Source organism: Electrona antarctica, assembly GCF_951216825.1.
Source record: "Electrona antarctica genome assembly, chromosome: 17".
Taxonomy (NCBI): Eukaryota; Metazoa; Chordata; class Actinopteri; order Myctophiformes; family Myctophidae; genus Electrona; species Electrona antarctica.
Genome location: NC_136798.1, coordinates 17,646,173 through 17,790,351, shown reverse-complemented (window position 1 = coordinate 17,790,351; position 144,179 = coordinate 17,646,173). Strand labels below are relative to the sequence as shown.

At 42.1% G+C, this 144,179-nt stretch overlaps 8 protein-coding genes across 10 annotated transcripts; 5 read left to right on the top strand and 3 right to left on the bottom strand.

Annotated features, from left to right (window-relative positions):
• The first annotated feature begins 8,747 nt into the window (after window positions 1–8,747).
• Window positions 8,748–24,917, top strand: fermt1 (FERM domain containing kindlin 1). Its single transcript, XM_079526786.1, has 16 exons — window positions 8,748–8,781; window positions 10,800–10,954; window positions 12,019–12,116; window positions 12,773–12,908; window positions 13,492–13,626; window positions 14,863–15,049; window positions 15,490–15,592; window positions 15,803–15,910; window positions 17,905–18,036; window positions 18,249–18,298; window positions 19,149–19,273; window positions 20,118–20,224; window positions 20,861–21,085; window positions 21,240–21,364; window positions 21,750–21,891; window positions 23,736–24,917. Exons 2-16 carry the CDS (start codon window positions 10,804–10,806, stop codon window positions 23,907–23,909), a joined length of 1,998 nt encoding a protein of 665 aa, XP_079382912.1. The 5' UTR covers window positions 8,748–8,781; window positions 10,800–10,803; the 3' UTR covers window positions 23,910–24,917.
• A 1,400-nt stretch (window positions 24,918–26,317) lies between these two features.
• Window positions 26,318–35,093, top strand: trmt6 (tRNA methyltransferase 6 non-catalytic subunit). Its single transcript, XM_079526788.1, has 12 exons — window positions 26,318–26,631; window positions 27,359–27,486; window positions 28,253–28,362; window positions 28,927–29,018; window positions 29,469–29,552; window positions 29,655–29,779; window positions 30,293–30,463; window positions 30,746–30,894; window positions 32,171–32,256; window positions 33,578–33,680; window positions 34,273–34,359; window positions 34,527–35,093. The coding sequence occupies exons 1-12, from the start codon at window positions 26,528–26,530 to the stop codon at window positions 34,677–34,679; spliced, it is 1,392 nt and encodes a 463-aa protein (XP_079382914.1). The 5' UTR covers window positions 26,318–26,527; the 3' UTR covers window positions 34,680–35,093.
• Window positions 35,094–35,240: 147 nt separating this feature from the next.
• Window positions 35,241–41,734, bottom strand: chgb (chromogranin B). The gene is made up of 7 exons (XM_079526787.1): window positions 41,584–41,734; window positions 41,249–41,295; window positions 41,065–41,158; window positions 38,584–40,513; window positions 37,688–37,820; window positions 37,036–37,134; window positions 35,241–35,623 (listed from the first exon to the last, which is right to left on the bottom strand). Exons 1-7 carry the CDS (start codon window positions 41,687–41,689, stop codon window positions 35,543–35,545), a joined length of 2,490 nt encoding a protein of 829 aa, XP_079382913.1. The 5' UTR covers window positions 41,690–41,734; the 3' UTR covers window positions 35,241–35,542.
• Window positions 41,735–56,925: 15,191 nt separating this feature from the next.
• LOC306940385 (solute carrier family 23 member 1-like) lies at window positions 56,926–71,157 on the top strand. The gene is made up of 12 exons (XM_079525440.1): window positions 56,926–57,027; window positions 57,641–57,772; window positions 58,270–58,427; window positions 59,976–60,135; window positions 61,350–61,531; window positions 62,074–62,194; window positions 63,761–63,917; window positions 64,288–64,541; window positions 68,594–68,758; window positions 68,878–68,986; window positions 69,853–69,948; window positions 70,087–71,157. Exons 1-12 carry the CDS (start codon window positions 56,935–56,937, stop codon window positions 70,335–70,337), a joined length of 1,878 nt encoding a protein of 625 aa, XP_079381566.1. The 5' UTR covers window positions 56,926–56,934; the 3' UTR covers window positions 70,338–71,157.
• A 6,385-nt stretch (window positions 71,158–77,542) lies between these two features.
• On the top strand, window positions 77,543–101,247 carry gpcpd1 (glycerophosphocholine phosphodiesterase 1). 2 transcript variants are annotated; one of them, XM_079526938.1, is made up of 21 exons: window positions 77,543–77,579; window positions 78,185–78,316; window positions 78,861–78,945; window positions 79,892–79,982; window positions 80,929–81,013; window positions 83,921–83,996; window positions 85,042–85,086; window positions 85,419–85,542; window positions 87,156–87,399; window positions 87,735–87,897; window positions 88,536–88,665; window positions 88,786–88,840; window positions 89,535–89,627; window positions 90,281–90,358; window positions 90,607–90,646; window positions 90,968–91,026; window positions 91,250–91,315; window positions 91,625–91,761; window positions 92,563–92,698; window positions 93,053–93,213; window positions 98,262–101,247. In XM_079526938.1, the coding sequence occupies exons 3-21, from the start codon at window positions 78,897–78,899 to the stop codon at window positions 98,458–98,460; spliced, it is 2,031 nt and encodes a 676-aa protein (XP_079383064.1). In that variant the 5' UTR covers window positions 77,543–77,579; window positions 78,185–78,316; window positions 78,861–78,896; the 3' UTR covers window positions 98,461–101,247. The 2 variants fall into 2 exon arrangements, with proteins under 2 accessions (XP_079383064.1, XP_079383065.1); XM_079526939.1 differs by lacking the exon at window positions 77,543–77,579 and adding an exon at window positions 77,990–78,106.
• A 2,709-nt stretch (window positions 101,248–103,956) lies between these two features.
• On the bottom strand, window positions 103,957–120,520 carry LOC306941187 (E3 ubiquitin-protein ligase TRIM47-like). The gene is made up of 11 exons (XM_079526499.1): window positions 120,376–120,520; window positions 118,492–118,854; window positions 118,050–118,145; window positions 116,885–117,118; window positions 115,905–116,055; window positions 111,500–111,642; window positions 110,978–111,085; window positions 110,356–110,410; window positions 109,725–109,784; window positions 107,631–107,717; window positions 103,957–105,293 (listed from the first exon to the last, which is right to left on the bottom strand). The coding sequence occupies exons 1-11, from the start codon at window positions 120,385–120,387 to the stop codon at window positions 105,118–105,120; spliced, it is 1,485 nt and encodes a 494-aa protein (XP_079382625.1). The 5' UTR covers window positions 120,388–120,520; the 3' UTR covers window positions 103,957–105,117.
• A 690-nt stretch (window positions 120,521–121,210) lies between these two features.
• Window positions 121,211–133,932, top strand: napbb (N-ethylmaleimide-sensitive factor attachment protein, beta b). Of its 2 annotated transcripts, XM_079527072.1 has the most exons (11): window positions 121,211–121,456; window positions 122,696–122,778; window positions 123,825–123,941; window positions 126,817–126,863; window positions 127,206–127,283; window positions 128,004–128,059; window positions 129,286–129,370; window positions 129,492–129,596; window positions 130,627–130,695; window positions 131,335–131,385; window positions 132,272–133,932. In XM_079527072.1, exons 1-11 carry the CDS (start codon window positions 121,356–121,358, stop codon window positions 132,371–132,373), a joined length of 894 nt encoding a protein of 297 aa, XP_079383198.1. In that variant the 5' UTR covers window positions 121,211–121,355; the 3' UTR covers window positions 132,374–133,932. The 2 variants fall into 2 exon arrangements, with proteins under 2 accessions (XP_079383198.1, XP_079383199.1); XM_079527073.1 differs by lacking the exon at window positions 126,817–126,863 and having other exon boundaries at window positions 121,240–121,456.
• A 72-nt stretch (window positions 133,933–134,004) lies between these two features.
• gzf1 (GDNF-inducible zinc finger protein 1) lies at window positions 134,005–140,818 on the bottom strand. Its single transcript, XM_079527069.1, has 8 exons — window positions 140,374–140,818; window positions 138,083–139,105; window positions 137,443–137,626; window positions 136,894–137,063; window positions 136,688–136,782; window positions 135,773–135,940; window positions 135,129–135,286; window positions 134,005–135,009 (listed from the first exon to the last, which is right to left on the bottom strand). Exons 2-8 carry the CDS (start codon window positions 139,090–139,092, stop codon window positions 134,287–134,289), a joined length of 2,508 nt encoding a protein of 835 aa, XP_079383195.1. The 5' UTR covers window positions 139,093–139,105; window positions 140,374–140,818; the 3' UTR covers window positions 134,005–134,286.
• Between the last annotated feature and the right edge of the window lie 3,361 nt (window positions 140,819–144,179).

Sequence of the window (144,179 nt, the reverse complement as noted above, 5' to 3'; positions counted from 1 at the left end):
CGCGCTTACATACGTCTGAACGGGGTTCCCCTTTAGCCACCGGATAAATAACTAACTTCAAACAGTAAACTAGGTGCTAATGAACTGGATCCTGACAGGGTTTGCTTTGCCGAAGCGGAGACCCACCCCCACAATGGATCCATTCACGGGCTCTCAGCCATGGAAAGTGTCGGTAAAGTAATCCCGCTAGAGTTTGTGCGACCTTTTCTAACTCTCAGTACGTCTTTTCTCCCCCCGGGCCTTTAAGGCCGAGCCAAAAACAACACTGGAACTGCATCAGCTGATACAGGCAGAGGCTGCCCCGCATTTGCATGTTTCAAAATGGTGCCCATTCACAGCCGGTTGGCAAATTGATGCAGGGGAGGAAAGGAACACAACGCCCCTGCTTCCTCTTACCTCTTTGTACCTGTGGTGGGATCGGGTCACGGCAAACTGCAGGTTTCCAGGTGTCAAGGGTTAATACCGTCATTCCGTATGGCGCAGGTCTCCGGAAGTACAATGGCAATTCTCTGCACATCTGGACAGATCCCCAAACAAAGCCTGCAGAGAAGGTGAGGGCGGTTAGTCCTTTTCATCTTCGGGCAACATAACTTGAGCAGTGTTTCGGTACGCTCTGACAAACCCAATAACAGTCACCACGCGGTCCATATAGGGCCATACGTTTCAACACAGTGCAGTTCCCTTAAATACTAGACTGATGGGTGGATATTCACAAGGCCAACAGAGCTGACAGCCGTTTCATGGCCAGACGTACACCTGCTGAAGCCGACGATAAAGGTTAGAGAGAGACGATAAAAGACAACGCCAACAATTAACCTGTCCAGCTGAACCTGTAAAAAATGTCCCCTTTCCAGTATATATGTCCTACTCTTTTTGTCTGCTTCTAACAGGCAGAAACTGTACCCGGGGGTTCCAGGCGGATCCCTGGGGTGAGTGATCTCTGTCTGCCCATATGGCTCTGTTCATCCATATCTTTTATGCCTGCGGGGCTGCAGCAGCATGAATTACTGCCGGTGACAGGTAACGCGATGCCCAGTAATGGAAGTTGTTTTACAGTAGTCGCTTTTTCTTTGGAAAGACGTGCAATATTTAAACATGTGATATCCCGTTCCAAACCGCAGCTCGGACCAAGCCTCCAGTCTGGATATCGAGGGTCGGCCGCCGGCCGGGCCCTGCAACGCTGACAGCTTGTATTTATGGCTATCTGACCTGACACCATGAAACATTTTATTTCTATCATATGTTTCCATGCAAAGAGACGGTGAACAGAGTAAGGGATATCAGACTTGGCCATTTAGTACGGAAAATAAATGCGAGGAGATATTGAAAATGTATGAACCTCTCTGTCCACTTGTCCGTTACGAGGATACTTTTTCCCTCACTTTTCTCAAGTGTGTGTTTGTTTGTGCATGTGTGTGTGTGCACGTGCACATGTGTGTGTGTGTGTGTGCACATGCACATGTGTGTGTGCGCGTGCACATGTGTATGTGTGCGTTCTTAATATTTATATAACACAGGCCTCTGCGTGGTAACATTTTTATAAGCTATGATGGAAACATCCACAAGCAGACCCGGGACGGCTTTTTAACGAAGCACCTATGGTTCCACCCTTATAAATAAACAATTCATTTTAGAAATAGAGGAGTCTTTTTCTACTGTGCCTATGCGGCAGTACAGAGATTACACAATCTACCTGAAGAAAGGTCCGTCACACTGATGTAAACACAGGCACTTTTATCAACATAAAGGAGCATATATTTTAGTCAAACATTCTGCTTCAAGACACAAGTCCTCTCTTGACCGTCACACCTGGGTTTGCTTAACTCTCACCATCACTGTATTTTCACATACACCGTAAAATCCTGAGTGTTCATTTAACTTTGACAGTGTCAAAGAAATAGACCTTTAAGGGTCCGACATTCTCAGAGTTAAATTGACACTCATGGTTTCGCAGTGCAATACTGACATTTGCTAAATAAATAAACCGCCTCTGCACATGTTGGCTTTCTGACTACAGTTTTTTTAATGTCAAGTTCAGCTGAAACGTCTTTAGAGCTCCATGATAAATGTGGAGGTCCTGCAGCACCGGTGGCTTTCAACTTACAGCAGCAAATCTCACATCAAGAAGAGAGAGAGAGAGAGAGAGAGAACGTGAGGAAAAAGGCATGAAAACACCAAAGAGAAGTAAACATCCATGCAGCGGCCACTGAAAGGAGGGAACACACGAATGATTGGAAGCCTTTTGTAGACCAGAGGTCTCGGATGCTCCCCTGGGCACTGCAGCTGTCAGAAGAACCTCTCCTCCAGGGTTTTCTCTCAGGCTCCTCAACCAACCCCCCTCCCCAGCCTCCCCTCTGTCCCAGAGGAGGGCCAGAGGATAAGACCGGTGGTTGTGCCGGGGCGGTGGAGGTGGAGGTGGGAGCGTCGGAGGGGGATGTGGAGGCTGAGATGAGGGGGATGTGGGAGGCCGAGGTGAGCAGCGAGTGGTAACCCTTAAGAAAACACCGCCTTTGAACGGTGTTTACCTCCGAGCCCGTATTGAGTCATGAATCTGTGGCAGAGGCCTCCGCCGACACGTCAAATACGGTGAGGTAAGTTAAGTTTCTTGTTGCATTCATTACTCCGTTACTTCCCCCCCAGTGTCCCACGCTTACCAACCCCCTCATCCCCATCACCCCACCCCCCCACCATCCCCAAAGCGTGGAGCAGCTCGGCGGCATGAATGGGGCATTGTGATGCGTCTACCGTCACGGCGGTGAATGTTTTCACTTCCATTTGATCCGTCGGCGAGGCTGCTAATTGGGTAAGCGTGTTCCCAGGTCACCGGGAGGTTTCTCTTTCCATAAATACAGAAGTGAACCGGCGAGGGCTTCCACAGATGTTGCTGTGCTTCCCGCCCGCTTCCAAGACGGTTCAGAGCGGCTTCAGGCAGTCGGTGTAATTTATTGTGTCTAAAGACCACGGTCCAAGATTTTTCCCCTCTCACTCGGTTTCTCTCTCTTCTCTTCCCTCTGAAGACTACTCGTATACTCTGTATTACTGCACTGAGGGGACCACTGTCCTCTTCTTGTTACTTAAACTGCAGCATGTAGACTCTGTCGCCCTTTCGAGACCGCAGGTGTCGCGATGACATGGATGGACAAGGACATGATGTTACTCTGGAGTGTACTCGCTCCAAACACAGTCCGGAGGCCTGACAGGTCCCAGTGATGTTATTTTCCATGTTAGTGTCTGCCGATGACAGAATTTATGAGGCCAAGGCCTTATTTGTTTGTTTTTTGTCATGGAATTTACATTTCCTCCCCTGCACAAGGCCTCAGGACGACCTTGTTTGCCAGCGTTAAATGCTCGGCCGGAGAAGGCAGTTGAGACAGGGCTCACATTCATGTTTACTTCGCTTGAAATGTCATTTTGTAACTTTAAAAAAAGGAAGATATAAAATATAAGCTATAACGGTCACGCATGTACCTGGTTGGTAGTGAACCAGCACCATACACCTGTATTTAGAAACTCAAATTCAGATAACCGGGGACTAATTCAGAGAAGACATACATGCAATAATCGACAATGCATTGATATTGCATGTTCGCATATAATGCTATGGTTCACATAGCAAGCAAATGACGCAGCTCTCATTGTTTCTGCTGGACATAGCAAGGTCTGTGTGTGTGTGTGTGTGTGTGTGTGTGTGTGAGACAAATGTTGGTCATGAAACCAGTTGATTGTGGTCGGCATGTCAAATTGAGGACAGTTTGACAAATGGGTGTCCTCAATTAGATTTTACTGAAGTTTCGGGGTTGGGGTGGGGGTTTGGGTATGGGTAAAGGAATATGGAATGAATCAATACAATGTCCCCCAAACTTTCCAAAGCCAACATCTGTTTCTGTGTGCGTGTGAGCAGGTGTATTGGATTGATATTCTTGGTGTGTTCTACTACTGTCTTTTGCCCAGTGAAATCATCTGTGTTTTGAGAGTGTAAAAAGGTACCCAAATGGACCCATATTTGGATCTGTTTTACTGTAACACTGAGGAATTTAGTGTGCACTAACTTCACTTAGTGACTGAGAGATTCTTTAATAAAAAATCCCAAAACAGGGATGCCAGGTACCGTTGTTTTGTTGTCCGTTTTAGTGTTTCTCCCCTCTGCGGTTTCCTTTCCTCTACTCAGGTTAGCCCATGCATGAAACTCTGCCAAACCACCCGGTGGTGAGGCCGGTCTTCCAACAACCTCCAGTCCATCCAATCACCTCCAACTGCCAACATAAAGCACTTGTGCACCTGCAATCAGCCCTTTTCCCTTTTGACTGCCCTCCAGCTTGCTTTTGTTGTTTGTTGCACAGACTATGTTTAAGTCAGTTCGTCCCATCTCTTATGTGGTTTATTTTTAAGTGGAAAAGGATAGGTATAATACCCATTTACATTTCACACATAGGAGTATTATGTTAAGCACACTAAGTTTAGAGGTGAGTGCCACTCACTGTACTTTTGTTCGTTATAGTTAGTTCATTTAGTAGATCTTTGTTGTCTATTGCGTGTTTAGAGAAGTTGTTTTCTTTGTTCAGTTAATGGGTTTTGTTAATTACTTTGATTTAGCACTCACCAATCCTTTCCCCTGTTTGCTTTTGTTTGGCGCCAGACACGATCATGTTGTAAATAAAATCAGTTTCCTTTTCCACTTATTTTTCACTGGATATGCATTGCCGTCCCTTCCCCTCTAGACCACCAGGACGGGATGTAATGATTAAAGTGTTTAAGAGACCTGTGGGCACAGTGAGTCAAATGACATCGATCATCCAAAAATATAAATATTGTAAGATGACGGTGATTGTAAGTGATTAAAACAAAAGTTCCAATCCTGTTGGTGCATGTTTCCACCCCAGACACAAATGCACTTTCAGTTGTGCAAGCTGAAAAAAGACCAGGTCCACTTCTTAGACCGAAGAAGTGAAATATTCTCCTCTCCTGGCAGCATCACCAAGAGCTGAACTGCTCCACAGACCCAGGATCTTTGCAAGAAAGCTTCTCAACACCAACTCTTCCTGATGGTCTGATGGCGCCACCATGTGGCAGGGAGAGAGCTTTACCAATAAATCAAAGGCCTTATCTGTTGACCTGCATGTGTCAATATCCAACCCTAATGTGCACTGAAATGTGTCCTCATCTTGCTTAGTATTACCCAATCTTTCAATATTATATCTATTTGTTCATTGAAGCGGATACCTATGCAGAGCTCCAAATTCTTTAGAAGGAAAACTCTGCAAAACATGTTATTTTCATATCAAAAGGATGCAACATAAACTACATCAGGCATGCAAACTGTTAGGGGTGGGGCAAAGGTGAGAAATAACAAGAATGTACCCATTTTCGACCTATCTGTGTACTATTGGTCCTTACAAATGCTCATAAGTTGGCACCATTTCTGACTACTCTGTCTCAGAGGAGGCCTGTCGAGTTCATAAACCTGCCTACAAAATGGCATCATTGCAGAGGCGTAATTTCTGAAAGAATAGGGGGTGGCAAAAATAAGTTACTAACTATAATAGCCCCATTTCTAAAATAGCAATAATAATAGATCTACAAGCTCTAATCTAAATGCTTCGCCAATCGCCATGTGATGCATTGAGAGCTTGTAGATCAACATTTTTTACTATTTATTCGGGGGCGAAAAGAGAAAATGTTTGAATATGTTTGCCTATAATGGCATTCCCAAAATAATTGAATAAATGAATGGCATACAATAAAACACTTATCTAAACTACATGTGTCACATGTAGATGGACAGGCATCGATTGCGATGAAATCAGATGAATCTGCAAAAACAATATTCAGAGTTGGGGGACAATATGCATATAATATAACTGAATTGAATATTAAATGTGAACACTAGAGTGCCCCAAATGACGCCCCTGCATCATTGGTAGACAGTGGCACTAGGCAGGTTTCAGATTTCAATCTTCAGAAAAAAATCCCACCCGTGTGAACTGAGTGGTGCAACTCCCCTCTCCCCTACCCCCCTCTCTCTCTCCCTCTCTCTCATTAGCAGGCAACAGTGCGGCACTATCTCTCTCTCTCTCAGCGCCCCTACTAGTACTCATTGGTACTCGTGCTCATAGTCACATAGGTGAACGTCAAATAGTTAGGTGAACGTCACATAGTTAGGTGAACGTCACATAGTTAGGTGAACACGGACATTGCTGTTCCTTGGAGTGGTTGCACCACTCAAAAACAGAGAAACCAGGTGTTCACAGGAGATATAGAAAAAGGTGACAATAGCTAAAAGTGTCAATGGTGCTCACGGATCAAAGCTGTAAAAATACAACAGACGATCTGGGCACTCAGGAGTAAAAAGTAAGAACAGCCTTTATTTATTAAAAGGCAACTGCCAACATGTTTCGACCTCGGAAGGTCTTCATCATGGCCAACATCTTTTTGTATTTAACTGCAGAAAGCATGCCTGTCTGTGGGTGTGTGTATGTCGTGTGACTGTCCCGGGCATAACTCTGACACGTCTGACCAATTGACCTCAAACGGACGGTCGGACCAATGGTTTCGGAGAAGCTAGAATACACAAATAAATGTATCCACTGTCCAGGGTTCTGTGGAGGATGGACTTAGCCTAGGACGCATACCATTTCCGCGTTTGGTATGCGTCTGATCCGGTCGGGAGCGGATGGTAACTTGCGTCATGTTGTAGCCACTGGTTTGTATAGTCATCAGGCAAAAAAACACAAACCGGAATCAGAAGAACCCCAAATTCCCCATGATCAAGGGCATCATCATTTTAGGGCCTACCCAATAAAACCCTTGATGCAGCGTATGAATCCGACACATTTCTTCGAGTACTTCTTGGTATAGTTTGTTTATGTATCCATCATTTATTCCAACTGGCGAGACTAAAGACAAACAGGGGGGGCCAAAACAAAGCGACGCCAAAAAGCCGGAAACCACAAACCGGGCGATTTAGAAACACAGACCAGGCATTCCTCTGAGGTGGCAAGTCTGGTGATGCAAGGTTAGGATGGACTGAATCTCTGATCCGGACAGGGTTATATAAGGGTGGGGCATGCATTCCCAACTTGCATCGTTTCTGAGTAGGGAGGTGCCCGAGGTGGGGGTGACCGTGACAGGGCAGTATATATAGAGATTGGGTAGACAGACCAGGGCCTTATATACACATATGACTCTGATATTAACATTATTCTGGCATCCTATATTATCAACAGCACGAGTGCAGACAAATATATACTTGGCTCGCTGTTCATCATCTCTAAATCTGTGTGAGGAAAACGATATTACAGTAGTACCCAGAGAGTACTTCAGTAACAGCTCAGATTCTTCCTCACCTGAAATCACATGCTCATCCAGGGCAGTGGCAGAAGCTGCATTCATCTCCAGAGTTTTTCTGGGCAACACTATTAAACCACCATAATACAATGGTGGAACCGGGAAGAAGGTCTGGTTCCTGCAACAGAACACAAAAGACAGACAAGCTGGTGACTTTGTATGCACTTCATTCAATAAATACACACAGACATGGTTGAAAAGTTTTGCTTTAATCCTCACTTAATAACAGTCAGTGAGTGGATACATAAGAGTTTCCATCAACACAAACTTGTTTTTACCATTAGCAACCACAGGGTGGCAGGCTGGGCATACAGTACACAAACAGTGACATTTTATGAATAATGGAATGGCTGTGCATTCCATCACACACGTACGCACGCGCACACACACACACACACACACACACACACACACACGTTCAAAAAATATTATATTTTTTCACAATCAGGGTTCCTCAGCTGTAGAGTTTCTGGCCTGAGTTGTTTGAAGATTAAGAATGACATACATAATTAGAATTATTAAGTTTAGGCTATTTATTTGCTCTTGCATGAATGTCTCAGGGCTGTCCCGCGTTATTTTGTTGCAAACTAAGCCCTGGGTCAAGTGTTTTCAGTCTATATGGAGCTGCGTTTCGTTTCATGTTTTGGGAAGTTCATTCAAGGAAATGTTGATGACCCAGTACGATACCGCGTACCAACGCAGCTCCTCCAAGGAAAACAAACAAATTAACGGAGCTGAACGTGAATCCCCCCCACCGCCCACCCCTTTTTTACCCCCTCACTGTATATGTTTCTTTTCCCTTTTTACCTCCTTTATGATGAATTCCTGTTCTGTCTATAGAAGTGTCTATTTGTCTCTAAATGTTTTGATGATTTGAACATGGCTTAATTGGGTCGTCCACTCACAGTTAACAGCCTTTGTATTGAGTTTGTGCTTGAAATGTACTGTAATTCTGCAAACTGTTATGTTAATAAATTCTTCAATCAATCAATCAATCAATCAATCAATCAATCAATCAATACATTCTGTCTACCCAAAGTCAAAAAAGTGGGCCTATTATCGCCTACCGGTATATTAACATTAAAAAAGACGATATTTCCCAAACAAACCTTAAGTTCCTGACTTACTTTGGTGACCAGAAGTGACTGGCAACATAAACGTAGACGGTAGACCGTTCGTAGACCACCGTAGACAATTTCTTTGAATTCTTTCTCTTCCTGACTTCCTCGCGCGCGAAGTATCGAAGACGTTCTCCCGGGCCATGGGATTAAAACAACGAGACGTCGTCGTAACCATGGGGATGGATGTAACCAAGGTGAGCCCACTTCCTTTACCTATTTGAACGGGGCGGGGCCTATTATTACCCAGGAGACTTTCATTATTCTAGCTTCATTCCGCTGGAAGAGAAATCTTAAAACGGGAAAACTTTTAATCAAGGTAAGACGAGTTCAAAATACTTTAATACCTTTCAGTGATCAGTATGAATCGTTGTCTTTTTCTTTTTCCAGGTAGCCTAATAATTGCAATGTGTTGTTTAGGCTACCACTACCCCATCGAATGGTTACTTTACTTTCTAGTAAATCTGTGTTGTTAAGATTAAGAATAATAGGCCTATATAGCCTTATTATTACAATGTTGAGTACAAAATACGTTGAATATAACCAGTTCCAGTCCATATGGGCCTATTTTATACAAACATTACCATTATTAGGCTACTACTCAATTGAGGACCATAAAACAGTTAGATGAAGCATTTTCTCCTGCTTTATGTTTTCATGGAGCTATGGAAATCTAGTACAGTAGTTTTCTTGCGAGGCCTACTTCATCTTCATTTGAAGGGGATTGCCTTCCTTCAGATGTCTTAATAGAATGTTATACCCTTTTACCATATGATACACTCCCATCCCTTCTACATACATTTTATGCATATATCTGCTATTTGATGTATTTTATTTGCACAAGAGACTGGGGAACTCTGTCTTATGTTACACAATGTATGTATGTACTCCTACTGTTGATCTTATTCAAAATGTAACCGCAATTCACGGTTACTGTTACTACTGTAGCTTGCACTGAAGAATTTCACCCACTCTTTTAAGCTGAAGTTCCACTTTACCAATGCAAACAGCATTATCAGCATATTGGGTTCTTTTGTGTTGTGTTATGATGATCTGATGCCAGTATAGTGTACTCGGGCGAGGGAATTGTCAACATAATCACTTATGCATGATATTACTTTTTGAAAAATATAGGCTACCTTGCAGCTGCATATGGAAGGTACAGCAGACATTGGATAATTTGTTCATAAGCCTAGCCTGTAGCCTACCCAATCCATACCCCAACCTGTGCAGCCCTGGAAAGTGGAAATATTAAACAGATACTTTGTACTTAGCCTTAGGCCACGGAATACCAAGTGTAACTGTGTACCACGTGTAACTGTGTGTGTGTGTGTGTGTGTGTGTGTGTGTGTGTTCTGCGAGAGAACTTGTCACTGTAATATTGCATGTATGCATGTGCCTGTGCATGCATGTTTTGTTTTTGCATTGCATAGTGCATAGTTGCATACCTGCATGTTTGCGCGCGTGCGTGTGTGTGCGTGCGTGCGCGTGTGTGTGCGTGCGTGTGTGTGTCATCATTGTTCAGCAGATATTTTTTGCAGGGGGTTCCCAGATCTGAGGTGAATGGTGATGAGGACGTTGTGATGGCTGTTGTTGTGCTTGGTCTCTTCAGCTCCAAGTCATGTCCCTGCTCGTTACACATTCCACTACTCAACCCTAGCATTCCATCCTACCCTCTTCTCTTCTCTTCTCTTCTCTTCTCTTCTCTTCTCTTCTCTTCTCTTCTCTTCTCTTCTCTTCTCTTCTCTTCTCTTCTCTTTATCTATCTATCTTATAGCCTTTACACAAGCCTTGTTCACAGGAAAAACAAAGACAAAGTATGAAGTGTGGATAACTCTGGATAAGAGCTGCTCCATTGGTGGTGTATTATGCTGGCTCGTCACTTTTTCTCCTGCTGCCACTAGTCAGTGCACTTGACAGGTTCTTTGTGCTGTTCACTGCTATTTTATTTAACAGTCTATTGATTGTTGATGACTTAGGGCTACTGCATCAGTTCAACGAGAGTACAGTATAGAAGCAGTGAGTGACGTTTTGCCTTCTACTGTGGGGATATGCAGTTAGTTCACTTCATGAAGAAGCACTGCTTTAGTGCGTATTACTGGCCTGGTTCACTGTGAGAATCTCTTTGCGCTGACTAAGATGTGCTGTTTTCATTCTGGTTGTTTCCAAACAAAAGAAAGCAATGGATTGAACCCACGATTCGTGTTATCAGTCCTGCTATGGAACTGAAAGGGATTGTGACATAAAAAAGTAATTTTGTAATTCTTTATAATATAATGATATTGAATACGTAGGAGCATCTATTCTAACCCGTCCATTCCCCTCCTATGTGACCAGGGTCATGATCACACCGGCAGAATATGGCAACACATCATGGGAGCTGGCTGTGCAGGTGGACCAGAGGGAAGGAGACGAGTCCATGAGATTTAAAATGAGGGTGAAGGGTGACTTGCACATTGGAGGTCTCATGCTCAAGCTGGTGGAGAAAATCAGTAAGTGGCCGTGCATGCAAGCGTGCATCTGTCTGTCTGTGTAGTAGCCTCCCCGACAGTTGCTCATAACTGCCCCATTGCTTACCTGGAAAGATATCACCCATATCGTGTGGTTGATGTACGCACAGTGCCTCAACCTCTTCCTGCTGTATCAAGGAGAGTTGGCGGGTGTGATAGGTATAGGTGTACCACACCCTTGTTTGCCCTACATTCCTCTGTACTGCAGCACCGTTGTTCTATAACAATACTCTGGCAGCATAGCCCCAGGGGCCAAAGTGCAGCCCTGATATTCTCTAATAAAGCCATTTACCCATTCAGATCTCTGGATGGGTCTCTCCGCTGGAACTGAGGGACGAGTTAACATGAAATTGGCCACCACACCACTGTTGCTGACCAGATACTGTATGTTAGGGTGCTGTCGTGGTGGAGCTTGCAACAGGATAAATTATGACTAATCAGCCTGTCATCAAAATACAGGATTTGTCTTTGTCTGATATCAGCCCAGCCCCAGCGTCATAATATGATGTCACACAGACAGACTCATAAAACCACACCTTTTAATGATCTTGTTTATGGTCCACTCTTGTCCGCATCCATTTGTTAACGGTAGTAATAGTACGAGAGTAAGATTACAAATATGAAGGTGAGTCATTGTCATTGTCATCTGATATGCAGACATGTCATCACAGGAGTGGCTGCAGGAATTGTGAATATATTAATATTGGGGCAATAGTAGTACTACGCCTAGTAGTATTGGTAATAATAATGATAATAATAGTAAAAGTAATAGTAGTAATACTGATACTGCAGCAATAATAGAAAATTACGAGGAACATACATTCTTTCCAGAAAGAAATATAATATTCATATATTATAAAAAATAAACTGTCCAAAAGATATAATTGATTGTTGTCATAATATAGGAAACAAATATAGCGACCAAAATGTCAAAAATAAAGTTTGTGAAAGTCAATTTACAGGGTCCAAAATATATATTTTGTACACTCTCAGAGTTAAACAACACCAGTATTAATAATAGCGTTGTGGTCATCTCCATCTATCAGAGGCTCCTCAGGACTGGTCGGACCACGCCTTGTGGTGGGAGCAGAGGAAATGCTGGCTGCTGAAAACTCACTGGACCCTGGACAAGTATGGGATTCAGGTACAACACTCGGTGTCATTTTCCTGGTACTGTAAACACTCCCCCAGTGCAGGTGTTTCCTGTCTCGAGTTGTTTATTCTGTCCAATAACATCCTAGTGTAGGAGCTGATGATTTCGCAACCACTGCTATATAACTGCTAGTGTCATGATGATTTTAAAAAAAACAGGAGAGGGAAAAAAAAGTAAACAAATTTCCCCATGGGCATACATGAAGTATGAATTGACATAAGAAGCTTAAGGACAACTTAAACGAAACAAAAAATCACAAAAATATGAGAATAAGGAAGAGAAGTGAGATGAATATTGCATAATTATGTAATTTACACAACGTTTAAGCTAATTTAACAACATATGGACATGCTATTCACATGGTTACCTATGGCTCAAGAGGTAGAGTGGTCACTTTGGAATAGGTAGTTTACCCTTTCCATCCCTGGCTCCTCCTTGGATTTAATGTCAAAAGTGTACTTGAGCAGGACACACTACCCAATGATCATGTCGCTCATGGTGCCTTACTCCCCGCCCATGAGTGTGTGAATGTGTATGTGAATGGGTGAATGTAATGCACACTTTGAAGCGCTTTGGGAGAAAGGCGCTATATGAATGCACCATTCTCAGCATTTACATGCACTAACTAAACTAATTGTGTTTCCCAGGCTGATGCTGACCTGCATTACACCCCCCAGCACAAACCCCTGTTACTGCAGCTTCCCAACATGAAGACCATCAAACTGACTGTCTGCTACTCCAGCGTGGTCTTCAAGACTGTGTCCGAGATCTGCAGAACGCTCAGTAAGTGACGAGGATGGGCAGCTCTCGTGCTTCATACAAGAATCCATGAGATATTGTTTTCCGGATTTACTGTTTGAGGATTTCCTGTTGTTGTTTGACGATTCCTGCATTTCAGGAGACAGTTGTACTTGTGGTGAAGCTCATAAGTGCGTTGCCCCCTAAATGGAAACAAGACCGCAAGGACTTTTTTGGTGCTATCCCAGTTTTGGTTGTATTTTTTACAGTCTGTCTAATAAACTATTCAATCAATCAAACCCTTGGTCACAACAGACCACGCCACAGATCAAAAGTCATGGGATCAAATCGTGACTTACAGAGGGTATGCGGGCGACATCATACCCGGAAGTTATGCGGGAACACCTACTGAGTCAGAGTGGCAAAAACTACTTTCTGGCCTTGACAGCCCATACCTGTACATCCAAACAGAAAAGTCCTATCGATTTGCCACTCACTTCATGCATGCGCATACCCTCTGTTGTTGCAGGTCAACGCCGCTCTAAAAGGCCTTAAAGCATCAACGCATGAAATTGTATGAGATTCTTGTTTGTCCCTCATATTTTACGTCCTTCTCGCACCACGTCAGACATCAGGAGACCAGAGGAACTGTCCTTGCTGAAGCCTCCAGACGATGGGTCCAAGAAAAAGAAGAAGAAAAAGGACTCCTCCCTGGATGAGGTCTTGGACATGGAAGAACTCAGTGGAAGGTCAGGAGTACCAGGTACTGTAAAGCATACCATTGTTTCATAACTACACGGTAAAATCCTGAGCATTAATTTAAGTCTGAGAGTGGTAAAAATACACCCATATGGGTCCATTTTTACACCCTCAGAGTATAACACAAAATACAGACTGGAAAAAAACAGACTGGAAGCTCCTTGCGAGCTCAAAGTAAAACTTTCATACTAGAAAAGTGCATTAAGCACATAAAGACGACAAACAGAATCCTACTAATAACATGCAGGTGCGCAATGTGGTTTAAGCTACTCTTCCTCAAGGAAGTACAGCTGATTAAGAGCGTTGAGTTTAACCCATGTTGCGGTGTATGTTATGAATATAGAAGCCTGATCTGAGCCATTGTCATTATACATTTAAATATTTCAACAACTATACGGTTTTACAGTGTGTTTTTCTTTGGCCTATTGGTAGTGTGCACAATAAACTTGGCGGTGATTGGTCCAGCGATTTGCGATATTAGCTCCGGGCTCAGAGACACTGACTGACACACCAACCTTCTTATACAATAGATGGATAGATCTGCAGAGCCACGCTGTAAAAACCTACTTACTGTCCAGTGTTTACATGCAGAGCCTGCTACTCATTTCTTGCCTTGTAGAGTGCGAGAGTGCCAATCCGTAACATAATCCTTGACGTAATGACTCCAAATTTGGGCAAGGTTTCAGGCCAATCTGGGCCCAATTGACTTCCATTATGAAATTAAAGCTAAATCTTAGCCTATGTGGAAAAAAAGGTTGGTGCTAATCAGTCCAGTGGTTTGTGAGACTAGCTCTGGACACATAGAACCTAATGCGGAGCCAAAATGTAATTGTGAGGGCATGCTGCCACTTCAGGTATAGATTTGGCAATCAAACGATGAACAGGATGAAGGCAACTGCAAGTGATGGAAAAAGTTATATTAATAATGGAAAGGTTTGTTTGAAACTAGGTGGTGTGGTTAAGGTCGTTACATCCCACTGTTATCTATTATTCATGTACAGTACTTTTATTGTTTGTTGCACTTTGTTATTGTCCTGGACAACCTTGTAGTTTTTGTCCATGGTGTTTTCTACTGACTCTGTGAAAACAAGGTTCTTCAGCAAAGTTTTTTCCCTTTTTAATACAGACCAAGTCAATGAGCCTTTCTGTTTCCCCCTGAATTTACTGAAATGTCTAAACCAAAACTGACAGTGACAATTCCCTTATTAACAATCATCCTCATACCCTTGTCTTCTTCCAGGAAGCCCCATGTACAGCAAGACAATGACGGCGACCTATGACCCAGACAATGGGATGCCAGTGTCCGCCACAAGCATGTGGTTTGGAGATAACCCTCTTACTGCCACCCAACCCAACGTACCCCCTGCTGAGCTGGCCAAGATGTACCAGCCACTTTCAATGGTGGACAAATCTGTAATCAACGCAGGGTGAATTAAATGACATAACCTAAACAAAAATAATCAAAAAATGCATAATGCACAAAGAGATCCAGGGCTTAAAACCACAGGGGTCAGTTATTCATGCGTTTCAGTTGGGTTTTGACAGTGTAGAGATGCAAATCATGTACGCAGAAATGTAACTTTGTGCAATTAGATGAGAGTGGAGCCTGAAAATGAATAAATATGAATAAAGGAATGTAAAAATGAACATTTTATATCCTAGAGGGGACATTTGGTCAGTGCCAGTACCACAGCAAGAAAACAAAATGCTAATACTGAATGAAATATTTATTTATATCATACTGGATATATGTGATGGGGGGGGGGGGGGGGCACAGACTGTAGGTACAGTTTAGACTAGAGGATATTTGCCCACTGGCCATAGCTGAAATGGCTTTGGTTTGTTTTTTTGTTGCTGTGACTGACAGGTGGTTGGACTCATCAAGTTCTCTAATGGAGCAGGACATTCAGGATGATGACAGATTACTGCTGCGCTTCAAGTATCACTTCTTCTTTGACCTCAATCCCAAGGTAAGAAGTCTGAGATTGAACTTTTCCTTGTCGCCATGCCTGAATTTACAACAAATAGAAATCATATCTGAGCCAAGACACTAAAGTAAATGTGTGTGTGTGTGTATGTGTGTGTGTGTGTGTGTGTGTGTGACTGTGTGACTGTGTGCGTGCGTGCGTGCGTGCGTGCGTGTGCGTGCGTGCGTGCGTGTGTGCGTGTGTGTGTTGCAGTATGATTCCGTCAGGATAAATCAGCTGTATGAGCAGGCTCGCTGGTCCATCCTGCTGGAGGAAATAGATTGCACCGATGAAGAGATGCTCATGTTTGCTTCACTACAGGTAAAAAGAAAACAAACAAAACAACAAACTTTTAATCAATTGTTTCAACATGACAGTCCAGAGTCGGTTAAAAAAAATAGGTGAATGCATTTATTTAATAAAATAAGAGCATATATGAGCCCATTGATTTGACCTTGCCCTCATCTTATCTACAGTAGTCGCAAGTGTGGTGATTTAACTGAATCTGTACCAGAACGAGATAATCTCGTGAATAGCTATTGTAACCCACTGTGCCATCCACGAGATTGCGAGATTTGATTAAAAAACTGCTTTCGGCGCCTTGTCGAGTCCGTTCCCTATGCATACACAATATAAACAGGACTAATCAATTCTGGGGCGGGCGGAAGTGACCTGTCTTCTATGCTTAATATTTCGCGGCCTGGAGGCCTGAGAGTGTTGGTGTTGCTGGTAATATTGGCCCATCATATCTTCATGGCGAGCAAATTCATCCAGATGTTGGTGACATCTGCGGAAAAACATTTCATCTGCATTGAATTAGGTTTTCCTTTTATTGCACAATGTTCATGATCTGAGAACAGTAGAAATATCAGTGTGACTGTCAACCGCAATCCTTTAACAGTTATGTCAAATTGTCAATTATGTATAATTGACTTTCAAGCCATACTGTGTAACCTTTTTAATTAAAGTTATTATTTATATCATCTTTGGTATATATCTTACAATGATCAAACCACATGTCCCACAGAAGTGTTTTACTTCTGTTTTAGTTCTCTAAACACTATTAAACATTGTTTTTATTCACGTGTGTCAGTGTCAGTCCCACCCCAGAATGTACTGGAAATGTATTTATTTTGGTTTATTACAGTTAATAAATAGGTTTTCTGGCGACGTGTGACTACTAAAATGTATGTTAAATGTATCCATGGTAATTGGTATGAAAAGTAGCTTTAAAAGTAGCTTTCATCCAGCGCCATTACACATTTCTCCATGAGTACTGGTGATGTACTGTAATAAATATGATGTAGCACAGTATGCGTATCCTGGGGTCCTTGGTTAGTCTTAATCCATGGGGAGACATGACACAACATGAGGAGAACCCCATAGGGGGAAGGGAGAGAGTTATAAAGAGAGGGGGGAGACAGAGTAGAGAATAGCGTACTGTTAAAGGTGATCAAAAGACAAATTTTTCTGCGAGGAACAAATTATTCTAATATATAATGAAATGTAACAAATTATTAGAGAATAATCATAATGATGATGATGACATTGCATCCGTGGGATTCTGGCTGTCTGGCTTTTGATCCCACTTCAAATTCACCATGCTGACATGTAGCAACGGTTAGTTCACAGCCATTTAGAAATGGCTGTGATTATGGTTGTGTTCACCTACATGCACGTCTGTGCCATGACTTGTACAGAGAGGTAGGCTAAAGCCTCTCTCTGACTCATCCCGGGTCTTGCATCACCTTTCGTTAGAGTCTGTTTTATGACTTGTAACCGAAGCTCAGCCTTAGCCTTTCTACCAAAGTAAGTTCCTCTGATGCTTCCAAATGTGGATTAAAGACAATGGGTGATGTTATGTTTTTTTCCTCAGGGCCCCAAAGATCCTACCCAAAGATATTTCAGAGCCTTGTTTAAAAAAACCTGATGGAAAACAACTTTCATGAGTTCTATTCTTCCCAGTCGGCTTTAACCACTTAAGCCTTATAGCCCTCTCCTTTTTTCCTTCTATACCAAGGGCTCAATTTTCGTCCATGCTAACTAAATCCCTTATCCCTCACAACGTGTCGATGTAGATTGGCTATTTTAACTATTCAAAAATGTTTTTCAAAATAGTAAAAAAAAAGATGTAGTCTAGTAGTCTAGGCATAAGGGGTTTAGCATGGACGAAAATAGAGCCCCTCTCTGTGCCGAAACTTATAATGACTTGCTCAAATTAGGGATGCCAGTTTGGTGTTTTCGTCATTTGTGAATCTTATTTAGTTTGTAGGTACTCCACTGCACTCTGACCGGCTGGTGTCATGTCATTTCAGTATCACATTTGCAAACTGACCATGTCAACCGAGAAAATAGACTACTCCGACGAACCAGAGATAGATGAAGTAGAGGCAGCTCTATCCAACCTGGAGGTCACACTTCAAGGAGGAAATACAGACAGAATTCTGGTAAATATAGTTATTTTTATATACCGATAATGACTGCACAGCGCAGGATACAAACAAATAATTTTGAGGGTTTTGGTGTTACAGTGGCATGGTGATAACAGCTGTTTTGAAGCAGTGGGTTGATGTGTAGGCCTCTGCTGATTGCATGTCTCAACATGATGATGTCATAGGAAGACACAGGATAATTGACAGTTGTTTGTCCCCGCCCCTAGGAAGACATTACAGACATTCCAGAACTGGCGGACTCCCTAAAGTTGTTTAGGTAAACACAACACACGCATTACATTCCACCGACCCGGTTTGTTTTTGTCTGTGCCCGAAATATTGAAGGCAGGCAAGGGTAAGACAGGCCAAGGTTATTTGTGTAGCACATTCAAAGTACTTCACATACATGAAAAGCAAAGAGTACAGAAAAAGGCATTAAGAAAGAACATATTCCAAATGATTAGTAGCAATTAAAGGCATGAGGTGAACAATGAAAGTCTTTAGCCTGTTTTTGGAATGTTTATGTTCTGGAAGTTTATTCCAGTTACATATGTGTGTAGCATAGGAACGGAATGCAGCTGTTTTCTTTGTTTTAATCCTGTTAGCGCACCGGTCCCTGGTGACCTAAGATGTCTAGAAGGTTCATAGTGTTGGAGCAAGTCAGAGATCTAATTATGAACACATCCTGCATCCTCTCTGCATGTGAATGTATACTATATACTCTATACAGGTATTCTCCCCTGTCTAGTAGTTCCATATCTATGGAGTCAGATCAGTCTGTGTATATCGGGTGGATCTTAAATCAGACATATCAGACAAATCTACATAAAACTATTATAATAGATATAGGCATTGGCACCCCATCTTTATACTTTCATCTTCCTCAAAGATAAGCTTGTAGACCGCTGTTTGAAAACAGTCTTTACATTCTTTTAAGTTCGTTTTTCCAGTATTTTTATTCTGTATTTCTTAGAGAGGAGAGTGTTGAGAGGCAGGAAACCAAAAGCAGAGAGAGGAGTGACATTAGACAGATTAGACAGGAGCACATCTTTTTTCTATTTTGACTTTACAAATACTTTATGCTTACTTTCTTTGTCTGTTTTGTCAAATTTCATCTCACATCTCAGGCCCAAAAGATTGACACTGCGTCCGTACAAAGAGTACTGGTTTGTGTTCAAGGACACTACCATCTCTTACTACAAGAACAAAGAGGTCGCCAGCGGAGAACCGATAGAGCAGCTTCACCTCCGAGGTCTGTTGTCTGCAGAAGGCCTTATTGTTGTGTAATAGCACTCCATTTTTATAATTAGTTCCTCTGCCCTATAGAACTGCTTTGAGCATGAGAGTATGAAACTGTACATCGATGTGACATTATATATTGAGGAGTGGGATTTATTACTGGGTTTGTGGAAACAGCAAAAGTCTTTCTTTACCGCAGCCTTTAATACAAATTCATACAAATCTAAAATAATATGAATACATTTAAATTGTGCATCATAAAGAATAGCTGTACATAACTCATAAACCAACTAAGTGGAAAAAGCGGCACTCCAAAATAAAAGATGCAAGACTGGCTCAGATGCAATTTCTCATTCCTCATTTCTCATCACGCGTTTCGGCTGCGTTCTCAAATAAACATGAATTCATCCGAGCCAGTCTTGCATCTATTATTTTGGAGTGCCGCTTTTTCCACTTAGTTGGTTTATGAGTTAAGTTATTTTCAAAGCTGAGCACCCACTGCCTTTAACCAAGGGCAGTTTCCAGAGGAAGCGCACCTGTTTTTCTTTCTTTACCCGAATAGCTGTACAAAGGAATGATAATAATAAATGTTAAGGTTTGTTTTTTAAAGTAAATTAAGTAAAAACATTATTAAATGGACGATTAGGACTATTGATCTAATACGAGCTCTAGTCTGATCCAGACATTGTTAGATTGAATTTGAAGTGAAAGTATCTGTATTATATTGCAGTGTTTTAATGTTGCTACCAGGGCACTTCTCTAACTGATGGCCTTCTACAACGTCAACACCAGTAGCCTCAACTTTCTCTAGCGCGTCTGCGCCCTAAATTCACTGTCTCTCCCTGTCACTGTTCCAGGCTGTGAAGTTGTCCCTGATGTCAATGTGACCGACAAGAAGTTTGGCATCAAGCTCCTGCTTCCAGTCGCTGACGGGATGAATGAGGTTTACATCCGATGTGACAACGTAAGGCCCCAAATAATGTCACACATACAGATTAAAGACAAGAGAGGGCTATAGGGGACCCTGTTGGCTTAATGTGTCCCAGCTCAGGATCGATCTTGGTTGCATGTCTGCCCTCATCCATATCATCACAGTTCTGTCATTCTTCAAATCCCAATGAAAGCAGACATGCCAGAATGAAATGTAAAAAAACAATATTGAAGATAGATTTAGATAGGTAGTTGTGTCTATGTCTAACGTTTCATAATAATCATAGTTGAAGTGGCAACCCTGACAAGCACTTGGCATTACATTTAGTTTGACTCGGTTCCACAGATAAATATTGTGAAAATAGCCGATCTACAAGCTCACAACGCCTCACAATGTTTGCCTCTTCAATTTGGCCAATTTGGTATTAAAAAGGTCTTAAAAAGTTAAAAGTCACTAAATTGACACTTAAGAAATGTGCAGCTACCCTGTATTCACTTACACTGTATGACGGTTTGTTTACTGTTTAGTGAGAAAACAACGTTGTGCACATTAAGCTAATCATCTGGGGACCCCCCAAAAGAAAGACGGCCCAGTTTGGGAACTGCTATAGTAGCTGACAATTTTATAAATGTATAGCTGCTAATGTGTGGTTTTATGTTTCGGCCTTAGGAGACGCAGTATGCTAAATGGAAGGCAGCATGCATCCTGGCCTCCAAGGGCAAGACCATGGCTTACAGCTCCTACAGGTCAGAGGTGAAGAACATCCAGTCCTTCCTACAGATGAAGAGTCTGGCGCCACCTCCTGGCCAGGCAGCGCCCAACCTGGAAGCCATGGAGATGAACGCAGAATGTTTTGTCTCCCCGCGCTATGCCAAGAAGCACAAAGCCAAACAGGTATATGTTTAGTGTGTAACAAGCATTATTTCCCCTATTATTATTATACATTTGTATATTTGGGGCGTTTTGAAAGGTATCATTTTATGTCAAGGCTACACTGGTGCATTTTAAAAACAGAACCTGTTCTATTCCTGGTGCCGTTTCTCACCAGCTAACAGCACGCATTCTGGAGGCCCACCAGAACATAGCCCGGCTGTCGCTCATGGAGGCTAAGATGCGTTGTATCCAGGCCTGGCAGTCACTGCCTGAATTTGGCATCAAGTACTACATCGTCAGGTACAAATTGTAATTCCTTGTTACAGTGATATGTGGTGAACAGTTGCTACAAAGTCCAGTTAGATAAATAAATTAAAGTTGTTAAAATGAGTTTGCACTAATTCCTGAGAAAACCATAATCTAGGGGTGTTGGTTGAGAATTTCCAGACTGTTGCAAGAAATGTATGTAATCTATTTACAAGTTAACTGCATGTTGATATATTTTACAATCATCAGTTCTGATTCAGTTTATCAGAACTGATGATGACGCAGGTTAAAATGTTACATTTATTCTGAAATGCATCCATTTTATTCAGCGTTTCAGACCTGAATTCATATAATAAATAATGAATTGATGAACAACGCATTCAGACTTCATCTTTAGTTTTTACCTTCTATGCTGCAGATTCCGAGGCAGTAAGAAGGATGAACTTTTAGGAATCTCCTACAACCGTCTGATCCGTATCGACATATCCACTGGCTTGCCGGTCACCACATGGAGGTTTGCCAACATGAAGCAGTGGAACGTCAACTGGGAGATCAGACAGGTAAGGGCTGGTACCTTGTGCTAATGTGCTATAGTCTGCGTATGCAGCCAGTGTATCTTTTCATGGCGATAGAAAGCAGTTATGAAACAGTACAAACATGAGAAAGGAGAGGAAGAAATTACATCACAATGAGGACTATTTTCATCAGCTGTAAGAAATGATCATAGAAATATTGTACTCGTCATTTCAGGTTACAAGTAATGTACAAGACAAAAAACACTTCTGGTGGGCCCTGCGTCACACTCTTCACACAGTTACTCCCATTCACCCCTGTGAGCCACCCAGTACAACCACAGTCATGCTATGTTCACACTAGCGACAACAAAGCAACAGCCTATAAGTCATTTTCAATGAAAGCCAGCTCTCTGAAGCTACTGTATAATGCAAGGCCTAGCGCACTGCATGACGCACTAAAAATAATAGTTGATCTGGACTTCTGTGCTCACATGACACGGTGAAACATCAAACAATCATATGTATTTGTTTCACCATTTCCACTGCCCGTCTACATCCCCACAATTCCTTCTCTGTTCCATAAATGGAAGAACAAATGTTTTCTTGTTAACCAGTTCCCTGTGCTATTTAAACAGAACCGAACCTTTTTGCGCAGTGTGGCTTGAGCAACACTTCCACAGTGACTCTGTACTGTAGCAACTTAGCTGACCACACTTGGCCACTTTTTGTAGCTTTGTCGCCACTAGCATGAACGCAGCATTATACTGTTGGCCACTGAGGAGCTCCACGGGAACAGATGGGTTCAGTGCCTTGCCCAAGGGCACTTCACCGGTGGGTGTTGAGGTAGGGGTGAGCATTGGTCATTCACTGCCTCATGCAGATTTGTCCTGCCTGTGGATGGAACCAGGAAGGCACAATTGCACATAATCCACATATACTATACATATTAACACTTCCAGTACTGCCCTCACACCATATAGCCTATTCTTTTTATTTCTATTTTTTGTTTTATACTTGCGTCAACTGCGTCAACTTTCCGTGCACCAAACGGGTCATAGCACTGTGCACCATGAAGGGTTAATCCACCCCTGTATATTTATGTACATAGTGTGTCTGAGAGCAATTCACCTAGTCCAGGGGTTTTCAACAGGTGGTCCGTGGACCACTGGTGGTCCGTGAAGGTATTGCATGTGGAAGTGTGTCAATGTTGTCAGTTATCAGTTCCACACTGCTGCGTTTTTCGCATTTTTAGCTGCGTTTTTTCCGTCGGTTTTCCGAAAAACGCGTCCAGTGTGCAACCACCTTAAGTCTGAGGTTAAGAAATTCCACAGAAAAGGGAGTTAGAATCTCAAGAAGGATAAGTGTACCTACTACCAGCTTGCCTGATTTTATTATTATTATTAGGAAATGTGCCCATATAGTCATGTCATCATGTGTCTGCTCTATCAGTACTATATATCAGTTAACCTGAGTTTAATGGAATGTTGGATAACAGAATGGAATAAGGGTAACCGTGGGATAGGAAAAGATAAGTTGTTCTCAAAAACAATAAAAATATCTTTTGGCTCTGGACCACTCATATATTTCAGTTAAATAATGCCCAGGCTTGATAACATTTGTTGTACATAATATCGTGCAATGAATTAAATCAAGCCCTTAACACTAACAGTCCACTAGTAGTCCGTGGTCCAGAAACAGTGGATAGACATGGGATGCATTGCATAGCAAGTGTTACAAAAGCACTAATCTTAGCCCATATTCCATCTCAACACATCAGTGGTCCCCAGGTTGATTCTTAGTCAGGGTGGTGGTCCCTGGTTCACAATCAGCTGAAAACCCCTGACCTAGTCAATAAAGAGATTGTAAATACATTTTATGTTGTGTTTCAGGTGGCCATAGAGTTTGACCAGAATGTGACAATAGCCTTTTCGTGCATCAGCTGTGACTGCAAGGTGGTCCATGAATACATTGGCGGCTACATATTCCTCTCCACGCGATCCAAAGACCAGAATGAGACGCTAGATGAGGAACTGTTCCACAAACTCACTGGAGGACAAGAATGAAACATTTCATGTTGGATGTTCCAGTGTGAAACTTCAACATTCGCCTACATTCTCTAAACCGTGAAGCACCACCAGTCACCACTGCCGGATAATATGTGATACTAGAAGAACATACAGTACTTTATCCATATTTTCAAACAGGTGCAAACAGGTGCAGGATCAGTGTTTTGAAGTAATGTTTTATCACTGCAATTCTTATTTCTAGCTTTTATTTAACCAGGAGTCAAGATTAAGAATCTCTTTTAACAGCAACATAATTAAAAGCACATTGTTAGACATTGAAAAACATTGTTATGCTGTGGTTAAGAAATCGGCCTCTAATTATTTCATGTTGAATTTAAAATAAAAGCAAAATGGATATTCTGCAACATATTCCATGCCAAGAGTGCAGAATACACAAAAGCCCCTTTTCCAATTTCCACACAGGCATTTGGGACATAAATTAATAAATTATTCTCAGACACTTTTAAAGACACAGATAATAATAAGTGACCAGACCAAGAATTGCCTTATAAGGTTTACAGGACCTGACTGAGCCTAAGTTAATTGTGCACAACTACTGAAAAATACAGTATGCTTAGTGGAGACTGATATTGTTGTAAATAAATTGAGAGAAATGTTAATGTTGACTGATGTTTGACCAACATAGTCAAATGAATGTCCATATCTAAGTTGCTCATAAAGATACTGTAAACAAAGATACAGATAATTTCAATGCCTTTTACATGCTACTGATGTGACACATTTTCTATGTCTTCATTTCAATTACATTTTATGTAAAAAGATTGCTTGCTTTTAACAGTAAAATGACTGTGAGAAGAATTGTATAGGCCTATAGCTATTTTTGTATTTTCACATTGCTGGAAGACAATGGTTTCACTTTTAAACTGATTCTTCTAGTCACTGACCATTGTAGGACAATAGCTCAAACTAATTTTCTGTATGTGAATGTAGTAGCAACTAGCAAGGTAACCAAGTGAATGTTTATGCTTTCATTAAAAACATTCTTCTACAGCCTTTTTAAAAGAGCATTTCTTAGCAGCTGCACTGACTAGCACTCATCAGGGTGTGTGTGTGTGTGTGTGTGTGTGTGTGTGTGTGTGTGTGTGTGTGTGTGTGTGTGTGTGTGTGAGATATACATGTTAGAAATGCTTTCACCTCGCCTTGATTATTTGCCAGATTATCATACAAGTTGGCACCAGCGCCGTTTAGATGAGAGAGTTGTGACAACTCTGTTCACTTCACGGGGCCAGTCCAATGGCGGCTCTTCTACATAGACTTCTATTGGCGAAGAGTGACAAAGTCTTGGACCGGTCAAAATGGGCAGGGGTGAGGTGGGTTCGGGGAGTAGGCCAAGTAGTAACCTGACCAGTTTTTTTTAGGGAAGTCTGGAGCCTTGAGGTGCTGTGGTACCAAGAGGTGCATGCATAGTCAAAGATTTAAAAAAATTAAAAACCTTCAAAACCTTATCCAACAACGCCCCCCAGGGATCCCCAGTAGTACTCTTCTCAGCACAAGGCACAAGACACAGACCAGGACAGGACACAGACCTCTTCAAGACTCTACTTTCAAGACCTTTGACCTTCAGTAGAGGATCATGAATCATGATCAAGCACACCTCAACATATAAAGCCAAGGTATCTCCTACACTCCAGGTATCTGGCCTTACAACCCAAATACCTTCGTACCGTATACGACTCCTATAATTCAAAAACATCCTGGTTTAAGCTCTAATCATAGCCTTTGAATAGCAGTCCTTAGTCCATGTATACATAGGCCCGTACTACACAACGTACTTTCCCCTAATTTAAGCCGTTTTAGCATTTAATGCAACATGCTATTATTTGTCACACACTACACATATTTGTAATAGATTGATTGATTGAATACTTAAAAGAAAAAAGAAAGAAAAGAAAAGCACAGAAGAGTACAGTTTAAAAAAGAAAGAAAGTTAGACAAACAAGAAAATACTATGGCTTAATTGTTTCCATTGGGGTCCTGCATATTCAATTAATTGAAACATTTAGTGACAGACAATAAAAACTATTCAACTAAATACATTATTATTATTATTATTATTATTATTATTATTATTATTATTATTATTATTATTATTATTAGTAGTAGTAGACTAGTAGTAGTAGTAGTAGTAGTAGTAGTAGTAGTAGTAGTAGTAGTAGTAGTAGTAGTAGTAGTAGCAGCTTGGAAACCAGTGCATTAGACAAGAAATGTGGATATGCGTGGTGTTTGTGGTGTAAAGCTAATATATTGATTCTAAAACGATAGTTTAATGAATGACATCACATTTGGACTTGGTACAGTCAAAGTATTTTGAACAATATTCTTACAGTTCCCTGTGTCAACTAGCCAATCACAGATAAGACCGTCCCTGTGGGCTATGGGATGAATTGTACTATCTGCGATCGACTAGTCGGCCTGCAACGCTAAGGAAGCGCTGGGAAATACAAGCTAACACGTGTGAATTACTTTTCTATCCGTATCATTTCATTTTGTTGTATGCAGTGCCTCGTAGTCGTTAAAAGCAGCACTATACAGTGTGCTAGCTGACGGTAGCGTGTTGTTAACGTAACTGACAACTACAGACCATAGATTTTATTATGGCGGACGATGAGAGCCAGTACCGAATGAAAGAGGGAGATTATGTTGTGTTGAAACGTGGAGACATCTTCAAAGCTGTCCAGCTTCAGATTCAGCCAAAGAAGTGAGTTTTCATTTTATTTTCCGTTCAACCTTCTTATAGATTATGTGTTCCCCCTTTTCTTTTTTAATATCTTCATAGTTGTACTATATAGAATGATATCCATCTCCATCATGACTCATGAGATGATCATGTCATGTCTGGTCCACAAGATTCGATACACCACCAAGATACCCATGTACCTCCATGTAACTCTTCCAATGTCAATGAAGTCCACACCCACAACACCAGAGGGAGTTCAACAAACCATGTGCAACCCAGATTCGGCACAAACAAGGAACTAAATTAATTTCGCTCCTATGCCACCAAAATGTGGAACGCCCTACCAACAGTCATTAAGACATGCGAATCTCTTGACTCCTTCAAAACCGTTCTCAAAGGGCACCTGCCACGGTGCCACCCAGGGGCCATTCGAAACTGGCCCCTGTAAAATCTGAATCCCCCACCCACCCATTTTTCCCCTCACTGTATATGTTTTTTTACCTCCTATGATGATTTCCTGTTTTTGGCTATATAGTAGTGTATATTTATTTTGTACATCTCTAAATGTTATGATGAAATGAACATGATGGACCCTATTGTAAACAAGTGTAATGCTTTATTGTATTGTCCACAGTTAACAGTCTTGTATTGAGTTGTGCTTGAAATGTACTGTAATTCTCAAACTGTTAATAAATTCTTCAATCAATCAATCAATCAGTCATATAGATTTTACCTTCTTGTTTTCCAGGAAAGTGAACTTTGAGAAGCAGTGGTTCTTCCTGGATAATGCCGTGGGAGAGTTCTACAGCACAACGTTTGAGATTGCTGGGGGCAATCTAGAACCACAGAAACCCAAGAATACAGAGAGCTCCACGGGTATTGAATTAAATGTCATGCATGTACAAACTACAAGCCGTTTAATATAATCCCCACATGGCTGTGGGACAGTCAGTGCAGCATTACAGCTGTGCCTCACTACTGTGTAGAGAACTTCTCACCATCTGCACTTTAGTGATTGACTGGGCATCATTCATTTACTTGATTACTGACTGAAGTAAAGACATTTTTCAATTGATCAAAGACTGTTCTTCACGATGGCAATGCCATGGAGAACAGTTTAATCATTTTGATAGTCTTTATAAGTGAGTAACGAAATTATAAGGCATATATAGCAAGTTTAAGCCCAGAGTCACTAAAGCCAGATTTACTTGGTTCCACACCAGTAAGTACAGTATCACCGAAAATAGCCAATCTACAAGGTCACAATGTGTTGTAATGCAATGTATGTGTTGTTGTGAGCTTGTAGATTTGCTATGTTTGGTGCAAAACACACCTCACTCACACTTTACATCAAGCCCTTTATGTACAACAAGCAGCCCACAATATTCTATGGGCTGTCAACATTGTTCAAGAAAACTACTTAGTATTGATGCAAGTGTGTGTGGTGGAATAAATATGCAGTGGACCATAGTGGGAAATGTTGGAAGTAATATATTAAATGAAACTGCATTATTTTTTCTACTCTTTTCAGTCTTTGTTTTGACTGATATTACATTCTGTAAATATATACTGTATAATTTCAGTTCAATTTTGTTGGCGCATCAGTTTTGGACAAAACAAATTTGTATCTGTTTCTCTGTAGATGCAAAAGAGGCCGGCACGGACAATCGAAACATTGTGGATGATGGGAAATCCCAGAAACTCACCCGGGATGACATTGAAACGCTCAAAGAGCAAGGTCTGAAGGGACAGGTACATGCCAACGCTTGCATAGCAGGTTATTGGGATATTGATGCACGCTTTGTGAGCTTAGATCGGTTATTTGAAAATATTAAAAACTAATTAAAAGTGTTAAATATAAATATAGTAATCATTGCTATAGTGTGTTTGTTCAGTAACATGGTCTCTCTGTCCCATCACCTCTTTGGTGACCCACCTGAAACATTTTCTGTTCCGGAGACCACTGTTATTGAACAAACACTCTAGCAGTGATTACCATCAGCTTGAACTTTTCAACAAACAAAAAAAAACATGTTTTGTTTTTAACCCATTCTGGGCGGGAACCCCTTTTGGTGTTCTAACCATTCTGGACGTGAACCCCTCTTGGGGTTCTGTACAGTATTCAAAAATGTAAAAATCTTGATGCTGCTATATAAATATTTGAAGTTTTTCAGAAAATCGGCCAAAATATCACATTGCAGCTCCTTTTTAAGCGTCCTAGCTAAGAGAGAAAATCCATATCATGAATTGTATGTAAGTTCACATGGCACAGTACCTTGAAGGTCCTACAATGTTATCTATGTATATTCTCTACAGGAAATCGTCCAGCAGCTCATAGATAACAGCACAACGTTCAGAGACAAGACAGAGTTTGCACAGAACAAATACATTAACAAGAAAAAGAAGAAGTAAGTCATTGCTTTTGATGTGTGTTTATAGATTTTAATGTTGGTGGCCCTGACTAACAAAATCTGTTCTTGTGCTTAATTTTGTGTTATGAAATGCAATACACTAAACTAAAGTTCCAGCCAAGAATGTAATTTTGAAATCTGTCACACTAGAAGTGGTTCAAAGTGGGTGTGTCAATGGGGATAATTGCCTTAAGTTGGGAGTCGGGACATCACTTTTAGCCAAACAGACACCGTTTCAAGAGTAACTTTTTCAATTTAACTTGCAAAATGCACTTATTCGTCACACAACTGGATTTGCAGTTTAAAGATTCTCCTTAGGGAGTTGTGTAAAACATCACTTTCCCTGGGAACAAATACATGACATTCGGCATCTTGCAGTTGATGCATCAATTCACACAATCAATCTCACAGTGTGTTTATGTTTATTCCTGTGTTGTGTTCCTGCAGGTATGAGAATAACGTCACAATAGTAAAACCTTCCTGTCGTATCCTGGCCATGATGTACCATGGCAGAGAACCAGGGAAGATATGGTGAGTCAGCGCATGGATTTACAACATCAAAGTGTATGTAAACATGCTGAAAGTAAATGCCATAACCTTGTGTGTGTGTGTGTATGTATGTCCGTCCTTCAGTCACATGCGGTATGACACCTTAGCCCAGATGTTGACCCTAGGGAACATACACGCTGGCAGCAAAGTCCTGGTGTACGAGACATGCGCTGGTCTGGTGCTGGGAGCTGTTATGGAGAGAATGGGAGGTATGCTATTCGGCATAAATGATGCCTGCAGTCAATGGTACTCAAGTGCTATACTTGAATACAAATTTGAGTTGTAAATTTGGAGTATTTCAACTTTTCAGTACATTCTTTTTTTTTTAAGATTTATTTGTGGGCTTTTTATTGAAGTTTAGAGTTGAAACGGGGAGAGAGAGAGATAGGGAGTGACACGCATCCTCCTATTTAAACTTTCGCTATTTGAAAATGGCACATCTAAAGCTCATGCAAGCTTGTATATCTGCTATATTCCAAAGATGTTTATACATTTTTGACATGCAGTATGATAACTTTCTGATAACATTCTGCATAATGAGTACTTTTACTTTAGGTAGTTGTGCCAATACTTTTGTAAAAGTATATTTGGTAAACAGATGGTATTTTAACAATGAAGTAAGTTTATAATTCCTCTTGTTCTCGTCGATCAGCTGCTCAGTCGAGCAGCCACACTGCATCTAATATATTTCTAACTCCAGCTCTCGTCTCGTTCCCATCCAGGCTATGGTTCAGTGATCCAAATGCATCCAGGCGGAGGCCCGCTTCTAGCGGGTATGAAGAGTTTTGGCTTCCCTGCTCACTTCCACGACATGCTGCATGAGTTTCCCATCTGCCATGTCAATGCTCTGCTGGCAGGCACCTTGGACACTGCTGCCAAGGACGCCAGTAATGGTAGGGCATTTTTCTTTTTATTAGCGGCCTCTTCCTAAAATGAGATGGAACAAAGGGAGAGATGAAACGTATTCAAGAAAAAGCTTACCGCTTGTCCTGCTATGACACCTGAATTTCACCACGGAGATGAATAAAGTCCTATTTAACAAGATGGGGAAGAGCATGAGGAAAAACACTTGTTTATCCCCAAGGCGTGATTGGTTTGTTACAGAAGCCGGTTGCATAATAAAACTGGTAGACCAGAAATGAAGAACTGCTATTCATTATGTCATTCCACTGCAGATGGCGGCCAGGCGATCAGAGAGGAACCGAACCAGCCTGTTCCAGAGCCACAGGGCAGTCCAGTGGAGCAGAAAATGGAGACAAACTCTAGTGCTGACCCGGCACTGGACCAGGAGAGTGAGGAATGGGAAAAACGCAAGGAAATCAAAGTATGTCCTGTCATCTTACCTGCAAAAAAACCCCCACTGCTTGTGATAACATTTGCCTCATCATGGCCATTTGTGTCCATCCAACGCACAACAACACATCTTGAAAAATACGCTAGTGCCACCCTTTGGTCAACGTTTTGGCAGCGCATCCTCTAGTCTAGGGGGATTACTAGCAGGCTTTTAGATTCATACTAGGGTGGGGTAACAACAGGGATTGATGTAAGCATAGATGTTGCACCTCTTAATTTACCTCTTAATTTTGAGCATTGCTTTATAAATCGGTGATTAAAACCATAACCGGTCATTCATTTAGATTCATGTACGTACACCATCATGGATTGGCCAGTGTTACTCTCTTGAGACTAATCATTAGCATTCTTTTTTTCTTTCCTTGTGACAGAAAACTAGCATAGACCTATTGCATGTTAAAAGCTTGTATATCTAAAGAATACATTCATTGCCGTCTCACGTGCACACGCAACCCAACACACCCCCTTTAAAAAGAGAGGCCACAGAATACCGGTGCACACGCAACACTACACTTGATGAGTTGGCTTGGTTGTGCCAAACACATTAACACTTTCTATTTGCAAATGGAAGTAATCACCCACAACCAGTAGGCCCCAGGCCCCAGGCCTTTGACAACCAGTAGCCCCCTATATTATAATAATTTGGTCGCCACTCCTCGGGGGTGTTTTTTGTCACTGTTTATTTGCACGCGTGGAATTTGTACTCTGCATTTTCCAATCCTGTAACTACTAGGAGCAGTGAGCAGCCATTAGTAAGGTGCTCAGGGAGCAGTTATGGGTTAAGTTTCTTGCTCAGAAACATTTCGATGTATCCAGCTATTGGCTATTGCCACCCAAAGGTAATTCCTGAGGATTGAACAGACAAGAACACACACACACACACGGCTACAGCTTTAACATTTACATTGTCTTGCAAAAGGACTAATAGATAGATTTAAATTTAATCCAAGTTAAAGTTAATCCTCAGTCTTTATTTTTTCCTTATACAACAGACATTGATCCTGTAAACAGTTGTTGCATGAGTAACAATAACGTACTCTGCATTACGTTATGGTTTATGGTCTATTGTAAAACATTGAACATATGACCATGAATTGGAAATTCAATCAGTGTTTTCAAATTGCCTTATGTTACAGATCAAACATCACGCATGCTGACCTAGGAAGACTGTAAACCTAAAGAGTTAGAATCAGAAAACACATTTTTTGACTGATGAAACCATGTTTTGTTCTGGTTTGAACTTGCAGGTCCAGGAAAGGAGGGTGAGGATGGAGGAGAGGAGGAAGAAGCTAGCATCTGTTGCTGCTCTGTTGGAGGGGAGGAACGCAGACGGGTCCGTTAACATTTCTGCCACATTTTCATAACATTCTCTTGAATCTCTTCCCCATTCCCCTCTTTCACCAACAGTATATTTCTTCTGTTCCTTATCACCTCTACCTCCAGCCTTACTCTGCTTCTCTTTATCCTCTTGTATAATTAACTTTCAACTGGGCTCTGGAAGCATCACGGCACTAGCTAAAATGGATGTGTCATGATTACGGCAATTTCTCGGTTATCCTCTTTCAGCATGGTCACGATGAAACCTCTGCAATCATCCGAAATTCAGCGTGGTCATGATGAAGTCTCTGCTATCATCCAAACTTTATAGGCACAATGATTTGCCTCAGCCTAGCACTTTACCCTTCTTCACTGTTCACTGTGTTGTTTTTTATACTGTGCTGAATAAATAAATACAAATACAAATTAGAGCCTGCATGGCTGAAATGTCCTTGTAAGGTGAACTGTGCACTTGTGCAGTTTGTTTCCCTCCAATGCAAAGTGATAAAACAAGTGACACATTTCTCAGTCTATCCCAGAACTAAATCGTATGAAGTTGACAAATGGTACTGCCTGAAGGTTATAAGCACAATTTCACCCCTAACCTTTTTAGGATTGCCTCTTAGCAGTAGACATTTGCGCTCACGACCTAGCTGAGAAACCTGGGTAGGACACATGAATCGATTCAATTCAAAGGAGCTTTATTGGCATGAGAAAACTGTCAAAGCAAGTGTCAAAATATAATAAAAACAGTTGAAAATGGGTAAAGTATTATGCAGTTGGAAGGGGTACAGCATTGTGTAAAAAGAGCTAGTATGTCACATTGCATCCTTAGTTGCTGTGAGAGTGAGGTCTAGCCAACGCCAACTTGGGATTCCTGGATTGCTGCCCTCCACAATTTCCTATCCAACATCCGGTTCTTGAGCTCTGCAGTGTTGTCGCGCCGCAGCAAGACTACATAGGTGGTACGCTTCTTTCCCCTCCTGGCTTTGCCCTGGGTTGGCTGCATTGCATCCTTATCCACATGGTATAAACTAAGCTTTTTTTAAAAAATAGGATCAGCCTTTTGCAGTCACTTTGGGACAAGTAGCAGCATTATATCTCAAGACTATTTAAATAGTATACTAAAATAAGCCTCATATTTAAGATGTGTTTAAAGGTAGCAGCTCTGTTTACATGTGCAGTAGGTCTAGCAGCCTACTTGAATCACTGGTAATCTAACTTAAGTTATTGCTTATGTAGTTGCCAATGCTTTTCTAACAAGGGATTGCTTTAGAATCAATTTCTTGTCAGGCAGGTTTTGTTTGACAGTTCATGTATCCCTCCTGTCCTTCTAGGTTGATCATCGCCAGTCGGTTCCAGCCGAGTTCAGTTCTTCTGAAACTAATCAAGTTCCTCGCTCCCTCCAGGCCATTCGTGGTTTACTGCCAATACAAAGAGGTAAGGTCATAAGTGAGACTTAATTTATCCCTATTGTCCGTTTCAGTAGCTTTAAGTACCACAATAGAAATACTGCATATATGAGCAAAAATAGACAATAACATTCCACATCTGTGTGTTTGTATTGTCTCATACTCTTTGTAGATAGTGGAATGTAGTAAAACTCCAGAAATATTGTGGACACCTGACACACAATGAAGCTTATTAGTTTTCTTCCAGATTAATCTCTTGTTGTTCGCTGCCATCACACAGTGTCGTGTCTGACTCTTCATTGCTCAGAATTCCACAGGGAAAGCTCCTTATTACTTTTTCTGCTTGTGTGGACTGTCCTGCCACTGCACATGAGTTATAATGCCAATCACTACCACATGCTTATTTCTTCTGTTGTGCCTGTGTTCCTGCCTAGGCTCACATACACTATAACCCCTTTCCCTTTGATTTATAGTTTCATAGCTGTTATTTGTGTTTGTTTTTGTTGACTTACCTACTTTGTAATGTATTACCTTCTCTGCAGGTCAGTTGAAGCGACTAGATTTCTAGGAGGATTGTCTACCTCTTTTATATTGTGTGTGTGCTTTTCCCCCGCCCGCAGCCTCTCATCGAGTGTTACACAAAACTCAAGGACCAAGGAGGCACTGTCGCTCTCAAGCTCACCGATTCCTGGCTGAGACATTACCAGGTGATTGTTTCTGTTCTTTAAACTGTACTCCGGTCTGCTCATGTTCCCTCTCTTGTTCTTTAAACTGTACTCCGATCCACTCATGTTCCCTCTCTTGTCCGTTTTCACTCGGTGTTCCACATTCTGTCCTAACCGACCTGATGGTTGTATTTCTGGCGTCTCCCCAGGTGTTGGAGAACAGAACTCATCCCGTGTTGCAGATGAGCGGTGGAGGAGGCTACGTTCTCTCGGGCACAACCGTCACCACAGAGCCCGAGGGCCCACAGAAGGCAGAGGAACCGGCGCCAAAGAGACTCAAATTGACAGAGACCGAGGGATAAACAAAAAAAACGCAACTCCCAGATATGAGTGACATAAGGGGCCGTTTCCAGTAGCCCAGAGCGAACGGCGCCCTGCAGGATGGAGCCTCGCCTTTCAGCTGAACTGATTTGACATTTCTGGAACGGTGGCTGGGGGTGGACTATGTGTCCAGTTAGCGTACATCAGAGTTGCCCTGCCGTCCCTGTCTTGTATTCTCAGATCAGTGCAGATGAAGGCCTAGGGGCGTGAAACGCACTGTATGCCTGTGTGAATTATCAGAGGGCTCTTGTTTGTGTTGCGTAAGGAGCCGTTAAAACGGGTTGCGACCTTCTGTTGGTTGCTTTAAGTTGTAAACAAAATCTTTTAGGTTTTAGGTTTATTTTTTATTTTTCAGCAGATTAGTGCCATGTGGAATAAATTAGTCTGAAAATGAACTGATGCATCTTTACTAAGTCTCTTACATCTGCATTCTGCACAGAATTAAATGCACAGTCTGTGTAATGAGCTCCGTTATGAGAGGCAGTGAAAAGAAGAAAAAGAAATACACTGTATTCGTTTGGTCCCAGAATATAATTTCTCTTTATTTGAACGCAGATTGAGCAAACGTTTAGAAACACAATTAAACTGCAATTTGGGCTTAGCACAATTTGAATATATATTTTATTCTCTGAACAAATTAGCAAAGCTCATTTCATAGCATTTCTTAATTACAGATAATGTATAAACATAAACCATTCCCATGCTGATTGATTTCAGGACATCAAAACACAAGATGAATAAGTTAATAGAATCATTTTGCCAAGGCTTTTGACTTTGTTTTTAACACATGACAAGCACGTAGTTGGTAGCCTTGAGGTTGAAGTGTTGCCAGGCCCCAGCTTATTCACTTCCTTTTTTCATGCAGCTTGGCAACAATCTTCTGCAGCTCCTTGTCCATCGCTGTCAGATTCTCCAGCTGTTTTTCCTGGAAAAACAATCATATTGTCACAAACTATATTTCCTCAATTTGGCCCAGGGTCTTAATTTGTCTACATTTTCAGACCAACCATGTGCTAGAAGTCAGCATTGTGTGATGATGGATTGCCCCTCTATTTGCTAAATCTCCTTAATTGACTACTGGGTGTTTAGTGTTACTATTGTTTTTGGAATCCCAGGAGTGGAATGTTTGTCGGGCTCTACAACCCATAAGTCATCAACCCCGGGCCCCACTCTCTGTGTTTGACTTATCCAAAGAACATCACTGACAATGTTCCCTAATGTTTTTTTTTATAACACAGTTGGAGAGATGGGAGTGTATATAATTGGGACATTCTGTTTCAATTAAGTGAAGAAATGAAAGACTGAGGAAATGAAAAGAGACATTCAAGATGAGGAAACGAGAGATGCCATCTAGAATTGCAAACAGTAACTGCCATTTATCCTTTATAGCGAAGAATTACTTTTATTTTGCTCGACTAAACGGTGTTAATAAATCAGTACCGGCGGTAATAGTTCTTTATCCCTTTGAAGACTGCCAGAGTCTCGGAACAATCCGTTGCACAGGAATACATTCATTACTTTCCATTTTCTTACACGACAGCCTATCTAGGACACGCTCTGTCACAGAGGTGGTCCTTGCCCAAGAGAAACTGTCCTGTGACTTTATTGGGTCAGTTAAATATACAGGAGACCAGTTTATCAAAACCCCTGGAACAGAATGTGATGTCTGAACATTCTTGACCATAGCTGATTTAAACTATTCAACATGCATTATCTGTGCTGTAATGCTTTGTAGAGGTTTTGCCAAGTAGGTATTGGTAAATGTCAACTCGAAAATGCTGTGTTTTGCTTCCACGCCACAATACTGTGAAGTTTAAATGAGCGGAACACACTCTGACCACAATTATATAACTTCTCCTCTATATCCTATACAGGCTGATGTCTAGTGAGTTGTGTAGGGGGTTATTCTGTTAGACGCAGTGCAGTAGAGAGAGAGGGGGGGGGAATTAAATACAGAGTAGATGGGATGCGACAGTGTCACGGTGCAGATTCAAACCTGTGACGTCAAGATAGCCTGCGCAGTATGCACTAGTACTAACTGGTTGAACCAGCAGAATGCACTGGGATGTTTCCAAAGTGAACTTGCATGGCAGCACATCCATGCTCAACATCACTCCTTATTAAGCCCTATGCCTACATACTTATAGCCTTACAACGAATAGTAACCAATCTACACGCTCTCACGTCTTGTGAGCTTGTAGATCTGCTATTTAAGCTATTTCTGAACATTTTGACATTTCTTGAAAGGTTTTAAGTGACTTTTTGCCTAATTATTAATGAATGACATGTTGATGGTCATTTTCAGCTTTTTGTGAATGTCATTAGTGAGATTGGTACCTCCTGGGCGGTAAGCGGTCTCCGGGGTGTAATTCTCTGCTCTTCATGGTTGGCTAGGTGGTTCATCTTTTGGCTCAACAGTTTGGCCACTTCTTCCATCTGCACACAGAGAGACAATACAGTCTTTGTTTATGACTGACCTGCAGAACTGAGGGCCAACATGATGGAACAAGGACAAAGATGCTGATCTCTACAGTGCCTGTCTTAACAATAGTGGAAAAACTACCTCTGAAAAACTGAACAATGCTGAGTTGCAAGGTTGCAGACAGTGAAAGGTAAGTGGAACAAAACAATATGTGGTAAATCATTTTTAGACGTCAGATCAACTTTATTATCCTCCTGCACGGGGAAATCAATTTAGTTGATAAATGAAGCCCACTTCCTTCATCACCCTGGCCAGTATAATTGTAATTGTTTTACTCGTATATCTGAAGCGCATCTGATAGGCCTTTTTAGTATGTGCTATTGTGAGTGACATTAAATACAGTACACTTTGAGTTGCTTCCCAGTTCCCACCCTTCCTTCTTTATCTATTTTGCCCCTTTTGAGGACCTTTTTTCCTCACTATATAATACTGCTTACTATTACTAGTGGATAGGCTACTTCACACTAAACAAAGCCAGAACTTCATTAATCTACACAGCATGTATACCTGGTGCGATGTCCCCTCATGTCCTTCAGCAGTCCGTTTAGAAGTCCGGTAGAAGCCACGGTAGATCCAGGGATTTCGTTTCTCAAGTTCCTCCCCCTCTCCCAACATCTTGCTTCTCTTGTCCGCCAGATACCTGATGAACAGCTTCCGTTAGATAGTCATCTATTCACACCGTATCTCCCTTACCTTACGTGTGCATGTTATTTAGATGACAACAAATGCTAAAAAGTGTTTTTTGTTTTTGTATGTATAACTGGCATCCTACTATATACTAGCATGCCGTTGCTCTGTCAGGCAGAAACCGCCACATCTTCAACTTTTTTTTAATGCCCAACTTCTTAATTTGTCACACAAGTAGTGAAAATAGCAGATCTACAAGCTCACAACATGCCATGAGCTTGTAGATCTGCTATTTTCAATATTTTAAAATGTGTTTAATATAATACTAATAGTTTCCACCCAACAGCAACAATACGTTTTATTTGCATTCTATTTACATTTCCCCTATCGTTTGTTGACTATAGGATTCATGGCACGTATTCTGATTTTGCACTTTGTGTACAGTAGGTCACATGAATGAGAGCGTCTGCTAAATTGTCAACTGTAAATTGTATGTGTAAACCTCTTAAAACTGTCATGGGTAATTACATGTACCCTGATTCGCATAGATTTTTCATCACTGTGAACTAATGTTCCATGTGTATTGCTGAACTCTGTAGTCTGTACTATACAATATTTAGTGCCTATTTATTTTTAAATGCTGAATCTCTGCTTAACAGTAAAATATTGAACAACACAAATTTCAGTCTGGATGCTTATTGATCATGGATCAATAGATGATTGTCGTAGCATCATAATAGATGGAAGGCGTCAGCAGAATATAATGGAATAAATACCTCAGAGCTTCTGCCCTGGCTTCCTCCTCAGCACCTCCTGCATTTCTTTTGTCGAAATCCCAAGACTCCTGGCTGCGCTCCTCGTCCTCCTCATTGCGCCTGTGTCGTGATTGATGTTTCCTGCCAGGTCTCCAACCCCTCTTGTCCCGCTCGTCGTCAAGACCCCACGATTCCTGACTCCGATCCTCGTCTGGATCTTCTCGTACATCCTCTGACAGCTCCTCGTCGCGCTTGTGTCGTGATTGATGTTTCCTGCCGGGCCTCCAGCCCCTCTTGTCTCGCTCTTCGTCAAGATCCCAAGACTCTTGACTGCGTTCCTCCTCGTCCTCCTCATCGCGCTTGTGTCGTGATTGATGTTTTCGACCAGCTCTCCAACCCCTCTTGTCACGCTCATCGTCAAGACCCCACGACTCTTGACTGCGATCCTCATCTGGATCTTCTGATAGCTCCTCGTCGCGCTTGTGTCGTGATTGATGTTTCCTCCCCGCCCTCCAACCCCTCTTCTCCCGTTCGTTGTCAAGACCCCAAGACTCTTGACTGCGTTCCTCATCTGGATCTTCTCGTACATCCTCTGACAGCTCTTCATCACGCCTGTGTCGTGACTGATGTTTTCTGCCGGGCCTCCAACCCCTCTTGTCCCGTTCGTCGTCAAGACCCCAAGACTCCTGACTGCGTTCCTCGTTGGGCTCCTCCCTCACATCCTCTGACAGCTCCTCGTCGCGCTTGTGGCGTGATTGATGTTTTCTGCCAGGTCTCCAACCCCTCTTCTCCCGTTCGTCGTCAAAATCCCAAGACTCCTGACTGCGTTCCTCGTCCTCCTCATTGCGCTTGTGTCGTGATTGATGTTTTCTACCAGGCCTCCAACCCCTCTTGTCCCTCTCGTCGTCAAGACCCCAAGACTCTTGACTGCGATCCTCATCTGGATCTTCCGAAATCTCCTCGTCGCGTTTGTGTCGTGATTGATGTTTTCTACCAGGCCTCCAACCTCTCTTGTCCCTCTCGTCGTCAAGACCCCACGACTCTTGACTGCGATCCTCATCTGGATCTTCCGAAATCTCCTCGTCGCGTTTGTGTCGTGATTGATGTTTTCGACCAGCTTTCCAACCCCTCTTGTCCCTCTCGTCGTCAAGACCCCACGACTCTTGACTGCGATCCTCATCTGGATCTTCCGAAATCTCCTCGTCACGTTTGTGTCGTGATTGATGTTTTCTGCCCGGCCTCCAACCCCTCTTCTCCCGTTCGTCGTCAAAATCCCAAGACTCCTGACTGCGTTCCTCGTCCTCCTCATTGCGCTTGTGGCGTGATTGATGTTTTCTACCAGGCCTCCAACCCCTCTTGTCCCTCTCGTCTTCAAGACCCCACGACTCTTGACTGCGATCCTCATCTGGATCTTCTCGTACATCCTCTGACAGCTCCTCGTCGCGCTTGTGTCGTGATTGATGGCGACTTCCGGGTCTCCGATTCCTCTTGTCCCGTTCGTCATCAAGACCCCAAGACTCCTGACTGCGTTCCTCATCGGGCTCTTCCCTCACATCCTCCGCGAGCTCTTCGTCGCGCTTGTGTCGTGTTTGATGGCGACTTCCGGGTCTCCGATTCCTCTTCTCCAGACCCCCCCATGATTCTTGGCTGCGTTCGTAGTCTCCATCCTCCTCTGAGGCCTCTTCATCGCGCTTGTGTTTCCGCTGCTGGTGGAATCGTCCAGGTCTCCAATTGGACCGCTTGTCTCGATCGTCGACATCCAGGTCCCATGACTCCTGGCTGCGCTCGTCCTCGGGGGTCTCTCTCTTTGCGTCTACAGACTTTAGGAGCGCCTCGATGTCTTTCACGTCCGCTCCCTTGGTCTCCGTCTCCGGTCCAGGCGCTTTGACCTCCTCCTCGTTTGTGAGAGCCTCGAGCCCATTCTTCTTGTCGAGAGGAGCATTTCTGACCCCTGGAACAGAGGGTGAAAGCTGAGGGTTACAGTGGAATATAGAACCCTGAATAAAAAATAACGTTGATTCAAGATTTATTCTCCACAAACCAATGAATTTGTTGTTTAATAGCAGGGTTCTAACACAACAACGAACTTTCAAAAGGGCACTTTGCACCACTTGCATACTAACGTCAATTAATCAGATGGATGTTGCCAAGATGTAGGCTACTGTGCTATAATTTCATTTTCTGAATACATGAGCTCCCCAGTGACCCCCACAGGAGAAAATGTTGCATCAAACACAAACACAATGCAACTCACCTCTGTATTAGCCTACAATGTGTGTGTTTTGCTGCTGTTCCGCACATCTCCCATCATTACAGTCATTTGGTTTATGTGAGTATAGTCTATAGACTATTCCTGATCCTGAGGCATGCAGTTTAAAAGATCAATTCCTATTTTCAGTTGGTACAGCGTTTATTGTAAATAACCTAAAGGCTTAATATTTGGCTCGATCGTTAATAACCGGAATTCTATGCTTTAAAGTAGCTGGTCGCCCTGCTACAAACCTGCTTGAAGAATGTCTTTGCATTCCTGATCCAGTGGATGAGAGTCGGGCTTGGAGAGAGCTTTGGACAAGACTTCAACCAAACATCGTTTTACCTGCAATAATAACAACAGCAACTTTATAGTCGTCTGCGTGCTTAATTGAGAATGATCTACGTCCAATCAACAATTTAAAACAAAACGTACCACATCTTCTCTCTGCCCCTCTTTTCCAACTGGAAACGCTAGATTTTCTGCGCACGGTAAGGAAAGTATGTGTCAAGTGTGGCACTTAGAAGGAAAACAAATTATATCCTTGGATACGTCAAACTAATTACTATTATACCGGGTAGGCATACATACAAGTGTTGACAAATCATGAGAAAATACACACAAGAACATGAACCGAAAGAAACACTGCACTGTCCACAGTCCGTTCCATTCACTCTCTCTGCCTCTGTCCATGGTGCTGAACTGAAGTTTACGCAGCCTGCGAGAGAGCAGCCACACTGCACTCTGCATTCATATATGCATGCACTTACCTGTGAAGAGAGATAAGACCACCGCGACCACCACCACACGATTCATCTTGGCCGAGGCAGAATACATCCCCAGAAGATTTAAGCGGAGGACATTCACTCCCACCATGGAGCTCCTCTGCAGTCGGAGCCTGCTGCCTGACACACTTGCAGAGCGCATCTGCTGTGTGGAGTGCGGAGAGGAGGGGAGCTCCCCTTTATTAGAGAGCGGGGGAAGGAGCGAGGTGCGTGGGAGGAACGGGGTTGCACGAGTGCGCCCCGGGCTCTGTTATGTCACGACTTATTATACTTACAATGAAGGAAATAAAATAGGACCGCCGAACAGACAGCGAAGGGCTTTCTCAGGGAAGATAGGCTCCTCCGTGTGAAAGCATGATGCTAATTAGATTCGTGCCACAAGTAATCAATGGCAATGACAACAAAAGACGTAGGCTAGTGGTTATAGAGGTTAATACACAACAGTTTAAAACTGATAAAAACTTGTTTTCGCTTGTGGAGTTATATAATTTTTCTGCTACATTAACTCCAGCTGGAGGATAGGTTTTATTCCCCCCACATATTTATTTTATAACTCACCATGTCCCCACCCCTCTGTGTTTGTGTTTCCTGTTCATTAGACCATGTAATTAGTTGCAGATCATGTACGGTGCTGCTGGTCTCTTACTCTTGCCTCAAAAGGAATGTTATGTGAAGTCTAAGATGTATTCTATGACTCATCGAAGATAACAGATTCTCAAGTGGGAATAAGCGACTTAACCGTAGGCTACAGAATTATGACCTTGGAATTAGAGTTAATGTTTAAATCTTTATACTGATGACTTTCTGGTTATTGGCTTTTCGTGATTGATAGGCCTAATTATCTCCCCAGCGAGATTTCTGTATATGTCTGTCTGTCTGTCTGTCTGCCCATTTTGACAGACTGGCTTAGGGTTGACGACAGAGTACAGCATCTTGCAATGGATCTGGTCCACAAGATTCGATACAGCACAGCACCAAGATACCCATGTACCTGTCTAAATACTTCCTTAATGTCAATGAAGTCCACACCCATAACACCAGAGGGAGCAACAACAAACCATGTGCAAGTGCAACCCAGATTCGGCACAAACAAGGGACTAAATTATTTTCGCTCCTATGCCACCAAAATGTGGAACGTCCTACCAACAGTCATTAAGACATGCGAATCCCTTGACTCCTTCAAAACTGCTCTCAAAGGGCACCTACAGACGTCTGGAATTCGAAACTGGCCCCGTAAAATCTGAATCCCCCACCCACCCCTTTTTCCCCAGCTGTATATGTTTGCTTTTTCTCTTTTTACCTCATCTATGATGATTTCCTGTTTTTATAGCTATAAGAGTATATTTGTACATCTCTAATTGTTATGATGAATTGAACATGGTGGGCCCTATATTGTAAACAAGTGTAATACTTTATGGTGTCGCCCACAGTTAACAGTTTTGTATTGAGTTGTGCTTGAAATGTATACTGTAATTCTCAAATCTGTTAAAAAATCCGTCCGTCCGTCCGTCTGTTTGTTTGTTCACGATCAATCAGCAGTGCTTCGTGTCTAAGTCCAATTGAACTTATGTCTTCATGCATAGTGAAGTGGAATAGGCCTACCAGGCTATAGGATCTCTGTATGGAGATGGATCTTCCAAATGTTGTTTATTCCACATGTTTATATAATTATTAGGCCTAATTAATTGATTGCATTTGCTGTATAATGTTAAGCAGAATGTATAGTTTACTTCATCGTGCAATGCTGTGGCTTGCCAAAAAGATCAGATCTACAAGCTATAAATGTGTTGAATCGCCACATGGTAGAGCTGTTCTTTTTGGGACACTATATGTATAAGTATAAATCTATTTTTTGAGGGGCTATCCTTTCAATAGATTCAGAAGCTGCAGGACTCCTTTGGTGTGTGTTTTAGCTGCCTCTCTTAAAACTATCCAAACTATCAATCTCTTGCTGTTTGTGGGTGGCATCCTCAGCACAGCAGTCCAGCACCAATGACCTGAGGGGGCGGGGCGACTTGGAACATACTCCCTACAGGCAATCTGATTATTAACATTGACCATTCAAAGCTTTACAACATTGACCATTCAAAGCTTTACACACAATCTCTCTCTCTCTCTCTCTCTCTCTCTCTCTCTCTCTCTCTCTCTCTCTCTCTCTCTTTCTTTCTTTCTTTCTTTCTTTCTTTCTTTCTTTCTCTCTCTCTCTCTCTCTCTCTCTCTCTCTCTCTCTCTCTCTCTCTCTCTCTCTCTCTCTCTCTCTCTCTCTCTCTCTCTCTCTCTCTCTCTCTCTCTCTCTCTCTCTCTCTCTCTCTCTCTCTCTCTCTCTCTCTCTCCCCCTCGGTATAAGAAACGTAAAGAGTAACGTACACTTTCTGAGTAACTTGCCCAACACTGCTGTTGATATAGACTGTACGCTACAACTCATTGAGACTCTGACCCAGTGCAAATGTTTAGTTAAGTTTAACTTTCTTTTTTTTAAACCTATTTCTTATTCTTATCTATCTTGGATTGGCTCCTATCCTGTTGCTGATATGATGTCACCTGAATTTGCCCAAAGTGATCAATAAAGGTTTATTCTTACTTAGCAAAGGCTTTCCCTTGTTGAAGATCACATTTTAACGAAACTACTAGGCCCATGTTAGCATTAGGCTACATGGCACTCTAAGGATTGAGCTGAAACTACTAGGCCCATGTTAGCATTAGGCTACATGGCACTCTAAGGATTGAGCTGACGGAGCCCCAGCTCAGACCATTTCCACAGATGCCTTTTGATCTTTTCACACACAAAGAAAACACCCCTCAAGCTGACATTGAAATACTATTCTGGAATGTACGGCTTATTGTAACACTTAATTGGAAGGGGTACCACTGTGAGATCATGAGAGTTATGGGTATTATGTCAGCCATGTCCAAAACAATCTACCACATATAACCGTTAATTAGTGTATAGTATTAATGAAACACCAAGTAGAGTATTAGTCACTATATCTTGAGGTCAAGTCTCGATGCCCCAGTGTTCAAGTCTGAGTCACCGACATTGAGTCAGATCCAAGTGCCAAACCGGTGTCTGAGTCCATTTCCAAGATGGGTTCCAGGGCTGATAGCCCATAGTTGTGAAAACAACACTGCCTAGTAGGCCTGCTATGTCACGTAGTGTCATGTCATGATGTCACAACCAATACATCCCAAACAATGTCATGGTGACTTGAAAGTGACATGATTGACTCAATAATATTAAATGACGACGATTATAAGCGTTCGTGTTTCGGCAGGTGCCATGTCATGGAAGTGTCACGGCAGTCTTATGTAGCCTATACACAACTTCAAATGTGGTGTTAATTTATACTTATCCAATCAACTTTATTTATAGAGCACATTTGAAACAACAACGTTGAACACCCAGCAAACAAATATAAAAGTAAAACAATAAACAAGTCTTTCTTCTGTGTTCCTCGCGTAGACATGGAGAAGACAGACTAACACAGATTAAGACGGCTCACAGCACAGATCATTGCATGTCATCCATTTGGAGCAAAACCTGAATGAGAACAACGTAACTCAGACAACCCTGTTAATAAGAAACAGAAAAATATATATCAGATCCAGATAAATCATTCTATATTAGCCCCTTCAGAGACTCCATACCTATTCATGAACGTTATTTATTTATTTTTGCATTTTTGTCTCCACACATCAAGGCATGTCCTTTATATTGGAGTTATGTAGGCTACTACAACCTAATTAAATCATGTCTTTGAAACCATAAAACCATGAATTTCAACTGCCTTGAGGATAATGGTCTATAGGCTACTATTATGCAGTTGAGCCTGTGCTGTGCATGTCTGTCTGCCTGACTGGCTTACTGCTTTTCTTACTGTCTTCCTTAGGATTGAAGACTTGGGATTGAAGTGTGTGACCACTGTAATTATTTCTCATCAGACCATACCACAGTTATGTCAGATGATCCAACATGGGAGAACATTACTTATTGATCCAAAGCTGTCACCTCTCCAATGAATCATAGTAGCCTATAGGCCAATTTTCCAATTTGGCATGTTTTGCACCATGCATGCAACAATAACAGGGGCCTTATATGATGTCCAGTAGCATCCTCCTCACCGTCCCTCTGACAGCCCCGTCCTCCTAATGCCTGGCACCCTCCCAGGGGCCCTGGGAGGAAGGCATGACTGTGGCAGTAATGTTGTATACATGTATATGCCACCCATAAACAGATTTTGAAAGCACTGAACCGATAAAGTATGAAAAGTGACTATGAAGTATGAAAGTCTCCTCATAGTGTGTGTGTGTGTGTGTGTGTGTGTGTGTGTGTGTGTGTGTGTGTGTGTGTGTGTGTGTGTGTGTGTGTGTGTGTGTGTGTGTGTGTGTGTGTGTGTGTGTGCGCACGTGCGCGGTGTGTGCGCGTGTGTGCATCAACACCTGCACGTGTGTTTATATGTGTGTATATTTGTGTGTGCAGATGAGACAATGCTTGATTAATATTTCAATAGTCATAAAGAGGGGGAAAAGGGCTTGAAGATTTGAGAGATGAACTCCGTTTACTCATCACCAGTATTTACATTTCAAAACAAGACAATTCAAAAGCACGGCATGAAAGCTTCTGGAAGTGAGCTTTGATCTCGGCAGTGACAAAACTCCTCTGAGAACAATGAGGCCAAGATCATAGGATCAAAATGAGCCAGCTTTTGTTGTATTTTCCATTTCGTGTCTTATTTCACTCCCAGAGAACAGCATTATACCATTTGCACTCTATAGCCATTAATTCTAATAATCTTTCACAATTCTTCAAGATTTCTCAAACCTTTCTCAAAAATAGCAGTCCAACAATGTGAGGCTCATATCGCCTCACATTACGACACGTTGTGAACTTGTAGATTGGATATCTTCACCCAAGTATAAAATGGGGTAACAGATTTTTATGTTAACTTAATATCCTCTGGAACCTGCCTTGTGAAGTAATAGCTTCATTGAACCACTCATAATCCCTTCAAACTTTAAATGAAAGGGATGCATTATTGTTGCCTCCCTATCTTATGCTTGTTCTTCAGAATATATTTTGATGAATCATAACTTCAGCCTCTGTGATTTGAGCTACAAGTGGCCTCAATTGAACCAACGAATATTATTAATTGAAAAAAGAAGAGTCGAAAAGTTCAGACTTTAATCTCAAGTGGACTCAAGTGGTTGGAACCGACCCACCAACCAATATCACTTTGGATATTATTAGGTTGCAGCAGAACAAGTGCAAATAACCAGCACATTATGATGTGGTTCATTTTAACTGAGCTGACAAGGGTTTTTGTGGTTCACAAAGTGGGGTCCAGGTATTCCCAGGGGTTTAAAAATGAGGAACAGTCTAACCATGTAAGCTCTATTTAGAAAATAGCAAAGATTTTGAAAGATCTACAGTACAAGCTCGTACAACGTCATAGTTTGTAGATTTGCTGTTTTTAAAACTGTGAGTTGTAGTAGACCTGCTGTTTGTCCCAGATATGTGTGTATACTGAAAGCTGCTCCACATTTAGTTTGGACTCTGGGGACAGAAAACAAACCTGTACCAGATGACCTGAGATGTCTGAATGGTTCATAACAGAAGATCAGAAGTGTACAGTATCTTGGCACTAAACAGGGCTTTACAAAGCATGGAATGGTGCTCGATCAATTCTTTCACAGAAAGGAAGCCAGTGTAAAGATCAGAAAACTGGAAGTATAAATACACTTTCTTGGTTTTAGTTGAGTCAGCTGAACTGTTTTTTCCCCAAATCATGCTGAGATTTCTTTAGTCCTTTAATCCTTATGTAACATAATTCTGTACTATATTTCAAACGTACCGTCTGTGGATAAATTGGTTAACTTCGTTTTTCTTTTCACCTTTAATTACCCTGGGGAGGTTCGCTGAGAATAAATCATCTTTTTTTCAGGAACGCGCTGCATCACACGCACACAGATTGAAACATGCATGGGTGCTGACCAGTACAACCACACCGTCTTATACAGTAGGCTACTGTTCACCACTGAGCCGCTTCACTTTTTTCTGACGCTCAGGGGAATCTAACAGGGCCTTTTGATTACAAAACCCGCTCCTCTAACCTTTAGGGCACACCTGCCTCAAGTTGCTTGTAAGATACAGTACTTCCACACAGTGCTTTTTAACTCAACATCTTTATAATTTGTGTATATCAAATTTGATAGACATTGGTTTGGTGCATCATTAAAGAGCTGCTGATAAATCTACTGTGGATCGTTGGACAATGGGAGAGTACGGAGTACAGAGGCACAGTGTGACGTACGTGTCTGGGGCTCGAAGATGATCACATGCAGGTGTAATTTCAAAGCCAATTGCTTGCTTATGCATTCATGAAACTGATTCATCGTGGTGGAGGACCTGTGTTTTTATGATGCTCTTTCTCAGACAGGCCTCGCTTACAGTTATTGTACTAACGGCCGGGGGCTTTCTCAGTGCACCAGCACCCAAAAGGCGTCCTGTGACTCAACAGGACTGTAGCAGCCCAAGCCCATGCAGAAAGGATTAGATGTTTATTAATTGCAGAACATTTGAATGGTCTTCATGGACTAGCCACAGTACATAAAGGGTGATTATAATATCCTCTATTTGAAAGCCGTCCAGCAACTACGACTTATTTTAGTTGTAAATTAGTACCCGTTCAATCCCATAAAGAAATATGAGATTGTGAGAATTCAGACGCATTGAATCTGAAGGCAGTCTCCTGGACAAAAAGGCTAATTATATATGGATTTCTCTCTCTTTCTCGCTTTGTTGGAAATCATGTATGGATCACCACCCCCACATTCTGTCTTGTGTGTGTGTGTGTGTGTGTGTGTGTGTGTGTGTGTGTGTGTGTGTGTGTGTGTGTGTGTGTGTGCGTGTGTGTGTGCGTGTGTGTGTGCGTGTGCGTGTGCGTGCGTGCGTGGATGCATTGTCTGCAGTACACACCAGAAATGGAGAAATCCATTCTTAAACTATTGTGAATGCAAAAGTGTGTGTGTTGTTTTTTTGGGGTTTTTTTGCTCTCTCCGATCCTCTGAGGAGTATTTGTTTTTATTGACATGCCATATCTTAGTTGAAACGTTTAATTTGAGCACAAACTGCAAATCTGTAAAGCTGAGGAAAGATGTAAGTAATGAGGTCTGTGGAGGAAAGAGAACCATGCAGGACTTAAAAAAGAGGGAGGATAAATGAGCAGAGCAGAGCAATGCAGCAGTGTTCTTAAATAAATAATGTCACGACTTGAATTGTGTACTTCTGACAGAATAATTAGCATAATTAAGGTTATCACATTGAGTTCTTTAGTGGTGGCCATTGTATCCCACAGTCACACAAACGCACATTGTTATCTTATCTGTCTGATATACGTGTAACATTTGTAAGGAATACCCATGGCACTATTACCTTTACCACTGCAGTTAGCATAAAGTACACAAAATGAATGTCACCGGCTTACTGCCTAAATCTGAAATCCAATCTCAGGTGTCTAGTTTAGTCTGACTGTGCAGTCATGTTCTGTGTAATATACTAATATTGTATATGTCCAAGTCCATGCACATGGTTGGAAGGACTGTGTTAAGTGTTAAAGTCAGTCTGGAAGACACATGAAGAAGATATGACACAAGCCCTGTTGATCAACTTCTACCACTGTCTCTACAGCTGGAAAACCACGGTGCAGCTGGAAAACCACACCAGTAGCCCATAGTTGAGCACTCTGTGTGCTCACCTATGGGCTACTGGTGTGGTTTTCCAGCTGCACCAGGGCAGACAAGGAGGCCATCCACAGTGTTGAGTCAAAACTCAGAAGTGGAGAAAAAATCTTCTCAGACCTCAGACAACTACATCTCCCAGAATGCACCAGCAAGATGGCTGCTCGTTTGCCTGAGCTGAAACACCTGAAAAGGCTGGAGGGCGCACCCTCACAAACAATGTACCTGAGACAAAGCACCCACCCACTACTCTTGGGTTCCAAATCCAAGGAGGCCAATCAATGGTTGGTGATGTTTGTTTTATTATATATTCATTATGTTTGCAATACTGATGTTTGCAATACTGCTTAATGTGGTAAAAGCTAATGTGTTTAGTATACTAGTTTGGATTGGGAAGGAATTCACATTGCAGAATTGCTTTCACCCTTTGTTTGAAAGTCTAAAGTATACTTTTTACAAAATAACAATACAAAGTTAGAAAGTTAAAATTATTTAAGAATTTAAAAGACTAAATGTGGACAATGATTTACTATGTTAAAGGTTTAAAATACTAGTTGAAAAAGAGCTGATCTACAAGCTTGAACATCAGCTATTTTTCTTTCTTCATTCCAGAATTGTTACTTACTTAGAAATATTTAAAGTGTTGACCTTTAATAAATTAGTGTTTAAAATAATTTAATTTAGGTATTTGTTTAAAATGCATTTACATTGTTTAAAAATACATTTAATTGTTTAGCCTACATTTATTGTTTATAAACAAGAATGGTTGAACTAATACTTTACTTTAAAGTATTTTATTTGTTGATTTTCGAAGGTTTTCAACCTGATAAAAGAAACCAACCGATCAACAAGTGAAGCCAACGTGCATGAAAAAGTTGGGAAATAAAAAAGTTGACTCGAGTTGGAAAAACTGAGTTGTTTCCTTTAATGTCCCTTGGAGTGGAACTTGGTAGAACTTGACACACAGAGTGGTCAAGGCTGCAGGGAGGATCATTGGTACCAGTCTCCCAGAGATCTCTCCAGTCTTCACCTCCTTCACAGGACCAGTTTCTTTTCCAACGTCTGCCCTCTGGTAGATATCGATCCATCCGATCCAGACTGACCAACAGCCTCTACCCACAGGCTGTCAGGCTGCTGAATGAACAACCTGCCCCCCCCATCCCCAAGCCTCCTCTATAATATTAAAAGGGTACTGAAAATGGACTTGGTCGTTGCACTGAACTTTGCACTATTACATTGCACCAGCACTATTGCACTTTGGGTTATTGTACACAGTATGGTTATTTGTATGCCAGTGGTGAAGCTCTAAACTGACTTTTGTTGTTTCGTGCAAGCAATGACAAAGATCTATGATGATGATGATGGTGGTGTGATATTTGTAATGAAATATGCATGGTCAGCAGGGAAGCATTAATGTGCAGCATAGGAGTCTCTGGGAGAATAATAATGATCAGCAACAACCATTACTTTTGGAATTTATTGTCTCTTCCTGGAATAGAATTGAATTTACTAGTTGGACATTTTTGTAAAGGTTAATTTGCTCATGAAAACATGCAGGCTTTGTCATCACTCTTTCACATGCAGTTCACCTCAAGATCAGAGAGAACTGAATGCAAATGCTGCTGCATTCTTCAAACTTCTAGGCCTATAGGGGCATTTACAAATGCCAGCAGCAGATCTGAAATTATTATTTGCCAAAAACCCACTCCATTGTCTGACACACAAAGACACCCCAGAGAGCAGGGCAGGCCTCCAGGGCCAGTTGTAGTGTACTGTATACCCTTTCCCTTTTCTTTATTAAATGCACACTGTATAGGGGTTTTATAGGGAAGACATAGAATCTAAGAAGATCTAATCCTACACTAGTGGGGGCTCAGCGTTAAGCCACTCGGGAATCTTTATTTTGCCAGGCAAGCCCCGTTTATGAAGTGACACTGTGACAATCATACTCAAAATAATCAACCAATATCATGGCAATACAGTCACAATCAAACCCGAAGAAATATTGAAACGATGGGTATATATACTGTATTCCTTTCCTCCCTTGTCTCTACATCCTTCCTTCCTTCCTCTCTTCTATCATATTTATCAACACTTTTTCCCATTCATATTTTGAGACAAGCGTTCTCTGAATAGCAAATTACCAACGATGTTGCATACCATTGATCCAGTAATTGCTGGTTACACCTGAGAGAGTGTATTGTAGAGTTGCAGTTTGCAGATAATTGTTATATTGTCTTGGTTTACTTGAGCTCTGGGCAAGCGTCCATTTCCACCACTGAGAATATCTAGATGTATATGGATTTACTATGGATTCAGTAGTTTACACTTACAAAGTCTCAGAAGGAGGAGCTGCACTGTGTCGCTGTGGGGAATAAAACGGTTACTGGTTCAATGTCATTACATCTACAGCGTTTGTCCCCTCACGTCTCATATTTTCCATTGACAATGAAAGGAGAAATTAGGTCATATGTGTCTCAAATATGACGTACATTTGTGGCAACACAAACGTAGATTCTGAGCACTCCAATCTCACAATACATTTAAGCCCAGTAGCAAACTGTTACCGGTTAACGTTACTGTTTCTGAAAAGTTTGGGACCATTCACCATTGCTTGGTTATTTTAATAATGTAAATAATTGCTTATAAGTATAACATGTCCAAAAAACAACTTGGCACATGATAAATGGTACATTTATATAACACCTTTATCCAAGGCACTTTACATAGACATTCAACCATTCACACACACATTCATACACTGATGGCAGAGGAAACCATGCAAGGCACCAACCAGCACATCAGGAGCAATTTGGGGTTCAGTGTCTTGCTCAAGGACACTTCGACGCTAACTCTGGGGGAGCCCGGGTTTTAATTGTCACTCTACCCCTGAGCCACCACCGCAGATTTAAAAAAAAACATATGTATGTATTTATTTCATTAACTTAGCAGAATGGCTGATAGGCTGTGTGCGTATATAATAGGATTATTCTATCTATGTAGACACAAGATGACTGATGTGTCCTTAGAGCAGACAGACTTTCCTGGGATGACCTTTCAGCACTCTGTTTAACTGACACTGATTGTGATGTGTTGTTCACAGAGGTGGTTGAGGTGAGAGGAGCAAAGGAGAGATTTGATTATTTTGTTTAAATTCTTCCCACAGGCTCCAGGTTTGATTGGATGTCACTAACTACAAAGTTCACTCTGCTTTTAGTGGGTCAGAGAGTGGCCTTATATCGGGCCTCAAGGGCATCCCAGGCACCACTGAGCACTGACATTAAATGTGACCTGTTGATTTGAAAGGTGGCCTTTGACCATGAATGAAAAAGCAAATGTTACACTACAGTTACTGACTGTTATCTTAGACATTTACCACAATAGTACCTTTAAAATGTTATTTTTTTCTTTTTTTCAAAAACTGAAAACACGTGATTCGACATTCTTTTCCACAATTAACATGGTGTCCAACGAAGTACATATAGTGAATTAGGCTTGAGAAGCATCTGAGGACATAGGGTTGAATGGGACTGCATGCAGGTCAACAGAACAAAGCATGTTATTTGAGGCTGTGAGGTCGATAAGGGAGAGAGGGAGAGAGTGCACGAGAGAGAGGGAGAGAGTGCGTGAGAGAGAGAGAGGGAGAGAGTGCATGAGAGACAGGCAAAGAGGTGAGGGGAGAAGAGGAAGAAGAATGCAGGGAGGACCCAACGCTATCTGTGCGCGAATGAATTCCTTGATAAGTTTCCCAGATCGAGTCAGAGAGAAAACATGAATATAATTGCACAGAATAATGATCAACCTTTATATGAAAGGAATTCCAAATCTTAGTGATTATAATTGGTTGAAGACATGCACAGAACCAACACAAAGTAGACAGGCATTCTGGGGTCAACATGACTTAATCTCAAGTGGCTTTGGGTGCTGTAAACAACGTACTTACTTACTTACGCCTGACACCCCTACTGGGGTATAGGCCGTCGACAAGGGTCCTCCAGAGTTCTCGGTCACTGGCATTCGTCTCTATCTGCGACCAGGTGCATCCCAGCCTCTTGGTGTCTGCCTGGAGATCCCGCCGCCAGCTGTTTTTGGGACGGCCTCTGTTTCTCTTTCCCTGAGGGTTCCAAGTCAGAGCCTGTCTGGTGGTGTTTGATACTGGCTTGCGCAGTGTGTGCCCGATCCATCTGTAAACAACAGTATATGGAAATTCCCCGTCAAATCCTTCCTCTTGTTAATTAAAACAACTTAATTAAACAACAAATGTGAATTTCCATCAGTATCATTCCGTCCACACGGGTTGCAAAACAATACATCATACATCACATTCAAGAAAATACACAGCATGCTGTTTTTTCCAAATGAAAGCACTTGACACAACCCAGACTCAGAGGCATAAATCAAATCAAGTAACATACGATTCTGTAAAATCATCACCCTAGCAGCTTTTTCAAAGGGCAGCAAGGCATCAAACCCAGTGTAGGCAGTCAGGGTTTCTATAGTTCAACGTGCAAACGGTCAATGTGGTGGGCATTATTAACTGCACCATACCAGGGCAACAGACCTCACAGAATCTTGCTGCCATCACCATTATTTCTCGTTTGGGTCGGAAACCTATGGGAGTAGCTGGACGATAGTGAGGATACTGATGCGTAGTGTTACAGCAGTTCATTGTAGATCTCCACCTGTGGAACTAGAAACACTGGAGAACAAACCCCACAGAGAGAGAGAGAGAGAGAGAGAGAGAGAGGGAGAGAGAGAGAGAGAGAGGGAGGGAGACGGGCAAAGAGGTGAGGGGAGAAGAGAATAGGAAGAAGAATGCAGGGAGGACCCAACGCTATCTGTGTGCGAATTAAGACCTTGATAAGTTTCCCAGATCGAGTCAGAGAGAAAACATTAATATAATTGCACAGAATTTTGATCAACCTTTATATGAAAGAAATTCGAAATCTTAGTGATTATAATTGGTTGAAGACTGCATGCACAGAACCAACACAAAGTAGACAGGCCCTCGAATAGCCATTCTGGGGTCAACATGACTTAATCTCAAGTGGCCCTGTGGGTGCTATATGAAACAACAGTATATATGGAAATTCCCCGTCAATGTCACAAGGCATGACCATGCATATAGGCCTATGGTCGTGCCTGCAGGGGTGACTAATTACTAACTATCTAACCAGTGTTGGAACTAACGCCCTTACATTAAGTACTTTACATAAAGAAACTACTTTTTGCTGTAACTTGTAACGTACCTCTTTACATTTTCCCATTCAGTAACGCCATTATAGTTACTGTGTTTTCAATGGGTGAGTTAGTAGTTACCCATGTTATGTAATGTAATCCAAAAGAACCGTCTCATGTAAACTGACATTGTGCGCTGAGTCTGCTCCCAGAGTGAAACACATTCCACATGAGAAAGACAAAGTGGCTTCCACAGGGCATAACGTCATCATCATAATTATGATGACTGGTCAACATAGGGTAACATAGGGTAATTACTTTAGGCCTGTCTGTGCATGGGCAGGGCATCAGTATTATATCCATATCATTAGACTGGATATTGTCTGTGATTTTGGATTGTACTATTGGCATAAGTATTCTATTCCTGTTTTTTAGAGTAGAGCCCACAACTGGATCAGTGACATTAGGGAATATTTTTTCATTGAAAACAATGTGTCTGAATTGGAAAATCTTATATATATTTTTAAAACCTTTATTTTTTTTATAAAGTAAAGTAAAATAACTAGTAACTAGTTACTTTCATAATTTAGTAACTAGTACAGTAATTAGTTACTAACTAACTAACTAACTAACTAAGTAACTAACTAACTAACTGATGGGAAATGCACGTTTTCATAGTAAATGCGACCTGTGGTCGCAATAAAAACATTAGGCTAATTAAATAGAATAGGGCATTCAAATACTAAAATGCATTCCCAACAACAGTGATTATGGGTTGTAGGGATTAGGTGGTAGAGCTATTTAACCATTTTCTTATCTAAATTGTCCATTGCCGTTCGCACAAAATAATGAAGTCTTTTGTAACCCTTCTTTTTTGCTAATGGCACTCTAAGCCTCCTGCCTGATGATAAGAGGCTTACCAATGACATTCTTGTGAAATTAGACATTTATTTCTGTGGAAACTCTGTGAAAAGTTCTCTGTGTTTATTGTCAGAGCATTTTCTGCAGTGGTTCACTGGGGTGCCAGCTTTGCAGCAGAAGATGGGAACAGGCTGAATAATAAGGTAATTAAAAAAGACTCGTTCCATTATTGGTATCCCCCCAATTCTTTGGAAACTGTCACAACGTAGGCTACAAAGAAAATAGAATGCACCATACTGCAGTATGATAGTCATCCTCTACACAGGTCTTTTAATAACCAGAGAAGCACTTTTCGTGACATTTCTTTTCCCCAATGCTGCTATAAGGTGTTTCAATGAAGAAGCTGTCTAACTGACAAACTGTCCTTTACACTGTACAGATGTGTGATGGTGGATGTCCACTCGGTTCATTTTCATTTATTTTGTTATTTGTTTCCTCTATTTTATCATCATCATCATCATCATCATCATCATCATCATCATCATCATCATCATCATCATTATCATCATCATCATCATCATCATCATCATCATCATCACCACCACCACACTGGAGGAAAACACACTAATAGCATAAACAAAATAATAGTAAGAATACAGACAACATAATAAGTCCAGAGACAGGCCTGAAATGCAACTGCTGCACTGCAGTCATGTTAAAACCCTGTGGTTACAAATGTCTCACTGATATGTTTTTCAATTGTAATCAATAGGATAGTAGTGAATGCTGAGTGCAAACACAGCCAATTGTGTTCATTGGAGTGCCCGGCCCATGCAGCGAGGAATCAAACCCCATCTCCAGTCCACTTCAGTGGCCAGAAACGTTACGCCTGCGGCACCCAGACGCTGACTGACATACTCAAGTTCTACTGGAGACATCTCTGCATCATCTTTCCTTATGACAGTGAGTCAGAAGCACAATGTTCCACTGTGCAATATCATTTGCACATTTTCCACATGGACTTTGGGCCATGATGGTGGTGTACATTCAAGCGCAAATGTACTGATATCTGTCTGCATCAGTGCCTCTGCCATGGCTGAAATGATGAAATCACACACATAGTAAGAAAAGAAGACTAACAAGAGATTGTTATGGTGCAGTCAGTGGGGCTGTTAATCTGTGATATATCTCTGGAAACATCATAGTCATATATAAAGGGTGTTTTAAGACCACCACTGCACCCAGAAGGCAGGCTTCAAAGCCACTTATATACAGTATTTTATGCCAGGACAAATTTGCCACCTTGCACCCTGTGTATTTATTGTTGTTTTAATATGCATGCATTTGTGTTTGTAACCTATTCATTACATACAGTGTCACTCAGAGTAGATTCTGTTAACTTCCTAACTAGATAATTGTTACGGCCTGGTGAAGACAATAAATGGTCAAATAAAAGGAGGAGAGTTGGCAGGTGTGCTTATCTAAATGGGAGGGACTTCTCTCTCACTATATCATTCTTAGTATTTCCTTCTCTCTCTCCAGTCTCCATGTGTTTCCTTTCATATGTCAACTCTGCCTGAAAGACCAAAAAACAAGCTTTCACTTCAGACGACAATGGGCAAGAAGAGCAGAGGCCTCAACAATAATGCTTTTCATGTGAGTACAAAATCCTCATTCATCCAGAGACTGTAACTATTAAAAAGTCATATGTCATTGTTGTTTTGCTTTCTTTATATCAGTAATTGTCTTGTACTGTTCATTGTTGTTGTTTTTTTGTATATTTGTATTGTCATTTGTGTGTAAAAAAGGAAAATAAATACATTGTTGAAAAAAAAGTCATATGTCATATTTTCACCAAGTTGAAATCTGAAACCTAATGACCTTCAACTCATATAATTGTATTTTTCTTCACATAATGGGTACTGGATACAGGGTTCAAAGTTTGAAGAAGGACATGAAAGTAGCCTCGTCCGTCAATAAAGTTTGGCACTGAACACGCTCTTAATCTGTGTATTGCCGATTGTTTATTTGTGCCTTTGAGCTCTACCGTATATCTTGTTTATGTCGATGCTTTATTTATTTAGGATTTAGCTGCCCCTTAGCACTTTGGTCAAGGAAAGGAGTGTTGTTTTTAAAGGTGCTTTATGAATCAATTTGACTTCACTAGAAATTTCACTTGACTGCCTGCATTACAACATCTATACTGGATGTGACCTCTCGTTGTCTCTGTCGGTTTGTAACACTGTGGCGCTGACATATGGCACCACAGACAGATGAAGAGCATGTCAGTGACAGAGAGGATTGTGGGAGCAGCTGTTCAGCAAAGGATGAGAGAAACAAACTGGCGTACTGTGTGACTGACACACCTCCCTGGTATCTGTGTATCCTCCTGGCCGTTCAAGTAGGTATCTCTCTTCCTGCGTGGCTGTTCATGGGTCCCTGTTGCTTTTAAAGGGGAATATATGTCAGATTTGCTCTCGTCTTACTCACAGAAGGCCTAGAACGTGAATCAGATTGAAATGGGAAAGGTTACTATTTAACAACTGGATTTGACTCTTTATACGGGATCTCCTTGAATGTCTTGTGTGAATGACTGTCCTGCTTGCTTCAAGTGGCCACAGTGGATGTTTCAGTGATAGAGACAAGAGACAAAATCTACACAAAATTTCCCTGGTTTTCAACAGCACATGAAATCAGCATAATGAAAACAGACATCTTGGCCAGTAATCTTCCACAGAAATGGAATATTCTGCTTGATGTCCATGTGTGCATGTTAGTGCTCATTGTCCATTCAGTCATATACTCTTGAATAATTGTCAAGTCAAGTCCCTGTGTATTTGTTGTTTATGATTACTTTAATATAAACAAACATAATCCCTCTCCTCTCCTCCTATCTAGCATTACCTGACAGCATTTGGTGGCATCCTCTCGATTCCTCTGATCCTCTCTGAGGGCCTTTGTCTGCAACATGATGGCCTGACGCAGAGTCAGCTCATCAGCACCATCTTCTTTGTTTCTGGCCTCTGCACCTTACTGCAGGTCACCTTTGGTGTCAGGTGGGTCATTCATTCAATCCATCATCCAACATTTATGATGATCATTATTTTATTGCCAGGGCAGGACAACCTGATGAATAAGATCAGAAACACAGTATTGTACCTAAGTATCAGTTATGCAGAGTTTGTCTTGGTTCAAATACATCAAAGGACAAAGACAAAAAGCCAAATGACCAAATTCCTCACTCATATGTCATAACTAAGGTGGAATTGACATAATCTTGATACCAGTAAACCATGCAGTTAGCCAGTAAGTACAGCCTATCTAACAAAAAACCGACTGAACTGAAACTGAACTGAAACTACAGTATTAGTTTTCAATGTATACTAGCTACAAAATTATAACAAGGTTCCAGTTCACTTTTCAACTGCAGTGCCATTTTAGATTAGGAGATTGCATGATGTGCGAAGTTGACATTTTGGCCTAAAGGCAACACTAGAGGAGAGGTCATGGAGCTAAATCAGAGTCCATCTGCAGAGAGCAGGTATCGTTAACATAATGTAATGTGTTGCTAATAAGCGAGTGCCACAGTTTTGTTTTCTAACTGTGTTCAAGTGCAATGCATAGTGTTATTAAAATACCGAGGACACACTGTTTCATGGCACCACAGACATATCTTTAGAAAATAATTGCAGTGTATTTGAGTATGGCTATGGGAACAGTGCAGTATTTTATCACTTGGCTGAGTTTCAAGAAGGACTCATGGAAGGAAAGAGAAAACTGAAATAAGATGAAGATGAATTTGATAGCTGTGCTCTCAAAAGTAATATTTTCTGTGCAGATCTTTCAACTTAATGCACAGGTGAGATCATAAGGTTTTATTCAACCTTTCTTGGTTCACGTTTAGGTTGGAAATGGAGTTAACTAATGGTAGGAGAGACGATGGATGTTAATGGATGTTAATGGATGTTAAGTCTTAAACATGACTTCCGTCTGCACAAGTATGTGGCAAGTCAATATAAGTATTTTTTTATTATACTGATAGAGGCTGTAATAGCCTGCAGTATAAGGTAAGGTGTGGTCTGAACTCTGAAGACAGATACCATTCTTCATAGAAGTTTCATACTTAACCACCTTATCTTCCTCTTTACTAGCAGAAGTAGTAAGCTTTGGGATGAGACATTACAACCATGTGAAGAGATGTCTGCAAGAATGTATCTGTTGTCATCCATTCATCCATGTGCCTGTTCCGCTGAAACAAACAGAATTCTCTATGGGGTCATGGTATGAGAGTATGACTCTCATAAAACATGTTTTCAACATGTTTTACTATGGGTCAGTTAAGTTAAGATCATGCAATCATTTGCAAACTAAAAGTGCTTCAGAGGTGTTTTCCAAGACGAAGATGGTAGTCTTGCTAAAATGAGTTAGATCATAAATAGACATATGACAATCATAAACATTGAGAGTTGAAGCAATACGATTTCAAAGGAAAACTGAAACGCTTTTGGAGCTTGTAGATCTGCTATTTTTGGTGTGGGACACCGGCAGGCGGCAGCGTCCAACTAAGTATAAATCCGTCTCGAGAGTTTTGTCTTCTCTTCCAGATTGCCCATCCTCCAGGGTGGGACATTCGCTCTGCTGGCCCCTTCTATGTCCATGTTGTCCATGCCAGAGTTCCAGTGTCCAGCCTGGACACAGAACGCTAGCTTGGTGAACACTTCCTCCCCTGTTTTCATAGACGTGTGGCAGACACGTCTGAGAGCTGTGAGTCAGCCAGCCAGCACAAACACCACTCAAAACAACAGCATGCTCGCAAAAACAGCACTTCAATTGTTCAACTTGTTATTAATTCAATGACTGAACCCATGTGATTTGAGCTCCAGGAGTCATCATCCAACCCATTTAGTAGCAATGAATTTATGAATTGCTTTAACACAGCGGTTCTCAAAAAATGTGATGCCAAGGACCCCCACATTTATACATTAAGCCAAGGACCCCCAAAAAAGAAAAAAACATAAGAGAAGATCTTAGTTGTTAAATTAAACAGAATTAAAATGTAAAAAGATCTACATGCCCATGACCTTGTGAGCATGTAGATCGGCTATTTTTTAAATAGTGCTTATGCGGTTATACTGTTCCTCCTCTTGCTGGGTGGGGACCCCCTATAATCCCCTCAAGGACTCCTGGGGGTCACCAAGCCCCACTTTGAGAACCACTGCTCTAACACTGATGTTAATAGAAAATGTACAGTGAGACATTACTTTGGTCTTGCCTCACCCTGAAGGGGTTTATTTTCCAGAAATGAATGCCCGCCTCACTGAACATTATGCCTCTTCTTACACCGCTATGAGTATGTATGTAAGAGCAAAACCAACGAGTTGACGCAAAATATCGATTACGTTTTTTTTATTATCTTACACTTTTCAGTCTGCTTAGCAACATAATCAGAGAAAGAACAACGTCCTGTTATTGAGATTAGAGGTCTACAAGAAATAACAGAAAGACATAATACTGTGACAGAATTGAGAATTCGGGCCTGGGCCGTGGCTCAGTGGTCCAGGCACCTTGGCTGGTAATCCAGTCTGGCAGTGTGCCGCGGGTTCGACTCCCGATCCCGACGGCCTTTACTGCATGTCTTCCCCCATCTCTCTCCCCATTTCCTGTCAGCCTACTGTCTGTCCCTCCATACAAAATATAAAATAAAGGCGAAAGCCACAAAAAAAAACATTTAAAAAAAAAAAAAGAATTGAGAATTCGACAATGTGCTGCATGTGCAGTAATAAAGTAGTAAGTGATCAGACCAATTAGAATGTAGAATTCGACAAGGCGCTGTAATATAAGCCAAGGGATAATTCATGTTGAGCTGTGCAGTTGTCTAACAATAATGACGTTGGCTCATTTCTTCTATTCTGACTGTGGCCATGCTGATGATGCTGTAATGAACCGTGTATAACTGCACTGTATGTCCCGTTCCGCAGCTTCAGGGCTGCATCATGGTGGGTTCCGTCTTCCAGATACTGGTGGGTTGCACGGGTCTCATTGGCTTCCTCATGCGCTTCATTGGCCCCCTCACCATTGCCCCCACCATCTCTCTGATTGCCCTGGCCCAGTATGATATGGTTGGAACCAAAGCCGGCAGCCACTGGGCCATCTCTGCGTTGTGAGTAGTAGTAGTTAGTGAATTTACATGAACACTAATTCCCAGATTACTGGGAATAATCAGGTTACGGCGATAATTCAATTTTATAGCATTTGCATGCATAATTAGCATCATGCAGTGGGATTATGACATGCCATGTTTAGTTGCAATCAATACGTTCCACTCAAAAGTGGCTCAGGAGGTAGAGCAGGTCGTCCAATGATCCATGGGTCGGCGGTTCGAATCCCGGCTCCTCCTGTCTACATGTCAAAGTGTCCTTGGGCAAGACACTGAAATGATTGCATCTTACAGTACAGCCACATATTCAAACATGTACAATTTAAGCAACCCATAAGAAATTTGACAAAGTGGTTATGCCTTAATAAAGCAAAGGATTGTACGTAAATACAGCTGTCTACTCTTAATTAGGTTTTGATTACCCTGATATATACAGTAACAATCTTGGGATTAAAAAAAATCTTGATGGGAGTAAGATTGATTATATGTAGAAATGTGCTCAATTAGGTAAAATCCTGCTGAAATGGTTCTTCTTATGCATGCAGGACCATAGCGCTGATCGTCCTGTTCTCCCAGTTCCTCTGCAGCATACCAGTCCCTATCCCTGCATACAACAAGACCAAGAAACTGCACACCTCAAAGATGTACATCTTCCAGATAATACCAGTATGTACATGAGACAGTATTTCTACTTCTTGGGGAGATTGGATGGATGGATGGATGGATGGATGGATGGATGGATGGATGGATGGATGGATGGATGGATGGAATACTAGATTGGCAATTAAAAAGAAGAAGAAGGAAAAATACCTTCAAGCTTGTTTCCATTGTGGTACATACACATATAAGACAATACAACACCCGACAGATTATATCAATACCAAAAAATACTAAAAGATCTGAATCTTTACAGTTTTGAACAATATATATATATAGGACAAGAGGTACACTAGTGCGCTATGAGCAGCCATAGGAGCAGTCCATACTGGGTAAAGGTTTAACTATGACCAGAGTTTAAATGAATCCACGATTTGACGATTTAAGACCAGTTTTAGGGAAGTGCAAGGGAATTCAGGCATTTTAGATCTGCATTTTAGATTCCACTGAGTAGTGGCTGCGTAATAAAACAAATGTTTACCCTTAAACACCCTGAACCTGGGGGGAACAAGATTAAATTAACTCGCCCTGGTTGAGTGCTTGTGAGCATCCCTCACACTGGACAAATAGGACAACACTCTTATAGCATCTGTGAGGGGACATTACTCTTAAGTCTGTGTAACCAGCAAATACATTTATACTTTGATATTATAAGAACATGATGCACATTTTGGCTGCATTAGTGGAAGTAATTGAATGAAAGTAATCTAATGAATATAAATACAAAGCTGTATTGATATTACATAGATGTTTATTTATGTCTAGAAGATGCTGATTTGGAGATTCAAAGAGATTCAAAAGGCAGACGTCACCAAAGTTATCAAATGGTGCATTTTGCCATTGCAAATTATATTTAACATGCTTTATGTTCAGGCTGCTTTATGTTCAAATCCAGAATGGCCATTTGTTAGACCCTGCTGTAAAACTGCTGTAGTGCCCCATCTGTGCAATTTAGTTTTTTCTGGGGTTTTCTATTGTCATGGCAGATCACTGTTTGACCAGATGAAGAGCCTTGGCTTGAAACGTCGTCAATAAATGTATCTTTTGGAGCATATGAGTGTGCGGGTTCCCTTCTCTTTTCCTATGGCAGATCACTGAACAGCATTTGTGCCATGTTTGGTGAGGATTGAATCAACGTTGTGCCTGTGGCCCCCGGGGGACCCTGATGTTGCCCCTGGTGAGAACTATTGTCATGGCAGACCCAGGAACAGTGATTGTGGCAAGTTTGGTACGGATTGGACAAATAGTGTGCCTGTGGCCCCCGGGGGTCCCTAACGTGACCCCTGGTGTGATTATTGTCATGCATGGCAGGCCCAGGAACAGTGTTTGTGTCAAGTTTGGTGCAGATTGGAGTAGCTGGTACTGGTACTCAGTCTTGAGAAAAACACTGAACCCTGCTCCCGATGAGCTAGTTGGTACCTTGAACGGTTTCCCCCACCGTCAGTGTGTGAATGTCTGTGTGAAAGTAATGCACATTGTAGAGCACTTTTATATAGGCGCTATATAAATGCACCAATTTACTTGGTGGTTCTTACCAAGTTAAACATGCGAGTATTCTTCAACCACTGTGCTCAGGTTCTGCTAGCCATGGCTGTGTCGTGGCTGGTCTGCTACTTCCTGACCATCTATGACGTCCTGCCCTCAGACCCAAAACAGTATGGCTACCTGGCGCGTACCGACGTGAAGGGAGACGTGGTGGGCTCCGCCTCCTGGTTCACCTTTCCATATCCCGGTAATAAAGTCATGGCATCCCTTTCGCTTCCATGACCATGCATTGGTAATCATTTGTTCTATATCAGTGGTGGTTTCCAACCTCCTGAAAATCTCAAACATGTCTGTGTATTATATTAATGTTAAATTATCAATAAAGTCTGTTTTGCCAAATGTCAATTATTTGGCAAAAAAATACTGAAATATTATCACCCCACCGGTGGGAATCACTGTTCTATATAGGATTTGTTTATTATTACCTTTATTAGTAGCAGCTGTAGACTAGTAGTAGATGGAGTACTGTAATGGTAATAGCGGAAATATGTAGATTGCTACTGTATTTCCATCGTGGAGGTTCAGTCTATGAACAAACATTTTGATCACTCCTTCAGGTCAGTGGGGCGTACCAACTGTAAATGTGGCAGGGGTGATGGGCATCATGGCTGGCATCATATCCTCCATGATAGAGTCTGTGGGAGACTACTACTCCTGTGCCAGGCTTTCGGGGGCCCCGCCTCCCCCAAAGCATGCCATCAACCGAGGGATTACAGTGGAGGGCATTGGCGGCCTGTTGGCAGGAGCATGGGGCACAGGGAATGGCACCACCTCCTTTAGTGAGAATGTGGGAGTCCTGGGCATCACCAAGGTGAGATACATGTGGCAGGACCCATGGTACAGTAGAAGTCCCACGCACGCACGCACGCACGCACGCACGCACGCACGCACGCACGCACGCACGCACGCACACACACACACACACACACACACACAGGATACATATATCTTTGTTTAGGAGCGTGACAGGTGAGCCCTGTCACGCTCCACTCCGAGTCCTCGGCCATTGGTCTTTGACTGTCCTTATTAGGTTTTGGACTGTTTTTGGACTGTTCAGTATGTTTTATTTTGTATTAGTCCTGTATTCTGTTTCTGTTGTTGTCTTTTGCGTATCCTGTTCTGCATGCCTGCCCCTGTAGTTCTGTATCCTGTTCTGCATGCCTGCCCCTGTAGTTCTGTATCCTGTTCTGCATGCCTGCCCCTGTAGTTCTGTATCCTGTTCTGCATGCCTGCCCCTGTAGTTCTGTATCCTGTTCTGCATGCCTGCCCCTGTAGTTCTGTATCCTGTTCTGCATGCCTGCCCCTGTAGTTCTGTATCCTGTTCTGCATGCCTGCCCCTGTAGTTCTGTACCTGGCTTCCTTGTCTAACCTTGTGATTTGACCTGTTTGTTAAGCTCCTTGTCAGTGTTTAAGGCTGAACTCACATGTGTGAGTCTGGCCAGTTTAGGCCAAGCCATTATCCTCAGTTTCTGTTCTAGCTTTGCCTACCCTATTATTTGGGTCTCTCAGTTTGTTTAAACCTCCAGAATTGAGATCCTTGCCCATTTTGTCGGCATTTGAACTCTGAACCCACCCTGACACCTCCATAGGTTCTCACCACCACAGATTTTCAACCACTTATTTAGAAAATTGTGAACATTCTGTAGCTGATCTACTATGTGATGCATTGCGAACTTGTAGATCTGCTATATTTAAAACATGGCCAAAATAGTTATAGTTCAGTCAGTTCAGTAAGATCATCTCCACTGTAGTACTTATATATTTAATCCTGTAGATTTTATATCAGTGGAATTCATAATTGTGAAATAATTATTCAAAAATCTGAATTATAAGTATTCAAAATTAAGAGTCAAAATCAATCTGAATTTTAGAAGGGGCACCAGTGAAATTATTTTAGGAATAAGCACAAGATTCATTTGTATTTAACCCTTAACTTTAAACCACTAATAAAATAATTAAAAAGATTATAAAATAATCAATTATTATTTTATCTCAATAAATCTATGGAATCTGAAGGTAAGAGATCTTTTCCATTACATAGCCTTTCTTACTTTGCATGTGTCAAAAACCAGCAAGTTCAACTCTTGAGCAAATAATAGACTCTATTATCTTCTGAGGGAGAGAGGTCGCGTGGCAGGCGGGCGGCAGGGGGTTGGATCGTCTGGGTAACCCCTGAGCCTCTCGTCGTAGTGCCTTGGATTGCCTGGGATCGCCTGGGACGCTCAGGTCAGAGCAGCGGGGTTGGTCTGTGTAGCGATGTGGCCAAGACCCTCTCATCAGACATCCTTCTCTCTGGTTCCTTCTGGTTCCTTCTGGTTCCTCCTAGTTCCTATCCTATCCGGGCTTCATCTCCCTCCTCATTATATAGCTCTCTTCGTTGTGGAATGCATGGCTCAGTTACCATATGGTGGTCACTCTCATTGCGAGTTGCAGACATTGAGATGTCTTGTGACGCAAGCTGCATTCCCAGAAGTTGTTGTTGTGAGGCAAAGTCTCTTTGAAGTTCATTTTGGGAAAGGTGTACGCATGCACTTATCATGGCTTTAGATTTCACATAACACACAATCTGCAATAATTACATTTATTGTACAGTGAATGTCATATTTCCAATCAATGATCAAGGAATTGTGAATGAATGCTTTTATGACTGAGTGGAACATTCAAACATTATGACATATCCAAAGTCAGGGTGTGATCTGTGGCGATGACACTTAATCCAGCTGAATGGAATCAAGTATATGGTACAAGGGTATCCCATGGGAGTCTCTGAGTCTGTAGGGAAACAAGTCATTTGAATGGGTACTTCCCTGTATATGAACATGAATGCCAGTGGTGCCTGGAATTGGACAGTTCCCAGTAACAGAGTGTTTACATCACAATTCTGCCAGCATTGACAGTGTGTGTGTATCACTTGATGCTGTCTCAGCCAGAAGGTACCATACTGAACATTCATGAGGGTCAATAGGTCAGCAGACCCCTCTGCAGGGCTATAACTGTCCGGCTCCTCCACTTACATGCACAGGGTGTACATCAGGGAGAGAGAGATCACTTCACATGTTTATGAGATCATCCAATGCTTTATGTGCTATATAGCTGGATCCGATTGTTTAATTGTGCTTTATACCCTCTCGTCTACTACACCACAAATAAACACTTTGATTTGTTTTTATTCTGAACCGCACAGGAAAGTAATATGTGTTTTTTTTAAAAGCACATAATGGCTTCATTAACTTCAACTTTATTTGTCCCCATTAAAAGGGTAATAGTTTAGCAGCACCGAATGCAACATAAAAACAAATTACATCAGTAATGGCACAGACAAGTCAACAGCACTGCATCAATGAACAAGCAGGCCTAATTATCAGAACAGCAAAACAACGATACCCGTCATGCTCCTCTATACAAAGTAGAAAATAATAATAAATCAACAAAGTCATCCAGCTGCAACAACATGAACAGAAATCAGCCTGAACATCAAGATTGGGAAGCTCCCCCTTTCCCCTGCATTGAGGAGGGCAGTGGCTGTGCAGTGTTTTGATTCAGTTTTAGACTTTGTCATATTTTTGTCATCTGAAAATATTTTGTTTGAGTCTAGTTCAAGTCCACAAAATATCATGTGATAACATTTTAGTCCAGTCCAGTTTTGACAACATATTGACAAAATCAACAGTATGGCTGTGGGATTAATGAGGGTTTCTATCTGTCCCACAACTGTAGGGATTGACACTCCTGATGAAGAGGGGTAGGAAAGTGGTGACTTGGATGTGCGCAAAAAAAGACAGGGGGACAAGCAGTTCAACATAGTATTTGTTATTGGCATACACGTGGCATTAGTGTAAATATATGGTGGTGGTTCTTTTTATTCTGTGGTGGTGGTGGTGTCTTTCTCTCATGGCAACCCGGATCCACAATCATGACATGACTCCAATGTGGCTTGTGACTTGATCCATCATCATGGAGTTTACTGACTATAACTGAGTCATCTGCAAACTTCAGGATGTATTGATTGTCAAACTGGCTTTGACATTCATATGTAAACAGAAGGGTGGTAAGAGAAGTCGCCCCTGGGGGGAACCTGTAGATGAAGCGAGCTCCCCTGACATGCACTCATTCACCCTCACCCTGTGGGTTCAGTTGGAGAGGAAATTAAGGATCCAAACAGCCAAACTAGTAGACAAGCAAACTAAAGAAGTAGTTTATCCACTGGCGGTGGATAAACTAAACTGGTGGATGAAAAATCCACAAACACCTTTGCAAAAGTTGTACTGCCCTATAGGCATGTGTATGTGAATAAAGTAAAGCCCAGCCTTATATGCAAATTGAAACGGATCAGCATGGTACTGGGTTTTGTCCAGATGTTCCTATTTTATCCATTTTTCAAAGGACTTTATGATCAAGGTTTTCAGGGCAACTGGCCTGTTGTCTTTTGGGAACAGGAATCGAAGACTACATAGAGGCTATAAATTATGTTGTAGAACAAAACATGAAACTCTCCTAGACTTATGTTAACGATGGACCTTAATAAAGTTTTCTGTCTAAACTAGACACGCAGACTCTCTCTGTGAACTGAAAAAGACAAAAAAGTATTTTGGGAACAGGAATCACAGACTACATTTCTATACCAGCTGTAGCCTACACTGTATTTTTGAGCTGAACTTAGCAAAACATTAGCAAAAAAGCTATTTCCTTCTGCTTTTAGCCCATTTTATTTCTCTTTGTAATTGTATTAGTGTTTATGCCTCTTTATGTCAGTCTTCTTTATTTTAAACAGCACTTTAGTCAACCTTTAGTCGTTGTAATATATGCTTTATAAATAAAGTTTGAGTTGAAAGTTGATTGAGCATTCTGGCTGTGTGGTTACAGGTAGGCAGTCGAGCAGTTATCCTTGTCAGTGGAGTCTTGATGATTTTAATGGGGGTGCTGGGTAAAGTAGGAGCCATCTTCACCACTATCCCTACCCCTGTGGTCGGCGGGATGCTCTTTATCATGTTTGGGGTCATCACTGCTGCTGGTATCTCTAATCTGCAGGTAAACCGTTCTGTACATTTTAAATGTTTGTTATGTACGAATTCGATCAGCAAATCTTCCTCACATTTTTAATGCTTTGTTTTGGTTTGTTTTGGTTGCTAAAAGGCTTCACTTTACAGTTTGCAGACATGAACACCTCCAGGAACCTCTTCATCTTTGGTTTCTCCCTGTTCTCTGCACTTGTCATTCCAAACTGGATCAACAAACATCCTGAATTCGTCACTACTGGTATAATGGGGCTATAACTCGGAGAGAGTATAAACTCTGCCACAAATACATTTACATTAAGATGTTACTATGTAGCTGCTCAAAATAACGGTAGTGGGTCGCACACACCAAGACTTCAGTTCAAAGTATTTATTGCATTTTTGAACAGGGACAAACGTTTCGGCTATCACTGATGAAGGCTCATGGATAGCCGAAATATTTGTCCCTGTTCCAAAAATGCAATAAATACTTTTAACTGAAGTCTTGGTGTGTGCGACCCACTACCGTTATTTTTATATGTTTTGAACGGGTAGCACACCTACAGTCAGAGCGCGGTGGTCACATGAAGAGTAACTATGTAGCTGCTGGAACTTCTAGGCCATTATACAATTTTGTATGTATAATTGGGAAATCCCTAAGTAAATCCTATTACCAAACATACACCCGGCTCATCCCCCAATTAAATATAACTGGGGAAGGCAGCTACTGTACACACTGTTGTCTGATGTATGCACTGAAAATAGCAGATCTACTCCCTCACCAGTCACCACATGTTCCACTGCAACAACTCAAGCTTTAGAAGTCAATTAAGACTCGACACAAAATAACGTGTGACAAGCAACAAGTTTTTTGATAACACACTCAAATATTTTTAAATGTTTTCCAAAAGGAAACTGCTGCTTAAATAACATTGTGAAGAGTGTGCATGCAGGATTCCACTTTTTTCCTACTCTTCCAGTTAATTTATCCGACACACCTAGCTGTCCCTCGTAGGTGTGCATATGGACTTTTTCCTTCCAAAAGATTTTGTTTGTTTTTTTCTTTCCTGGTCATCATACAAGAACGTTGCTGCGATACATAATAAATACTGCTGTGCCTTGTGCCAGGTGTGGTGGAGGTGGACCAGGTGTTGAAGGTGTTACTGACCACTGGCATGTTTGTGGGAGGATTCCTTGGCTTCATTCTCGACAACACAGTTCCAGGTAAACCTCATCAAAGGAATAACTTTTTGGCAAATGTGCTACTATTGAATCAAATAGCCTATATTTACGTATTGAAGTGGATTGGTTATTTTTGGTGCAACAACACCGGCACGCCACTAAATATAAATCTGTCTCTAGGAAGCAAGCGTGAAAGAGGCCTGCTGTCCTGGAACACAGCCCACCTGGGAGACTCAAGCAGCTTCTTGGAAACGGACGAGGTTTATGACCTTCCCTTTGGCTTAAGTACTCGCCTGGCCTCCTACTCTTGCGTCCGCTATGTTCCATTCTGCCGCTGGGAAGGACCCAGCTCTCTGCACACACCTAAAGATGATGGGACATATCCAGACAACAGAAACACCTCAGAGGTCATCCATCAACAGTCTCTGTGAGATTTGGACTACTATGTGCTGTTATATTTCATATTGCAAACATGTGTAAACATTTAGTCAGAAACTACATTTTGGATACTACTGTATGAGAGAAAATATATATTTGGAAGTGCCTGAATGTATTTCCAGGGTCTAAAATATATTGTCATGTAGATATGCTTTAAGAATGGAGTGGAGCTGAAAAAGTCAGTTAAATTTTAATATTATTTGTTTAACCTCTATGTTAGCCAAACCCTCACTGAGATTAAACATCTCTTTTACATAGGCTACATAAAATATGATGAAGAAGTTAAGATCACAGAAATACAACAATCATGTTTTGCAGGCTTGATTTTGATGCATGTCAAGTTAATTGAATGTCCCATCTTCATGCAGTGTAATCAAACCTCTTATAGATGTGGGCATGCAAGTTTATTTGAAACTTATCGAATTCTGTCCACGGTGTGCCACGGCTCAGCTGAAAAATAACATTTCAAAATTGTTATTTCGAGTCACAGCAGTTCGCAGACAGAGATGGAGAAACAGAATTGGTTAAAGCATCTCTATTCTTCTCCCCACTTTCAGAGGAATTAAACACAGCCCGCGGTTGTCCATTTATCATCACGCAGCACAACAACTGTCACCCAAATGAGTGAGACTGACATCTGCTCACAGACCCAAAGCAACAGGCCCCAAGCTCTGTGTGTGTGTGTGTGTGTGTGTGTGTGTGTGTGTGTGTGTGTGTGTGTGTGTGTGTGTGTGTGTGTGTGTGTGTGTGTGTGTGTGTGTGTGTGTGTGTGTGTGTGTGTGTGTGTGTGTGTGTGTGTGTGTGTGTGTGTGTGTGTGTGTGTGTGTGTGCGTGCGTGCGTGCGTGCGTGCGTGCGTGCGTGCGTGCGTGCGTGCGTGCGTGCGTGCGTGCGTGCGTGCGTGCGTGCGTGCGTGCGTGCGTGCGTGCGTGCGTGCGTGCGTGCGTGCGTGCGTGCGTGCGTGCGTGCGTGCGTGCGTGCGTGCGTGCATAGAGTGTAGTAGGGCTTCAGGCATCCTTTGCACAGCGATCAACCAAATTTCCCCAAAGCATTCAAGGTTAAGAAATCCATTGCCAACACAAGTTTACAGTTGAATTGGAATGTTTTGGTGTACTCATAGAGATGACAACAAAAAAACATATAAACCAGAATACATGCAAGAATTATATATTACAATGTAATCAATACTGTATGTCTTTAAGTCCTTAAGTGGCAAATTAAAGGCCCTGTGCTTAAGGAGTTCATTTAAGTTTATAACCAGTGAAGCGTTCAGGATGCAGATTGCTTCAGATTGCTGTTGTGGAAGCAAGATGTTCTGGTCTTAATACTGCAGTCTTTTACCTGAAGGGAAATACAAATAGGGGGTTGGCTGGATATGGTATACTTCAGAAATAGTAGGGGCAGTAGCCAATTATTTTTGAAGCTCTGCACATAATTCTGTCGAGCAGTTTTTTTCTTGGGGGCTGTAGATTTGCAATAACATACAGAGAAGATATGTAGGCCTACATTTTCTGTTACAGTAGGACTTTAACATTTCAACCCTTGATATACTCCAAGGTTCCTATTCCTAAACTGCCTTAGAAAGATTAATAGTCTTTTAACGTTAAAAAAAATAATTATTTATGGTAAGCATACTGTGAGAAAGCCACTGAAGTGTTGTTATGGGATTTAACTCAGTGACCCAAGAGGGTTTTATGTAAATCCACAAGATCTGCATTGCAGTGCGAAATGATGATCACAATATAGCGTCCTTGGGGATGGCTTAGATACTACGAACAGGCGATACGATTGTTGATTTGAGATTGTTAAAATCTATTGTGAACTTCTGAAAGCTCACAACTGCCAAGATTTATCTGACAGTATTACTGTAAACAACCACCTCATGTTCACGTTGTGAGCTTGTAGATCTGCTATTATAGCTGTTTTTTTCATTGTCTTTTTTGATTTGTCAAAAAACACACACACACGCACACATACACACACTACTTGTTGTTATTGCAATTTATGAGCTGCGTTCGCGCGTCTTTCTTGTGTAGGCTAGATAGAATTAGAAGAGAAGAGAAGAGAAGAGAAGAGAAGAGAAGAGAAGAGAAGAGAAGAGAAGAGAAGAGAAGAGAAGAGAAGAGAAGAGAAGAGAAGAGAAGAGAAGAGAAGAGATCTATAGTGGTCTTCTCTCACGGCCACTAGATGGAAGTGTGTCTGCAGTGCAGACTATAAACTGCAAGGACTGTGTAGCTAAGGCAAAATAAATAAATAAATACACATCATCATCCACAGTGAACCTTCTACTTTAATTCAGAAGAACAATGTTTTCACTGAATCACATCGCAATTCATCTCCATGTGAAATCCCGATAAATTGTATAGTCGCTTATAATGACTTCCTTGCCTTGCAGGCAGGATTTCCACTGGTAGGAGCTGATTTGTACTCTCAGCACATTTATTTCAAGGGCCACAGAGGAATTAGGTCTGGGGAACCTGAGATTTAACAATAGCCCTGAAGGCAATCACTGTGAATCAAGAACAGATTCATCATTCATTACAGGGCACATGCAGTGACCAAGAAGGTAATCAACATATTGATTGAAAGACTGTAGGGTAAATTTGCCAAGTATTGTCAAGTAGATTCTGTCTAGTGGAGAGAGAATTACCACTCTCAAATTGAATACAGAATTACTGTACTGTCAATAGGAGTCATAATGCCCTCACATAAGTCTGTATGACAGTGACAGACTCTCACTTCTAGAAAGTGATCCTAACTTTTCCCTTTTTTTTTAAACCTGACTTATTATATTTAGTTACGTGGCAGTGTCGCACACCAAGAATACAATACCTAGGCTGGTAATCCAGCCTGACAGCATGTCGCAGGTTCGAGTCCCGATCCCGGACGACCCAATTGCTGCGTGTCTTCCCCTCATCTCTCTTCCCGTTTCCTGTAAAGCTACTCTATCAATTAAGGCAAAAAGCCCCCAAAAATATATATTAAAAAAAAAGAATACAAGCTCTACTCTAGATCTTCTTTTTTCTGTGTTTGTTGTGTAGGCCTATAGTGGCTAATGTTGGAGGCTCTCATTCATTCTATGGCGCAGACCCCGACTGATACCAGATTTTGTAGTCCAATGGAGTCATAGCTCACTGATTACTGATGCAAAATCAATTCGTATTTCAATTTTGAAGTTTTTAAAAAAATAGCCAATTAAAAAATAATCAATCCACAAGCTCACAATGCAGAGTTTTTAGATCCGCTATACAAATCTGAAAGAACTGACTATATCGTGCAATGACTGTAGGTCACTGTTTGTACATTCAGTAGCAAAATGTAGATTTTATGTTATGGCTGTGTGATACACATGCACAACGACAAGCAATCAAACATGCACAAATCCACATTTGCATTTTCTAAAAGCCTTTATTAGGCAACGAGCCATGCTGCAAGTTATCCTGCTGCGATAGGAGACAAATGTCAATGCTGAAGAAAAATAAACACTTCTCAGCTGTGAGAGACAGCCTTAAATATTCATAACACTGCAGTCCTTCCACTTCACTTCATCTCCTCCCTCTCTCACCACCACCCATCCATCCCACCCCATCCCGTCCCAGGATCCTGCAGCAAGACCCTGCCAACCACATTGATACACATGCAGGCATGCAGTGAGGTAGGGCTGGGCAATTATTACGTTTTTAAAATGTTTAAATATATATTTTTAAAATGTGCTATATCAGAGAATCAACACAAAAAACAGATAGATTTCAGTTAATTCAATCAATAGTCTGATTGAGCACTTACCCCTGTATTTGTTGTACACTGGTGGAAAATAGCAGATATTATTCGCGACTGTAGGTCGCAGATTACTATGAAAACCTGCAAAACCTGTCCGTCCGTCAGTCAGGTCACGCCTCCATATATGGTTGTCAGTCCATTACGCCTCGTGACATCACACACCTCCATATATGGTTGTCAGTCCATTACGCCTCGTGACATCACACACCTCCATATATGGTTGTCAGTCCATTACGCCTCGTGACATCACACACCTCCATATATGGTTGTCAGTCCATTACGCCTCGTGACATCACACACCTCCATATATGGTTGTCAGTCCATTACGCCTCGTGACAGCACGCACCTCCATATATGGTTGTCAGTCCATTACGCTTCGTGACAGCACGCACCTCCATATATGGTTGTCAGTTCATTACGCCTCGTGACATCACGCCTTGTGACACATCACACCACCATATATTGCCGCCAGTCCATCACGCCTCGTGATACGCTCCATATATGGCCGTCTCCATATGAAGATCACAACACTGACCTCATCAAACCCTGGATATAGCCATACATGGAGACTGGATCATCACCTAGATAGATCTGCATATAAATGAATGGGAGGGGTGGAACAGTTTGTTGTTGGGGTGGGAGGCATCCTTGAGGATGCTAAGGGCCTTAAGGCTCCATTTTCGTCACCGCTAAACCCCTTATCCCTAAACTTCTTTGCCTTTTTTTACTATTTTGCAAAACATTTTTGAATACCGGTAGTTATAATGGCCAGTCTACAAGCTCACTACGTGTCAATGTAGATTGGCTAGTTGAACTATTCAAAAATGTTTTTCAAAATAGTAAAAAAAAGGCAAAGAAGTTTAGGGATAAGGGGTTTAGCGGTGACAAAAAATGGAGCCCTTAGACTGGCAGCTCTGTTTGTGGATATGTGGACCCCCCAGAAACTTGAAGTTGGTGACACCGTCACGCTCCACCTCCACACCATCGGATAGGAGCATGCTGCCCCACCCCCCCCCCCCCCCCCCTCTGCTCCGTTTGAAGTCCACAACCAGCTCCTTTGTCTTGGTGGTGTTAACTTAAGGGCGAGGTTGTTCTCAGCGCACCACCTCACCTGGTGTTGTACTTCCTCCATATAGACACGTTCATCGTTGTGTTTGATGAGGCCAATCACTGTGGTGTCGTCTGCGAACTTGATGACATGGTTTGAGCCATGTACAGGTGTGCAGTCGAAGTTGAAGAGGGAAGAGCCGGACTTACCGTTGGGCTAGGGTGGGCTGAAGCCCGGGGGCCCCCGACTAGGGGGGCCCAAAAAAAAAAAAAAAAAAAAAAAAGTTTTTTTTTTTTTTTTTTTTTAAATTATAAAATTGTAAAGTGAAATCCAATTCAAGTGAAATGTGTGTATTGTTATTGTATTTAGTTGTATTATGGTTAAACCATTGAGAGCTTCTGCCTGCCTGCCTCTCTTTTTAGGGGCCTGGGTACCCCAAAATGAAAACAAAATAGCCCAAATTTTTTTCGGCCTCGCGGCTATGCCGCTCGGCCAAATCGCGGGACGCACGGCTTCGCCGCGCGCCCCAAGGGGGGCCCTCAAATTTGCTCCAGCCCGGGGGCCCTCAGCAAGGTAAATCCGGCTCTGAGTCTGAGGGAGTAGAGGAGGGGACTAAAATGTAGGGCTGTAGCAATGGCATCCTCCTTGCTCCTGTTTTCCCGAAAGGCAAACTGGAACTGGTAGACGGTGGGGGACACAAATGTGCCATTTGTCCCCCAGTAGAGTTACGAAGTGTATTGTCAGCAGAGAGTAGGTATAGATCAACATACCTCTTCCTCCCCAGGTCTGCAGTCATGGGTGTTCATTAGGGAAGGTTCATAAGGTAAAGGCAAAGATGAACAGTGCCCAGAGGAGTACTTCATGTTCTGTAGCTTCAGTTTCATCCCCAACAAACAGCCCACAGAGCAGAGGCGTTCTCTGGTCCACGGTCTATATAGGCTACTATTGACTTCTTGTGTTATATGCAATTTATTTGGTCATAAATGCGGTGGTTTTGCATTAGGCTCATAGCAGCGTTCCAGAGAGTGTGATTGTGTGACGTTGTGAATAATATGGAAAAGAAAATGTTGTGACAGTATATTATTTTCTTGTGTATATTTGATTTGAAATGGCATCAATAATAGCCTAAATAATTACTTGTATATTTGTGATATTTGTATATATTACATTCCTACACATACACTACTGCACATATGATACAAGTAATAACTTGTAGTAGTAGTAGTAACCCAGGTAGTCTCTTTTCCATGCACCACTTTCTTCCACAATTAAAAATGTGCACTTTTTAATATGAACACTGGAGGGAGCTATAGGCTAAAATTTGGTTGATGTAACCCAGCAACCTAGATACACCAGCCACACCAGCCTCACGCACGTGCGTAATACACACACACACACACACACACACACACACACACACACACAGTCACACGCACGCACACACACGCGCACGCACGCACGCACAGTGTTTACGTCGACTTTCTTTGACCCCTATATCTCCTACGGCTACTACACACATTCTGGGTGTTTAACAATACACAAAGGCCATTACCCTGCCTACTATCATTACAAAACCCAGGAGGCCTCTGATGAAAAATTAAATACGCCAAAGTATAAGGCCCAGGTGAAGGCATCAGCAAAATTGCCTCACAAAATTATGTCAAACGAACAAGCCCATGTGAGATGAATTATTGTTAGTTGTTAGTCAGTGACAGTCTGCTGAAGAAAATTAATGTCACTTAGTTTGTTTGACTGATCCTATCATCAATAAATCAAGCTTTAGTCAAGCTTTAGTTTATAGGGGACACTGGAGAGGTCACTTGAGCCTGGCCAAAGGCACATGACATGACCGACTCTTTTTGCTTTCACTGATGAGACAGAACATAATCTGCTGACACGTGGCAGAACCATGGGACCAACACATGTTACACTGAAATGGACTTATGTAACATCATAATTGTAAAACACACATTTGTAGGTCACTAGGACATTCTTAAAAAGTGGTCTTTTTGTGAATTCTCTATTTTGAATTCAAACGTATGTAGTTTAACCACTTGGTGCTTATTTCCCTTAAATAAACAAAAAAACATATATATTGAAGAACTTCAACATCCCCTATCATCCATTTATCAAACATTCTCACTATTTTCTCAACAGCAGTGAAATAAAAGTGCACAGGATCCAATGGCAGGAGATGATGAATTCCTAGTGTTGTAACTTGTAATAAACAGCTATTTTCGTTCTAAATTCTGAGAGAACCAAAACCAACCAACCAGATCATGACGCCCGATGTCAACAACACACTCCCTCCCACGCTCCTCCCACTGTGGGGGGTTCACTTCAAGCAAGCCTGCGACTGTCAAAACAAAATATGAATATTTCTTCAGCCGACGCCGATGGACTATTGAGGTAACGTTTATCAATATCTGTCCACTTTCTGTTGATCACCATGTTTTATTATCATTCCGCATCATTGTACACCATTTCTCTCTGACGACTGCAGCAGTTCGATAGCGACACGCGAGGTGTTAGACTGAAATGGGTGGCCTATTGAATTATGTTACTCCAGTGTTGTTTTTAATACGTATTTCTCAAAACACCAAATAAAATTTATTAGTTCATTAGCACCAATCTGATAAATTGGTGTTCCCGGGGCGTTTATTGTTACTGCTGGCGTGCCGCCGCACTGGAACCAAGTCCAACTTTCTGTCATCGCATCTTCGCATGTAACAGCGATACCCTCCCCCCTGAAGTAACAGTAATATAGAGGTCAACGCTTTCGGTGTAACGTTAGCACGCCTTTATCCAATCCGGCACAGGGCGGTATGAACCACACGTCGAACTACAGCATAATAACGGCCATCGCATCGTCGAGGGCCGTCGTCGCTACTCTGTTGTCGGGGAGAATTATTTCGGAGGGTCCGCATCGGCTAGAGGTTGATGTTAAAACGTGATTATTATTATCGTCGTGATAACAGCTTCAGTAATGAAAATGACTCTTTAACTAACCGCAGGACAACAATGGCTGGTGGTGTTGTTGGGGGAGCGACCAGTGAGCGGTGTTTCCACTCCGACTGTTGTTGCCTGCCAGCAGGATCATAAAGCCTGAGCCAGCAGAGCCTCAGCCACCTCCGAAAGATACAGAGGTAAATAAATGTACATCTCAACTCGAGAAATATAAAGCTATAAATGTGTAATATCTATCACGTTTTATGTAATCTAATCTAAACGTGCAAAAAAAGTATACACCATCCGCCAATGCTTTAGCAAGCCTACTCCAGTTTTTGAATAAATGTAGGCCTAAAAAGGATATTAGTTAATTGCTAGATTTGCTACAGACAAAAACGTTATCTTGGACTTTGATTACATATTGCCTATAATCATGTAAATGTCATGCCTGATTATGCTGTAAATGGCAAACACTTTTGTGAGTTTATAGTAGTATACTGTATTATTACCACACAGACAGATATAAAGTTTGGTGTTTTTGCGCATCATCACCATTTGGTCCTAGTACAAGCCGTTCTAACGTAAATGAACATTTAAACAAAGTTGTTGACAATAACCTTTTGCCACGCACAACTATACAGCTGCTGCTGCATGTTGATGCAGAACGATTCCAAGTCATTATTGCAATTGGGAATTGATTGATTTCATGAGAGTTGACATTGGAATGCTTTCCTCCCCCAGCTGGTTTGAACCATAAATCTGCCTGAAAACATCAATATGGAAACCTGTCAATTGACTCTAGTTGTGAGAGGAGACACTTCACCAGGTATGAACATTTTAAACATAAAGGACAGTTTGTCCTTTGCCGCAAGCAACTTTACTTTTATCTAGACGGGAGAATGCATATTAATGGCCATTACATAAATGCAATGTAAATACACCGGATTTAGAAAAAATGCTAATTTCCATCCGCAGTCCCCACATAAAAAACATAAAACAAAACAAGGAAACAGTATACCTTTCATTAGGAAACAAAGCATTTAAAAACATACATACACAAGGAAAGTACAAAGGTGTAAAGTGCAATTTATTAGCAGCGTTTTTTAAAGGGTGATACAGATTTGTAACTTGGATATAGAGATACCATCTCAGTTGTTTGTGGCGATTTATACTTAGCTGTATGAGTGACACAGTCGTACAACAAACTATTTAAGACTCATCTTTGCACGTGACTGAAAGTATCGTATACTGTACTATACTTACCTAATGAAGGAATTGGCATTTAGATCGTACAGTTGCCAACCAAATGATGTAGTCTTGGGAAATGCAACTTTGTGCGTCTAAGGGACATTTTCATGCTGCTTTTGAAATTGTATTGTTTTTTTGTTTTTTTTAATGTTCTGTTTATTCATTTTTTGTTTTTTACAAATATAGAAGTAAATTGAGAAATACAAACAGAGCAACAAATACAAAAAAACTTAAACGCAAACAACACACAAATTCCAAATCAAGACAACCAAAGAACATTCAGAACAAAACAAAACAAAAAAAATACATATATATATATATATATATATATATATAAAAATAAAAACCCACTCCAATATAGTCAATGTACAAAGCAGTTCTTGGTCACAAACATCATCCAGACAAGACAGGTTGGCTAGTCAGGCGACGAAATTGCATTGTAGTAATGCAAGTAATATGATTTACTTTCGAGCAGTTTATTGTTACAACTAAGGTAACAAGTAAAATGGTGTGGACTTTTGTAGGTGAGGTGATAGCTGTGGTGGGTAGCTGTGAAGCCCTTGGTAGCTGGTGCCATGCGAGAGCTGTGCCTTTGCAGCCTGTTGGTGATACAGGGTAAGTGAAACATACAACAAACACCCCGAGCGGCAAGGACGGAGTTCTCCGTTCAATCAATTAGTAACGCCCAGCGCTCAGGACGGAGATTATTGATATCAAAATCGATCGCATCGCTCCACAGGCTGTTGCGCAACATTCAATGTTATTTTCCGGTGGGACGTCATCGAAAATGTCCCCCCCCATTTTAGCAGACGAGACCGAAAATCTTAAAAGGTGAATAACTCTTGATCTAAATCATTCCGTCCAATTCTAAGCAAAGATTATCTGTTAGACGGCCCATCGCGGTCCCGTCGCTAGTCGTGTTAGAATTAATCATACCTCCCGTTGTTGTTGTTCGCCTCAGGAGTGTTTTGGCTACATCTAGCTACTTCAGCTACATCCGGGATAGCACCTGGTCCGTCGCTAAATGTGCTCCGCTGCTGTAAATCGCTGGGCGCTCTGATTTAATGGATTAAATAACCCTGGGCGATTAGAGTGTTTAAGTGAACCTCTCGGGTACAATTTTGAGATATTACCAATTTACCAAACACTGGCCACATAGTTGCCAGCTTTGACCATCTTCTTTTTTGAGATATTGTATTCTTTCTTATCTCGGTTTATGGCTTGAAGTCAAAATTAGTCTGGTTACGAAATTGTGTCCCTGACGGATACTTTATTTGGCCAAACGTGTCGGCCAATATAGGACTTTTAAACAATATTTAAATAAGTGTTTGTCAAAGAAAGAAAAAAATCTGTTGTAACACACAAAAAAGTTATCTTGAATATAAATGTCATGCCTCCGATATGAGTTTTAAATTCTTTCCCCAAACTAAAGATATTTCTTTTGAGTAATCTGTGTGTGTTCTGTACTGTTGGTATTTGTTCAGAATGAAATCCATACAGGACAAGATCCGTGACCCATTCTGGCTCTCATTTACAAAATGTTGGTTGTTTCCTCTAACAGCGCCACGTGGAGTAAAACTATCACTGTTCCCAGGGGAGCCGGGTCAAATTACCGTTATTTCAAAGGTTTCTTCCTGGCATCAAAGGTGAGCAAAATGTGTAGTGTCACACAACCTAGCAAATGTATACCCCCCTCCTCCCAAGCTAATATCATTATCTAATGGTATTTTATGGAGCTGTTGAAGTCACTCCCTCATTTGTACTATGTGTGTGTCGATTGTGATTGTCCCTTTTCAGCTCATTAGCAAGAAGAGGATGAGCAGGTTTTACTCTACTGTTGGTTTTGTACACTGTTGTTATGTTTGTTTTATTGCCATGGAAGATTTGCATATACTGTATTAAAGGAAATTCTTCTTGGCCCAAAAGTTTAGGTCGCTTTGCTCTCCTATTAGGGCTGGGCGATATGTACAAAATCAAATATCACAAAAGTTTGACCAAATATCTACTATTGTTATTGTCATCATCAATAATGCCAATATAATAACTAAGTGGGCAATAAATGCAAATAATTGAACAGCTAGAGAAAATTACCGTACATTACTACTGTAATAAATCCTTTAAAACCAGGAAAAGACAACAACTTTGCCATATGATATTACCGTGATATTACAATATCCAAAATCCCAGACGACATCTAGTCTCGTATCGGGAGGATATTGATATTATAATAAGTTGCCCAGCCCTAGTTCACATGGTCTTTGCGTCGCGTTCCCCACATTTGTGTTTGTCCTTCCTGGAAGTGAACCTATGTCATTCTGTAGTATGCATTACCCTGGGCTGGCTGCCAGCTGGTCTGCTCAATCATAGCACGTGCCACGTGAGCTTCTCCCATGTGTACCAGAGAGAAGGCTACAGCAAGAATACTCACTTGCATAACCAACATGCCAGGGGTAGAATGTCTTCTTGGGGAAATAAAGAGCGTGGGGTAGAGAGATACGACGTAAGAGCGAGAGTGATAAGAAGGAAACTTGGCAGGCAGACCGGTAACAGCTACCGTTTTCCTCGAATGTTGTTGTTGCCTCGAGGACATGGTGACATTGCTTATGTCTGGTTCTTGGTTCGTTTTCTCTCATCCATGGGTAGAGCTGACACCAGGACAGATAAGGAAGCAGTACTTTTTGCTGCCATGTACTTGTTTGAACTGGTTTCTTTTTTTCTCCCTTTTCTGAGAATAACTACTTTAAGCCTAAAGTCTAAAGCCTGTACTGTTCTCATGTCATCGCACTGGCCTACTTTTAAAAGCTGAACGGACGCTAGCTAAAGCTTAATCCATACTCTGTCTCTGTCGGTGGTACTGTATGTGCTGAAAATATCCGATCTACAAGAGATGTGAAGTTGTAGATTGGCTACTTTCCTCATGCGACACATCATATAACAAAATATAAATCAGGCATTAGGTTCTATTTGTGCTTTTGGGGATTTATTTTATTTTTATTTTTTTGGGGTGTAAGGGCTTAGTAGCAATGATAAAGGCAAGTGCCAAACCCATTATTCATTCACTCAAAAAATACTCAGTGGTTCACAGTCATAATCCAGGCCCTGAGGTTGTTGAACCACAGACCTATGGTATATGTTGGATGAAAATAAATAAAGTTTCTTAATCAATGTGTTCACAGTCACACCTTGTATAAAGGGCAACATAGAATGTAATTGAAGCTATGATTCTAATTTTATCCTTGATTGTAACTAACAAATTCGCTTTCCAGGTTTCAACCTGTGGATAAGCCTAGCTGAGGTGGGGGATTGTTGCCAATACCACTTGTTCATTCCTAATTCATTTCTCACCCTGACTCTCCAGATACAATGAATTTATGAATGAATACATCTATCGCAATATAGTAAATCAATCACCAATGAATATGATATGTACAGTCTACCAACAATGAGTAAAATGGTGGATATTTTCACTGTCTATTAACAGTCTATGAACCCTGAGTATATGAATGAATATACTTGTACAGTCTATCAACAATTAATACAGATGTGTGACAAATTAAAGGAAAAACCAACAAAGTGTGGGTGACCACAAACCCGCCAGATCAGCTTCATTGTACCGTGGCACAGTTTATTAACTGGAAGGATAGACACCAGTCAGACACCATCATCAAAACACCAAATTAGGGAATGTATTGAACACCTCGATCAATTGGGTTGAGATCTGGTGACTGCGAAGGCCATAGCTATAGCGTATGATTCAGATCATTTTCATAATCATTTGTAAAATCATTCAGTCAGTCATCATGTCCCTGATGGGAATCATCAGGATATTAAATGTTTAATCATAAGATAAGGGTGATCACTCAGAATGACTTTGTCATTCCACACATATTGCCCCCCGTCATGACCCCAGCATATAGAGCCCTCACCATTGGGGTCAAGCATTCATGCCTGTGTAGCGTGTACACAACACAGGCACTCGCCCACCTGTGGAGATGACCACAGATGACCCATCTGTCTATATGACTTTTCTTTACACATCTCTGTAGACCAGCGCCTATGGGGGGTTTGCACCACTGATGAACATACACATTTATGTTTGTCTCTTTGTAACAGGCTTTGTGTACTGCAACCCAACTGTAACATCCCTGTCGACAAACTGTTCTTGCTGACACAATCTGACTGATCACATCCTGCATTGACTGATGTCTTTCTCCCGTAGATCGAAATGCAGATGTAACTTTAGTCGCAGTTACTATGGAAATACTAGCCAGTTGCGCAGTCTTTGTGACTGAAGCTCCTGCCATCTGCTACAATAATAAACCCTCTTTCAGTCACTTAGATCCGTTCCTCTTAACATCTTGATCAGAATTTGTATACATAATATGCCACAGATGGGCTGTGTATTATGCAGTACACGTGTGGATGGAAGCATCTCCATTTGTTATGTTTCTCCACTCATTTAATCAGGTTTTTCCTTTAATTTGTCACATGTCTATAATGAATGAATACGTGTATAATGAATATATATGAATACCTAAATATTGGAATTGCAGAGTACTGGTGGTCCCTGTCAAGTGATAGTCAATAAGTGGGAGACCCATCAGCAACCGCGCACTCTGCGCCCCACAGGTACAGCACACGAAAAAACGATGATATTGTTGGGTTTGATAACGTTGCCCCACACAGATACCACCTTCCCTTGTAGAGGGTGCATCGATGTTGCTCATAAACCACTGATTCGGGGTCAGATTTTGCTCACCGCGCCCCCGCTGATGGCAAAGTTTATTTTGGGGAATAGGCACATCTGAGCTTACATCAGTTCTTTTACTTCTTTAAAGTGCTTGATATATACTTCATTGAGCATGGTGTCGCACACCAAACATAACTGATCTACAAGCTCACAACGCGTTGTGCTGTGTCACGTTTTGAGCTTGTATATCGGCTATGCAGCTCAGCATAAATCCGGCTTAAGGGCAACTTCTTTGTTTAGGGCGTACTCTACATTGTACATCCTACTGCCCTGTTTCATGGAAATGGAAGCTTTGGCGAGGTGTGCTTTTGCTCGGGGTGGTGGGGTTGGCTTTGTTGTTAAAGCTGGAACAATCTAGAGTCATAGAGGAAACACTATTGTAAATACAGGCGGATTCCTCTGGTGAACACTATTGTGTTTAGGACTCCCTCTGACAAAGGTTTTTTAGAAACACAGCTTGATAGGAAAAAATCTCATGCTGTGTGTACTGTGTAGACATGTCCCCTGCCCTGCGTATTGTCCCCTCTCACCCTGGACCCTGTCACCCCATCCCTTTTTTCTTTAGTTTTTACCCCCTTCTTGCAAATTCCTCAGAGGACCTTGTGTTTTACGACTATTATAGTTGTCATCTGCCAGCAGATGCTTTTCTTTTCTTTGAGAATTCAAACCTGTTGCAATTAGTAGACTCGTTAATGAGCTCTATGGAGCTTGCTTTTGAGTCTGAATAGTGTTATTAACCACTCCGCAAGTAACTTCACCAGTGTTGTAGTAGGTTGATCGTTCAGAATTCAATGAGTGAAGCTTAAAGAAATGCCATCAACCACTAAAACTGATGGCAAATAAATTCTAATTCAGACCCACAAGTTTTAGTGGTTGTTTAAGTGTCTACTAAAATTCTTCTAATATATTCTTTCCTCCTTGCAGATGCACTCATGTGCAATGTTGATGATGGCCAGTTTGGTGTTCACAGTAAGTTGAAGAATACACGGTTAACTCCACCGTCATTTATAGTATGAGTCATTGAACAACCACTGTCTTGACTAATGCTCCATAAGTTATCAATTCTAAGCAGCACATTACGTGTCTTCAAAATGACTCAGTCTTGCTCTAGGTCTAGGAGCTTGAATACCATACCAATGACCTTTTTAAGCTTTTAGAATTCATGAGGTTTCATGGTCAATGTTCTAGCCTGTCCTTTCTTATTCTCGTCAGTGTGGCCAGATAGATGGGTAGAGCTCATGGGAGCTATTGGGTGTCTTTCTCACCAACCCTTCCCTCCCTGTACTCCGCCCTACCTGCAGGTGGTGTAGAGTGTATAGACTCTGGGTGGCTGACATGCCAGACAGAGATTCGTCTACGTCTGCACAATTCGAAGAAGTCTCCAGTATCCATCACCAAGAAGAAATACAAGAAGTCTCGCTTCAGGTAAGCTGGGGATGGAATTCAACACCACCACTCTCTGAAGGTCCGCACTGAAAAGGGACATGAGACTGTTGTAATGGAGCATAACTGACTTAAATGCTCCCGGACAACTTCGGTAATGAACAGCCTAAATGGTGTTGCACTCCATGAGAAAAAAATAGTAAAAAAAAACCTCTCACTTCACATCCGTGTGAAGTGAGGGGCGCTCTTATCATCATACATAACATAATCTCATTCTGGTTATGCTTTTCAAAGGTCAGTTTCTAGTGGAAGAAGTTGAAATATCTGATCTTGAAACATCTTACAATTTACAATTTAGGCATTTAGCAGACATACATCAGCATGGCATACATCACATATATAAAAAGTAGTAATCTTAAAAGTGGGCAGAAGTAGACAAAGGGAGAGAAATCAAATTCCATTTCCAGTACTGATTTTGTAAATAAGTGCATCGAATTACAGAAACATAGCTCTTCACAGTACCAAAACGTGTAAAAATGTGTCGTGAAAAGTTATTGGAATTGGAGGGGCTAGTGCCCCTCAAAAATAGAGGAAAATTGTTTACGATTTGAAATCCTACTTTAGTGAAATTACGTTTTTTACACCCCACACACTTGTTTATTGGACAACATGAATTTATTGGAAAAGTCTAAAGCCAGCTCCACACTGCCCCGACGGTCGGCTGTCGCCAGTTGCGAGACTGTCTGGAGGACACTCCCGACGAGAAGCTCCCGTCGCTTGCCATCCATATCGACGCGTCGGAACCCGTTGATGAAGAACCGAACATGTCCGGTCGGTTGCTGATGTCAGGAGCGACGCTATCCATGTTGTAGTGATGAGGGGGATACATTTCTCCACTGTAGAGTGGACTTCTAGTCTGCAAGTCATGTTCAGGGCTGACTACTGGTGTAGTCACCAGTCTAATAAATAAGTCTCATTTAGTCCCGCACCATCCCGCAATTTTATCGTTTAGTCCCGCTAAACCAGCAATATTTGCATTGAGATCACACAAAAAATACATTCACCCAACCAGCTGCTGAGATTGAGCAGGCGTGCACGAGAGTTGCACACAGTCACAGATAGATGGGAAGCGACTGGGCATATATTATAGGTAGGCCTATTATGCTATATATATTATATTATATTTATATTGTGTCACGGACAGAGAGAGAGAGAGAGAGAGAGAGGTGCTGCACGCAGCTGCGCACGCCTGTGCCCTGTGCGCTCATGCATGCGCTTTGCTCCGTGTTGCAAAAGAAGCAACTAGTTTCACTACTTGAGCCCTATTACATCAGCTATTTGTAATCATGAAAGCAAGCCAAAATAAGCAACTACACTTCAGAAATAAGCCCAAACTATAAAGCAACGGGCAACTATGAATATTAAGCTATGTTACAGGTAAACTAGCCCAAAGTCGCTTATAATTAGCAGAACTGGCAACAGTGCAAACCAGCGCTGGTGGCTGCTTTCTGCAATTTGCATCGGGGAAAATAATGTTTCGTTGGCAGACTTTTTTGTGCTGATAAAGAAATGCCAGTCTGTTGCAATCTGACAGTTCTTGGTGTTCTTGGTGTGGAGTGACCTTAAAGTCGTTTTTATTTCCTTTTCCTTCCCAGGATTAGGCTACAGTGGGAGGGCTTCGAGGAGGAGGGGGAAGAGGAGGAAGAGGAGCTGATCCACCCTCCGTCCTGGCACAAAATGTCCACCACTCTACAGACCAGCATGATCAGTAAGGACGGCTACAAGTCGCGGCACTTCCAGCCTGAGTGCGGATATGCCCTAGAGCCTTTCCAGTGGATGGAGTACAGCATCCACACCATGAACCCAGACAACCTGGAGCTCACTTTCGAGTTCTTTGAGGTAATGACTTTATCTGATTCACAAGTGTCCGTAATTAACCTATATCCTACAACCTGAATCAATAGACCTGGGTTGAAGCCAGGGATCATTAAAATGGTTAAAAATGATTTTGTGGGCAAGCTGGTAGCTTGCCCCCAAAAACATAACAATGCCCCCGGTTCAATTCCAGCTGGAGATCTATGTTGCATCTCTCTTAAATTGTCTACAGTTTCCAGTCTAATGCTGAAGAGCCCCAAATACATGCATCCTAGACCAAATATAGACTTTTAGACTGCATCTAATTTATCTGGGCAGATGTATGTTCAACATTGCGCTAATCTGATGTTTGTCTTCAGGAGGACATGGGTGAACATGTCGTCCAGGGGGACACTCACCCAGGTCATGTGGGTATAGCCATTCTCCTCTCCTCCACCTTCCTAGAGAGTGGCAAGGACATTGGAGTAGCCACGCTTCCCATCATGGGCCGAAATTCCAGACAGACCATCGGGAAAGTCAGAGGTGACGTTTTGCAGGACAGTTCAGATGCATTGATCACTAACGATCAATGTACAGTAGGACAGTTCAGGTGTATTGATCACTAACTATCAATGTTAGACAGTTTAGAGACATGATTCAATACTGACCAGTGACCACCACTAACAATCGGTGACGTACAGTTCAGACACATTGACTGATATTATCTGGCTGCAGGTGAAAAAAAAGTGACCCACCCAGCCTGTATTAAAAGGATGCCTTTGTATGAAGCAATCAATCGAATAACATTAGCGGATTTGAGTGTTATCAACCCATATCAACCATTAGGTTACTTATCAAGCTCATTTAATGGAGCCATTAGGCTCTAGTGGAGCAGAGACGTTGTTGTTGTTGTTGTCAGCCATTGTCCGACTATTACTAACCTTAAATCTAACCTTAACGCTAACCTCTGTCTTAACCGTCTAGTAAGTACCCTAACCTCTAACTTAATGTTTTTGCTTCGGTGGCAGCAATTTCACTTCTGTGATTCTTAATCGCAGCCATAAACTCCAGTAGAGTCTACTTGCTCCATTGCATGTTCTTGATGAGTAACCTACTGGTGATTATGGGTTGATAGCATTCGAAGCGGGGGATAACGTGCTCACTTCTTGTTTGCCTTCCAGTGGACTATCTGGTGATAAGGCCCATCCAGCGCCTTCAGTGTGACATGAGTGCCTCCTTCACTAAATACTGGAAAAAGAGGAGTGCCCTGGATGTTGGCCACAGAGGAGCTGGCAGCACACACGCAGCCAAGTAAAGCATGAACACACAAAGGCGCACACACACACACACACACACAACGTGCTTATTACCTGATATACAGTATGTTGTTATATTCATGTACGTGTATTGTTCGATTTCTGTTTTTTACAGGCACCACAAAGTCAGGGAGAACACCATATCCTCATTCCAAAGCGCTGCCAACCATGTAAGTTAACCACTTAAAATCCCTATTACGCTTTGTGGATGATTTTGTCGCGCAGTGAAAATAGCCGATCTATGCACATTGCAAGCTTGTAGATCGGCTTGTGTGAAGTGAGGGGCACTCACTGTGGCTGCCACATGACGTCACAGGGCGCATGCTGATTTTTGAGGGGGCATGAATAAGACAAATATTAAAAGTCCATAGACTTGGCTGCCAGACGTTGGAGGGGCTAGCGCCCCTTAACAAATTAACTGCTCGTGACGGAACGTTCTGCCAATTATTTTTGCTTGGCCTTTCCTTCTTCAGTGATCCTAGACAGGTTTCACGCACGCACACTGCCGTTCACTTCTTGTATACAGGCAGACTAAAAAGCTGAATACAAAATAAAAAGTAATAATTTAAGGATTTTTGCCTAAAATAGGGACACCAGGTTGAATGTGGTCTTGGATGCTTTGCCTTATCAATCGTATGAAATCGCCCAAACACAGCCAGGTCTCGAACAAAGATAATATGTCTGTCTGAAACATACCATGCTCGGAACACAATATGTGGCTTGTGAAGAATGGGTCCAAGTTTTACTTTAATCTGTGCCCACATGGTCACTTCTGGTCTCCTAAACCCATGTGACACGCATATAGGAAATCAATCAATCAATCAATGTTTCTGTGGTCGTGATGTTATATTTGTGTTCCCGCAGGGTGCTGCCTATGTGGAGTTTGACGTTCACCTCTCCAAGGATTCCGTCCCCATCGTTTACCATGATCTGACCTGCTGTATCTCCACCAGGAAGGTAACATTCATGGACTTAAGGCTTTGTTCAGACTGCACGCAAATCAGAAATCTGATCTTTTGTTTTTACGCACTGATTGACTGTGCACACTGTTATTTGCAAGCAATCAGATTAGATTTGTGCAATCGGATGTCGTAGACCTGTCTACATTGGTTGCTGTGTTAACAGCATGAACATTGGCAGGGGTAATGCCACACCAGAAATCAGATTTGGGCTGCCTCTAGGAACATAGCCTCAGGAATGGGCCTGGGAACAGTCTCCCCTGAGAAGATGAATTGAATGTCAAGGCATCGAGAGGTTTATCGATGACACCACCCTTGACTCTGCACCAGTACACACAATTTAATTTATCCAGAACAATGTACATCCCAGCTCTCCATCTGCCAGGCTCTAAGATAAACATTAAAATGGAGTTTGGCTGGTTGAAGACCAAGCGAGCTGAGGCATTTTGGATCAATTGGAGAGTCTTAAGTGCACATGCCGGTAGGCCAGTAAGGAGGGAGTTACAATAATCAAGTTTTGACATGACTGATGTCTGGATAAGGAGCTAGAAATATTTCCCATGAAACCACAAGTAGTATTACTTGTTTTACTTGTTTTGTGTCTGGCAAACCCCAGCGTTATTTATCATCATCATTTATACTCTGTGACAGAAAAACTCCAAGACTTCTCTGGAGCTGATTGAGGTGCCAGTGAGAGACCTGACCTTTGACCAGCTGCAACTTTTGAAGGTGATTGAATTAATAATTGTATTGTGATAGCACCTTTTCTACTTAACATACAGTAAGTAGAAATATATTCTCTACCCAATCTAGTCTAGATCCTCTATCTAGTAGTTCACTGGTAGAAATGTTGTTTTATGCATTAGAGACCTGGGTTTGAATCCCAGGCAGGACACACCTTTCGGCTTAAGAAAATAAATGTGTACAAAACATTAGCTCCAAGGTATTGATTGATGATTTGTTGATTTGTTTTCCAGCTGGTCCATGCCACTGCCATCAAAGTGAACGATCCCAAAGGTACACAACTGTTAATTAGATTAGATTCTCATTTCTGATTTATACATAATTGTATGACGGTGGCTCTTCTCTGATCGCCACCGTCATACAACGGAGTATAAATGAAGCATTATAATAAGCCATTGCACCGCTGTTGCAGCAGGGTCTTTGATTTACCTCTAGGCTTGATGCATATGCTTTCGAGCCGTGGGCTTTGTAAGATCAAAAGAATGGCTCGAATCCAGGCCTTTTGTTCTGATGAAAGATGGCAATCTTCAGCAGCATGGAATTTATCACGTGTGTTGACTTAAAGTCTCTGGGAACCAACTGTTTGTCCTTCAGATTTGATGGATGACGAAGAAGAAGTTGATGAACATCAGCCCTTCCCCTCGCTCTCGCAGGTAAATAACTGCTTCATGGCAACAGATGGCTGCACGCTACTTAAGTAAAGTAGTTGCTTGTTATGCATCAAGCTTTGCTTTTGCTCTCACAACGACCATTAAATGATCTGAGAGACGTGTACATTCATAATGTAATAATTCCTCAGCTGGTCATTGAGGCTTCAGACTGGTTCTATTCCCGGTTCCTCCAACACCGTATTATTATTACATTTCTGTTCTCTAGATCTTCGAAGCTGTTCCTGAGCATGTTGGCTTCAACATTGAACTCAAGTGGATCTGCCAAATGAAGGTCAGTTCTACCTTGAGAGTCCATTCAATGACGATTAGTGTGTTTGTACCACTATTTCACTATTTTCTATTTGTAGAAAAGGATTTAAATGTGTTGTGATCAAGTATTTGATATCTAGAAATACAATATATACTGCTACTACATGTGTTAATTGTGAATTTATTTTGACTTGTGTCCTTTTTATTTCAAAATGTAATTAGAGGATGAACTCCTCCAGATGCATCATCTCGTTTTCAAGGGGTCCTCACATTTAAGCTATGGTTACTCTGCATTGTCCTTACTAGGTGTTACCTTTTTGTTTATTGACAGGATGAGTCGTGGGACGGCAATCTGTCATCCTACTTCAACATGAACAGTTTCCTGGATGTCATCTTGTCATGCGTCCTGCAGAAAGCGGGCAAGAGACGCATTGTTTTCTCTTGCTTCGACCCGGATATCTGCACCATGTAAGATGATATGATGATATGATGATGATATCTGCACTATGTAAGATGATATGATGATTATGATGATGATATCTGCACCATGTAAGATGATATGATGATTATGATGATGATATCTGCACCATGTAAAATGATATGATGATGATATCTGCACCATGTAAAATGATATGATGATGATATCTGCACCATGTAAGATGATATGATGATGATATCTGCACCATGTAAGATGATATGATGATGATATCTGCACCATGTAAGATGATATGATGATGATATCTGCACCATGTAAGCGCTTTGGGCTACCATCACATTATGTTGTAGGCATGTAACGATACACTCAACTCACGATACGATGCGTATCATGATATGAGGTTCGATTTATATATACGATATATCGTTACATGCCTAGAACAGAGCATGTTCATGCCCTGGTCAGTTTACACGAATGTTCTTTTTCACGGTGCTGCTGCTCACTGTGATCACTTCCCAGATGGAAGGTTTTGCTGACTCAGCAGACCCTTTGTGGGAGAGAAAAACCTGTAGTGCAAATACAGTGTGCATTCAGCACTTTAGTGTTTAGTATTTAGTACTTAGGTGTTAACAACTCTCCAGTCCCCAGCACACAGCTGAAATACACCTTCCTGTTGGTTACCGGTTGGCATGGCATCTCCAAATCTAAGAACAAATGAAGATCTAAGATGTTTTGTTGTTGTCCTTTGTACGTTCATTTAGTCATTTGACTGTGTGCCCAGCCTTGGGTCAACTCTGTTATGATAATTGAGGTCCTGTCCTCTTCCCCCTTAGGGTGCGTCAGAAGCAGAACAAATACCCCATCCTCTTCCTGACCCAGGGTATCACAGACCTCTATCCCGAGATGATGGACATCCGCTGCCAAACTACCCAGATTGCCATGAGCTTTGCAGAGAGCGAGAACATCTTGGTAAGCGGTACTGGTGCTAACGGAGCAATTCATCTCTCTTTTTGACATTCAGTGTGCAATTTTACACCCATTGGCAGCATACTGAAATCTTCTGCCTGACAAGCGAATACCACCAGTTTAAAATGTCAATGGGGGTGACAGAGAGTTCACAGATAAAGCAAACGGACTCCTGAACTGCAGTTTATCCATGACGTATCAAAGCACAATCAATAAGGATATTGATTGGATGGGTGCTGCCCAGCTGTCCTTATTGATCATTCCTCTGCTCTGCTCCTCTCCCATCCGCCCAAATCGCTGCTACTCATCCATCATGCTGTATTATGATTCATTCTTCTTCTTTTCCTGTCCCTCCAGGGCATCAGCGCTCACTCCGATGAGCTTTTGCGGAACCTGAGCTACATCCGCGAGGCCCAGTCCAAAGGACTGGTGGTGTTCAGCTGGGGGGAGCACAACAACGACCACGACACCAGGACGATGCTGAGAGAGCAGGGGATTGACGGGCTGATCTATGACAGGTAGGTCAAGCAGAAACGTGTACATTTGTACAAGGCCTGTAAGACCTTAAGTCGTCGGATTAGTCGGATTTCTAACAGAGACTTGAGCACATGACACTGTATATTATTAGGTGCCTTATTATGGATTTATAATATTAGGTGCCTTATTAAGTAGCCTTGCCGAGCCATGAGGCCCATAGGGGCAGGAGAGCCATGAGGCCCATAGGGGCAGGAGCCTATCTCCTGTTTCTGTAGCGTGAGGCAGCTTGATGTACAAGTACATCAAGGACACGACGCTAGTATGTCGCAGGGATTTACCCCCAAGCCAACCCTTGATGCTGAGTGCCAAGCAAGGAGGCACTGGGTCCCACTGGGTCCCATAGTCTTTGGTATGACCCGGCCGGGGATTGAACCCCGACCTCCCAGTCTCTGGGCAGACATTCTAACCACAAGGCCACTGAGCTGGTCGCCTCATTATGTAACCTTATATTATTAGGTGCCCTTTACAGCTGAGGTTTGGAGGTCAGATGAATGCTATTTGTTAGATTATGTTAGAGTTGTAGACAGTCAAAGGTGAAGCATTGTGCTTAACTGCCGTTTTAACAGTAACCGAATATCGTTTGTTGGAACAAAGCCATTTGTGCGTTCTCCCTTTTGGTTGTGCGTAAAGGCACACCTGTTAGGACAACAAAAAGCAGTAACCCAAGTAACACAGTGTGTTGTTAGGACTGTCTGCCTGCCAAAAAACACATTCCATATCTTGCCAACACCATTGCCAGTGTCAGGTCAGCTAGATGTATAGATAGATAGCAAGGTGTGTTGTACCAAACAAGCTACAAATTATCAGGACTTGCAACATAGAGATACATGCCTGTAGTTTGAAGGCGGTATGTTAATGTTTATTTGCAGTACACATTACGTGGTCAGACGTTTGACACAGGGCTGTGGCATACAGAAATGTTCGTTCCAATGTTCAATGTGCCAAGAACAATTAAATTGTTAATCTTAATTATTCAAATTACAATTAATCGTCAATTACAATTTCATGATCGTGACAGCGCTAGCAGTATTTTAATGTTTATTGGCGGCACACATTATGTGTGCCGCCCTGTTTATTTTGGTTGCCTAGCAGCATACCCAGAATGTCTTTCACCTACCGCTGTGCCAAGCCACAAGCACTGCACACATCATGTGTGCAATCTGTACAAAACATAGGAATCTTCCCTGACTGGATATTTTGTTAGTTCATCTCGGGTTTGTTCCACTACCTCTGTTCGGATTTTAATCCCTCCGAAAGGGAAAGTTTGCCCTGGTAGTTCTGGCAATGATAACTACTCAGCCTCACACACATTGGAATAAACTTGAGAAACAAATAAATGTCTTTTAACTCTTTTTGTTATTTATTTTACCAAAACTCTTTCACACACAACCACACACACTCTCTCTATACTTGTGTACGGTTCTGGCCGACCCGTGAGTTGAGGCGCTAGCATTAGCCTCAAGTAAATAAACAACACATAGCTGCAGGCAGGCAGGTAATTTAACATTGGTCTCTACCAGTTGACAAACATCTCCGCACTGACTAAAAGACCAGCTTGCACATGCGCAGTAGCGTCCCTCACCAAAACATTCCCTCAAAATGACATATAAACACGGGTTCCAATAAAATACAGTTAAACATGCTCACCTTTCCCATGCAATAAAATTACCCCTAAACATACATATTTACCCAAATTATCCCCTCATTTTACTCCTGAGATAAGTTTGTAAACTTTAGTCCAGAATAATAAAACACAATGTCCTGTTAGCCAGGTGTGTGACCCCTTCTCAGCCACTAGAGGCACTCGTCCACCCATAAATAACCCCACAACCTCACACTAAGTTCAAACTTAGCCTAGTTATGCCTTAAATGCCATAAATGTCTTAAATGTCTCGAGCTACCGCTGTGCCAAGCCGCACGCACTGCACACATCATGTGTGCAATCTGTAGAGGTGTTTTACAAAATATAGGAATCTTCCCTGACTGGATATTTTGTTAGCTCATCTCAGGTTTGTTCCACTACCTCACACTAAGTTCAAACTTATCCTAGTTATGCCTTTAAATGCCTTAAATCTTTTTATGCATTACTAAAAGCCATTTTAAGCTATAACTAGGCTAAGTTTGAACTGGTGGTGCAACTGGCTCCAGTTCACCACCCTCAAACTAGAGCCCTTGTAGTCTATTATGCTGCGTTCACACGGGCAGATGCAAAGTCTACCATTCATTTTCAATGGAAGCCAGTGACATGAAGATGACCAGACGTTTGTAGCTGCTGCAAAAGCTACATGGCTACAAAGCTACAAAAAAGTTCAGCTGGTTTCAACTTCAGCTACAAAGATACAAAGCTACAAAAACTCTGTGTAGCTTTGTATCTTTTGTATCTTTTCCATCTGTCAGTGTGAACGCGACATAATGATGTGGCCTCCCTGTACAATGATGTGGCCTCCCTATCCAACCTTGAACCAACAATAGCCAGAGTTACTGTGTGTGCAGTTTGTGAATGAAGCCACACAAGCCACCGTGAAGCCACGCTGCACAGGCTGCCATGTGGACTGGTGTCGTGACAGTTTACAGTTAACACCTCATTTGGCTAAAATAGAGGTCTTCATAAATACTTCTCTCTATACCAACAATGGTGTTTCACAACAACAGTGTTTCACAACACTGTTCTTGTCAGGGAGGGTAGATTATGAAACTGTAATATTACATAACTCTGAACTGACAGGCGTTTGGCATGGGCCACCGCAGTTGGTCCATTATTCATTACCTAATGTTCGAGCATGTCACTGGACGATGGGTAAAGTTCTATAGCTAGCTCAGCAAAACGGATGCTTCCTCAAAGGAGCTCTCTGACCATGTGACCGGAGCTAAGCCACCTCAGCTCTCTCTCTTCCCCATACCATGAGACGGTGTTTATGTGTGAGCTGCGACCTACATTTTTCTACCCCTCTCATAGAAAGTTGGCCATAGGGATTAGGGAGTCAGGCCACCGATTGTCCGTTTGACCTACATTCTACGTCTCAGATGAGGCTGTTGCACCGTCCTCACGCTGTTGTCATAACTGTGCCTCTTTCTTTCAGAATTTGTGAGTGCGTGGTGCCACTGCCATATTTTGACTCAACTCCAGATGCCTGTAATGTCTCTCTGGTTCCTGGTTGTGTCTTTATTGATTTGCTTACTCACCACCGCCTTACGGTTGTTTTTGTTGTTTTTCTGTGTTTTGTTTGGTTGTTTGTTTTTGCTTTTGATGCCTTCTGCAAAACCACTGCCTGAAAGCACCACAGCTCAGCGCTTAACATTCAGCTGGAACAGAAGTGTTCCTTGACAATGATGCACAATGGTTGACTTCTCGCTGGTCTCAAACTTTGACTCTGCTGTCAAGACGGCTTGCTTCCCTGTTGGTTCTTTGATGAGATTCTCACAGTGGTTGGATGTCAAACAGCGATTTGATTGGTCAACTGCCCTGTCTATCATTTTGGGCACTCTTAAGACGATACATGTCCCCTCCCCTCCTGCTGGTTGATGCCATCATGCCTATGACTGATGTGTTAAGCTCTTTATCCCTGCTTGTTATGCATGCGATGATGACTGCTTGCAGAAGTACAGAGTGAATGGCTTGAGTAGCACAGGAAACAGGTCAGACTAGACCTGCTTCTTTTTAAAAGGTTGCCTGTTGACCTCAGGGTTGAAGCACTTTCCCTGAAGGCTAGCAGTAGCACCTCTTGTGTTTTAGTGATGAAACTGGATAGTGTGACACCGTGGTTTAACCAACGAGGTGACACTTAACCACGACGTGTAAACTTTTAACTGCTTAATTTAAGTGGGTGGATGGTCTCAAATAACCCCCAGTATCTTATAGAAAGCTGCATTTTGGCCTCATATTTCTAGCTATTCATTTGTCGGCATCTCGGAACAGGATGCCAACATGCCACGTACCTGTTCTACTTTTTCTTTTTCTTTTTTCACTTTTTTGTTTGTTTGGGGAGGATCTGATTGGTCTCATCTCCCATTTGGATTTATTTTAGTGTAATGTGAAAGCTAGTTGCAGCTATTGGACCATACTGCAGTTGTTAAAGGGACACTATCATAATGTTCTGCATTATCTCTATTTGTTGTTAGTTATTATTATTATTAGTGATAATGTTCCATTAGCAATCATAATACGGAGAAGTCTTCTGGTTGTTTCTGAAATGCCATTGACACTAATAATTCCAGGTTTTTAACTGCTTTAGCCTTGGTGGCTGACCTGTGACATTGACTTTGTTCATTGTGTTTATGGTAACATTTTCATGTAAGAAAATATAAAATATAAATCACTTTAGTGTAATGCGGTCATAGACTGTAGTGTATGGGCATGCAAATGCTCAGGAGAAAAGTAGGAAGACTAAGAACTACTGAAATAGACAGACACCAAAGGCATTTTCAGAATGCGTTGTGTATACACAGTACATAAATACTGTGGTCTCTATCAAATATAAGCTTCAATAATTACATGAAATGCACATCAGACGTGTGATAGTGTCTCTTAAATAAACCTTGGGTGCATGAAGGAATGTGGTTTGTGCCCTTTTCAACTGTAGCCTCTGTGATCGTTTGGAGAAGTGTTCATGTTTGAGTAGCCTAATGATAATGTAGATTATCTATTTTTATTGGGGATCTTATCCGAGTGATAAGATTCTTAATCGGTTGGAACAAAACCAAGTTAACCAGTTGGATGACATAACATTTTTCTGCCTACTCATTCATTATCGGATGTTGTACTGCTGCATCTTGCATCGATACTGAATTATGGTTATTGTCATTTTTCTAGCCTAAACTTCATTTTGTCAGCTTAGTTGTGTTTGCTTATTTTTGTACTGTACCAAAGGCGATATCCCTGCAATAGGAGGGATCAGTTAACGTTCTATGCTTTGACACAGTCGGAAAGGGAGAATGATTGAAAGCCATGACAAAAGTTTGACTTTGAAACCCTGTGTAACAAACTCTCTGTGACTGATTTACCCCCCCTCTGTCTCTCCTGTTATTCAAGGATTTGTGAAGACCTGGGAGAGCAGCCCAACATCTTCAAAGTAGAGGAGCAGCACTCTCTACGGGAGGTGATAACAGAGGAGACCATGAAGCATTGCACCTGTTCCTGCTACACCATCCCCTGCTCCTCCACCCCGTGCCCTACCTCCAAGGCTCGCGCAGGCAGCGCAGAGTCCGATTCCGGCCTCAGCTCCTCTTAAATCTTCTGCTCACTGCCATCACCATGTTCATGCTCACTTTTTTTTCCAGTTGACAATGCATCATTTTGTATATTTTATGCGCATAGCAGTAGATGGTAGACTGGATATTGGCGTTGAATAGAGTTGCTCCGATGCCGATGCCAGAAATGATGCGGCATAAAATGCCGGACCAGGAGTACGCAAGTCTATGCACCGGTCAGACGTCACGTCATTTAACGGGATGATAACTTATTATACTACACAGGCAAACAACACATGTGGTGCTAGCAGAGAGTGTAATGTCACAGGCATTCCTTCTCTGTATGTATTATTTCATGTTGTACAAAGGGTTCATGTTGTACAAATGTACCTGAGCCAAGCCATACAGTACAACCATGATTTGTAATTCAAATCACGACCATGCAGGGTTACACACAAACACAAACACACACACACACTGACATCAGAACGGCTAGCGGTATTGGAACATCTCTAACAACGGCCACATAATTGCAGGGTCCCTGGGATATGATTCCAGCAGCGTAGCTGTGTTGCATGTTGTTCCCTATGTACCATCAGCATCCTGTTTCTCTACAGTCTAAACACGGGCAACCTACTGGTGCCCGTTCATTCAGCCAAACTTCTGATTTACATAATTTTCTCGTGGCATCTGCGAAATGTATTATGCAGGGAAGTGAAATGGCTTGAGACAAGCTTTCGAATGCAATCAGTCTCATCCTTCTACGATGAATAGTTTAGTTCAGAAGTTCCGTATAGCAATGTGTTATTCACCACCAAATTGAAACATTATGAAAGATATTGAGTAAGAGATCTAATGTCATAGAAGGTTCCATGGCCTCCTGTTGTGATTTGAGGATGCGAGTAAGGTAGTGACATTCGCATGTACGTACTGTACACTGTACAGTACACACGGACAGTGTTACAATTTTGCAATCACTGCACAGCTCAACTAACCAAGCGCAAGAACTGCCTGGAAAAATAATCTGTAGAGCAACACTTTTTCAGTTAATTACTCAACTACTGCCTCACGTCCATGCTGGAGGCCAGGGCACTGAGGTTCAGGTGAAAAGATAAGCAATTCAGCACGAATATGTGTGTGTGTACAGGGGACAGAGTGGCATTCTGACGCACGCCATTCCAACTACGTGGCTTAGACGGTTAGGGATTGGGTTAGTAATGCGGCGAGTCAGAATGGCGATGCATCGGAACAGCAGGCTTCGGAATGCCAGTGTGTAACTGTGTATAGTACTTGGGTTAAGGCTGGAGCTAGTAAATATTTCGACTTTTTCCTATTCTACCGTGCATGGCCAAAGAGCAAGGACTCTTAACTTGAGCCGGCGTTCACTCCACTCCCCCAAATTGGGGAAAGTTTGTAATTTTTATAGATGTATTTTGACCATTCATAATGTACCGTCTCTCAAATATCAATTTTATTTTTGTATATTTTGAACCGTGACTTACTTGTGTTTTCTGTATAAGCCGGTATTGTCCACTGCAGCAAAACGTGTCTACAGCCTCAGTTCTCACAAGTAGTCTGTTACAAGTATTTAATTACCAAGTCAACATCATGGCAGCCACATGAATATTTGTGCCATTTTTTTATTTATTTTTCATGTGTTAGTTTGACCAACAGAGGGCCTGTTTCAGGAATCGGGATCACACATCATATTATCAATTTATCATACATGAAAAAAATCTACTCAAGGAATTCATAATCAAGATAATCATTTAGCCATTTTATTTTATGTTAATGTTAATTGACCCTTGATGTCATGATGTCTAATGCTGCAAGATTATTTTTGCTTTCTGTTTCCATCAGGATTGTAATTTCCTTCCTGCATATAACCAATACTTTTAAGAGTAATATTTATTGTATTCGAATAGCAACGGCTAGTGGCAAAACAAATTGACTAAAGTCACTAAACAATATCCAGCTCAATAGCATGGATATAAGGGACTTGATCATATGATTCCCAGTACAATGACACATCGCATTTTGCCATTAATGAAAGCTCACCTTTCAGTGGCTTGATGAACAGCACTTCTAAGGCACCTGACCTACAATCTGAGGCAGGGATTCTGTCTCACCGCTTGACTTGACTCCAATGGACTGTTCAAAACAGCCTATAAATGCATGCTCATGCTCCACACTGGGAATGTATAATTAGGTCCTTCAGATGATTGAATGTGTCCTAGATTGAGAAACACACTCAATCCTTTATAATAATTGTTATCGTGTACCTTTATCTGACGGGTGGGTGCGAGTGGGTGAAGAATGTTTTCTCTGCAACAGGGTTGGTAAATGGGGTACCTCACAGCCTTAAATGAGGAACTATCTACTCTTTCCATTTATTTCTCTTGCTGCTGCTGCTTTATTCTTCAACAATACCTCGATCAATTTATTTCACCAGACCAAAAGTTTTTTCTTTTCTCTGAAACAAACCCTTTGCTCGCTTTGCACTTTCAAAATCACCCATCATTTGACTTCCATTTGCTGTACGTCAAAATCATATTTTGGTCAAATATACATCTGGGAATATGCACATATACATGATATATATATTACAATGATGCATCTGTAGATCATACAAAGACATCTGTAGATGTATGTATACTGCCTGTGTTCCACTTGAGAGCTGTAAAAACATTTGTATGCATGCTTCTCAGATATGGATGAATAGCGAGAATGTATAAAACCAGTGTATCAGTAATATTACTGTTCTGAACACAAGAAATTAAATAAACGAAAATAAACACCTTTACAAAAAACAAAAATGGGTTTATTTTTTTGTAGATTGGTTAGTTATTTTGATGAATGTTTCCCCTAAAATAGGGATGCTAGATTTTGTGTGGTTATTAAGTACAGTACTATATTGTGATCCCCAACCTGTAAGCTGTGAGGTTATTGCAAGTGGGCTCTCAAATAATTGGCAAAACACTTAATTGATAACATTAATATAAAAAGTTTGTGGTATTTTATTTAAAACCTTGAAAATGAGTTTTCGTTGCCGATAAATAGGGAGTATGGACTTATAACCTAATACGTTAATTCCATTGATCCAAGTCGGAAGTCGGAACCAAATCAATTATTAAAATAAACAATGCTCTGGAAATGCAGCGCGCCCATCTAGGGACCACTGGGGCGCCGATGCTTTTAAAGGTTTTTAAGTGGGGTCTGATCCAGAAAAGGTGGTGGAGCTTGTGGTTTTCTATATTAGAAGTTGTTTTAGTTGTTAGTATTTGTCGTGTTGATATTTTCTGTACAGCACTTTGGTACAATGAAAATTGTTTTTAAATGTGCTTTATAAATAAACAAATCAAAAATTTGATTTGAGTAGCAGCGGGACAGGAAAATGCGAGCCACTGTATGTCACTGTATGAAGTATAATGATCAAAACAGACACATAGACATAGGCACTATTGATGATTTTGGTTGACCAACCATGATGTGGTCCCTAAAGAGTCTTCCTCTAATTAAGGGTGATGAGTGACATTTCAGTTGAGTCGTGTGCGAGCAGAACAAGATGACAACAGGCTGTATTACATGACAAGTTCTGAAGTTTATTACACACGACACAGACAGAGAACATGCATCTAGTATCATTGTGCACTGTGCATCTGATAAAGTAGTTGATGGTCATGGTATCAAGGCTAGCCAATCAATTATGCTTGATCATCTACGTAGATGAGTGATTCACCACGTCATGCAGATAAAGATAATAGCCCAATTCATAACAATGGGGTTCTCACTGTTATCTCTAAGTGCTCATCTAAACCATATCAGAGTGAACCCTGAACTGTTTATTCACTATCACTGTAAAGTGTAAGGTAAGGTACAAAATTGCTCTAGATAGGCCTACAGTTATTAAAAAGCCAGATTAGATTCACATTTCATATTACATTTTTGGCTTACTAATAAGACGCCCTGAGGGCGAGAAGCCACACGCATCTGCCTGGGTGACGGCAGACTGCTGGGCAAGTGCTGGCGCTTTGGCATGGGGGGTCAGATCAACATATGGAATTAATTCTGTACTGGCAATATATGAATAATGGAGCGTGTATTGAGTGTACAGGGTTTGATGAGGTCAGATCAACATATGGAATGTCAGAACAGGTCAGCATGGAGATCTAAGGGTTCTAGCGGGGGCAGTGTCTCGAATGTATAGGGTTTAATGAGGGCCCAGGTAGGGCCGGCCCTTAATTTTCTGGCCTGTTGAGAACTCTGGGCATGGCTGCACTAATAACCTTGGGGCGGGCCCATCTATAGATAGGACAGGTATCAGTCAAAAGGGAGACATCGAAGAGGAAGGACAGGTGGGGAGGGATCAACATATGGAATGTCAGAACAGGTCAGCTCCATATATGGAGATCTAAGGGTTTGAGGTCAGATGTAGAGTTGCTGGCCGGCTCCATATATGCAGATCTAGGTGATGGTCCAGTCTTCTCCACGTATGGCTATCCAGGTTTTGATGAGGTCAGTGTCGTGATCTTCATATATGGAGACGGCCATATATGGAGCATGTCACGAGGCGTGACAGACTGACGATCATATATGGTGGCGTGACGTGTCACGAGGCGTGATGAACTGACAACCATATATTGCCACATATGTAATTAGTATGTAATTACATATTAACTAATCGTTGCATGTTTCTACATTATACTGTTGTGACCTATAGCTCATTGTGGGAAATTAAAGTGACACTGATGTCAGACTGTTTGACTAGGTGGTGATTGGTGAAAGATAGATGTCAAAGCAAGGGACTGAAAGGCACAGGTCTTCAGCAGCGACAACGGCTAACTTATCTGCTGGCAAACACACAAAAAGGAAAAAGAAATGAAATAAAGACGATTTTTTTTTTGTGTGTCGTGTTGTGCAGTCCACACATTCATGATGTTGCATTGCAGCACCTGCCTATCAGACATTCTGAGAGTGCATCACGTCTAGCCTGCTGCTCTCAGCAGCTTGCTTGATGGCAGCTTTCTTGACCTTATGTCATGACAAAGGGACAGACGGAGCAGGTGGCACAGGGCCTGTCATCATGAGGGGTCAGAAAGTAGAGCAGGTCAGCGACTTTAAATATCATGCAGCCTTACAATAGGCTCTGGCCACCCGTTGAATAGGCTCTGGCCACCCCACGTAGCTACTCCTCCTGGGGTCCACCATAAATATCATGCAGCCTTACAATAGGCTCTGGCCACCCGTTGAGTCTGACCTCCAGCTTTGTCTTTATTCATTCAGATCCCCCTTTGCTGCCACCACGTAGCTCCTCCTCCTGGGGTCCACAATAAACATCACATATAACACTATACACAACACAATACAAACATTTCAGGACAATAAAAAATGAAGTACAAAGAAATTAATACAATAAAAGCATGACAATCCATTAACTATACAAGCTATTTCTCAATGGGGCTGATAAGATATTTTCTTTTATAATTTTAAAATATTTTATATTTTGTGATCACATCTTATAACAAATGTTAAAAAATATTTGTCTTTATCTGCAGGACCGCCCTGTCATACAATGATGAACACTGTTTTCTGCATGTTATTGATTCTATACTGTCAGCTGTCATCCTCAGAGACCACACACGTTTTAATGAGCGGTCTGCACACTGATGAGTAGGCTACTCCATTCTCATCGAACACCGTGATCAACTAATACAGTGGTTTTCAACCATTTTCACATCAAGGTCCATTATGTATTGTGCATTTCAGCCACGGACCACCATTTGAAGACATTTAGCATCTCAGACAAAAACCAATAAAAAGGCGTAAGCCGCAAAAGAAATATCATATAAAAAAAATATAAAAAGAAAATGCTTTGGGCACATTTCAGGGCCTTCCTTTTCACTCAATGCAACTGCCTCAATAACTCCTAAAAAAACAAAACAATATAAAACAAGCTAATGACTGTTGTAAAGGCAGCTACTGAAGAAGCTTTCCAGGGGATCCAGGTTTTCAAACTATGAACCGACCTTTCTGTGGTACCGTCTTTCATGGACAACCCCCCCCCCCCACAACAGGAGCAACTGATAATTACTTCACAGCCACTGTTCAAAGATTTCAATGTATGAAAACAAATGTATGTACATTCATCTACTAGATCTGGTATACCTGGCACCACAGGTAGTAGTAGTAAGTACAGTATGACTTATCGGCGTGACAGCATTAAAGGCTGCTTTGCCGTTAAGATTCGGAAAAGGTTGTGGTAAGGGGAACATGGCAGCAGTAATCATTTTCCCTGCAAACAAGCGGCCATGAAGTGCATTTACAGCGGCCATCGCTGTTGGTATTGAAGGACATTTCACATATACATTCCCTTGGGCAGAGTTCGTGTCCACATAAATGTAAACGATTCCGCCGTGTTTGTTGCAACACGACTCAATGACATCATCTTTGATGTCAGTATCCCAGGCAGGTAGATTCTCTGACTGTGGGCTGAACATTGAACGTTGGACAGCTGCAGACAGTGCGTGGCCAGAGGCTGTGCTGGCAGGTTCATGGCTTGGATAGGGGTTGGAGCAGCTGCTTGAGCTGGCATGGCTCCAAATGGCATGGAGCCACTCATCTGATGGGCCTGTTGGGCCGCTGCGGGGATCTTCAATCCTGTTCCCTACTTCCCTCTGCTCTGCCAGCCGGGCCATGAGCTACAGGCGTCCCGTGGTGCCCAGGTCGGTGCCAGTACTCTCCAGCTTGTCGTTGTCCAGGAAGGAGCTGGCGGTGGAGGCGTCCCTATGCTCCGTCACGTTGCCCACCCTCATGGGCCGTCCGGCCAGCTCGAAGCCGTTCAGCTGTTCCAGGGCCTTCTTCGCACACTCCGCGTCTGCAAACAATATGAAGCCATATCCTTTAGATTGTCCAGTTTCACTGTCCATCATCAGCTGGATCGTTTATTGTTTTAATTAACATTAAATACAAAATATACACTACACCAAAATAGTCTAAATACAGATAACCTTGTGCTAAGCACCATACACTGCAGTAGTTACTAGTTATGTTTATAATTTCTTAAATATGATAAGCATCTATGTGTTCATGTGTTTGTTGTTGAAAAATACATCAAGCTTAGCCATGGGCTATTTTTAGCACCATAGTAGCCGTCTGTTGGCGTCCGCTCTCAGGTGCACAGAAAGCTACTTCTATTCTACACCTTCCAACCGGTCTGGTTGGTGGAGTGTTGCAGTGAAATGGCCCCGGACAGTGTTATATCAGAAGACAAAAATCATTAGAAATGGCACCGACTCAACCCAATTACACACAGTTGCAAAACATCCCTATTATGCCTACTGCCGCAGAATGACACTCTTTTACTAGCCCCTTACACCATACCACAAAACCACACCCCACCAGCGTTACCAGACTCTGGTGACGCGTGATGGTGATGTCTGGTGATGTCCAACCAGGGAAACTCCCCCCTGTCAGGTGTAAAGGAGCAACTTGGACACTCAGGCATGAAAGAAGCATGAGTTCAAGTCCGTTGCTCTCCCCATGTCCGCCATGGGGACTAGGTTGGCGGAGGGTGTGTGGAGCCCAGGATCACATTAGATAATTGACACAGGGGTGAAAAATGGGTTACAAAATCGTGGGATAAAAAATTATAAACCTGAGTGAAAATGGTATGCCTGCATACATAGGCCGCTGCATTTCATTGGAGCGGCCATGTATCTTATGGAGGCCGCCATATTGGAGTTTAATATGGCGGAGACACAGCTGCCACTCAAAGTGACTACTGGCCAGTGGCCAATCACAGCGCGTCTTTTCCGGGAATTGTCAGAATCTAGTCACTGGGGAGGAAGTGATGTCACTGAGGAGGTAGTGATGATTCTGACAAGTCCCAGAAAAGATGCGCTGTGTTTGGCCAGTAGTCACTTTGAGTGGCAGCGTCATAGATGGCTACGCGAGACTAGTGAAGCACCAACGTGGAAGCTTGCCCTCATTGAGCACACACGCCCCAGAGCCGAATGTCTATGATTGGGCAGTGTGCTGTGCCACTGCCATTTTGGAGACAACAATGGCAGCCGCCATACGATACACATTCCCCAGTGCCTCCCAGGCTAGGTATCAACCAGAGTAATATAGTAAGAGAGTGGCGACACTAGCGTTGACTCTCATTGTAACAATGGAATGCAGAAGTGCTCATTCTATCTCAATGGGATAGTTCCAATGTTTGGAACTATAGCACACGCTTTGCGGCGAGATCAAAGCGTGTAGCCACTCTCTTACTATTCCACTCGGGTATCAACGTAACACTCTCAATGAATGGGTGTGAGCTAATGTGTTCCCCTGTACCAACATACATTGGTTCCTATCAATATCTCCACAAGTATCATGTTCAGTATGGTCATGTCAGTATTGGTTAGTCATCGTCAGTATCATGGTCAGTATCATGATTAGGGTTAGTGCTCTTGGGGTCAGGGTCATGTCAGTTTCATGTTAAGTATCATGTCAGTGAACTTATGTAACGCATAATCGATTGGTGGGTGCTGGGCTAAAGAGTTCACAGTAACCTCGCGTCACCAGGCTTTCCAAGTTCACAGACGATAGAGCCCGCACACCAGAATATGTACAAAAAAACGACTTTATTTTTATAACGTTTCAATCCTCTGAGGCCTTCATCAGGTCATGGTCAGTATGATGTCAGTGGAAGGAGGTAGGGCCCGCACACCATTCTTTTGGTAAGAATTACTTTATTGAACAAACGACAAACGATCTTGACAGATCTGAAGAAGATCTATCAAGATCGAAACGTTGTCGTTTGTTCAATAAAGTAATTCTTTACCAAAAGAATGGTGTGCGGGCCCTACCTCCTTCCATGATTGACTTATTGGCCCTGGCTGCACCCACTGTCGAGGTGCGTGTAAATAGGTATGCTCTGAAACAGTATGATAGCATGGTCACTGATCAGTATGTTATGTCAGTAGAATGGTCAGCATCATGTCATGTCATGTCAGTAGCAGGGTCAGTAGAGGAAATCTTGAAAAAACAAGAAGGTAGGGGGCACGGTGGCACAGTTGGTAGTGCTGTTGCCTCACAGCTAGAAAGAAGGTCCTGGGTTCGATTCCCACTCGGGACGCTGTGGGTACTGGCGGCGTGTACACCCCCTGGGGTGGCTGTTGAGTAATAATATACATGATGATAAGTAGGATATAATGTACAGTACCATTCTGAGAGGCTGCAGGCCTTTTCTCTGTTGGATCAGCATAGAGTTTTCCATTCAAGGCTGTCACTGCTGACTCATAGTCCTCATCTGAAAATACACAACAAGTTATGCTTTCCTTCTGTGTGCAGAAAACAATGTTTTCCTTGCTTAATTTCCCCTCGAGGATCAATAATGTATCAATCAATCAACAAACTCCTCTCTCTAGAGACATTTGGTACTAGGCCGCTTAAAGGCACATTTAAATTCTATTGTTGCTAGGACTCGGAGAGAACCCTTTCGAATATCCTGTTGAAAAAAGATGGGGTAAAATGTAGCAACATCAGCAGCTGATGTTGAGGAAACGGATTTGCTTAAAAAAACTCGGAGATAATTTTGAGAATACAAAACTAAATTATAAAATAAAGTATTTTACTGTACATCAGAGATATATTAGATTGCACATCAAAAGCCCATTCAGTTTGAATGACCTGTATTCACTCCATTCATACTTACACCACCCGACTATCAAGCCTGATTAGGACAGATTATTATCTGGCAAGATTATCCTCTCATTTCCAAACATGTTTGATATGTATCTGAATGATCACTACTACTGTTAGAGTGGGACGGCATGATGGGAGTGGCAAAGGTATCTGTGAGTGGGGTGACAGGGCTGACAGAGTGACAGGGCTGGCTTTGCCAGCTCACAGGCCACCTGCAGCAGATTGTGTCAATTAAATGAAGGACAGCTGCTGTGTATATAAGGAAGCTAATGTGTTTGTGTTCTCGGTTGCAGTGAGAGGCTGGGTCCAGACAGAGCCACACAATACTCCACATTCCTGCCTGTTAGAATTGGATGTTTAATGTCACACGGTGACTGTTTAGTTCATGTTATAGGATTCACATTGAGGACACTGTGACTTGTTACATTTTGTTTTGGCTCCTGTTAATGACGGAGATAGTTTGTTTGATGACCAATTCCCTGGCTTGAGAGGAATAAAGAGCCTACTTGAGAACAACTGCCTGTGTCGTGTCCTTCCGTGCCCTGGGTTGTGACCAGCTTGGTCACAGACAGTTTACAAGGAGACAGCTGTCAAGTGAATGAGATGACTTTTGACATGACTTTTGACATGGTCGAAACAAGGTATATCATAAACTTTTATGAGTTATGTCCACTACTACTGGTGGTTTTGGTGTTTCCAAACAGACCTCCACTACTGGGGGTGGTGGTGTTTCCAAACAGACCTCCACTACTGGTGGTTTTGGTGTTTCCAAACAGACCTCCACTACTGGGGGTGGTGGTGTTTCCAAACAGACCTCCACTACTGGTGGTTTTGGTGTTTCCAAACAGACCTCCACTACTGGGGGTGGTGGTGTCTCCAAACAGACCTCCACTACTGGGGGTGGTGGTGTCTCCAAACAGACCTCCACTACTGGGGGTGGTGGTGTTTCCAAACAGACCTCCACTACTGGGGGTGGTGGTGGTGTCTCCAAACAGACCTCCACTACTGGGGGTGGTGGTGTCTCCAAACAGACCTCCACTACTGGGGGTGGTGGTGTTTCCAAACAGACCTCCACTACTGGTGGTTTTGGTGTTTCCAAACAGACCTCCACTACTGGGGGTGGTGGTGTTTCCAAACAGACCTCCACTACTGGGGGTGGTGGTGTTTCCAAACAGACCTCCACTACTGGGGGTGGTGGTGTTTCCAAACAGACCTCCACTACTGGGGGTGGTGGTGTTTCCAAACAGACCTCCACTACTGGGGGTGGTGGTGTTTCCAAACAGACCTCCACTACTGGGGGTGGTGGTGTTTCCAAACAGACCTCCACTACTACTGGGGGTGGTGGTGTTTCCAAACAGACCTCCACTACTGGGGGTGGTGGTGTTTCCAAACAGACCTCCACTACTGGGGGTGGTGGTGTTTCCAAACAGACCTCCACTACTTGGGGTGGTGGTGTTTCCAAACAGACCTCCACTACTGGGGGTGGTGGTGTTTCCAAACAGACCTCCACTACTGGGGGTGGTGGTGTTTCCAAACAGACCTCCACTACTGGGGGTGGTGGTGTTTCCAAACAGACCTCCACTACTGGGGGTGGTGGTGTTTCCAAACAGACCTCCACTACTACTGGTGGTGTTTCCAAACAGACCTCCACTTCTGGCGTTGGTACCAAAGACTGAAAATATACAATAATACATAATATTACACTACTGGTACACAATACTACACAACTGGTGCACAGTAACAAACAGTAATACACCACTGGCAATTTATTGTCACATTACAGGTTTACAGGTGTAAAACAGTGAGTGAAATTAAGTTCTCTGCAAGCTCCATCGTTTTTGTTATTTCCATAAGAGAAAGGTATGAAGAAGAAGGGGGGCAACTTCAGTTTGTAATTTATCTACATATCACATGTATATAAACCTAACTTCAAGTAGTTGATGTGAACCACAACCTGACACAATAGAAGTACTTTATATTTTTCTGTATTATTGTTTTCATGTTGTTATATAACACAATAATATATTTGGGACTCTGACGTCCAGTACATTTCTGCAAAGTGTGTAGTCATGTACATGTTGATTTGGGGGAAAACAAGTCTGGACATAACCTGACTCCGCCAGATGGGGCAGCAGAGAGTACACTGGGTTAGCAGGAGGGGGGAACCCAGTGTACTCTCTGCTGCCCCCATCTGGCGGAGTCAGGTTAGTCTGGACATACAGTACACACAAAAACAGACTTACCAGGAGGTTTTGACAGGCCCTTTCTGCCAGCCTGGTAGTCATCAAGACGCAACTCCTAGATAGATAAATTAGATTAGCTGGATAGAGATAGATAAGGGTATTTTCTGTGGCATTGGCATGGCAATTCCATAATATACTGTAGGCAGAATAAGTGCAGCATCGTGCAGATTGCATCATTCTGTGACTAGAGACATTAATATAATTAAATTGGCAAATTAATAAAATAAATCTTGTATATTTTGACCAGATTCAATATGTTTTGGCAGTGTTTAAACAAACGTAAATGTGTGTTTGTGATGTGTTTGTTAAAAATAGCAAAATCAAGACTCCTGACACTGCTTAGGCATGTATTGTTAGAGCAGCCAAGAGAGGCTTTAATTATTGATAATACAAATGACATTTTGTTTGGAATTGGAAAGTAATTCAATCTAATTTACTCATCATGTAATTTTGTACCTCAAAATTGCTTATTTTATTGAAATAGATCATTTATTAACATAACAGATACATTTGGTTCGTTTGACTAGCTGACTAACTAAAACCCTATTACGTGTGTGTGTGTGTGTGTGTGTGTGTGTGTGTGTGTGTGTGTGTGTGTGTGTGTGTGTGTGTGAGTTAATACCTCCAGTGATTTGTTGTCATATTCCTTCATTGCAGTGATACACTGGTATTTGGTGTTGATACTTCGGCATATGCCCCTTGTTACATCTGTGTCAGTTCCTGTAGGAGGCTAGAGGGGTGCATGTCCATATAATGTAACCCTGTGACTTTTACAAATAGCTTGTCTCATCACAAATACTTTGTTAAGATGGGAGTCCTTCAATAATATCTATATAATGCTATAGTCAGTCAGTGACCAGGTACACCACCTAAAATGATACCTAAATCTCTGAAATGTGCGCTCCTCAGATAGGAGCAAAAACATAATCTCTCACAATCTGCCATTTACAACTAAAAATACAAACAATATGCTTTAGGAAGAACAGGCTTCCTCTGCTTTGTCAATTACAGCATTCCCATACAAGATAAAATACTTTCAAATGAAAAAATAGCAACCCCATCTAATATCACGGCCACAGCTAGGTAAAAAACTACACAATCACATATACAATACATGAAGGGTGAGAGTGGAGGGGCTACTTACGTTGAATTTGAGGGTGGTGCCAGGTTGTTGGGTGGAGGATAAATCAGATACGCTAAAAAGAGAAACGCAGGTTCCACCAAACAGGCTGGAGGTGGTGTTGGTGTTTCCAAACAGACCTCCACTTCTGGCATTGGTACCAAAGACTGAAAATATATAATAACACATATTACACTACTGGTACACAATAAAATGGTAAAATGTTAAATGGTGCATTTATATAGCGCTTTTATCCAAAGCACTTTACATAGATTGTGCATTACATTCACCAATTGCGGAGGAAACCATGCGAGGCACCAACCTGCACAGTCTTGCTCAAGGACACTTCGACAATAACCTTGGGGGAGCCTGGGAACCTCACGGTTTTCCCATCCTGCTGTTCTACCGGCTACTCTACCCCTGAGCCAATGCTGCCCGTAATAGTACACAATCACCCGTTTCGAATGGGATCAGTGTATTGAAACGGGGAAAATCAGGTGCAATCAGGCCTTTCAATAGACTGAGTAGACGTCTACCCGTCTACTCAGGTGCTCAGTAGGTTGATTCCTTCCGATTGTGTCGGTTGATCTGTGCAGTTTAATGCATCGCATGCAGCTACTGGAGCGGTGCCGTGTCGTTAGTCAGAAGGTTCCTTGTTCCGAAATTACTATCCCTATCTCTAATCCTAACCTAAACATAACCGCAAGCACGGGAGCAGTGCATCTCTAATCCTAACCTAAACATAACCGCAAGCACGGGAGCAGTGCATGTTCGATGTTACGGCTGCATTGAAAGGAATGATCACCTACTGAGCTCCAGTAGCTGCATGCGATGCATTAAACTGCACAGATCAACCGACACAATCGGAAGGAATCAACCTACTGAGCACCTGAGTAGACGGGTAGACGTCTACTCAGTCTATTGAAAGGCCTGATTGCACCTGATTTTCCCCGTTTCAATACACTGATCCCATTCGAAACGGGAGACACAATACTACTGTGGTATCTGGTGGAACCACAATTCACATTAATATAGCCTAAATAACCATGTTTTAAACTAAAGTGGATCTTTGTCTCATGGCCTGAGAGAGTGACATGACATGTTTAGACAGGATGCATGGGCAGCTGCAGGAGGGACCCTAAAGATCTGGCTTGCTGATAGCATGCAGTAAACGGCCAGGACACCTACGGTTCTTCCTGTGCTTGCTTCCTGGTGACCATACCTTATTTGGACAATGTTGACCACTTTAGACTTCAGGGGGGTGGGGAACCTGAGACCACCTTTGCATCTGTTGTCTTTGTGAGTTGTATAAAGCCTACTGAAAGTCTTGTAACTGTGGTAGTAGTCTCCAGACGCCGAGAGGCTGATGGAAGGATCCATGGGGCTTGCTGGCCCCATGGCTGTATTTTGTACACTCTGAAAATAAATGGAACTCCGGAACAACCTTCATCTGCCTGTCTCTGCTGTTGACTTCATTCTCCGTGTTTTTAGTCTAAGTATTTAAGGTCTGTTTATGCTCTATAGGGAGAGGAAAAGCAGCTCTCTCTTTGTAGTACATATACTTCACTACACAACTGGTACACAGTAACCACTGGCACTTTGTCACATTACGTAAAACAGTGAGTGAAATTAGGTTTCTGTGTAAACTCCATAATTTTTGTTATTTACATAAGAGAAAGGTATGAAGAAGGGGGGATAGAGGGTGAGAGCAGATATCTACTGTAGCCTACATGTTATTATGCTATGGATGTTAGTTAAGGTGCGAGAATAAAATCAGCACGTCATGGGAATAAGATACAAAATCAGCGCATGTAGACCGCATTGTCCACATAACTGACACTGGTATAATCCGCAGGTAGGTCCATTTAGGGAGAACAAAAAAAGTCACTGTCCCTGGTATAATCTACAGGTGGGTCTGAGAGAAAGAGAAAAAGTCCAAGACCAGCCTGTGATGACAGGCCGTGATCATGCCTTGTTCAGCAGCCTGACGGTAGCCGGGTGGAAGCTGTTCATGAACCTGGTGGTGTTGGCCTTGATACTGCAGCGGTAGGCTTCCTTGCCCAGCTGCGGTCGGCTGGGGTGGTGCCTGTCCTTGATGATGCACTGGGCTTTGACTACACACCACTTCTTGTACTGTATAGTTCATGGACCATGGGGAGCTTGCCTCCCATTATGTGCCCTGCCACCAACCGCACCACTCAACGCAACACAGTTTCCGTATCAGGCAACCTAATAGATCGCTTTCTCTTGTCCCACCACCTGATGACGGTTTGACAGGAAGTATAGTATCCAGTCGCACATGCGTGGGTGTAGCTACATCTCAGAGCTTTGTGTCAAGCTTTGCTGGGACAACGGTGCTGAATGCTGAGCTGTAGTCCACGAACAGCATAAATAATACATATTTCTCCTACAGCTTATTTTGTCCACTCATCCATATGTGAAATGACGATGTAGAGAGGTGGATCTGTTTTGATGGTCTGCGAACTGCCACAGATCCAGCAAGGCAGGTAGCGTGGAGCATACATGTATTGAGGTACTCTTTTATCTAGAGCTTGTAGATCTGCTGTGTTTTATCATGATAATTTCAGTTTATAATAAAGCTTCTATGCTTTGAAAACAGGCATGGAGAGAGAGCAGAGGCCTGACTGTAGACTGCAAGTAATATGACCCTCTGTCTCGGTGCCCAAAAATTAGCCAAGGCCACCCTTGGCAGAAACATTGTCCAGTGCTGACTGACCAGAGCAAGCCCAGCATCTCCCATGCCTTCTTCTCCCATGGCAGTAATATTTACTGCGAGTTACTTTAGGAGTTATACTTAGAAAGATCTTTCATAGGAGCTATCGTTTATTGCTCGCAGGCACATTGCTTTGGATGACAGAGGGGAAAAAGTAATCCTCACGCCTTCCTCTCCATATCCAGACTCCACTCACACTCTGGCCATGCGGAGTGACCCCTCCTCCATCGGCTCATCACGATGCTGAGGGGTCAGAAAACAAGCACTGTTGATCTGATGTAATAAGATATTGCTGACCACCCATAATATCCCTGCTTATCATTGGTTATTCTCATGTAACATTGCCTCACTTAGCAGAGAAGTGAGTATAAGTATGAGCCAGACACTTGGGTGTTTCAGCTCATACCGCAACCTCCATGGACGCTTGAATGCTTTAATAAACCTTGCTAAAACCGAGTTAATGTCTATTGTCATCTTATACTTGGATTAATTCCACTTCAGTGTATGTTCTCACACCAGCTTTTCAAAGCATTCAGTTTGTTGGGAGGGAGACAGGCGGGTTCACTTTGCAGTGAAACAGCGCCTCCTGATGGCGCTGTTTAGGGTGGCACGCATAGACCCCACATTGCTGGGGTCTATGCAGCAATGTGAAACCAGTATCCCGTTCATGTACACCTCGCAGTCCGTTGCAATCGCCAAAGCAAATGATTACGCAATCCGGGTAAAAATTCTCCTGTTCACTGCCTAGACCGTTTAATTCCTTCAGTACGGTGTCCTTGTTACATCCATCCTAGATGGATGTAGATACCTGATGGCGAGCTGGATATGCACTTGGGAACATACAGCGCCATTGTCACCATTTACCAAACATTACGAAATACGTTTGGAATACAAAAAACAAAACAAAAGACACTGGAATTATGCCATGAAGAGGTTAATTGCTATAGTCACTTTGCAGAATGCAACCTTTCCGTTATTTGCCATAATTCCACCTTAAATCAACCAAATAATGGGAATATTTTAGGTCTAGTGGAGCTGCTTGCCATGTTCAGACACAGCATAATAATATTGGAATTTCTTTACTACTTATTAATTTAATATTTGAGTGACCTGTTTAAGCTGTTTTTATGTTTTCTATGTTGAGCTGTCCATGGTGCTGGAAATGGATATTCATTTAAGTTGAAGTCCAAAAATACATCAACACAGGCAACCTTGGCAAACCAAAAAAAATGGTTATTTAATCCATTAAATCATAGCGCCCAGCGATTTATAGCAGCGGAGTACTTTTAGCGACGGACCGGATGTTATCCCGGATGTGGCTGAAGTAGCTTGATGTAGCCAAAACACTCCAGAGGCGATCGACAACAACGGGAGGTATGATTAATTCTAACGCGATTAGCGACGGGACACATAATCTTTTCTTAGAATTGGATGGAATGATTTAGAGTTATTCACGTTTTAAGATTTTCAATCTCGTCAGCTAAAATGGGGGGGAACATTTTCGATGACGTCCCACCAGAAAATAACATTGAGGGTTGCGCAACAAATGCTCCCAGCCTGTGGAGCGATGCGATCTGTTTTGATATCAATAATCTCGATAATCTTGATCAATCTCCGTCTTGAGCGCTGGGCGTTACTAATTGATAGGGCGGAGAACTCTGTCCTGTGCACTCAGGGTGATAACCCTAATCTCACCTCTCTCTGATATCTCTTGGCAAGTTGTCTTCAGGATGTTGTCTAGTTTGTCTCTCAGACCAGACACAGCACTCCGCACATCCTTGAAGGAACGTGGCGGATGTACAACAACACTGGGTAAGACTGGAGACCCACTGGAATTGTTGAGAGACTGGTAGACACAGACCAGTAGACAGGGATGGAAGAACAAAATCCAAGATCAATAGATTAGTACTTTGATTAAAACTGGTATTCTTGTTTTCTCAGCTAGTTAACCCATTTCGACCCGAGGCCGATTCTAAAAACGCCTTCTGTGTGTGTGTGTGTGTGCGCGTGCGTGCGTGCGTGCGTGTGCGTGTGTTGAATGTCAATAATATGGGTCTGAATGTGTCTTATGACCTTTTGTTTCATAGGACCACTTCACCACTTTTGAACCTATCTTCATATAATGTTCTAACCTATCTTCATATAATGTTCATGATAAAATACGGAAAAAAAGATTCTACTCGGTCTGTGTCTCATAGGAGGGCTGTGGACAGTTCAGAAACCCGTCCACCAGTGACATCATCATTAGGCAAATTTATTTTGGAAAGATATTTAGATTTTTATTATCGTGGGAACGATGGTTTCCATTTTCGCATTGCAACTTTTCAGGAATAGAAAGCCTGCAGTTTCTATTAGCTTGGATTCCCATTCGATGAGGTCACTGGTGGGTGGGTTTCTGAACTGCCCACAGCCCTCCTATGAGACACAGACCGAGTAGAAAGAAATCATGGTATTTTATCATGAACATTAGTGAGGACCAATTATATGAAGGTAGGTTGAGAAGTGGTGAAGTGGTCCTTTAATACGAATTTCACGAATTTCATCGTTACTAAACCCAGCACTAATAACAATAATAATCTATCTCATACATTTTTCAAAACAAACCTTCATAATTAGTTTCAATTTATCATAAAAGTTGATGATGATGTTGGAAAAGTGAAAGCTGTCTGTGGAACCTGAATTAAATAGACCATGTCATCTGTGTTGGACAGCTCCTCCAGCTCAGCATGTCTCCTCTCCAGCTTAGCTATCTCCTCCTCCAGCTGCTTCAGGAGTCCCTCAGCCTGAGCCACAGTACTCTTCTCCTGGTTCCAGATCAGTTTTTGAACCTCACTGCGCCTACTCATAATGGAGACAATCATCTCAGAGAAGATCTTGTCACTGGCCTCCACGGCTTCTCTTGCAGAAGTCTAGTTAACACAACGAGACACAATGACACACACACACACACACACACACACACACACACACACACACACACACACACACACACACACACACACACACACACACACACACACACACACACACACACACACACACACACACACACACACACACACACTTTAAAAATATTTTAAAAGAAATCACACACGTGTGAAGTGAGGGGCGCTCTTATCATCGTACATCATCATGACGTAACATGTCGATTTGCTCAGACACATGACATACATTTTCCATTCATTGTCAATGGGAATTTAACAAAAATACAAATTTGCTAGGAACACATATGACGTAAATTCTCCATTCATTGTCAATGTTTGTTGCTGATGCCAGACAGGAGGGAGTGGAGAGCTGCGATCTGCGATCTGGATAACCATACATGGAGAAGACTGGATCATCACCTAGATCTGCATATGGATTCGGCCAGCAACTCTACATCTGACCTCAAACCTCAAACCCTTAGATCTCCATGTATGGAGCTGGCCTGTTCTGACATTCCATATGTTGATCCGCCCCACCCATCCTTCCTGTTCTGACATTCCATATGTTGATCTGACCTCATCAAACCCTGTACACTCAAGACACTCTCCATATATGGCCAGTACAGAATTCATTCCATATGTTGATCTGACCCCCCATGCCAAAGCGCCAGCGCTCGCCCAGCAGTCTGCCGTCACCCAGGCGGATGCGTGCACGAGACCTTGCCCTAATAATAATAATAATAATAGTATCCTGAATGTATTCTGAATGTCTCTTTATTATTAGTTTACGTGCAGAAATTTGCAGGGACAAAATTCTGTCAATAAATAGCCAATAATTGGTAGTCTCATTAATATAGCATCACCACCTTATCTCTATCCACAGTGAATAACACAATATCAGGAACTATAAGCTCACCTTCAGGATCTCTATGGCCTGTCTCAGGTCTATAAGTTCTTTATTTCTCTCCTGTATCTTCAGGTGGACATTTTGCTGACTCAACACCAGCTGTTTCTGCAAGAAGTTTAAATTGGAAGAGTTTCCACACATAATATGAAGTCAACAAACAGTGACAACTAGAACTCCAAAATATGACAAGAAATATAATTTGTTTTTGTTTGTTTGTTTTTTATTGGGTCCAAAAGGCCTGTACTTCTGTAGTACTTTTTATTACTTGTTGTAGATCAATGCCTAAGTCAGGTTCAGATTTATTTATTTGGGTTTATACAGAAGGCAATCAAATAATGAATTAACCCCAATAAAGGACAACCTGATTTCTGTTTTGAATGAATGCTTCCTCATGATAATAATCTTTGAAACATTAACTAATATCTTGTCGAACAAGTGATTGCGGTCCTACCATCTCTGCTGCAGCTGACACGGTGTCGTGACCCTTATGTTCATCCATGATGCACAGATAGCAGATACACTGCTGGTCTGTGCGACAGTACACCTCCAGCAGCCTGTCATGACTGGAGCACATTTTCTCCTGCAGTCGGGCCGTGGCTGGGACCAGCTTGTGCTTCTTCAGAGCAGGAACATTGTAGTGAGGCTGGAGGTGAGTCTCACAGTAAGAAACCAGACACACCAGACAAGACATAAGGGCCTTGTGGCATGTGGTTCCAGAGCAGAAATCACAGGCCACATCTGCTGGGTCGGCGTGGACCAGAGCAGCAGAGGGAGAACACTTCTGACCTTCTGGATTCCTCACTTTCTCCACAATCTGGAAGTCAAAAGTATTGGAGGGTATGTGACTCACAGACGATGACAAAGACATAACAGGCAGCTTGAGATTAAGCTGCCTGCAACACCCCCCCCCCCCCCCCCCCCCTCTCTCTCGATGTTACGTTACACCTATTTTCTGTTAATAACCTGGGTAAAATGTGCGGCATTGAGAGGTAAAGGGGAAGGGACGAGTAATGGCTGTGTGCAATATTGAACAGTCAAAACTATTTGTATAATCAATAGGCCTGTAGTATCAACAGAATAATTATGTCATAGGTATATATGGGGGGGCCTCTAGGACTTGAGGTAGTCCTAGTCCTGAAAGACTAGGACTACCTTTTGTTCCTCCCTGGAAATAAAAACGTCTGGGTTTCCGAGGCTAACCTCAACCTCACAGACTAGTACATTTTCAAATCCAGTCATTATAGACAGTGGTGCACTTTACTTTGATGAAGCCATGAATTTGAGCGATGATGGGATTGTTTGTCTAGCTTGTGTTTACTGGTGTAGAGGGAAGCGATCGCTTTGTTGTTTATCACGGATAGTTGAGAATTAAAAGCCTGGCTGATCACGTTTGTTTCTTTGAATCATTTTTGTTTATTAAATCACAGAGTTCACCACCGCTGATAACAAACTATCCTTACACCTGGGAAAAACTGAATCCATTCTCTTTGGATCAAATAGAAATCTCAGCAAGGCAGATGGCTTCTTGGTTAGAGTGGGTGACAATATTATCACACGAAAGGATGAAATTACCTACCTAGGTTCCATCCTGGAGGCTAATCTTTCTGGTGATAAAATGGCCACCAACGTAATCAAAAAAGTCAATCAAAGAACAAGATTCCTTTACAGGATCACTGGTCAACAAAAACACCTTGAAGACCTTAACAGGAGCCCTCGTACAAGGGCATGCACCTCTTGGTACCACAGCACCTCAAAGGCCCTTAAAACAAGGCTCTAGACCTCCCAAAACAAACTGGTCAGGCCCCTACTTGGCCTCACCCCCCGAACCCACCTGCTGCAATTCGAAACTGGCCTGGCCCCCGTAAAATCGGAATCCCCCCCCCACACCACCCCTTTTCCCCTCACTGTATATGTTTCTTTTCCCTTTTTACCTCCTTTATGATGAATTCCTGTTCTGTTTTTTGGCTATATAGAAGTGTCTATTTGTACGTCTCTAAATGTTTTGATGAATTGAACACGGTGGACCGTCTTGTAAACAAGTTTAATGCTTTATTGGGTCGTCCACTCACAGTCTTTGTATTGAGTTGTGCTTGAAATGTACTGTAATTCTGCAAACTGTTAATAAATATTTCAATCAATCAAAAAAGCATGGAGCCATGCACACACACACACACACACACACACACACACACACACACACACACACACACACACACACACACACACACACACACACACACACACACACACACACACACACACACACACACACACAAAAATACCACCTACTGCAATTACCCTACCACCACCAATTTGCTCATTTTAATTCCCTCACCTCAGCCATCATATTGTTCTTCTTCAGATTAGGCCTGGGACTGAAGCTCTCCCTGCACTCAGGACAGATGCAGTCTCTGTTCTGGTCCCAGTAACCCTCAACACATCTTCTACAGTAGCTGTGACCACAAGGTAGAGTCACTGGTTCCTTTAAAAGGTCTAGGCAAATAGAACAGCAGAACTGATCTCGGTCCAGAGTAACTCCTTGCTGTTGTTGCGCCATTTTGATTTCATCACTCTGTGTACTCACACTAGAAATAAGTTTCTCTGAACAGACGTGCGTGCGTCATCAATGCCATAGCCGCGCCCGTTCTGGGGGGTAGGGCGGCAGTTGCTATGTATTTTATTGAGTATGACTATTTATTTTATTTTATTTTAAAATAATGCCTTTTAGTTTTTGTTTGTTTGTTTGTTTGAGTGACAGCCATCTGTGTACACTACGGGACGGGTGAGTTCAGAAATGCGCACCGGGAGCGCACTCGCCTATTATTTCCAAACGCGCCCAGCACACTGAATGGGAAACTGGAGTTTTACTGCCATCTGCTGTCCAATAAATGGATGTGGGCCTACGGCTAGGTTGGTACTGTGATGTAATGTGATGTGCTGTAATGTGGAGGTGTGAAAACAAACCAAACGTAATAAACATAAAGTCAGTTAAACAGTATCCGTCTTACAGAAAACACACTTTCAGTTCATGTGAAAAACTAAGGATAATTTATGTTATTTAAATTAAAACCTGGCTTATTTATTTGCAATGCTAAACGTCAAATCCCATAATGCTTCGCGATCTCCAAAGCCAGGTGGGTGCACGCCATAGAGTATATATATAAGGTGCACGCCCTCTATGGGTGCACGCCTACGCATCATAAACCCATCCATCCCATCCATCGAGTGTAATCCGCACTAGTAGCTAAAGCTGAATCCTGTGCCGTTTAAACCTTACTGTTTGTTAGCTGGTGTTTTGCATTGAATACAGCAAAAATGGACAACTCCGGGAAGGAAAAGGAAGCGATTCAACTAATGGCTGATGCCGATAAGAAAATCAAATCATCTGGCTCTCTCATGGGAGGGATGTTTGGAGGGTAAGGGATCATTGCACCAAACAAGCAGCTACTGTAGCTCTCTGGTCAAATGTTAGCATAAGACGCTCGATCATGACAAGCTACACAGACATTTTTTCTAAATGTTGTTTTCTGTGCACTTGTGAGATCTGACAAATATGTGTATGTACAAATAGGTGGCTGAGCTATATTTTTGCATTATATGATTACAGGGAGACGTTTTATGCGATCAATGAATGAGCCTGGGTAGGCAGCAGCTGCATGGTCATGTAAACAAAATGGTTTATGCATGTCAGACTCGGCCATATTTGAGATGACTATGAAGCTGTAACTGAAGCGAACCTACATTAGTAGCCTGCACCACCAACATTATAAGATGGCAGTGGAAAAACAGGCTTGACACATCTCTTGAAGGACTACAAATGGGGGTGCAATCATTGCAATGGCTTTGTTTATGTGTGTAAGGTCTGTAAACACATGAGTAAAACAGACATTGATTTATGACTGGGTTAAGAAAATCCCATATTTTCTATCTACAAATCAAACCCTTTAAGAATGTTTAAAGCAATCTTTAGATTGAGCCTTTAATCACTATTTACATGGTTTTATGTGTTGAAATTCCCCCAAGTAAGTCATTTTTGGCCGAAGTAGCAAATACATGATCTGATGTTAACCTACATGGTTTCCCTTTCGAAATTGTAGGTAAATACCCCAATATGTCCAGGTTTTATTTGATTTGCAAACATTTCATGATAACATGCAATTTATAATAATAATAATATAGATACAGTATTAATGACTGTATTCATGAAGAGTAAAAGTAAAATAATTAATGCATGCAAGAATTGAACCGCAGTGAGTAAGATGCATCCAAGGACAAAACATAAAACAGCCAGTGGCTCCGTGACTCAGTATTTTGTTTTCCAACCCTCAGTGGTAGGTGACCCAGATGATGCTGTTGTCATGGGGTATTGTGCTTATTCACTCTGGAGGAGCTTTAGACAGACTGTCCACACACAGTGGCCAGGCAGCTGCAGCAGTGATGTCTACTGTCCTGATTGGATGACAGCTTCAGAGCCAGAGGGCTCCCAGGGGGTTCCCTGTTTGTGCCTGAGGATAAAGCCACAGTGAGATTTACAGTGATGAATATTGACAGGCAAACAAGCTTGACGTTAGTGTGAATTGTTGTGGCCGAGAAATGAGCTATTGTTAAAATATGTGTTTGAGTGTGTTTCCTTTCTCTGTTTTCTTTTTGAGTAGCGGACCGCATAAAAAGGTCGAAGAGGCCTGTGAGATGTACTGCAGAGCAGCCAACATGTTCAAGATGGCCAAGAACTGGACCGGTATGATGACACCTGTATTGTTGTCACAAACACATCAAGTTGTAATTATCAGTACATTTAATCAAAGTAGTAAGTTCCGACATACCAGAGAGATCGTTGCAGTAGTTAATTTCATGGGGAGAGTTACAGTACGTTTTAACAGCGGACGACAGCCGGACGGATTTCCGGAAGTGCATTATTTGTCAAGGGGACCCGGCAACTACTGGCGATAGAGGCGATAGCAGGCGATTGTTGAAAAGTGGTCGGAGGAACGATCAAAATAATTCATCTTTTGGGCGACGTCGCCCGGCGATTGGGCGATAGCCAATGAAATTCAAGCGACGCTCGCCATTGGTCTCCCGCTGTTAAAACGTACTGTCACTGTTTGAGACTGTATATCTGCAAAGCACAGCAATTTTGAACATCCCTCAAGGCACACAAAAAAGGTGATATGCGCTATATGCATTATGTCCAATGTAAGCTATCTCCGTACATACATGCATGTACGTATCGTATGAAGCTGCAATAAGCAATTTCTGACCAGCAGTAAGTGGAATTCAAAGCGTATTAATGGAAAGTTAGCAGTTTGTGAACAATGCTGCATAAATCACTGTTTGGTGTTCAGTGGTGAATAGCGACTATACAGGTAAAATACCCTGCATCAGCAAACTGGCTTCTGGCATGTCGACTAGCATTTTTTGGCCAAATGGAAATACTGGAAATGAAAAAGAAATTCTTAAACTTTAAGTGCAAAACAAACTACTTTGCAGCATTATTATTATCACTATTATTATTACGCTTATAGATTGTAATCTACTATGTGTAGCTACTATACAACTCTCACATTATGGTTTTACTTTTACACTTTGGTCCCTTGTAAACTTGAAAATGCACAAGGTGGCGGCTGTTTGACAAACCGTCAAAAAGTAAACGGTCGATGTGTACAGCAGTACTGTACTGTTCTGTGGGATCATTATCATCTTATTACATTTACACGATTTACAAGGGATCATTTGTTTTGTTTTTATCACCAGCTTCATAACCTCTTCTGTGTGTTCTGTGTCCAGGTGCTGGAAATGCTTTTTGCAAGGCGGCTCGCCTGCACATGCAACTCCAGAACAAACATGACTGTGCCGTCAGTTACATCGATGCAGGAAACGCTTTCAAAAAGGCAGACCCCAATGGTGAGATGAGAAGTTTCCTCGTTACATTTATGTCTAAACCACCTCCTCACATCACATCGGTACATAGGTTTTTCATTAAAAGATTTGTGTACGATACTGACATTCTAAAATGTATTTGTTGTACAGTATATATGTCGTATAAATCCTAGAATACAAAAATATATACAGTAGGACATTTTTCAGTTGTGCTGCAGCTACATTTGTTGTACATGGTTTGTGTTCATTCATAGGCATTAGAAAGTAGTGCATTTCAGTGCAATACAATCATTGTTGGGTTAAACATAACAGTGTATAAAACATACATAGTAGAGAGAAATAAAATAAGTTACAATATAATACAGCCTTAAATCATTATAAAATCAGCATTGTAATGTTCAAATAAAGTTCTAGACGTGTCATAATGAGCATTTTATAAGGGGATAGTTATTATTGGCTGTTACTCGGCCTATGTAAACACATGATGTGGCCAAAACCACATCATTTTATCACACATAAAATGCCAGGTCACAAGGACAGCCTTGCTCACCTTTCTCAACTACATTGGCGGAATCTCTGTCCACCCAGAGTGCCTGGACCTATATACAGGTTTAATGTTTATCATTTTGACATGACTCGTTCTCTCTCCTGAAACAATTTTGGATGGTTTTCATTTTCTCCCAACTTCAAACAATTCTCAATTCCCCCCATGTGTACTATGGTTCTTGTCACTGCTAACCTCCACCGTTGGCATGGGCCCTCTCTGTCACTTGACAGGGAGGACAATGACAGTGGCACTGCTGAAGAGAAGCAAATTTACAAAAACCCAACAATTCCCCCATGAGCAAGGAAAAACTCCCCTTCAATGGGAGGAAATCTCAAACAGAACCTGTCTCTCTGTCATCTTCCCTGACAGATTGCTTACATTACATTAGCATCTTTGTGTCCCGTCCTCCCTCTCGCAAACCAAACAATTACAATTACAATTTACAATTTAGGCATTTAGCAGACGCTCTTAATCCAGAGCGACTTACATTAAGCAATAACAAAAGCATGGCATACATCACATATATAAAAAGTAGTTATCATGAATCATGCGTAAACTAAGAACGTAACAGTGGAGTATCTATGTAAACTATACATACTATACTATATAATATATTATACATGTGTACTATAAAGTGCTATGACTACATAAAGTGCAATTCTAGAGCTGTCTACGTAACAAGCTATAACTCTGTTTAAAATACTATCTAAGTCTACATAATGTGCTATTTAAGGGGCTAGGCTAGGGCAAGTGCTACGGGCCATGGTGGAGTCTGAAGAGGTGGGTTTTCAGACTACGGCGGAAGATTGGGAGTGAGGCTGCAGTTCTGACTGTGATGGGAAGTGCATTCCATAGTTTTGGAGCCAGAAGGGAGAAGAGTTTGGGACGTGTGGAGCGTTGTGGAGCGTTGTCCCGACTAATAATAAGCCATTGTCTATGGAAACACTCAAACTGCAGGCAAGGGATCTGAAATCACGATTCCACTGACGTCTATGGTGCGAGAAAACACGAAAGAATTGTGATTGTGGACAAATGGAGAGGGAGAGAGTAGGTGAGAGGATCTCAGAGATTCAGAGGAGGTCCCCTGGTGGTCTGAGCCTATTGCAGCAACGTAACATAATTGTTAAATTAGGACATTCAGCCACAGACTGCAGATACCAGCCTGTGACCTCGTTATCAGGCAAAAGCGTTGTCTTCCGTTCTTCAGTCCATCTCACCTTACTGGTGGAGAGCAAGTGATGAATGTGTTGAAGATGTTGCTCTTCATTTGGATGTTGTTTTCAATTGATCCCTGTGCTGTTTGTCCCCTGTGCTGCTTTGTTTATTGCTCTGTCTCTGAAGTGTGTGTCTGCTATGCAGAATGCATATGTGGCCTTTAATGCCCACCCCCCACCTCCATAGGCAGCAGATCAAGTTTTGTCATAGGAGATTGAAGGAAGATGCTGTGGGCTTTTATTCTATAACCTCTGTTTGTCCCTACTAGATCACAGGGCTCTTTCATAACACTGTATTACTAGTTTATCCAGTATATTCTGCCTTTATGTCCAGTGAAGAGATGAACAGTCCTTTGGTTTAAAATTATACAGTAGTTCCATTTCTGTGTTTTTAGTCACACTTTCAGCATGGCATTAAGTGCTGTGCTGCACCCGACGTCCCTATTTTGGGCATGTCATTATAGGTAAACCCCATACAAAACTCTAGTCAGTCCGTACATACTCCTCACTGGGTTGACCAATCGATCTGAACGTCTTCATAGGCACGAGGTCGATTTTAAATGTTCTGCTCATTTAAGCCGTTTATTAGTTTGCCAAAAGCAGTGGGATATGTAGTTGCAGTCCGTATTAGTGGGCAAGGGTAAGGATTTGTTTTCAGAAATTAGTAGTGAATCTACAAGCTCACAATTGTGACCCGTTGTGAGGTTGTAGATCAGGGTTCCCCAATGGGCGGCCCGCGGGCCATTTGCGGCCCGCAGAGCGCCCCCTTGCGGCCCGCAGAAGAATAATAAAAAAAAAGTTTTTCTTTTTTTTTTCTTTTTTTTTTTGGGAGGGGGTCCCAGATATAAATGGCATTAAATGGGGGTCAGTAGCCTATGCATGTCAAACTGGGCATCCTTTTCAAATGGAAATGAATTTTCAGGGCAAGACCTCGACCTCACGCGTGCGGACTCGGCCCCCAGCCTGGTACCCTAGTCAAAATATGGCCCTTGAGGAAAATTAATTGGGGAACCCTGTTGTAGATCGTGTCTCCTATTTGTTGTACAACATAAGTACAGGATCGGTCTGATTTGAACAAAGCTAACCAATGCAGCATGTCTTTAACTGTGCCCTCCTCTTCTCTTAATGCGGCCAATAGAGGCAATCAAGTGTTTAAATGCAGCCATCGATATATACACAGACATGGTAAGATGCATGCAGACAGACAAACTAGCCATTCTGCCTATGTTGCATATCTTCATTCATGTTCATTTAGCCTTCGCTTTTCTTGAATGGTGTGCACATCTGTTTATTGTTGTGCTGACAAGATACTTTTCCCTATGACCAGAATCCTCTTGCAAAATCAAAATATTCTAATTAAATACACCTGCATTATTGTGAACATGTTTTACAGATTTGAGTCATCTCTAGAGATGTGTGTAGTGTAGCATGACATTGTGTCACCTGTCAGTCACACTGCAGTAGCAGTACTACTTGAGGGTTGCGTGGCGCCTCTGGGTTAGTAAATATTTTTCCCTCCATCTCCAGGGAAGGTTCACCATCGCAGCCAAGCACCACATCAGCATCGCAGAGATCTACGAGTCCGAACTGGTGGATATCGAAAAGGTGGGTGTTTGTGGGTGGATGTGTTACGTAGGAGTGTACCTCCTTTATGTGACTGTGTGTGTACAACAGTGGTTTTCAACAATTTTCATATCAAGGCCCATTATTTATTCTGCATTTGAGCCACGGACCACCATTTGATGAGATTTAGCCTCACATACCCAAGACTAAAGAATTTTGTCATCTTTGGATATGATTTTCTCCACAATTCCATGCTGTATTGATGTTTGTACCATAGGAGAGATAACAGGCAAACGTTGATCAAAATAACAATTATTTTACATTCTCTAATTGTGTAGACTTCTTGTAATTTAAGTAATGCAGATGTTTAACAAAAATGTAACCAATTTGGTTTCATTTTACACTCTCAATAGTTAAAGATCTATAAGGGCCCATTTGTTTACCAACTTTCCATCATTTCGGGACCACCTGGAACCCCCTCAAGGACCACTGGTGGTCCCCAGACCACTGATTGAGAACCACTGGTGTACAATGACAATCACATGCATGAGTTGTTAGTATGCATGATGCCACCCTGTGCATGCTTACTGCACATGCATATGGTGTTTGTACTCTACTGTAATCATGAAATGAGTCTTAATCAGTCATGGTGAGTGATTAACATGGGAGTGATTAACATGGGAGTGGTTAACATGGGAGTGGTTAAACCTGTTCATCTGAAGGATCTCTTTAAAGTTCATCTTCCTTTCTTTTTTTTTACAGGCCATTGCACATTATGAGCAGGCAGCAGATTATTACAAAGGAGAGGAGTCAAACAGGTACCATTTCTGCTCCACACCACATAAATCATTATAGCGTTAAAGCAATAGGAAATGTACTACAATAATAATATGTACAATAAGGGATGGATATACAGAATACACACGTTATATTTATCTCTTTACACGTTTTAAATAAACAAATACAATATTATATACATACAATTACAATATGATACTGCTTAATTGTCTGAGTCTAAATATAGAATTGCACTGAAACATAAGCGATGGTTCTCATTCTCTGACTGCTCGCTGTGCGCTCCTCTGTCCTGTCCAGATGAATGTTGAATAGTTTTCGTACTAGTGGCGAGGCATGGGATTGGCTATCTTAAGGATCTTTTCTAGTTGTCACGACAGTATCATTGAGCTTCCTCTTTATGTCATTAGTGTCAGCACTCATTATTCCTCTGCCAGCCACTCTAAAGCCTGATTTATACTGTGTCCTACAACGGAGTATAAATTAGGCATAATGTGCTTGTACTGTAGCGTTATGACACAGATGATCATACAGCAACAGAGATTTATGCGCAAATTAGGCTGTTGGCTTCGTGTCAAAAACGGAGCGAGGTACCAAGGAGTCCTGGGACCTTGGCGAGCCATGCTGTAGTAGAAGTTTTGTTTGGGGGAATTATCTCTGTGACTAATTTAAAATGTACAGTCTTTATACTAAACCTGAAAACACGATGGAGGACAGAGGAGAGTCACGCCTAATGTTTACTTAATCCTAGGATCATGTGGTTGTCTGCCAGGAATAATGTGACTTTCAGCTGAACAATGTGATGCATTGATGATACCAAGACATGGCTTTCTTTTGTTTGCAACACAGCAGGTCACATAACCTTGTTTGTCCAAAACTTTTCAGGAAATGGAAAAAATAACCTGTGTTCCAATGGATCCAATTAGTCACAAGCTCTTGTTAATACTTTTCATTGGTTAAATATTTTTAAAAGCCCACATTCAGACATTCAACTTTCAACCTGATCTCCCTATTTTGGTCTTGCAATTATCTTGCAAACATTTTCAACATCTTTTAAAGAGTGAAACAGCCAATCCACAAATTCACAACACATCGTGATGCAGTGCCTCGTGAGCTTGTAGATTATTTTCTGTGACACTGTCATTCGACAAATTTACATAAAAAGTAAATATGGGCATACAAGGTTTCTGCCAGACGGCAACTATATGCTTTGAGTCCAGTTTCTCAATGTGCCCTGTCTTTGCCTTAGCTCTGCCAACAAGTGTCTGCTGAAGGTGGGTGCCTACAGCGCTCAGTTGGAACAGTACCAGAAGGCCATTGAGATTTATGAGCAGGTAGGTCTGACCACTATAGTATTATTTTTGTACTTTGTGAGCCGATCGGCTTATTAGCTTGCGAGAGCTAATAAGCGTATTCTTTCTGCTTGCGTGACGTCTTTGTTTTGTGTTTGTGCAGGTCGGAGCCAACACTATGGACAACCCACTACTGAAATACAGCGCAAAAGAGTACTTCTTCAAAGCCTCCCTGTGTCATTTTATTGTGGACGAACTGAACGCTAAGGCAAGTTCTTGCCACCAGTATGACTTGTTAAATGATTCTGTGATTTATTCAATTGCGGACATCGTTAAGCAACCATAGAGCGATTGAGTGATAGAGGGCAGAACCCATGTGAAACAGAACAGAATTAGAGTACGTAACTCACTCCCAGACAGTATGATGAGAAGTGACCAAGAAATAGGTAGAGGAATATCATGCATTAGGTGTTTATCTTTTTTTTTTACCCCAGCCTTGACAGTGCACTTTGATTACTGCTCTGCAGTATGGTCGAGTGCAGACAAAAAACATCTGTGTAAGCTTCAATTAGCTCAGAATAAAGCTGCAAGGCTTGCGCTTGACTGCACTGTCCATTGGGTGTGAGGCAGAATACTGAGAAATTGCATGTCGGTCTCTCATGGCTCATTAGAGGAGAGGTTGGCACACAATTAGTGTTTCTTTAGGTATTCTTTTCATAGTAAAAAATCAAGCTTCGAACGAAGTAACATCGAAGAAATGTTATTTATTTGATGGGTTGTGATGCTTCTTTTTACGGTACTTACTGTTTTTATTACGACTGTTTCATGTTTTAATATGTTTTGTTATATGTGAGTGAAGAATTTTGTATTAATTTGTTGTGGACCCCAGGAAGAGTAGCTGCTTGCTTTGATGGCAGCTAACGGAGCTCTGAGTAAAGAATAAAAGAAGAATTTTGGTTTGTGTAGTTGTCTTGCCATGATGTAACTCAATGGTTACTACTAAAAACATCTATAATTCAAATTATCCTCCCCGTGGACTTGCATTGCACGGTGAAACCGGTCTGAAGGTCACACACACGCATGGCACATAAACCAATAAAAAGTGCTTTTAAATTAATTACTCGCATCATTTAACATTGCGACCCATTATGAGGTTGTAGATATTTCCGTTATTCGACCACGTTGCGGCAAGGTTATGATTCCTGTGTTTGCTGTCGTGTCTATCTTTCCCGTCACTCTTTGATGTCCTGTTCCAGTAACGCAGGAAACACCCCATAAAGAAATCTCTGTCTCCACAGATCGCCGTTGAGAAGTATGAGGAGATGTTTCCAGCCTTCTCAGACTCGAGGGAATGCAAGCTGTTGAAGGTACCTATCTGTTCATACTTAACAGAAGGGTGTGTTTGTTTTGTACTTTTAACTCTATGACGATGTCTGTTTGTCCGTTTGTAGTGGTGTCCGAATTAATAGTTAATAATTAATAATTATTATACCATATAGTGGAATCATCTGAGGTAGGTAGGTAGGTCGGGAGTGGCTTATTGTAGGTATCAGCCGGTAACGCACAGGAGTCTGTCCCCGTAACAATGCGCTAGACCCCTGGGAGGTGGATTGCTGAGGTGGTGGAGCGCCGCACCTACCATCAGCTGCCAGTACTTCCCGCACGACATGTTGCACCCAAGCTGTGCTACTACTCATACGCTGAGTTGGCGGTGACCAGTATCGAACCCATGAACTTGCGGTCCAAAGACGAGAACTCTACTGACTGAGCTATCCAGACATGAATGATCTGAACCCACAATGTATTGCCCTGAAATAAAACTGCCAGCGTTGTTCTGGCACATTGCATGAACACTCATGCTTTTAAACTATGGTATTAAATTTCAAGTGTACACAATGTACACAAACATACACACAACAACATAACACATTTCTTAGTTATTTTATATTGTTAGCCCTACTAGTGAGAGCAGGTCAGTCGGCTAATCTACATTTCCTGTTTTGCAGAAACTCCTGGATGCCACAGAGGAACAGAATGCGGAGGCATTCACGGACGCGGTAAGTCTGTGAGAGTTGTGCAGTTTTCCACCCTAAAACTAGGTCTCGTTTACATCACTCATAATAACACTCCTGACCATGAGTCATTGTGTATATTGTCTTCTAGTGAGTGATCAAATCTCATCACTCTTGCTGCTGTCTTACCGTATTATAACATGACAGGGCCCCCAAATCATCAACATATTAATTCCACCCTAGTACCAAACTGGATATATGGATGGATCTGGTAAAACTCACTGCCTCATTGTCAATAGTTGGATTCTGCTGTGTCATGGATTAACAAGAATATGATAATATATACAGTTTATAAAATGGAGATACATTCAAGAATTCTAATTAATACGCCTGGCCATAATTATATATAATTAATTGTATTCATTTCATGTCATCTAAAAGCAAAAATCCAGTTTTTATGTTAATATACTCATTGTGCAGAACCAGTGTGAATGCTGCCTGACTCTTGACACTGCCTTCTTCTTACGGGTGATTTCTACTTAGTAGTGTGCCCATTTTGTGCATCAAAAGTAGGGATGGACGATATCGATATAATAAATGGCTGATATAAACCGATGTCGATATGATCTCATTCTGTATTAGGAATAATTAATGTATTGTAATAGAATAATTTTGTCCATTCTGAAACGGGCATATACAACACTGAATTTGATAAAGCAATGCCTCTTTATTCCAAAACTAGGGATTCACCGTTGAAATGTTGGCACATATCCCAACATAAACTTGTTGACCCTTTTGAAAACTTCCCCAGAAAACACTACATCTGCAGCCTTCATCATCACAAAAGGCTTTTTCAGGCTTAAACACGTCAACATTATTATAATTGTAAAATACAATATCGGCATAAACCGCCTTCTCCATCTGTGTGTAGGTGAAGGATTATGACTCCATCTCTCGTCTGGACCAGTGGCACACCACCCTGCTGTTGCGCATCAAAAAGTCCATCCAGGGTGACGAAGGGGACCTCAAGTGACGAGGGAGAGAGACACCACAGGGTGCAAACGCAGCATGGAGGGTGGACTCCATAACGGCATGCTACCCCATCACCTACACACTAACACTAAAGCCTGAGTTATATTTCTTTGCATACTGGTGTCACGCACCTACAAAAGCAGATCTACAAGCATGTAAATTGGCTATTTGCAGTGTGCGACACAATGTGCATCAAAGTATGAATCGGGCATAACCCTCACTCACAAACACCCCTTCACTCATTACATTTTCTTTTTGTTGTGAACTAGCCAACCCAGGTCCCCCTCTTACAGGGTACATCAGAATTCTTAACTGCTGCAATCCATAGATCATTTCAGGAGTATTTTCTGTTAATTTACACATGTTGTATTTTGATTCTGTGTGGGTTCCCTATTGCAACGCCTTGAAAGCCAGTCTAGACGCAAACCCTCAGTTGCTGTTTATCATAATAGTTGAACATTCTGCAAAAATTACACAAACGTCCGGTGAAAATAGCAGATCTACAAGCTCACGTGTTGTGAACTTGTGATGCGTTTTGAGCTTGTATATCTGCTATTTTTGCCGTAGAGATTTGTAGAGCGAGAAAAAAGGGGACCAAGTACAGCATAGACCCCTGGGGAATCCCGGTCAACAAAGCATAACATAAGGGTTTAAGTGGTTAAAGCTGCATTTCCCCTTTGTTAATAAGAAGTGATCCCAGGGGCTTACCTCATGTGGCATTAGAGGCGCAGCTGATGTTAGTATTGACATGATTTGTACAATCAGTTCTTTGTTAGTCAAATATAATTTTCTATGTAGTTTTTGTTAAATATTTATTGTATTTATAGTTTTCTTTACAAGATATTGTTTAATTGTCAATCCAATGCCTATTGTGCATGGCTTCCATTTGACAAATGTATTATCAGTAAGTGTATTTTTGGGGTCCAAGGTAGACAGAATGACATCCTTAATATCAGAATTGTTCTTTCAACTAAAGTTATTTCAGTCATAAAAATAGAATACTCTTGTTTCCAACAGGAAGAGACTTGACTTCACAAAAGATTAATGCAAAAATAATGTAGACTGTTAGGACACCCATTACTCAATTATCTCACACCAATGCATTTTCTGAACATACTATTCCTTATTTGTGAGTGGATCGACCAGTGTAATATTAATTTTGAATGTGTGAATCTATAAGCCATGATTTATAGTTTATCTGTGGAAAAACTGTATTTTTGAATGAAGAATTCTCTCAAGGCTTCCCTTACTCTTTTACGTAAGAAAATACACCATCACCCACCACTCATATTGTGCTGTATTGTATTGTGAACTTAGCCGTATGATTGAAGGTTTGCTAATGTAGTGCACCTTCCAAATGGCTAAGCATACTAAGCATGCCATTGTGTATAGTTTAGTGTTGTACTTTGTGTACTAGTGAGCCGCACCAAAGTTTTTACTAAAGAGTCAGTCATCCTACTTATCAAGCTTCTTCCAGAAAGAATAACAGTGGACTTGTTATAACTTGAGCTGTATGCTTGTTCGAATGGACAAAATTAAAGACATTTATCTCCCAAACAACCCCTTGTCTTTTTGCTGCTCATTACAAAGGCAATGATGACATCTACTGGATATCGATTTGCTTTAAATAACTTTTATTGTACATCAAACGGCAATGCCATGCCATGTGCAGCTCATTAGATATATTTCAAAGTAATTGCAGTACACTCTAGATTGTGTGGCCACAGTCTGAGACAAAATTAAATATGAGTTTCACTCAAGGCTGATAAAGTAGGTGCATTTCTGCCCATTAATCAGAACATTGCATTGAAATGATACCTTCAAGCATTGCTTCAGTCACATAATCAACCAGGTACAAAATACATTAAGATTACTGATAAGATGAAGTGAAGTGGATTTAGTTTGACACCCCGATTAAGATTTTACACAAATCTCAGTATTGTCAGTGGGGACTTCCTCTGGTGTTTCCTCAGAATTGATTTGCTCTGCTGTCCTTTGTTGCTCGTCTGTGGTGGCTGGCTGTTCCACATCACACTCCTCCTCGCCGATGATCAAAGTCTGAATGTCGGTGGTAAAAATGTCCGCCTCGTGAGCCGGGGCCAAAATGGTCTGCGAGACAACGGCTTCCAGGACCGAAGCGCTCGACACAGCTGGGAGCACTGAAACAGAGGCCAGCGTGGCTTCCGAGACGGGTATGGAGGGAGAGGAAGAAGACACGACGGCAGCAGAGGACACAGGGAGAGGGTGGGCCATGCAGACGGGTATAGAGAAAGGGACGGAGATGGTCGAACCGTCTATGGAGATGACACTAGCCCCTGTGCCGTCGGTGGTCATGATGGGCTGGAACTGTGTCCCTGGTGGGACCTCGCCGTGGATGACAATGATGCCACCCAGGCCACCGTGACTGGCCCAGTTGGCTGACAAAGTGACCGACTCTAGCGGCTCAGCAGACACCACAGTGTTCTGGGCCGAAGACGCACCACTGATGCTGCTGCCTCCGGCGCCATCGCTTCCAACACTGCTTACATTCTCCCCTGCTGCTGCTTTCACCTTGGAGGAATCTTGGGGTTTCCTGTCCTCGATATTTCCATCCAGCACCACCAGGTAATTCTTCCAGGGGGCGTCTGTGTCATGCGTCTGGATTTTAATGCACTGATGTTATATTTTATCATGTCAAACATTATCAATGGAGAACTGCTCGTTTCTTAAAGGGCAATAATGTCCCCAAAATATAGAAAGAATATACAGTATCTCACCATGGTGTGCCTGCGAACTGTGGACTTGTCTGTGAAGGTGCGGTTACAAAGGCCACACATGTAGGGTTTCTCCCCTGTATGGATGCGCTGGTGCCTCTGGAGGGCATTGAGTTGGGTAAACTGCTTGTCACATTCCTTACAGCTGTATGGACGCTCGCCTACCAATGCCAGATGAGATATAGAGACAGTGAAGAAACTAATGACAAAATAAATCCTGATTTCCCAGTCAGGAAACAGACATGCCTCGGTGAAAATGACAACATGTATACTCATTGTTTTTGCATGTGCAGATGGATTTAGGACATGGTTTGTCTGTATTTACAGTATGTCTTGAGATCCACACAAAAATGTGGATCTTGGACTTCATGTGTTCATCAGTAACATGACATGATTCAATTATTTTGTCAGTAGCATGAATGCTGCACGATCCCAGCCCCTTTTTCTATTATACATTTAAAGTGAAATATTTCACAGTATAAAAAATTTGTGAAAAAGATTAGTGGAGGTGCTTCTGTAGCCTACTGGCAGTATCTACACGAATGTGGTCTAATCAATCCAGCGATTCACAAGATTAGCTCCGGACAGAGACACACACACACAGACCATCATAGACAGCTAGCCTCTTGCAGAGCCACGGTTATTACCTGTGTGTATCTTTAGATGCTGATGGAGAGAGTTTCTCTGAGCAAAGCCTCGACCACACTGTTCACACTTGTATGGCCTGGAGCCAGTGTGGATGTTGGAGTGGTGCCTCAGGTACTCCTTGGACGCAAAGCTTTTCCCACAGGCCTCACACATGAAGGGCTTCTCTCCTAGGACACCAGACAAAAACACAAACTAGAACAATGCGATGACGTCTAGTATGGTGCTGTGTGCGTAAGATAGCTTTGTCATGAGCACCCATGGGGCCAGTTGTCTGTTGATAAGGACCAGTTCAAAAGAGGACTCCTCCCCATCAGAGGTGTGGTGGGGATATTTGACATCTGTATACTTTGACTAATCCAGTGTAATCAGTTATTCTGTGTGGTGCCTGCAGGAAAACAGCATGCAGTGGTATTTACTCACACTCCACTCTGCTCATATGGTCTGCTCTAGACAATGCTTGTGATTCCACCAGATGTGTTTAAAACGCATCCCAGAAGCAGCTCTCCGCTCCAAGATAAATATCAAACATATTTTATGATTATCAGAGTGGCCCTGATGGGTTTGTGAGCAAATTGGAAGGCTTAAGATGCAGATAATCGGTTCCAACCAGCCTCAAACAGGGAACGCCCCTGTGATGCCCTGTGAACGTTTCCCCGATTATCCTGTAGCCATCCAGATTTATTGTAAAAGAAGATAAATACTGTGCCAATATGGCGACATTCTAAATTTGAAGCTGATGAAAGATGAAACCAATGTAAACACTCAATAGCTGTGCTTGTGTTACCGGTTCAGTCAGGTTTGTAAATCAATATAAAAAAAACCCTTGTGATAAAAAATGTTAACACCAGCCCACATCTACTTCACAACTGGCCAGAGGTACTACACAAACAGAAAGTTATTGCGACATCTCTCACCAGTGTGGGATCTCTTATGATAAGAAAGCATGTGCTTCTGGGTAAACCTGGCGTTACATTGGTCACAGGCAAATGGCTTCTCTCCTGTGTGAGTCCTGAATATTAAAAAAAGACAAAACAAAAAGAAAGGTGGGGAAGAGAGTGAATATCAGTCCTGAGTGGCTCATCATTCATCACCAAGTGCAGAACTGGCCAGTAGCTCTTACCTGTGGTGCATTTTGAGGGCAGAGCTCTGTGTGAATTTGGCATTGCACAGGGTGCACTCAAAGGGTTTGGCGCCGGTGTGCGTTCTCTCGTGCAACAGCAGGGCAGTTTTTGAGCTGAGCGCCTTCCCACAGAGAGGACACATGTGACGCTGACCGCCCCCTTCGTGCACCTGTTCGTTCCAAACGATACAAAGAAGAACCAGGAAAACGTGAAAAGCGTGCGGGTAGAAACTGGTCTCATGAAGAAGTCACAGAACACTGATTGTCAATCACATAAGTGTAAAAGAAAAATCACACCCGTGTGAACTGAGTGGTGTAAGGTATTATATAGACTGATCAGCTGTGGTCTGACGTAATGTCTGACGTAATGAAATCACACCCGTGTGAACTGGGTGACCATAGCAACCATGCTCATTTTTTTATACGAACAGACAGACAGACAAACAGACAGACACGTAAACTAACAAAGCCAGTTGTAGGAGTGGTTTACACCACTCAAAAAACTGTTACTGGACTGATTTTGGCCAAATGCAGCATAATCCTCCTCACCTGCCGCTGATGGCGGATGACGTCCTTCTTGCGTTTGAAGGTCTTGGTGCAGACTTGGCAGTTGAACAGCCGCTCGTCACTGTGCACGTGTTTCTCATGGATCTTCAGATTGCCGCGGTTGCGAAAGGTCTGCTGGCAGGTCTCACAGCGATATACAACTTCTGCTTTCACTCCATGGTACGTGCTGGTGGGAACCACAGTGACAGGAAAACAGCTGTCAGTCATCTGAATGTGTCACATAGCGATAGAAATGATGTATTGTATAATTGTGCTCTATTATTATTACATAGAATGTGACTCAAAGTGAAATGTGCTTTAAGTATGTGCAAATGTGCTTTATAGACACTGCTTATTTGACATGATTGTATGCTTAAGATAAAGAATTATTTAACCATCTATAGATTCATTGGGATGAAATTGGACTTGGAACATGATTCCATGCTTTATATAATTATAAATGCAAATATATATTTGATGTTGAGCATTATAAAAGGGTAAACATGCCATATAAAGCAGAATGTACAGTATATGCTGCTACTGTATGTGATGTCAGTCTCATTAGCAGTCTCAAACTGTTAGGACTTGTTAGGACTTAAACATTCAGAATAAAACTCTTCAGCAACCGATGAGTATGTCGCACCTGATGTGCTTCATGTAGCTTCTCTCGTAGTGGAATGTCCGCTGGCATTTCTCACACTCAAACTGGGCCTTGGAAACTCTTTTGAGCATCCTCTGTGCTTCCCCGTCCCCTTCCTCTTCCTTCAAGGTCAGGTACAGAGGGTCTTGAGGATCTCCAGGGTCTTCCTCTGGCTCATCATCTTCATCGTCAGAGGCAGGCACAACATCCTGTGAAACCTCGTCATTCTCCTGGAGTGGAGCTTTGTCCTCATCCTCAGCTGTATTTTCAACAGCAGTGTCCATGTCGGCATTCTTCTCCAAACCCTCTTTGGCTGCCTTGTCTCTTTCACGCTTTAAGACCCTCACAAGGACCTTACGACCAGCCAGTCTGCTGCTGAGCCGCGTTCCTCCTCCTTCCTCGCCACGTGTGGATTCATCTTTACCCTTGACAGTGTTTTTCACCTTAGACCTTTTAGAAGTGCCCTCCCCTCTCTTCGAGCTCTTCGGTGAGAGGTACCGCTTCCGGGTGGCCCGTCTAGGTGGTCTCTTTGTCCTAGTCTTCTGTGTCGCCTCAGAGTCTGTACCCTCCAGCTTAGATTTGTCCTCATCCATAGTTAAGGTTTCTGCTGCGGGCTCCTCCAATTGTCCGGCGTCCAGGGCCTCGCTGCAAACCTCCGAAAGATCAGTGCAGTCCAACATCGCCGCCACTTCTCGGACGTCGCCGATCTTGTCTCTGGCCACCTCCACTTTTCCAGTGTACACAAACTCCAAAAACGTGGAAAAGTCTGCTGTGTGCATGTTTGAGAGGAATAGCTTGCTAGGGGCAGCATCTTGGGAGAGGAGAATCCTCTTGAAGTAGCCACTGGATGCAGCGAGCATCACTTGGTGGGCTGGAAACTCCTCCGCCTCTCCCTGGTAATCTACCAGCACGGTTACATCACTCAGCTGCCCTTGCAGCCTCAGCTGATGAAGGGAGCCCAGGATGTTCTCATGATGACTCTTAGAAGACAGCCTTACTACTCCGTCATCCATGCTTTTATCAGAACTACAGAGCAAAAAAACAAAGGGCATGAACTTAATTAGTGTCTAGCTGAATTGTGAACGAAGGCCTATAGATCCTCCTGTAGCCCTAGAATATTATGTCTGATATACCCTACAGTGAGTGCATGTATTACATATATTATACACAGAACACACATTGTTGGGGAAGGATCAATCTCAATGGCATTCTACTGTAATTTGAAGTGCTGTGTGTAGTCCAATAATTAACTGCATAGACTTGAGGTCATCCCCTCATTTCATAATACATCTGTCAGAAAAGGTGTAATTGGTCAAATATCACCACTTTTCCGCCAGATCCATGCAGACCACATTCTCTATAATCTATATGGCAGGATGACATTAACAGCAGCACTCAACAGCATCAATATGTATGCATGTGTGTGGGGGGACACTAATTGACAAATATAATTACATGTCCCTGCACCAACAGCAACACACGTCAATTACGGTACACACGTGCTCTTGAAAGGAATGTTCAGATTAGTGTGAATGTCACCCTCCTGTCATGTACAGAGAAATGTGGAAATTATCTCATAGAAAAGTAGAGATATTTAATTTGACTGACACATTTTCTTCCAAAACTTTCAAATGGATATGGAACTATAGATGACAAGTCGCAGCAATGTATTGGTGGTGAGTACACACACGGAGTGCTGTAAAATAAGAATTCCGCCGAGATGTATCATGTATCCATCCACGAAAATGACCCGATTGTTGGCTGTGTTTATGAATACATGTATGGAACATTCTCAATTATATCTCATTCTTTTATCCTGTTGTCACAGGTGGTGCACACAGAACGACACAATGGGAATGTTGCACTGGTAAAACGTCTCAATATTCACTGCCCTGCTCAAAGGCACAGTAGGCTAGTACATTTATTATATAATGCTCTACTAAATTATTTTAGCATTTTAAATTACCCACCCTCTCCTAGTAATGAGTTGTTGTAATAATAATAATAATGATGATCTGTACATCGACTTTTATCATAGATACCCGTCCCTGCCATTACAAACACAGACGTTCACTTTAATTTTATATAAACAATGCTATCTGCTAGCCCTAAGATTAGCTAACGTTAGCCCCTAGTGCAGACACAACAATAGTGACCTGTTAACATCATCTATTCTGTGAAAATAATGGGTCACTTTTAAGTAAATCCAGCTTTAACGGACAACAACACACACTGAACACGGTGAACGTCCACGGTTTGATAACGTTACAAAGTCATGAAACAACCTTTCTTACCGTAAGCTCGCTAAAATGGAGGCCTCCCACAAAGGTAGAGTCTACATCCCATAGCCCGGGGGAACGAGCGCCCTGCGATTGGTCGGGTGGTTGTCTGGAAAACGTAAGTGGTCAGCTGCCCTGACGCGAGCCGCGAGGAGAGTAACTTTTGTGTTTTTTTTGTCCAAAGAAATTCTAGAATTTCTAATTTTCTATAATAACATTAACTGCAGCTACTTTTGTTTAGATAACTTTTCCATTCACTACAAGTACAGTACAACTACAAACAAACCCATGGAAGAGGAATATCTCTGCTCTGCTTGGACGCTATCCTGTTCTGCGGCCTGACAGGTATGTACCTGGACCTACTCTATGACCTGGACTCGAGTCTGGACTGGAGAAATAATTAGGGCAGCAGTCCAGGGGTTCCCCAGCTAAATTATATAGGTGTGTACAAAATGGTAACATTTTGTATTTTTGTACACTCCATTGATTTTACAATTTAAATTGGGGTCTCACTCAGAGATAGAAATGCCATTAAATGGGGGTCTGACCGTCTGTCTGTACTGTCTGTAGCCTTATGCATGTCAAACTGGAGCCCGGGGGTCCTTGAAATTAAATTGTTGAGATTGAGAAGCACTGCTAGAGCCTTCTCATATATTTTCAAATGGGGGTCTGCGCTCTGAGCCTCTGCCTCCTGCCGCGGGGTCCTTGACGTGAAAACCCACATGGTCTAGGGAGAATTTTAACATCTCCAAAGTTATCCTCCACAAGAGACAACCTCTACAATGTGTATAAATTAAGCATATAAAATGGAACAACAACAAAACTGTCATCATTGTTAATTTGTTGAAATTGATGTCAACTTCAAATTCGACAACGTTGTCTGCTTGCTTGACAACCAATAAGCCAATCACGGTGCTACCGACTGTCCGGGCTATGGGATGATGTGGCCTCATCACAACTGCGCATAGTGCGTTCTTTACAGCGGAAGGTATTTAATATGATTTGCTTCGTCTACTACTCTATCGTCTTACGTGAACGTCTGTTATCTATGCGGGTGGCTGATTTCAGATCAGTTCACGGTTTCAAGGTTGTGTTTTACACGCGCCGCAGGGACCCCTTAGAGAGTAACCCCGTAACAAAATTACCCTGGATCAGTTTATATTTAATATAAAATAAAGACACAATTCTGGCGTTTATAAACAACGTTGTGTTGTGATATGATGAAACCATGCAGCATATCTGATACATTTTTCTTTTAGCAACATATAGTCGCAAGATACTGATGCTTTAATGCCTTTTTAATATTTACAACTCTATGTTTAATACCGGTAGTACCCCTCTTTATAAAATGTGTATTATTATCTCATGTCCACTGGGTGGCACCACTATAAAGAGGCTACACTGATAAAAGCCACAGGAAGATGCTGACTGAAAGTGAAACATTTGGCTCACATTTAAAACATCTATAACTTTTTTTTAAATTATGCTTGAACTTGCACTGCTAACACCTACATGGCGAATTAAGTTATTTTGACCTGTTTATTGTCAGATTGGGAAAAACAAGGCAACGCGACCTTCAGCCTCTATATGAATAGGAGATCAAAGCCTGTGTGTGTGTGTGTGGGGGTGTGTGTGCGTGTGTGCGTGTGTGCGTGCGTGTGTGTGTGTGTGTGTGTGTGCGCGTGTGTGCATGCCAGTTTTGGGACCTATATATTTTTTATAAACGCCGGTGCTGTAGTAGGACTGTTTTTGAAAAGTCGTCGGGCCAAGATGCCTTAGGTTAACTTCCTCTTGTATATCCAGGCCCCCATAAATCAGCCACACTAGAATGTGCTCTGTCATTCTAAGGATGTATGGAAAGCTACTTGACGATTCACCTGGGAGCTGTGTGGTACAACAACGGCCAAGGTTTCTTTTTCATTCTGTTTTTTTTTTTTTTTTTTGACAGAGGAAATCCATATACCTTACACGTGTCTTAATGAATTCTGCAAGCTAGCAATCTGCTCTGTTCCGGTGACTCATACCTCTCTCTCTCTGGTCTGGAGGCTGTGCCTTTTTTACAGCATTGACCTGGAACACTGTGTTCACATGACCCCCCCCACCCCCATGTCGCCCCCCCCCCCCCCACACACACACACACACACACACATACACATACATGCACGGCGCACGCACGCATGCATGTGTGCGTGCGCACACACACACACATACACATACACACATGGCGCACGCATGCATGTGTGCACGCACACACACACACACACACACACACACACACACACACACACACACACACACACATTCTCTCTTCATGCACATATACAGTACTAAATGCCTAAATTGTAGTACAGACAGTACACACCTGCATGTAACACAACACACACACATACATTCTCTCTTCAAGCACCTATACAGTACAGTACACACCTGCATCTACACACACACACACACACACACACACACACACACACACACACTGGTGCCAGACATTAATTTGATTCAGCAACTGCAATGAATTCATTTCCATTAAATGTCTACCGTATATTAAATGTGTGTCTTAAGGTATACAGTACCATATCTGCTCGTGGGAATCAAGAGTATTTGCATAGATATCATATGGACAGGAAAGGACAGGCCAGCACATCTGCAGCTGCTTGTTAAAAAGTCTTGTGACTAATAGCTAATGTCAACGTGACCACGGAAGGAAATACAGTTAGCATGAATGCCTACAGTATGAACAATAATCGAAGGCTGAAATTAGAAGAAAGAAATTAGAAGAAGGGATGATGACACCATGCCTTTCCTGTAGCAAGCGCCACCCTTAGGCCAAACATCCACTGGTATCTTGTCATTCTCTTGGAGCAGAGCGGACATTCGTCTCTTTTACGTTTGCAATGTGGTTAAAGGGACACTTCACCATTTTTGCAAAAGAATACATGTTAATGACGTTTAGAAGATTTAGAACACTTTCCTGGGGTCTTTATGTGTGTAACTGTAATAGGTGGTTTTAGATATTTTAGATTTCCTCAGTGTCAATACACTGACACCACGGCGCGTAAACAGCGCCTCAAACTGTGACTCCGCCCACAACCGGGGGAAGTTGTGATTTGCGCTCGTTCACTGCAATGCAATTTGCGGCATTTTCAAAACAATATTGAGCAGAGTAGCGATTATCAAACGTATTTGCAATGCCATACGTCGAAAGATCTGTTGCCCGTGGACAAGGCACGCCACCTCCGCAAGTTAGATAGCATCGGCATAGATGTTTGTCCGTATGTGATTAAGGATTGGACCAAGTTGCATTGGCAGCCATAGAAAATTCTTACCCCAGGCTAAAACCGGATGTGACGTTTTTGGGCGTTCCTGTCTAGCGTGGTGTCAGTGTATGATGTCATGGACAATGGGCTCACTTCCTTCCTGACCTGGACTACAATTCCCATAATGCTTTGGTGCACTGCTCCTCCTTGCGGATAGGGGGTTGTCCAGGAGGTAAGTGAGCCCAGTGTCCACTGCTAAAATTATTTTCTGTTTAAACTGATGTCTCAAACAAAAAACACAGGAATAAGTTTCCCCTTGCAGTGTGGTTCTTTATACGTGAAAGTGGCACGATGAAGGTTTCATGAAGAATGGGAGAGGACCACCTATTATAGACCCCTAAGAAAAATATGAAAAATATAGGGGTTAAAAGGTTCAATGCAGAAATGAGTGACAACAAGTACTCATGGAAGACCAAGAAGAGGAAGAACGATTACTGGCTCCACACAGAGAGAGTGACTGACTGAACAGCTGCTACGGAAACAAAGCAATTTGGGATACCGGGG

Excerpts from the sequence above, each read along its gene's own strand:
- fermt1 (XM_079526786.1), top strand. The coding sequence starts at position 10,804 with ATGATCACACCGGCAGAATATGGCAACACATCATGGGAGCTGGCTGTG. Across the intron at positions 13,627-14,862 it reads TGGAAGGTCAGGAGTACCAG|GAAGCCCCATGTACAGCAAG; the intron begins GTACTGTAAAGC and ends GTCTTCTTCCAG. Across the intron at positions 20,225-20,860 it reads TTTACATCCGATGTGACAAC|GAGACGCAGTATGCTAAATG; the intron begins GTAAGGCCCCAA and ends TTTCGGCCTTAG.
- trmt6 (XM_079526788.1), top strand. The coding sequence starts at position 26,528 with ATGGCGGACGATGAGAGCCAGTACCGAATGAAAGAGGGAGATTATGTT. Across the intron at positions 28,363-28,926 it reads AGCAAGGTCTGAAGGGACAG|GAAATCGTCCAGCAGCTCAT; the intron begins GTACATGCCAAC and ends TATTCTCTACAG. Across the intron at positions 29,019-29,468 it reads ATTAACAAGAAAAAGAAGAA|GTATGAGAATAACGTCACAA; the intron begins GTAAGTCATTGC and ends GTGTTCCTGCAG.
- chgb (XM_079526787.1), bottom strand. The coding sequence starts at position 41,689 with ATGGTGGGAGTGAATGTCCTCCGCTTAAATCTTCTGGGGATGTATTCT. Across the intron at positions 41,159-41,248 it reads AGGGGCAGAGAGAAGATGTG|GTAAAACGATGTTTGGTTGA; the intron begins GTACGTTTTGTT and ends TTATTATTGCAG. Across the intron at positions 37,821-38,583 it reads GCCAGGGCAGAAGCTCTGAG|GTATCTGGCGGACAAGAGAA; the intron begins GTATTTATTCCA and ends GCTGTTCATCAG.
- LOC306940385 (XM_079525440.1), top strand. The coding sequence starts at position 56,935 with ATGTCAACTCTGCCTGAAAGACCAAAAAACAAGCTTTCACTTCAGACG. Across the intron at positions 63,918-64,287 it reads GTTCACCTTTCCATATCCCG|GTCAGTGGGGCGTACCAACT; the intron begins GTAATAAAGTCA and ends TCACTCCTTCAG. Across the intron at positions 69,949-70,086 it reads TCTCGACAACACAGTTCCAG|GAAGCAAGCGTGAAAGAGGC; the intron begins GTAAACCTCATC and ends ATCTGTCTCTAG.
- gpcpd1 (XM_079526938.1), top strand. The coding sequence starts at position 78,897 with ATGGAAACCTGTCAATTGACTCTAGTTGTGAGAGGAGACACTTCACCA. Across the intron at positions 89,628-90,280 it reads GCTGTATCTCCACCAGGAAG|AAAAACTCCAAGACTTCTCT; the intron begins GTAACATTCATG and ends ACTCTGTGACAG. Across the intron at positions 92,699-93,052 it reads CAGAGAGCGAGAACATCTTG|GGCATCAGCGCTCACTCCGA; the intron begins GTAAGCGGTACT and ends CTGTCCCTCCAG.
- LOC306941187 (XM_079526499.1), bottom strand. Across the intron at positions 111,643-115,904 it reads CCAAGAGATATCAGAGAGAG|TCTTTGGTACCAATGCCAGA; the intron begins GTGAGATTAGGG and ends ATATATTTTCAG. Across the intron at positions 105,294-107,630 it reads GCCTGCAGCCTCTCAGAATG|ACGCGGAGTGTGCGAAGAAG; the intron begins GTACTGTACATT and ends TATTGTTTGCAG.
- napbb (XM_079527072.1), top strand. The coding sequence starts at position 121,356 with ATGGACAACTCCGGGAAGGAAAAGGAAGCGATTCAACTAATGGCTGAT. Across the intron at positions 128,060-129,285 it reads AAAGGAGAGGAGTCAAACAG|CTCTGCCAACAAGTGTCTGC; the intron begins GTACCATTTCTG and ends TCTTTGCCTTAG. Across the intron at positions 130,696-131,334 it reads GGGAATGCAAGCTGTTGAAG|AAACTCCTGGATGCCACAGA; the intron begins GTACCTATCTGT and ends CCTGTTTTGCAG.
- gzf1 (XM_079527069.1), bottom strand. The coding sequence starts at position 139,092 with ATGGATGACGGAGTAGTAAGGCTGTCTTCTAAGAGTCATCATGAGAAC. Across the intron at positions 137,627-138,082 it reads AGCTACATGAAGCACATCAG|CACGTACCATGGAGTGAAAG; the intron begins GTGCGACATACT and ends GGTTCCCACCAG. Across the intron at positions 135,941-136,687 it reads TCATAAGAGATCCCACACTG|GAGAGAAGCCCTTCATGTGT; the intron begins GTGAGAGATGTC and ends CTGGTGTCCTAG.